At 35.2% G+C, this 108,677-nt stretch overlaps 2 protein-coding genes across 2 annotated transcripts; both read left to right on the top strand.

Annotated features, from left to right (window-relative positions):
* Positions 1–2,817: 2,817 nt before the first annotated feature.
* On the top strand, positions 2,818–10,119 carry LOC117326756. Its single transcript, XM_033883478.1, has 3 exons — positions 2,818–2,940; positions 6,192–7,309; positions 7,420–10,119. Exons 1-3 carry the CDS (start codon positions 2,928–2,930, stop codon positions 9,304–9,306), a joined length of 3,018 nt encoding a protein of 1,005 aa, XP_033739369.1. The 5' UTR covers positions 2,818–2,927; the 3' UTR covers positions 9,307–10,119.
* Positions 10,120–15,168: 5,049 nt separating this feature from the next.
* On the top strand, positions 15,169–108,460 carry LOC117327111 (dynein heavy chain 5, axonemal-like). The gene is given in 81 exon segments (XM_033883948.1): positions 15,169–15,506; positions 18,305–18,354; positions 18,837–18,929; positions 29,997–30,029; positions 30,717–30,779; positions 31,257–31,328; positions 31,849–31,920; positions 36,253–36,426; positions 36,780–37,020; positions 37,291–37,456; positions 37,777–37,870; positions 38,107–38,205; positions 38,763–38,944; positions 39,388–39,507; positions 39,701–39,902; positions 40,227–40,322; positions 42,631–42,894; positions 43,343–43,408; positions 43,596–43,825; positions 44,662–44,813; positions 45,072–45,279; positions 45,949–46,169; positions 46,575–46,831; positions 48,232–48,240; positions 51,408–51,614; positions 52,200–52,280; positions 52,625–53,029; positions 53,517–53,635; positions 54,286–54,585; positions 54,904–55,144; positions 55,612–55,738; positions 56,080–56,306; positions 56,875–57,141; positions 57,673–57,801; positions 58,445–58,582; positions 58,957–59,181; positions 63,376–63,548; positions 64,207–64,385; positions 64,955–65,142; positions 65,334–65,528; positions 65,933–66,175; positions 66,974–67,273; positions 67,517–67,760; positions 68,149–68,261; positions 68,969–69,133; positions 69,498–69,578; positions 69,580–69,615; positions 70,100–70,240; positions 72,165–72,275; positions 72,489–72,611; positions 73,530–73,772; positions 74,345–74,497; positions 75,228–75,368; positions 75,840–75,933; positions 80,016–80,164; positions 80,930–81,084; positions 83,594–83,747; positions 84,219–84,572; positions 85,085–85,241; positions 87,251–87,456; positions 87,901–88,003; positions 88,814–89,001; positions 89,408–89,575; positions 90,685–90,822; positions 91,152–91,409; positions 92,885–93,079; positions 93,265–93,420; positions 94,231–94,413; positions 95,405–95,648; positions 95,984–96,289; positions 96,972–97,111; positions 97,526–97,693; positions 100,218–100,493; positions 100,777–100,941; positions 101,267–101,461; positions 104,096–104,246; positions 104,495–104,606; positions 104,989–105,145; positions 105,814–106,155; positions 106,460–106,586; positions 106,707–108,460. Coding segments are annotated over 81 exon segments (13,890 nt in total). The 5' UTR covers positions 15,169–15,403; the 3' UTR covers positions 106,994–108,460.
* Positions 108,461–108,677: the final 217 nt, after the last annotated feature.

The raw sequence follows: 108,677 nt of genomic DNA on the forward strand, positions 1-108,677 counted from the left end.
ATCTGATTCATTTGTGGTGTGATGTGGAACTGATGACATCATTCTTCATCTAATTCATTTGTGATGTGGAACTGATGACATCATTCTTCATCTAATTCATTTGTGATGTGGAACTGATGACATAATTCTTCATCTGATTCATTTGTGGTGTGATGTGGAACTGATGACATAATTCTTCATCTGATTCATTTGTGGTGTGATGTGGAACTGATGACATCATTCTTCATCTAATTCATTTGTGGTGTGATGTGGAACTGATGACATCATTCTTCATCTGATTCATTTGTGGTGTGTAACTGATGACATCATTCTTCATCTAATTCATTTGTGGTGTGTAACTGATGACATCATTCTTCATCTAATTCATTTGTGGTGTGATGTGTACCTGATGACATCATTCTTCATCTGATTCATTTGTGATGTGATGTGGAACTGATGACATCATTCTACATCTGATTCATTTGTGGTGTGACGTGTAACGTGGTGTGACGTACGCGTGTAACTGATGACATCATTCTTCATCTAATTCATTTGTGATATGTAACTGATGACATAATTCTTCATCTGATTCATTTGTGGTGCGACGTGTACCTGATAATTAAGATATAATTGAAATGATAACCGTCTAAGCAGGTTTATCTACGGTGCCATTAAGTATTGTACAAGTTTACCAACCTGCGTTATCAAAAATTACCGATATATCTTTTTCTATGTTAAGATGTTTAAAGCATTAATATTTTGTTATTATACGAAATGATAATGTCAGTAATTTTAAGTAAAAAAGGTCGGCGTGGAATATGAAATAATTATACTTTAAATAAATCTATAGCCGCTCAAGAATCAGCCACTTTCTAAAAATAGACAATAGCCTCTCCTGTAATTAGTACCCATTGTTCTCCCATTGTAACAACACTACTTATGTCCATTGTTACAAAAGGATGTGTTGTCGGTAATAGCACTATGGCAGTATTTTCTCTATGGCTGATACAGATATATATAAACAATAGCTTGTTTGTCATAGCTAAAATGTACAAAGATGACGTGTCTAAACAATAAACCCGGTAATGCCTTTCGTATAGGCTTCTAAGAAGATCAGTAAGTATTTATGTCTATAGAGACTGGTCTGAGCCATTTGCTTTAGAATTTAACCAAATGGAACAGCGTCCTTATAACCATCCTCGATACTCCAGGGATTATGAATATCTATGTTCTTCTCACTCCTGGATTATCGAAGATGTCTTATATACAGCCTGACTTTATCCTAACGAAAATAGCAATAAAATACCCTTCAAATATTAAAAAAAAAGTTTCCTCCTTTAACTTTGAAACAGAGTTTTAATAAAATCTAATTGATTTTAAGTTCGTACTGAGTTTCATATAAATATTAATTTTTTTACAAGTAAGATATTACTAAAACGTAAACATTGTTTTGGAGACAGTTAATTAGTTCCCCTTTGTCGTAGACGCCATTATCAGAAGGTTAGTATAAATCTTCTTAATATCTAATACACATTGGGATGTCTTCAATCGGATGAAATTGGTGAAAGTTCCGTATATAAACATTTTTTTTAAATTTCAGTGCAAAAATAATTTCGACATAATATTCTATTAAAAAAATAAAGATGCAAATGTGTTATCAAATGCTCAACCCGAACCATTTTGCACAAAAATTCAATATTAAGATATCTCATTAGGCGGGTAGGCCTATATGTGCTTTTCAAATCACGACTGACTCAGACTATCATGCATGTAAATTCCTATATGCCAAATATATTTTTCAGACTTATTGAAAACCGGAAATATGACCCTTATAATACCAGGATATATATTTTTGTCTTAAATTTTCATGATCAAAAACAAAAATTGTTTATATTTCAAGCTTGAAATTGCAGAATACAGGGCTCTTTAATCAATATACGCTGGTATCTTATCTGGCGTGTGAAGCTTAAAAGTAACACAAAGCACCGTCCGAACAGTTTGTAACTACATTTTGTATGTACAATCATTACAGATGGAGGGCAGTGTGTAACGAGAAGATCGAGGAATTTAAGCGTTTAGCGAAGATTCGTAGAACGCCAGGGTTATTCCGCCAGTGCGACAAGGTCACCTGTAAATGCGACACTTGTACGTCAGTTGTCGCATTGTCGCCCTATCGCACTAGTACGTACATTGCGTCGAGTACCAAATATAACATCATGGTTTAAGTGATTTCCGCCGGCCAACTCGTGTTAACGCGTTTTTTTTAAACATGTATACATTGTATGTCAGTTTTAAAGAAAAAATTGTGAATCTGTAAGATATATTTTGTATACAATTAACAGCAATATGTGTATGTTAGAAAGCGACTCCAGCTATTTCTGTTGTTATGTGAAAATTGCATGCAGTCAAATGGATATATAAAAAAATATTTTGTATAAAATGAAAAATCTCTGCAAATATGGATCCGAGCCCAAAAAATGTGGAGAATGTTGAATGTACCCTATACTGATTTTTTTATTGTTTGATATAATTTCTAATTAGAATCTAAAAGATTCTTATAATTATTGAAAAATTAGATTTTTTTTATCCTATATAGAATCTAGATTCTAAGGATCTTTTAAAAAATGTTAAGAATGGGGCCAAAGAATAATACATAACTGCATTATACAGTCGGGAGAACATATGGTAAATGTTTTGAAATGTAAGGTGTATTTTGGCTCAGGACAGAAAGACAAAAATGGCTCCCCAAAATCAGTTACGTACAAAAATACTGCTTATAAGGACACTCCCATCATCAACATAACACTGTTCTCATTGGCTACGAGATGTGACATGCGCAGGTCATTTCCCGGAAAATCTAAGATGGCGGCAAGCAGCAGTAATTTAAACAGTTAAAATTTACTCTGAAGACGGACGGCTTCCATGGTACAACCTGAACACTTCAACCAATGATTAGTAACTGTAAGTTATCAAGCTCATAGCGAAAACAACTTCCACTGCCTGTCAAAACCAGTAGGCCTATATTGCAACCAGCGTTGGCCATGTTCCTCGATCATCATTTGTAAACACCCGAGTTCAGTGGAGTTATGTTTGCCGTTGTTATTGTTGAAGATTTTGTATAAGAATATATTCTTACAAGTTCAAAGTATATATTAATTATACAATTCTGCGATATGTCTACTGTATAATTTCGTTTGATAGATCTAATATTAGACTTTCAGCATAGTGATTATTTTTCTCTCCTTTAACGTACCAGCCACAGGGCAAATTATTATAGGCCTACTGTAACAGTTACACTTCTACAGTATATGGCTTCATAAATAATTTTTCAAGATATTTCAATTCTTCATGTTTAAATTTGTACAAATGTGGCTAAATCCAAACTGTTTGGTGTGCGGAATTTGCCAAATTAGAAAAAATGTCAATAGTTTAAGTTGTCAAAAACACAGGTACTTGTGGACATGATTATGATATTTCTAATTCAAATGTTTCATTATAGACGAGTAAATTAATGTATTACAGTCGCATGCTTAATTTGAAAAAAACAATATCGTACCTCAGCCTTATATTAGTATTTATAAGGCCGAGGTACAATATTTTTTTTCAAATTAAGCATGCGACTGTAATACATTAATTTACTCGTCTATAATTATATATATATAATGAAACATTTGAATTAGAAATATCATAATCATGTCCACAAGTACCTGTGGTCAAAAATGGAAAGAAAAAAATGTCTTCAGTAAAAACTACTCCAACAATGTTAGATGTGCTCGGCAAGATACTTTTGATAGGTGACGCGTACGTCACAGTTGGCAAAATCATATCCGATAGAAAAAGAGCCGACCAGCGGCCTTTTATGTTATAGGAGTACAGTAAAAACATGAATATCTGTACAAAACAATACAACTTTTTAAAATGATTTGTTTCTGTCCACAATTTCCTGGTGATTTGTCACAGCTTTTTATTTAGTTTTGCTGCAATAAATTTAAACTATATTGACAAATGGAGAGTAAACTGTGTGTGATGGTAAATGGTATAACATCTGCACTATCATATTGTTGTGTTAAAAATCCATTGATCTTTCCTTGGACCAAAAGCAAATGCACATGTATACGTATGTCCACCTTTCTTCAAATTCAGTGACATTTTTTTTTTTTTACACAATTGCAAATAATGTGTTGATTATTGTGTGTTACATTATTATATAATGGATAGATATAATGTAGATCCAAAATCCAATAAACTTAAATTTACATTAAGTGATTTATGGTCATCCTAATGTTGAGTTTGATATTCAATATTTAACAAGGAAAACATTATGTTTGGTCATGATCAGGTGTTTTCGCAAATTGACCAACCTCAGTTAATCAGACAGCTGAACGTCTTGTCCTGAGCAATGTACATAGCCATTTATTCAATTAGTTATCTAGTACAAGTGTGCCTGCTAATTCAATGATAGGTGTCATAGCCAACTCATGGATAACAAATTAAATGTCCTCCGCTATTACAAAAAAAATGTAACTTTTATTGAGTTAGTGTCATAGCCATGCATCTCAATAGCTAGCTATAACAATTTAAATGTAGGGCTTTTTCTGGGGGCTTTTTGGGGCCGTTAATGGGCCCCATCGCCAATTGAAATTATTTCATATTTAAGCCAAATTCCCCAAATTTGCAGTTTACTCTTGTAAATACCTTTTCCAATTCAACAATTCTCCCCAAAATGAGCTAGACCAAATTAAAAGGCCCTTTCGAATTCCCAAACCAGTGAGAAATCGAAAAAAGCCCTGAAATGAAAAAGTTAGTTCCAGGATAGGAAGGCTAAAGACATAATCTAATAATAAGATATAAATATTGAATATTTATTGAATCTTAAGTCTCCATTGGCCACCACGCACCTTGATAAAATTAAAGTCCAAGACAAATTCCACATCCTATAAGGAAACTCTTATATAAATTTTAAGCTAGTTATTAGTAACTTATTACATTCTGGCTGCTTATAATTACATTAATTGGCCAATCAACATTGACAAGGTCAATGTTTGGCCAGTGTCAAGGTCATTATATATATAGGGCCAAAAGCATGGTGAATAACGTTAACAGGGGTCAACCATGGCCAGCCCTAAAAAATTTAACTTGTCCTGATCATGACAGACATGTAGAGTTGCTTATCATCTTGTTCTGTGCAAAAATTCTCAATTGCAAGTTGTCAAATGACTTTTGATTCAACCTATATCGATTACAGATATGATCTATCTCCTCTGTTTCAATCTTATTAGATTGTTCTCACAAACAGATATAAAATAACATTCTTTCTTGGCTTTCTCAGTCGTTGACTTTTTTCGTACAATCAAACTCGTTATTTGAAATATTAAAGCTTCTTTCCTTTTCCAGCGTCATGACCTTGTGCTTAATTGTTTTAATTCTACTTTGGATTTTGTGCATCCTGTGTGCATGATCAGGTCATGATCAGTGCTTTGAAACGACCACATGATCTGAGAAACAGAACAGACATATTCTCCAGCGTCGTTTACATTTACACAGCTAGGCTAAATTTTTTTTGTGTAAAACCATATTAATTAATATTGTGTCGATGCTAATGGTAATGCTTAGGTATTTAACAGATATACTTGTGTTTCTTGTGGTATCATTATCACACGCACATGTATGTTGTGTTCCTTGTAACAAGACCTCGCCATTGATATATATGATCCTATCGCATTTATGGACCTAGGCCTGCTGACCTTGTTCGTGACCTTTGACCTACTTATCCTTGGCCGCAGTATGTTGACTATGAGGTAGTGCTTTCATGTTTGAAATGTGTTCATTGTCACAAGACCTTTCCATTGGTACTACATTTGCAGACCTGCTGACCTTGACTATGACCTTTAACCTACTTTGAAACTAATGGTATAATTTTGAATCTGCTTGATTAGCAATGTTGTCTTCTGACAACTCTTTATTAGGTTTTTTTGCAGACATTGTTTGCAGATCTGGATATATTGCAGTATACAGAGAAAAGAAGAAGGAAGATTGTAAGAGAAAGAGGCAGAGGCTGTCTTATGAGAAAGTTGAATTGATTCTTTAATGAGGTATAATGTGTGAATATAAAAAGAAAATACTAGTGTTACAGCTAAGATAATGATATTAAGGATATTTCAAAATTGTACAAATTTCAGTTTTTACCGCTCTTGATATTTTTTGTTTTGTAGGTGCCAAAATGGATCAGGATGATGAACTGTTTTCTTCCATCCTCAGTTTGTGTGAGGCTGAGGATCGACCATCTGATGAGGCTAGTGATGAAGAATCCAATGAAGCTGTTGTAGGTGGGTCCAGGATCAGTAAAGAAACTTCCATATCCTTGTCACCAATTAAACATGCTACTCCTTTGAAGATATCTGATGCTTTGAAGAATAAGAACAAATCATTTACAGACAAGTTCACTCCCAAGGGTAAATCTGGTCTGGACCTGTTCAAAAGCATGCTGCTCCAACACAGGAATACTAGCACTCCACTAATGGACCGTTGGAGTTTACATAAATCTGGACAGTCGAGAGAAGGCAAGCGCAGGCATGATGTCGACATGATCAGCTCAAATCTTGAAACCATATCGGAGCAAGATTCGTCTTCAGATGACGAAAAGACGCTACGTTGCGATGAGGATGCAGACAAGACATACGATGATCTCCTGCAGGATCTGAGTGTTCTTTGTGAAAAGGAACTAACAGAGAGATGGGAAAAGGTCAAGGTTGAACCGCCAGAAAACAAGATAAAGGCTGAACACCAGATCAGTCGCATCAATCTGGACAGTATATTACTAGAGACTTCCTCAGTGGCTGGTGCTAACAGGAAACACCACACAACCAAGGAAGCAGAAGCAACCAGCTCTGCTCAGGCAGAACCAGGTAGGTTTACAGGGGTGAACACCACCACACAGTCCTCAGTACTGGCTACGGAGGACAACGACAGCTTTGAGGAAGCAGATGACATTCTTGGGCTTGATGACTTCCTCGGCAGTGATGAGGAAGACAACGATTACGACAGTTTGTTAGAGGAAAGTATCTTTCAGGATGATGATACTACTGTTGTTCATGGATCCGTTTCAACCATTCTGTCCAGCACAACACATGCATCCTCCACTGTACACAGGACAGACTCCGTTCAAAAGATCCCTACCTACAAAAGTATGATTAGCACAACTGCTACTAGTTGCACGGACTCGATTTGCGAGTCAAGCGTGTACACTTCTTCGTTTATTGCAATCAAAATACGACTAAATCTCTTTCTGTTGATGATAGTAATAAAAGTATTAGTTCCATTCCCAAAACAACTTTAACTTCTACAACTTGTTCAGAAAGTACAGCCCCAGCTATCTCCAGTACAGGTACCTCAGACTTGCTTCCAACATCTGGTTCATCTCCTACATTGGTAACTTCTGAGTCTGAAAGTATTTTGACAAGTACTGTTAATACTGATAACACACTTCTACTTCCAATTTCTGCTTCTGAAAATACTTCTATTTACACATCAGTTTCTGCTTTTGAGAAAAGTTCACAACTCATGCTCAAGACGATCTCAATATATGAAAATAGCTCCAATTCTACTTGCCCTACTGTAAAGGCTCTGGACACTTATTGTGAGGAATTATCCAAAGATGAGAACGGAAGTAGGGATCAAACGATGAAGGAGGAACAGGAAGTTGTTCCTGAGTCGGACAGATTGAGCCAAGAGGACGAGTTTACATTGGACCTTACCAAAGATAGTGATGAGATGGATGAGTTTTTACAAATGGAAGGTTTTCAAGTGATAGATGATTTGAAGGATGTACAGAAAAGGAAAAATGAAAGTCAGGTGACAGAAAAGCAGAAACATCTGGTATCCAAGTGTTCTGCAACTGGTGGTACAGAAACTGGAAATACGATGGAGCCTGATTGTGTGATTCTGGAAAATAAAATTCAAGGTATATCTCCCGAGGTGCAGAAAAAAGGTCGTGCTCAAGAAATACCTAAAGGAAAAGATTCTTGTAGACCTGATACAACCAATAGTAATGATGTGTTAGCTGAGGAAAAGGTGAAAAGTGGGAGTGATTTGTCATTAACAGCAGTCAAAAGTATTGTTAATAAGGTTGTTGCGTGGCAAGCTAGCTGTAGTGAACACCATCACAATGATGAAAAGCAGATTAACCAAGGCAGTCATGTCTCTGGTCAACAGAGTGTCCCACATCCAAACACTCCGCAGGATCGCAAATCACTGCCGCAAGTTCATGTTCACCCTTTTAAATTTCAATCTGACATTGAGTCGTCTCCAGTACCATCAGGTAAAACACAAACTCCTCACAAAACATCATCAACTGGGAAAACCTGCAAGATTAATGTTACTGAAACTCCTGGAGTGTCATCACTCAGTTCTAGTACAAACAAAACAAAGCCAGCCGGTACAGTAGTGGAGAACAACAATGTGGACAACGTGGTCGACAAAAACATGAACATCGTTACACCAGCCTTGTATCACGACTATGAAGCAGAGCGCCGCTTCATCCAAGGGGAAAACAGTCTGATGAAACAGGTGATGCATAAATGGGGAAGTCTGGGTATTCAAACCCCAGATACCAATCTGTCTTTCAGTAACAGGTTAAAGAAAACCAATCCCAACCATCAGAGTAGACTGGAGGGTCAGAAGATCTCTACTCTATGGTTGGGCAGTACTGACAAATGCCACAGCAAAGAGGCAAAACGCTTCCGGTCGGATATTCATTCCCAGCTGAACAACATCAACAACTTGAAACAGCAACTACAGGACATTAACAGGCGAGTGAGAGAAGAGATTGATCAGACGATTTATGATTTTGGTGAGAAACAAAACTCACTGGATCATGTGTTTGTACAGAGGAAACACGCTTTAAACGCACAGCAACAGTTGGAGCTCTGTCAGACCCGTCGCCATATCAATCCTCACATGCTGCAGTGTCAGCTGCTTCAGCTGCGTTGTGAACATCAACACCAGCGTGACCAGCTGACCTACATCTTCAACACGGAAATGAACCAGTTGAAGAATGACCACCAGGAGCACATTCACATGATCCGTAGTCGCTTTGAGCAGCGTGCCCATCAACTCAAGTCTTTCATTGAACAGCTGGCGAACGTGGAGTCGACCCAGACTGACCCACAGTTTGGTCCGCATGTGGTTACTCACTTGGTCAAGGGGCCATGTCGCTCCAACAACAACAAGTCATCCATGGTGACTGTCTGTCTCCCTGCTGACATAGCCACGGCCATCATCAAAGAGGATGAAATCTATGATATATACTATGTTCATCCAAAGCGCTAGATATACTGGTAGCTATATAGGTGGTTGTGAAGTGTACTTTACTGACAAAGAACAGTTTCCTTATCTTGGTGTTTTTGGACATGGAACCGTTATGTGTCAAAAGTTTTAGCGGATGTTCTTGTTCCAAACTTCATGCACACGTACATGTTACAGATATTATTTAGTGCAAAATCAACTACTTTTTGTGCTTTCTTGTGAAAATTTATGCCTCTATCCTAAAGGAGAGTATATCTATTGAGTAAGACATTGTAGCTCCTGGTTGAGATATGATTATATTGAATAACATTTCACATATAGATAACTTTATAGAATATTACTTGAACAAAGATGTGTAGTTTTATAAGAAACTGGAGTTGTCATTGACAGGTACATACTTCAATCATTTCGACTGACAGACTACTACCAGATCTGTCTCCGAGTTACAGTTTTTACAGCAGAACCTCTCTGCAAAGTGAGATGTATTTATGGTGATGGTGAAACCTGTGTATTCCGACACCCCCAACATATGGATAAGAATAGCGGAATGTCGGATTATACAACGTCAAAATACTCGGGAGTTAATTTCATTCTAATGTCACACTAGTGACTTCATGTTTTCTTTGTTTTATACGACTGTCGTCCAAAAGTTCTGTTACACTGGGAATGTTTAAATCGAATAGCTAGCCAACAAAATTTGAGAAAAAGTGTTGTAATATCCGTAAGATAGTCCATTTGTAAGTGACGTTTGCAAATTATTTGAAAAATATCTCACTTCTTTGAAGTTGCAGGGGGCGGGAATGGAGGGTCCTATTTTCCATAATGTTAAAAAATGAATGAAAATATGGGTTTTTTTTACCTGAGACAAATTAAAGTAATTGTTTAACTGATTAACTGTAAAAAAACTGTAAGAAATGCATTTTTAAAAAATTTATATTAAACAAAGAGGGAATTTCCAGAATGTTGCATTTTGAGGATTTCCATATTGTAACAAAACATATGTACTGTTGAAAAATGAACATGAACATTTGAAATCATGAACAAAGACATCCTAAGAAGTTATGGATCTAACAAATTGTAATAAAGACTTTGAGATTAACTTCACTGTAATTTACGTAATAATTGTAACAGGACTTTTGGAGGGCAGTAGTGTATAAATAAGAACCATGATGATAGTGACTTGGTATAACTTCCCAATCCATGGTCCATATGTTTTACAGTATCATAATACGGACCATGGATTGGGAAAACAGGCCATGTCCCTGTGATAGGAATCTTTACATTTTCATTTTGGGAAAATATCCCACTTTCCATCAATTTATCAGTAAAATTGTTCTATTTTCCATTTAAATATATATATGTGGACGTTCTATGAATATTCTTTCCCTGAACATTTTTTTTTTTATTATTTTTGGAAAAAAGTATTGCAATTGAAACAGGTTTTGTTAAAATTTGAATTTGACATAATATGTAATAATCTACATACAGGTTATTATGTAATAAAGAATTTGAAACTATTAACAAAAAAATGCAATAATTAATAATAATAATTAATATATCCTGAAATTACAGGTTTATAACTGCTTAATTTTAATTGAGTGTTCTAATGGTTTTTTCACACTGTAATCCTAGAATTTATCTTTTTGTGATTACCAGTAACTAATTAATTGTTTTTTTAGGTCATCTGATCAAGTCTTGGGTGACCTTTTCTAATCGCCTTCTTTCTGTCTGTTGTGAGCTGTCCGTCTATAAACAATTAAAATTTTTGTTATCAATGGAATTTTTCAGAAACCTTCCATTGCCAATGCAAGTCAACCAGAATTGTGAATCACATAGTCCCCATCCCTAGTGATATGAGGGAAGGGATAAAAACGGGTCAAATGGACTGAAATTTCAAAAACTTCATCTCAAATTAGGTAGAATCAAGTACTCTTCATAGTTGGAAGGGTATTAAGGTGCATTATCAAAGTTGTAAATTTCATGAACCTGGGATATACTGTTTTTCCCTGAAGAGGAACAAAGTAAATAAAACTTTACTACAGTTTATATGGGGAAATCGCATTTTAACATTCATTTAATTGCCATTTAAGATATAATGGGGCATTAACAAGTACCCCCAGAGCCTGATAAGATGGCCAAAATGAGTGAAAATAATTGAAATATTTTAGAAATCAGGTGACTGGTAAAGCCCATGGGCCTCTTGTTTTGTAACACATGTGTAAATAATCTGAATGATTATATTACTTGAATAAGGAAATCCATTATAATTTATGAAACAATTGATCAAGAGAAATCCATTTAATGAAAAGTTTTGTATGATGATAGTGTTTAAGGTATGGTCTTATCTGTCCATCCTGTGATTTTTTTTTTTTTTTTTTCAGTTTTCAACCGATCTCTTAATTTTTTAAAACTTGGTAGGTTTATGTTCATAATTTCCTTTGTAGTTATGTTTCCTGAAATTTGGTAGATTTATGACCACAATATTCTATGTACGTAGTTATGTTTTCCTGAAATTTATTTTGAATTGACCGTTTTTGAAAAAACTATTTCCTGTAGTGTATTTCAGTATTTAAATCTTGTCCACAGAGATCAGTCCATGTTTTTAACTGGAACGTGGTAGTACAATGTATACATTTCTTCGTTAATGCAATGTATAATATAAATTATAAATAATTATGGTTACTATGCTACATCCAATCTCTTATTAATAACAAGGCTTGTGTAAAGTACAAAACTATTTCTTTATGATTAATTAATCAACACAAAGTTTAAATTGACTTCACTTTTGGTGCAGCTGCAGTATCACACCGGAATTTGGCATGAGAATTAGTACCATAAGACATGTACATATAATATGGACCATGGCTTTGGATTTGTGCCAAGTCCCTGTGTTACAAATAGGTATACCACCGGTAAATAGAAAATTAAGAAATTTGTAATGGGAAAAATAAAAACATTTTATATGAATGAAAACCCATCTTTTACAGTTGGGCCCAATTAATAATATATATACAGTGTACATTTTATGTAATCTGATAAAAATGGCATCATTTGCATAAGGTATGACCCATTGAAAAATCTGTAAAGGATGGGAATCAGTAAGATAAATGATCAATAACAAGAAAATGTATCCATGCTTTATAAGTGTTTTATTTAGAAAATTGAGTTTGTTATATTGTAGTTGCCAAATGATGAAGTTATAGGTTGTAGTACTAATGATTACAAGAGTTTTCAATTCATATTGCCATTGCTACCAGTAATTAAGACTATAACTGGATAATGGTTTATGAAAAACATGTGACAGATCTAGTGGTTACCTTGAATATTACACGATAAATGCAGTTGTTGTAGGTTGAAAATTTGTTGATAATTGATAAATTATTATTTTGAAATGGTGGAAAACAATCACCAATATCTCATTAATTATGGTCATGATGGTGAAAGCAAATATTCAAATTCAGAGCCTTTCCAATAAAACTGGACACATGCATATTTTTCGCATCAATCTGTAGTAGACCCTTCGACTTTCAAATTATGTTTAAAGGTTTAGTATGGAGAGACCAAAAGAGTTATCTCCCTTGTATTGTAGAAATAGTGTTATACAAATCTATATTTCTCAAAATCAATTGTTTTAATGAACACTTAATTGACATGCAATGATTGTATACTGTGTTAAAAAACAACAACAGAATTATTAATAATTGATCAGACAATCTAAAGAGAATTGAAACAAATAGTCAAGTTAATAAAAATGTTATATTAATCAAGAAAATGTGTTTTTTTGTTGTTGTCACATGTGAAATTAGTATCAGAGCTTAGAACGATTTCAATAATTGAATGATATCTGAAATAGAGATAATTAAATTGAATTTGGATAGTTTGAGATGTTGAACACTACTGTGTGAATTTTGAAACCAAAGTATGACAACATCATGCAAATATTCTGAATTGACATGTTTGGGGTTTAAATCCTCGTAATAGCAAGGGTCCAACTGGAGACTGTGTTAATGAATGATGGCTGAGTAATGATAAATAACTTGAGTTACCTAGTAAGGCTATATCTAAGCTTAAAAATTATTAAAAGGATTTTTTTTTCCTTTTTGAGAATAATTCTCTTCTGTCATTGTGATGTCCTCTTAGCCATGGTTACTTGTACCAAACAAATGAGATGAAGGCTTTGTAAGATGAGAGAAGAGAAGTGAAAAAAAAAAAAAAAAGAGATGATCAATTCTTCAGATGATTGTTAAGATGACCTAGTAAATATGTAACATGACTGGAGATATTAAGGATGACTTATAATTACTCAATCTATTGAGGAACACTAGATTACCTGGCTATAAAAGATTACTTGATGAGTATGATGATTATTATTATTATTAAGTACATTTGCATTAGCAACAATGGAGCTGTGCATGTAATTAATACGATGAATCAGATGATTTTTGATGTGAACTTAACAAAGAGAGAAAACTTTTAGGCCTGGTCTCTTAAAAAATATAAGTCATTAAAATGATGAGATTTCTTGTTCTGACCCTAATTTTGAAAAAAAATGTCTTAAATAAATTTCAAGGTTACTAAATGTATTCTTTCAGGAGAAATGTCCAGTCTAGAAGTTAAAAAAAAAAAGCAAAAATTGTACATGTCATTTATCTAGCTTTTGTCCCAGAGAAAAGAAGGCAATATCAAGGTCATCCACTAAAAAAGAATTTAAAAGAATTTCTAGAATATATAACCTGATCAATTTACTTAAGAATAAATGACTTCACAATGCTATATTTCTTTGTTTTGTGGGATACCCATGGAAAGAAAAACCCTGGGGATTTAAGGCCAAATCAATCAAAGGTCAAGGTCATTGTTCCTTTAATTTCTTGTATGATCCTCACTTCGGAACAAAGAGTTGCTCAAAACTCGGTTAATGATTTGTCTAATGAGAGAAGAATAGTCCTACTGGTTTGTGTGCTACAAAAGAAATGTTAATGTCATCAGAGACCTATATTATAGGTCTCTGATGTCATCATTTCACGTACTTAAAATAAAAGGTCACTTAAAATACAAGGTCACCTCTGAAATAATCTGTTAAATATCAAGGTCATACCTGAGATAGTCTGTCAAATGTCCGGGTCACTGTCAGGCCTACTTAAAATAAAAAAAGTAAAGTTGCCTGGATCCAAACTTCAGGATAATGATTGTAATATTAAGATGTGCACCGCTTATAATTGTTATAATTACATTATTAAGAAAATTAAATTTTAATTTAATTCAAGTTTTTAATTCCAATTGCAAATGTTGATTGATAAATTACGTACAAATTAATTGGCACATGCTTCCAGTACAGTAGTTAACCGAATGATGTTTCCATTTCAACATTGGCTTGCATTGTCTGTCATTCCGATAATTGATGAAATTCGATCATTAATAGGAGAGTATATTATTACAATTATCTTATCGATCGTCAATTCTTTTTTCTCAATAGACTCTTGCTTCAATCACGCAATATGAAACGACGTGTTGAATAATTAATTGATAATTGCGCGCACGGTGAGGTTTTGCAAGTTAAATAACTCATATTCGATCTACACTACAGCACGTTATCTAGTAATGCTGCCTCAGTTATTCAATATCTCTAAAAATAAACCTGAGTTAGTTTTGTATCGTTGATATAACGGGAAGTCTAGAGGTGCACCAACGGTATAGGTCATTTAGCCGAACCTCGTACTAATCGCCGTTAATCGGATAGTGGCTTCGCGAGCAAGCACCTGTCTTGTGTACACGTCGCTATAGCGACGACTCGCGACTCATTTAGGCTCATATCCTTTCGCGTTAGAGTACCTCTGCCGATATTAGAATTATTAGTGATTTCGTCGCTCTGTGCATCATTTTTCACGTTGATTCTATACAGGAAAATCAATCGTTTGTAGATTTCCTTTACCTATTTGGAATGCCATATTGAACGAGCATTGAACTTCACGCTGAAATATCTCCTGGTCTGCATTCAGGTATTCGTGCGCCCTTCCGGAATCGTCAGACCTGAAGTGACAGCTTCAATGGTCTGTTGAGTTATGCTCTGTAGGAATTAAGTTGGATTTTCATCGTTTTGAGAAAGTGACCTGCTGTTTTAAACATGGCAGACACGACGGACGGTCCCCCCGGGGAAAAGGAGGCGAATAAGGCTCCAAGTCCTAAGCCAGATCAAGATGTATCGCCACCCCTGGTTTCTGTCAAGGGTAAGTGAGTCTCTTAACTAATAAGGATTTTTTTTTTGTCCTTTCATAATTGTTTGCAGTTCAAATAGAATTTAAGATTTAAATGGTATTTTGTTTTCTCTGATTTATTTTAAATAATAGAACATTAAAGTGTAAGCATTATTAAAATAGATTAAGACTAGCAATTTTTTTCCACTAAAATAATTTTATTAAAAAAAAAAAAAATGTAGATCAAAATACCAATTGTTCGCTGCAATGAATATACAATAAATTACATTAAATCTATTTTGAAGGCTGTTTTTGATCAACCCTTGAAATATGTTCTTTTATATGTGTTTTTAATAAAAATATTAATCTTGTCTTGAATTCATGCAATCTCTCAGTACTGTATATACCCTGCAATAATACATTGTAATACACCACAGAATCTGATTTTTGATGAAGAATACATAAATATTTCATAACAAGTGCAGTTATTCATGAGAAAATGAATATAATATATTGTTAACTTGATATAGTCGAAGGATTGAACATTACATATGCATGGAATCAAAGAAAAAGCATATGTATGTTCATGAAATCATAGTTACAATATAAATACTTGCGGCGCGACAGGATTAAAAAAGTTTTAAAAAGTGTACCTAAAGAAGTTCATTGAGTCATAATTATAAATATACCCAGAGTTCATGACTGTGAACATAGCAACAGACACATTAGTGCATAGTTCTTTGGATTAAAACTACAATTACACAAAAACTGTTAATGGATCATAATTGCAAATAAATCTAGAGTTCATGGCATCATAATTACAATTACTAGTAAAGGCAGAATTTTTTTTTTTCATCTTATAGATATTTTTGAAATCTTATAACTTGATAATGAAATTACAAGTTGGATTTATAGTAAAACTCTCGACGTCATAAACCTCTTAGTTTAGCCCTAAGTTACAAACACATAGATAATCCATACGGATTACTGACATCTAATCAGATTCACCAGAATGTTTTTGTAATATTATTGCCTTCATGTTTCCAATCTTCCCTGTTCCATTGAGGTTTGAACTGTATCAATTTACATCGAAACTTTCGTTAATCTTTTTCTTACACTTCCATTTTTGTCCATGACTTTGTCAATAGAAGACAGATTTTGAGTACAATGAATACATAACAAGGTTAAGAGCTTAAGATTGAATATATTTTTCCATTACATATCAATTCAAAAGGTCAATCTCGTGTCAACAAAAATATGGTTTGTTATAGAGGAAACAATCCATGTATACATCAAAAAGATTGATGTATGAGAATATGTATGAAAGTTCATGTGTTATAATCGCTATTCCTTTTGACCCCGAAAAAGATTTGAATGGAGCATGTATGTCCAAGAGATTTTCTTAAAAATTCAATTCATAGGTTTAAATGATTATTTCAATTTGAGAAAACTTTTAAAGTTATAATTTAAATTTTAGATGACTTTAGAAATGTGACTTTTTGGATGATTATAGGATAAGATTTTAATAAGGTTAATTTTTCCCTTTTAAACATATTTATAAAAAAAAATAAATTCTTCCATGTCTTGAATTTAGGGCATAATGAAACCTTTTATTTGGTCTGAATTTATGTAACTTTTAAAAATTTGATAAAATTCTTATTTAAAGTCCTGAACAGGTATACACTAACTGTCTGAATATTTGTGTAATGGCCTATGAGTAAATGTAATAGGTAACTTATTAAATAGAAATAAGAACCTATTGGAGACCATCAGGCAGTATCTAAATACGTGTATCAATTTGTCATTTCAACACTCCTGTCTGATCTGCTTAGATAATCAATGTACACAAACTCGTGTAAATCACCCGTTCAAAATAGAAAAGTAAACAAATATGGACAGGATTTGTTTGTACTTGGGTAGATTTGTGACAAACAGTGCTGCCATTTATTGGGTATATATGACCAGTGGCCGTCTGTGTATAGGTGTGCGGACAGGACCGTTGGTGTTATGACTGCTTGTAGCACTTTCACATACCATGTCTAAACATTGGCACTCTTTATTGTCAATAGCCCTAATTTGAAAAATAAACTGAAACTTGACCTTACCTGAGGTGGTCAGTTTGATACGGTAGACATTTCAAGGACTTTCTCCAGACATGCAGAATTTTAAGTATGAATACATGAACATGTTTGGGTATATGTCCCTGACATAGGTCTCAAATAATGTTTCTGTGACCCAAGGTAAAATCTACTTGCTTACCATGAAGGCTATGTCCACTGGTCTCTAACGATAACAGTTAAATACAAACAATTAAAGTTGATTGATAGTTGGTTTATATTTATGTTGTGAGGTATATTCACGTAATTTCACTAATGGGAGATTAAGCCTTATTCTCTAAACTTTCAAATTATCACGTCCCTGGCTCTTCAGAGAATTGCATCTATTATTCTAAGCTAGTTAAGATAGTTTGATAACTCTGCGTCTCTAACAGGACTACATCTATCGAAGGTCAATAATGGTAAAACCCTTGGTTTGTGAAGATGGTCCGAACCTTGTGTAACCTATGCAGAAAAGCAAAGTAGTCAGTCTTGATGAAAAATAAAAGAAAATACGTATAGTACATATCAGAAAAGAAACTGTATTCAGACACCTGGCACATCCTTAAATGACCCTGGCTGTTAATAGGACGTTAAAAAAAATAAAAAAAAATAAATATTGGTAGCCAAGTTTGATACAATAGGAATTCAAGACAATCATCCTATTGGTACCAGAGGAAACAAATTTAGATTTAAAAGAGACATTTAATGATTTTCTTTTCGGTTTAATTTTAGGAGAGGAGAAGAAGAAGCCTGCTCCAAAAACCCCAGCTGCCCCTGCAAAGGTAAGTTATCCTTAACATAGGGATTGGAAGATATTTTGACACCGGTATACCAGTTTGAAAGTGAATCATTTACATGAAACTCAATTTTTTGATAAATTTTTTATCAAAAGTGGCATGCAATTGCAGGTGCAGTGTATTTCAAATTAAAAGCAAGTGTTGGTAGTTAATTACATCAAAATTAAGTTCAAAGATTTTTCTGGCCTTGTAAGTATTTATATTATATAAGGGGTATAATGCATCTCCTATAGAGAAATCATGATGTGTTTTTTCGTTTTACATATGGTAATTGTCATGTCCTTAAAGTAGATAGATATATTTTTGTATGGAAACAAAAGCCAAAAGCAGAATCTGAAATTTAAATTGGCTGTTGTTGAAGAGATCTATATGAAAACAAGTGAAATTAAAAAAAAAAATTTACTTAAAATTATGTGATAAATTAAAAGTTGGAAGGTATTGTTCTGAATTTGAGTTTGTGTTTTCAGGGTCCAGCAAAGAAGAATGTCATCCTGACCGGAGAGGCAATGAAGGAGATGCAGAAACAGGCCAAGCAGAACCGTGAGGAGAGACGCATGCAGGTACGCTATCGTTACAGTTAGTTGGTGCCCCCGTGGACTGGCATGTAATTAATATCTACATCGTAGACACTTACATAGTTGAGAGTTCTATTTCCACTCCGAAGGAAATATTGGTTCAAGGTTTTGCTGTAAATTAAAGGAATTTTTTCCTGTGTTTCCCAAACTACTTATCATGAAAAAAACTTTTCACTACAAATGTTTAAACTTAGATCAAATAATAAAATATAAAAAAAATACACTTCAAAGATGAGATAAGGATTACTAACATGGACAAAAATAGCTTCGTTATTCTATTGATAGAATTTCATGTTTCATGTTTAAAATTGATTTTCGCAAATGCCATAAAGATCAGTTCTCATTATCACTATGTGAAAATTACTTGTTTTTGAGCGATTTATAATTGTAATGTTCCCAAAAAAAAATTTTAAAAATAAAATAAAAAAAAATTCAGTTTTAAAAAGAGAAAAAGATCAAACACATTATACTGTGATCGGAATCAAAGAAAATGATCAAAGACCAATATTTTTAATTAGCTCATTGTTCTATTGCCTTGAATAACAGACCCTAGTTTATATCTGGTTACTAGGGGGATTAAAATGATAATTAGATTGGGATACCATTGAAGCAAGTATGCCTAAAAGATTGATTCTCTTCAGTATCTATATATCGTACAATGCTTTGTCAACATGGATAGGGAATGTGTAACGATCTGCTTGCACTGTTTTCACTACTTTGTAAATTTTACCTGCGATGAAAAACTTCACAGGAACCTTTAAGCGCGATATTTGTATGAGATATTTTTATCTAGTAATATATTTTGGTATTGTAAAGATTACAGTGAGGCTATTGTTCTGGAAAATTGGCAAATAAATCTGAACAAATATGAACAGATCTAATACTTCTTAGGGCTTTTCATGTTTCAAAATGAATCTGTAAATGGCTGTTGAAGAGTAAATGGACTTAAATCATGTCTAAATAGACTGGAATAAAAGACTTTGTGTAAATAAGATATTTGTTATACCTTCTCGCCTTTGAGTTTGTCACCTGAAGGTTTACTCAAGCCCACAGGTACAAGTCTTTGTTAGGTTTCCTCTCTTAAGAGGATTTCTGTGAACATCTTTTGTAAGTTGACACGCTTCTGTATGGAGTTCTGAATGAAAAGTTTTGAAAAGACTTTTATTTCTTTAAGTATTCATATGAAAGTGGAAGATATCAAAAATCATTTGCACTTATCTCATAAATAAACAAATTCACATATAGTACTTACTGTATACAAATGTATGCTGCAATAATTTATGAATATGGTTTGAAATAATTATAATCCATTGTAAAATGTTAATTAATTACATTCATAGATGATAATGTTTGATGTTTTAATGAAATCTGAATTTGTTGATTAAATTTGTGATTTAGGAGAAAATTTGATTATTTTGTGACATTTTTGAAATTTTGATACAAATTTGGTCATGACTATATGTACATTATATATAGGTGTATATAGGTATAGTTTGTTTGGAGTATTTGAAATGCCAAACAAGATTTACTGGTATCTAAGGGTGTTTGTTTCAACACGATTAAAAGCTACCCTAACAAAATCCTACTGATAAGCAGTTCATATATGAGTTGTAAAACTGAACCACTCGCGATACTGGAGTGCTCGATTTTCTAAGTTAAGAGATTTGTGTCGATGATTAAATACAGTTTTATCACACTGTTACATTATGATGAAACTATCCACTTGTATTGATTGAAAAAACAGGTGAGTTATTGACAGACGTATATACACCAAAGACTTCGGTATAACCAAGAGTGTAGCTTTTGATTGACGTTTCTTATAGGTAGAATACAAGCCTAATTATCACTGACTTATAAACTGCTTAGGAGGTTGGGGCGAGGAATATAGGTTTTTAGAGACTTATAAACCTGCTTAGGAGGTTGGGGCGAGGAATATAGGTTTTTAGAGACTTATAAACATGCTTAGGAATACAGCCTAATTATCACTGACTTATAAACCTGTTTAGGAGTGTGGGGCGAGGAATATAGGTTTTTAGAGATTTATAAACCCACTTAGGAGGTTAGGGGCCAGGAATATAGGTTTTTAGATAGAGGAAACAGACTTATCAGTTAGGAAAGGTAATGGTTTTTGGTAACTTTGGAATTCCGACATGGAATACAATGTGACCTTTTAGAGCAACAACCCTGGTCACTATGGTGTGCCTCAAAGTCGAAACAAGTCATGTTCAGAATCTTAATTACCAGTCCATAAAATGAACTTGCTTGTCAATTTTAAACCTTCATTGATTATTTTCTCATTACCATACGTCCAAGATGTGGATGTAGAAGACGCTCTTCTGGACTATCTTTGTTTACATCGTGTTGCTCTGAAATTATACAAAAAAAAACCACACAGGCCCATTAGTTGGTCATAAAGTCTGTCGTTTTTTCCGGATATTTTTCTCTCTCATGATTACCTTTGATCAAAGTTACTTCATTCATTGATTTCTGTCGATATATTCAAATGAAATGCAAATTTTATTCCGCTAGAAACTCCTGTTAAAGAGACCGTTTTATTGACCACTCCCAGATACAAAATACCATTGACTTCACAACATTTGTGTTCGAATTGCGAACCAAAGCATGATTTGCTTAATTATAAGTTAGAGCAAGATTGTATCTGTTGAATTTCTATGAATATCAAACAGCAGTACAAAATATCGAGGTTATGTTAATCCAGTTGATTTCCTGTATACAAAAAGATGGTGATATATATTTTAGTAGCTACCAGGTATATCAAGAGTAATGGAATAAATTATTTTAAGCTCACACAACATTGTGGACACATTTTGTTTTGAGAGTTTCCAGAATGAAGACAGATGAGCTAATTGTATGTAAATGAATGTTTAAAACTGGATTATGTAATGTTAGAATGATCATTTAGTTAACCACTCAAACGATTTAACTGCTCCGACTGGCATTCGATCTCACCTAATTGTCATGTTTAGAGTATAAACATTCAAAGATAAATAACATAATATGATCAATTATAACCTGTACAAGTTATTAAGGACATTTTACCGTGATTGAAGGGGGCCGCGGTGGCCGAGTGGTTAAGGTATCCCAACACTTTATCACTAGCCCTCCACCTCTGGGTTGCGAGTTCGAAACCTACGTGAGGCAGTTGCCAGGTACTGACCATAGGCCGGTGGTTTTTCTCCGGGTACTCCGGCTTTCCTCCACCTCCAAACCTGGCACGTCCTTAAATGACTTTGGCTGTTAATAGGATGTTAAACAAAACAAACCAAGCCAAACTGTGATTGAAGATTATATAATTATACACAAACATTGCAACATTTGGTTAACATTGATCATCTAGATGTTTACTAGATATTTGTGTGGGCTTGAGAGGCTTGGTCAGGATTGGAAAAAAAAAAGTATTCTTTTTAGTAAAAAAAAAAACCCACGTATTCTAGTACCTATGACCTGGGTATTAATAAGCTGGTAATACAAGAGTCCTCTAACTGAAATGTTTTGTCAATATGACATACTTTTAATATTTAATAAAAGTTTCTTCAGTATCAATCTAAAAACACAAACTACTGTTTTAATATATTTTACACTTCTGTTAGACTAAATGTTGTTGAAAGATTTAGGGCTTCAAAATAGTTTCTGACGTATACATTTTTGAAGAGAAGAAAGCTTTTTCATGCTTTGCTTTCATAAGTGCTTCAAATCAAGCATGAATATTGATGAAAGCCCTTTTTAAAAAAAATTGTGATAGCGATCGAGTTGACATTATAGAGTATGGTACCACTTGGTTCCTAAAGATAAACACATTTGAAAAATTTAAAATTTACATAAATAAAAGACTTTATGATGTAATTTCAACCCACGTTTCATCCAGAGTTTGAATGAAAATTCATAAAACTCGACAGAAAAAGGAAATAAACATGAAACTGATTTAAATATTTTAATTCAAATTGTTCAGCATTCTATAAAGAATATATAATTATATATAACATATATATGAATATGTTAATATATGACATCTAGAAATTTTCAGTATTCTAAAGAATGAATAAGTCATAATAACCTGCAGTTTTTTTTGGAATTGGACGTCACTATACACCAGCGATGTTTTCTGGCCGGTTGTACATATAGACAGGTCTTATTGGAAGAATTTCTGATTTTGTCTGTGTTTGGACTTAAATCAATGACAGAATGACAAAGCTGTACTTGTGAATGGATTGCTCATGTCATGGTGGAACACACAAGTTCAATACAGGATATTAATTTGCTTAAATGCTTAACAATACCTCAATGCAGAGGGTGGAGGTTGAGAATTGAGCGAGATATATCTATTGTATTAGGTCTAGCACCGCATAGGTATAAAGGTTCTCGACTTCTCGTATAGGTATATACACCGTTGTTTTGACTGACTGTAGCCAAGGACTACTTCATAATAATGAGATTTCTTCATACATGTTCACAAAATTAAATACATTCATTTGGGAGGGGTTAAGTAGCCATGTCTATGGGTAGAGCATTGGACACATGCTATAGTCGTTTGTCTCTGAACATTGGCGATTTACCCATACCTGTGTATAGTGTATTAACACACGGTATTGTTAGACACGAGATTAAAACTTTTGTCCAATCTCAGATAAACTAAAAACCTGCATAGATTAGTCCAAAGTATTACGTCCCGGGTTGTACTCGCTATACCATGTATTGAATTTTACCATATAAATACACCCAGTATATGTACAACGGAGATTTTTTATTCTGCGTTTGTTAAATTAGACGTATTTGGTTAAATACATATGTGTTTGATCAATGTAAAGGGTTTATTCATGCTTGTAAAAAAGCAAGGCACAAGATTAAAATGTATTAGAATTTGAAGAGATCATGCCAAGTTTGACTAGCAACATAGACCTAGTGTAATTATATCCAGTACTTAATAATATACGTTCAGTAATTAGTAAATGGAATTTTAATCACTTTAATGCATGCTAGATGTGTGGGTAAATTTAAATCATTGCCATAAGGTTATAGAACTTAAAAAAAAAATTAATTGGCAATATAAGTATGTCTGCTTATAGTTGAAATATTGAGTGGTTTGTAGCATTTAAAACAAATATATCTGAAAAAAAAAAAAATTTATGTCATACTGGAAATATTTTATCTTGACAAGGTTTTTTTTTTTTAGTTAATTTGATATTTTATAAAACTTCAAAAACTGCTGTTTCTGTTATAATGCTTATGTATAGGAGATGTGATACAACTCATGTACATGTGATATTAACTTAGGATATAAAATTTGAATTTTTAAGGCAAAAGAAAATGCATTTTCCATTAATTTCATTTTTCAATGTATAGTTATAATGTATAGAATGATTATAGTCCTAGTTGGGTACAGGATGTTTGTGGGTGACCGAGTGGTTAAGGTGTCCCGACACATTATCACTAGCCCTCCACCTTTGGGTTGCTAGTTTGAATCCTTTGGGTTGCAAGTTCGAAACCCATGTGGGGCTGTTGCCAGGTACTGACCATAGGCGGGTGGTTTTTCTCTGGGTACTCCCAACATTCCTGCACTCCGAAAACCTGGCACATCCTTAAATTACGTGACCCTGGCTGTTAATAGGATGTTAAACAAAATAAACCAAAGTATAAGATGTGAGTTTTGAATGGCTGTGTCCTATCCAGTAGGTAATTGAGCCCATTACCTTCACACAGGTATAACAACACAGGTATTAATTATTAATTAAAATCTGTCTCAGTAGGCCGCAACATAAGAAGGTCCGTCCTATCGTATTGACCAAGTAATTAGACAGTTTTTGTGTGTTTCCTACATCCTTATAGAAAATATATGTGTGATCAAGTTCTGTACGGACACATTGGTTAATTAATTTCCACGTCTGGTTTTGGTCTGCATGAATAATTTACTAGGTAATGCGTTATCATCTTATACAAACCTTTGTCTTCGTATGCAAGGCGTAGTTGTGTCCAGTTTATCCTGAGAGGCGTCTGCTGGAAATACGAAATAATTCAACATGTTTATTCGTAAACTTGTAACGGGATTAGAAAATGACCAAGAGGAAATTAATATGAAAAAAGTAAGGTGTTTTTATTTATATATATACAAAAATTTTTGGCAGATTTCATAGTATTTCATAATTAGGAGTGAGGAAGCTGAGGTTTCAATTGAAACTTGTCTGCCTGGAAATTTATTTGTAGCATTGAATACTTTTTATTTGTGAAAGTAATCAAGATATTTGAAACAGTTCTGGACATTTTTCATTGACAGTATTGTCTAGATTAAAGTTTAGTTTAAAGGAAAGAAATATAAAAATGAAATGTAAGAATAAACATATTGAAGGTTTTTGATTCTATGTTAGATATATATATTCAAAAATATACATATATATGTTCAGAATGTGGGAGCAGTGATGAGGTTGTTTTATTGCCAGGAATTCTAATTTGTATGTAAAATTAACGAGCATTTGTAGGGAAAGTATCTAAAAAAAAAATTAATGTTGCCAAATTATGATATTCTTCAAGATATGCCTGAAAAAATTAAATGACATGAGGAAGGTCAGAAAATATAGCAGGGTGGTCAGAATATTTAGAGGGGAGATCATAATGTATGGAGGGAAGGTCAGAATATAATATGGCAGGGTGGTCAGAATATTTAGAGGGCAGATCAGAATATATAGCAGGAAAGTCAGAATATATAGAGGGGAAGTCAGAATATTTAGAGGGCAGATCAGAATATATATAGAGGGGAGGTCAGAATATTTAGAGGGCAGATCAGAATATATATAGAGGGGAGGTCAGAATATATAGAGGGGAATTCAGAATATTTAGAGGGCAGATCAGAATATATATAGAGGGGAGGTCAGAATATTTAGAGGGCAGATCAGAATATATATAGAGGGGAGGTCAGAATATATAGAGGGGAATTCAGAATATTTAGAGGGCAGATCAGAATATATATAGAGGGGAGGTAAGAATATTTAGAGGGCAGATCAGAATATTTATAGAGGGGAGGTCAGAATATAGCAGGGTGGTAAAGATATGTAGTGGCCGGTATAGCTGGCTATTTTGTGGCCTGTGGACACCAATTTTAATGAAATTGTACAAGTTTATTTTAACGACATGTTAAACTGACTAGGTGTATATTCCAGTTGCTAGACGAAGATCGTCTTGTGAAGGCATATCTACCTATATATATATACATAATACACATTATTGCTACTGAAATATTCATCATGCTGCCTTTCAGCTTGGTGACAATAAGTTTTATGGGGTTTCGGTGTCGGAAGATCGTGGGTACCTTAGTTTAAATGTTTAAAAGATGGTTACGGGGATTTACAAAAGGAATGAGACACCATGAATTGTATTGACCCGCCACTTATAAATTCACAATGGGAAACTTTTCCAGATAAGTAATGAGCTGTGAACGTTTACCGATTGAACCCACAGTGCTTTATGACATATTCATAAACCAAGAGCCATGCCTCGGATTTAATAAGTTGTCAGCTTATAGTGGGTTTGTTCACACCATTAAAAAAAATGTGAAAAAGATTCAAATATCTTTTTGTTTTCTATCTAACATTTGAATCCTGACTTGTATTTGATTTCAAATTGTGAATTATCAAATTCATATGGGACGTTTGGGCAAAGGAAGTATATATTATGATACTTTACAGTAATAACATAATCTATTTTATTCACTTAACGTATACTCGTGTAAAATGGATCCCATTGGATTACCGTAATATCATCTATTGTCATATATTTACATTTGCTCTGCATTTCCCCATTGACACAATGCTAAGAGGCAGTTGCCACCATATGCCTATAACACCCAGTGCCTCAGGCTATAACACCCAGTGGGTCATGTGACATTAAAAAAAAGCGGAATTTTTTGTTTGTTGGTTCAGTTTTTTAGCTCACCTGCCCGAAGGGCAAGTGAGCTTATGCCGTGGCGCGGCGTCCGTCGTCCGTCCGTCGTCCGTCCGGCCGTCTGGCCGTCCGGCCGTCCGGCCGTCCGTCCGGCGTCAACTTTTCCATTCAAGCAACTTCTTCTCAATAACCAAAAGGCCCAGAGACCTAATATTGGGCCTGTAGCATGCTGGGGTGAAGGGCTACCAAGTTTGTTCAAATGAATAACGTTGACCTTCATTCAAGGTCACAGGGGTCAAAAAGGCTAAAATCTTTAAACAACTTCTTCTCAATAACCAAGAGTCCCAGGGAGTTGATATTAGGTCTGTAGCATGCTGGGGTGAAGGGCTACCAAGTTTGTTCAAATGAATGACCTTGACTTTCATTCAAGGTCACAGGGGTCAAATATGCTAAAAAATTTTTAAATGACTTCTTCTAAATAGCCAAAATACCCAGGGACTTGATATTGGGTCTGAGGCATGCTGGGGTGAAGGGCTACCAAGTTTGTTCAAATGAATGACCTTGACCTTCATTCAAGGTCACAGGAGTCAAAAAGGCTAAAATCTTTAAACGACTTCTTCTCAATAACCAACAGATCCAGAGACCTAATATTTGGCCTGCAGCATGCTAGGGTGAAGGGCTCCCAAGTTTGTTCAAATGAATGACCTTGACCTTCATTCAAGGTCACAGGAGTCAAAAAGGCTAAAATCTTTGAACGACTTCTTCTCAATAACCAAGAGGCCCAGGGAGCTGATATTTGGCCTGTAGCATGCTGGGGTGAAGGGCTACCAAGTTTGTTCAAATGAATGACCTTGACCTTCATTCAAGGTCACAGGAGTCAAAAAGGCTAAAATCTTTAAACGACTTCTTCTCAATAACCAACAGATCCAGAGACCTAATATTTGGCCTGCAGCATGCTAGGGTGAAGGGCTCCCAAGTTTGTTCAAATGAATGACCTTGACCTTCATTCAAGGTCACAGAAGTCAAAAAGGCTAAAATCTTTAAATGACTTCTTCTCAATAACCAAGAGGCACAGGGAGTTGATATTGGGTCTGTAGCATGCTGGGGTAAAGGGCTACCAAGTTTGTTGAAATGAATTACCTTGACCTTCATTCAAGGTCACAGGAGTCAAAAAGGCTAAAATCTTGAAACAACTTCTTCTCAATAACCAAGAGTCCCAGAGACCTAATATTTGGCCTGTAGCATGCTGGGGTGAAGGGCTCCCAAGTTTGTTCAAATGAATGACCTTGATCTTCATTCAAGGTCACAGGAGTCAAAAAGGCTAAAATATTTAAACGACTTCTTCTCAATAACCAACAGTCCCAGGGAGTTGATATTGGGTCTGTAGCATGCTGGGGTAAAGGGCTACCAAGTTTGTTCAAATGAATGACCTTGACCTTCATTCAAGGTCACTGGAGTCAAAAAGGCTAACATTTTAAAACGACTTCTTCTCAATAACCAAGAGTCCCAGGGAGTTTATATTGGGTCTGTAGCATGCTGCGGTAAAGGGTTACCAAGTTTGTTCAATTGAATGACCTTGACCTTCATTCAAGGTCACAGCGGTCAAAAAGGCTAAAAATTTTAACAACTTCTTCTCAATTACCAACAGTCCCAGAGACCTAATATTTGGCCTGTAGCATGCTGGGGTGAAGGGCTCGCAAGTTTGTTCAAATGAATGACATTGATCTTCATTCAAGGTCACAGGAGTCAAAAAGGCTAAAATCTTTAAACGACTTCTTCTCAATAACCAAGAGTCCCAGGGAGTTGATATTAGGTCTGTAGCATGCTTGGGTAAAGCATGCTACCCCACCATGCTGGGGTAAAGGGCTACCAAGTTTGTTCAAATGAATGACCCTGACTCGCATTCAAGGTCACGTCGATCAAGTATGCTTAAATCTTTGAATGACTTTTAGTGAAAAGCCAAAGTGCAGAGAGACATTATTATATTGGTCCTGTAGCATGCTTTCAAATAACTGCAGGATCCATATATGAAAAGATCATTGCATTGCAGGTGAGCGATTTGGGCCCATTGGGCCCTTGTTTCAAAGTTGAAGTAATGGTAAGACAATGTAAATATAAGTATTGCGGGTTCCCATGCTACATTTGCCCACCATACATCTTGCTGCCATATCGACAATAACAACATTAAAACCGCTGTGCATTGCTTAAATACTCTACATTGCTACATAATAACTTCAGGCAAGAGGATAAAAGTTCTATATTTTTGATTTTCGTTCTGACTTGAGATTTCCAGTGCGTTCTACATTTATTTAACTTTAAAACTAGGCATGTAAACATTTCACATGATCTGCAAATATTTTGTCTACCGGTAAGGTGGGAAATACTACCTAGTGTTTTGTTTAAATCTAGGAGACATAGAAAGGCAATGTTTTACATGCTCAACAGAAAATCTGTCTTACAACTTCAGAACTTAAGAAATTAAAATGATATCCCACCTTATTCCCAATGACCTGTGGTGCTTCAAGATGTCCCAATATCTCATAAATTTGATATTCTTTTTTTCTTTATTTTGATTTGAAATCTATGCACTTATTACTGTTTTGGTGGTCTTCTAAATGTGTAGAAAATATATTAATAAGGATTTTTTAAACCTATTTGATTAGACTTTATATAAAACATTTTTGAAGGTTGGTCACATTGTATTTGAATGTTCATTTTCAAAAACCTTTTCAATACTGAATAATCGGACACCTCAACAACCCCATGTCCTATGAGGTAATATGAGGTTTAATCTGTGCCTAATTATCAAGGAAAAGGTTTTGATTTCAGAACAATACAGTTTAATATGTTAGTTTATACCCTTGATATGCCAAGCGGGAACCTTTTAAAGTGTAGTTGTCAATTCCATGGCTGGAAATAGTTGTACATGAAAATAGCGGTAGCAAATGGCCCAGAGTGGCTTGCCAAGCCTAGCTGAAGAGCTCAATAACAAGTTTTGAAAGAAATTATGACTTCGCTAATAAAATTGCTGTCATATGATCAAAAAATATTTTATATTTAATCTTTTATGATAAATAAAACTGGTTTGAACTTAACAAATGCCATTATTGAATCAAGATTTTGCAAATGAATACTGATGTTTTTTTGTTTTTGTTTTGACAGTGTGATGCCCGACACAACTACATATTCAAACAGGTGAGTTTTACGATCTGAATTTAAAACAGGAATAAATTTGAAAAGAAATTTGGAGCAATGGAGTTTTCAGCAGAAACATTATAGCAAGTAAACAAAATGGCTTCTTCAGTTTCAAAATTACCTGTGGGTCTTTGGCCCTTGTGATTGATATTGATTGGCATTGATTGTCTGAAATATATCCTCAATTACCTTATCTATCAGCGAAAAATCCACAAATAAGTTTGCTTTCCTCAGTTTATGCAAAATCATTAACTTTAGAATAGTTAGCTAAAGTGGTTCACAATTAAGCCGTCCCAAAACCTTAATAAAAAATTTATACACTAGAGGAGCGGGCTCAGGCTTATTTGAGAATAAATACGGTAATGTCTAATAAACACTTCTGTCTGCTAAAAGGTATACGCAGGAGCCTCAAGAATTTAATTGGGAATTTTATAGCCCTTTCTTGATGTTGATTATACATATGAATTCGAGATCTAAAAACTGTATGATGCTAAAATCATCCATATTTCAGTGCCTGAAGAAGTATTGGCCTCAAACATCAGAACTATCGGGTTGATTGTCAAACCTTGTACAAAACACACCTCATACCACAGACTGAATCAGAATGTGATTCTAGCCAATATGTTTTATATTTTCAATGTTTATGTAATGATTTTTTATTTAAATTTACGTATTTTTCGCCAACAGATTGCCGATGCCCTCGGATTAGAAGTAAACAATGTAGAAGACTTTGTCTTTGGAGATGAAAGGGTAAGACTTCTGTTATTTTTCTCGACATTACATGTTCTTCACATTCTTGTCTTAATTCTTCTGAAAGAAAGTTTTAAGTTTCCTGCTGAAAAATTGTGAATGAAACAATTTGTATAACTGTTTCCAGTTTTAAAACTCTTGATACAAATTAAATGGTGTTGTATTTTACCTGTACGGAGGTTAGATGTTATCAGTAGCTACCGTGACTACCAACACCACAGTTACACACTGTAGACATTGTTATTGTGAGGAAGTGGTGAAACTCCATCTTTATTTAAAGTGACCTGTCTTCATTTAATGCCAATGAAGCGGAATAATAAGTCGCAGTTCATGCCGAGACTGATTAAATCTTGTTACACAAAAATTCACACCTGATTAAGATAATGTTTATAATAAAAAAACTTAAAAAAAAAAAAAGATTTTACACTTGTAAAATGCTGTGTACAAATTAAATGCCATTCTTACTTTCATTTCCAGTTTGACCTAATTGAAGAAATCTTCAAGGCTGATGGAGCAAGAAAACTCCTTTTCTTCTATCAGACTGTGCAGGTAAGTACTTTGTGTTACGGCATTGACAAAGACGGAGAGATTTTTCAAAGACAATCATTTCAAATGGTTATTTAGTTTATTGTTACATGTCTTATTGTCATTGATTTCGACATCGATGATTGTTTTCAAAACTGGAAGTGCGAGTTCTACTTTCACTAAGAGAGAAAGGGAGTTCTGTGTCATTTTACTCTTAACAATGAACTTCAAAAGTGCTAATTAAATATAAGATATAACTGATGACTTTCCATATGATGAAAAAGAATGATTAAACTATGTGGAGTAGAGCTTGTATGAACTCAAAATGGCGATGAACTCTACAATTGAGGAAATAGGCCTATTTAATCCTGGGGGAAAAAAGAAAAAAATTTTAAAAAAAATTGAAGGATTATGTAATGGTAGACTAACCAATTAATGATTGAAGATCAATTAGTTGACACTAACCAATATTCGATCATTGATGTTGAAATATCAACCGATTCTCAACACTAACTGTAATTTAAATCCTGTTTTGTTTTCACAGCAAAAGGGCTACAGAGATCCCTCAGGAAGTAATACCACGAAGAAACTCTTCATCACACCCGGAGATGTGGAGGTAGGTATAACATGGCCGTCATGTGACATCTTCTGTGATGTCATGTCATGTTGGTTTCTTCATCACATGATGTCGTGCTCGGTGTTGTAGAGCAGTCTTGTGACATCATCCTCTTTGATGTTATGTGATGTTTGGTGACTTTCCAAATTGTACAAACACAAATCAATTACTGGACAGGTATCTCCATATACAGTGGAACCTCTATAAACCGAACATGCATGGGACATGACTATTTGTTCGGTTTACAGAGGGTTCGGTTTGGAGAAGTTGATCGAAAAATGACCGGTCGAATTCCGGATATAATTGGTCGGACGATTTTTTATTAGAATGCACCCGATTACAAACCGGCACGTACACACGTAGACAATATTTGGTTTGTCTGAATAATATGCATATTATGAAAGTTAATCAATGTACATGTATATATTGCAGAATATATAAGAAAGGCAAATGACTTTAACTATAGTTTTAAAAAGTTTTTTCACATGTACAACTACACTTTACGATCGACCTACATTTTGTTACATCCGGTGAAGCTTCCGTCATGTGGATGGGGCCGATAGTCCAATACGGAATATTTTACATATCGACTAATATTAAAGGGTGTGAAGATGTTTTGTTTCAATATCAATTACAATTGATCAGTTGATACTGGTCGTATTTCCGACATCGCTGTTGTCTAAAAAAACATCAGTGGCTTCTTTTACGAAAACAACCCCCTTTGGGCCTCATTTAAATTAAATGCGAAACTCAGGCTTCTAGCTCTACTTGCATTGAGGAGATAAACGAACTGACGCGCTTCAATGAAGTGTGACATTGTTTCATAATTATCGTGTTGATTATACACTGGGCCATCCGTCATAATGCCCCCTTGGGATATATATTGGATACCTGTACAAATCACCTACGTAGGTCCCGAGACAATAAGGCTTCACACAATACCCGTCACAGTTGTTGTTTCACGGTTGACTGGCCTGACCTCGTGTCATAATCGCTCAGGTAAGGCCGGTTTTCAGAAGTAATTTTTGGTATATTTTAACAGGAACCGGACGCAAAATCGGTCCGGTGTTCGGAATTCAGAGGGATCGGTATTTGGAAGTTTTTTAATACTATAATAAAGAAGGACCAATTCCGTACAATGTCAATTCGTTCGGTATTCAGAGGTGTTCGGTTTTTAGAAGGTTCGGTTTTCGGAAGTTGCACTGTATTATGATATCCACATGTTATGCCAGCAGGAGCTCCCACAATTTATTTTGGAAATATTCATGTAGGAAACTGAAAATTTTGGGAATTTGGCTTAGATATGAAATAATTTCTGTTTGGAATGAGGCCTATTAACCTCCCCAAAAAGCCCTCAGAAATAACAATCTTTAATATTCTTTAAAATGTGGATACAATTGAAACCTGAAATATTCCTTCCCTGTTTCCATACTTCTTTCGTGTTAACACACTGTCTGTAACAGTTAGTGTATCAAATGCTCTTATCTCGAATGTCTATAAATCTGACAGGTAAATTTATGTCGGAACATTTCTCTGTTGAATGGGAAGATTTAATAGTTGCGATTAACTTGTTTGATCTGCCCCTCCTAACTATTACGTCTTTTTTACCTGTAACATATACCTGACTTGAATCTCGTTAGCATTTTACAGGTAAATTTCCTTAAACTATGTTATCTATTGGATCTGTGATTTCTGTTTTGCTTCGAAATTCAGATTTTCATTTATAGTTGATCTTTCTTTGAAATAGGAACCCAATTACACAGATTTGATCTTAAACACTAGATATATTTGTGTACATTGATAGAGTTTGACAGTAGGCTTGCTTTATTACCCTATGGATGACTTTGGAGGTACATGTATTGACAGTTAGATTTAGTGACTCAGTAATAAAACTACAGTTTATATACACACTAGTTTATACTGGTAGATGGGAGTTTTAGTCTCCAATAGATTAATATATAGAGTATACGTATGTACGGGCAAGCACTCATTAATGTAAAATTTCAATCAATAAATACATTGTATTGACAGCTATGTCAGTCTAGGCAGTAAGTACTGGAGAGGACCACTCACAGACCATTTGTCCATCAAGAGATTTGTGCCCTATTTCCTTCTGTCCATCAGGGATTTTGTGCCCAATTTCATCTGTCTGCCTGGGGTTTTGTGCCCTATTTCCATCTGTCTGTCTGGGGTTTTGTGCCCTATTACGTCTGTCTGTCCAGGGTTTTGTGCCCTATTACATCTGTCTGTCCAGGGTTTTGTGCCCTATTTCTATATAGATGTTATAAGGAATAAAAAGAGATACATTTATGTGTGGTGACGAGGGACAATAAATTCCTCACTATAGTTTGCCTTATCAAAACTGAAAGTGAAATATACCTGGCACTTTAAGCTTTGAGACTACTGGATTAAAGGTATAGGGGTATTGACACAACTTGATGCCTGATGTTGTGTGATTTCGGAAAGGACCAAATAAATATGCCCTCTAATTATACAAAAAAACAACTGGATAGTGAAAACCAGCAGATTACTGGTTAGATAAATGACACCTGGGTACCCCCCCCCCCCCCCTTCCCTTCAAAAACGTAACAGAAATTTATATTTCTATTCTATAATGTTTAATGAAGTCGTTGGTAGCTGTACGTGATACTGCTGTGGAAATGCCACTTTCTCTGTAATTAGAAGTTTTGTTTGTATTACAGATTTATGGCCGGTATATATCACACAGTAATACAAAATAACTAATATATAGTCCTTAATAATGCAAAACGTATTATCTTGCCAGTCTTTAATTACAAGCTGGTTTCTAAGGGAAGGTTAACGAGTTGAATTGTCAGGTAGACAGATAATTTACCTGTGTCTATAGAACAATTGCCAAAGCTTACCTGTACAAACAGGTATTGATCGACAACCTACCTGTTGTACCGGCTGTATATACAGAGAAAATGAGTCGATAGTTATACATCGATTGTTAGGGCCCTAGACAGAAAGCTCAGGTGTATAGAAATTAAAGAAAGCAGGTATCGGGCCTTATCAGTGAAGTGCGGAGAGTGTATTAAAACATATCCTGTCTGGGGGGTGGCCATTGATTGTCAGACCATTGACAACACCTACTTTATGTTTGTGTTGGATGATTAATTAATTACCATGGCTTGACACACTAATTGTGAAAATAAGCGAGTAATTGAATTCTTAATGTTATACGTGATATGTATCATGTAAAGTGTATTGAGGCTAGCATGATTTATTTGATTTTTTAAAAACACTTATGAAAAATTAAATTCTGAATGATCTTAAGATTGTCAAGATATCTGAAATATTTTTTAAACAATATGGTATTGATGAAATGTCATTGTAGTTACATCTTTCAATAGATGGTACAAGTTATTACAAAATATTGATAAATATTATATTTTATGAATTTATCAAGTTTACCAAAAAATTTCCATTTTAATCATTTTCTGATTTGCAAAATTGATTCATAATGTATGGGATACATATATATTTAAAGAAATTAATAAAAAAAAATTGACTGCAGGAAGATTGATAATTATATAAATAGTAAATATGTAAATTGAATTTTATAATATCAAAAGTAGAAATCTGAATGAGTACATGTCCTCTATGGCAGAAGATTAATCACTGTATTACGAGTCAGAACCAGTGATATATAGAGAAAATCATTGTCGGTTTCAGCATCAGAAATACCTTTGTTGTAATATGATTAATCGGGATCTGACATTCAACAAACACCGCTTCGTCTCACGGGCGGCTAGTTTGTGGACTGATGATAATGTATTGGTGATCAGGTCCCCCGCCAATCCTCATTGGTGTATCACTGTACTGATTTCTTTTCATATCATACGTCCATCGATTATGAAATACAGGAGATTTTTATGTAGAAGTATCCCTTTATAAGGACATTTCAACCATCCCAACCTACCAATGGTTAATTTGCCAGTTGAGGAAGTGGGAACTTTTGGGTCACGCCTGCAGTAAAATAGATGTTTTTGAAATAATCCTCATCTGTTTTAAATTTTATTATTTCAACAACATGCAACATTTGATGCACTTTTTCAAGTTTTCCTGGAATTTATTTCAATTTCTTTTTAAATCTTGTTTCATGAATCCTTATTGCACTTCTTTGCAATGTCAAATCTTGGACACATAATCACATTGACACTACAGTGAAAAACCGTTATCTGAGAAATTTGTTATTACACAATTTGATTGTTTTTCCCTTGAAAAGTTAAAGTATTACCATATTATATAAACCATGAGGCTTTACATCAATAAGATAAATGTCGTAAGTGTGGATTGGTTACATTGCAGGGTTGCCATGGACTGTGTTTGTATTTCCTGCGGACGACCAACAAGGCCATCACCATCCAGAACATTGCCAACGAGATCAACTTCGGAATGATGGACTGCAGCAATGGAAAAGTGCTCAGTGGCTTCCAAGGATATCTCTCAAAGATCATATTGCCTGCTCTTAAGTCCCTTGAGGTAGGCTAACCCTGGCCTAAATTTTCTCAAAACAAAAGATTTTCCAAAAAAATCCAAAATATTCCTTCTGTAGACCATAATTTCCCTAAAATATCCTCATTGGACTAACATATATACTTTAAGTAAGGGGTAGGCTTATTTCAGTAGAATGAAATAACTCTTATTAATTTAGCATTGAAACCCAATAGACATGTGGCTATGAATAAATAAATAAATAAATACATACATGATTAAACTGGTGATCACAAGCCTGTTTAGAAAAAAAACAAAATGGTAATAAACAATACATTTGTTTTAGAAATTATAATAAGATAACTGAATAGAGAAATCATGGTTTCAACAACTCTTTGCAGCAATGGGGCAGCAGTATGGTGAAGCCAGTTCCTGTTGCTCCTAGTGAAGATGGCACAGGGCCAACACCTCCCGCTCCTGCTAACAGCGCTACTGCCGAAGAGTTTCTGGAACAGCTCGAGAAGTTTGTCCAGAACCTCATGTCTGCAGTAAGAAACATGGAGGGGCAGGTGACCCTGGCTGAAAATGGCGTCGGACCCGTCATAGAAAGCATTGAGTCTCCAAATGACTACCAAGGAATAGGTGTGTATTGGTTTGTAAAAAGTCCCTATAATATAGATTTACCCACTGAATCAACAGAACAGGATAAACAAAAGTGTAATCTTTTGTTTCTATTATTTGTCAAGATTTTCTCCCGAACTTCCCTGGTGAAGAAGACAACCTAGCCAAGAGTAACATTCTAAGCTTAGGTCATAAATCCTATTTTAAATGGGAACCCATGTACAAAAGTATACTGTAATATAATCCCAGCTGTCTTTGAGATTACTTATAATGTTTTTTTCTGTCTTTCAGCCTCCAACACAGAGTACCTAGAGAAGTTTGAGAACCTTCTGTTGACCTGGTCCAAACAGATTGAGCAGGTGCTGGCTGAGAGTGAACAGATGAGGCGCGAGGCCGACGATATTGGACCCACCGCCGAGCTTGCATACTGGAAGAGCAGGATGGCCAAATTTAATAAGTTAGTGTTCAGTTCTTGGCTTTGTCCTGCAGATTATTAGCTGTTGACATTTTTATTTGTGACAGAAATAATGTAGACCTGACTTTCCAGAAACCTGTTGTGTTGATCAATTCACTAACCTAATTGTTAATAAAATTTCCTCATCAAGAATCAAAATGAATTTGTGTTAAACTAATTCAGTATCATATAGAATTTTTTTTTGTTTGGTAACAAATTAAAATTTGATGTCTGCAAAGTGGAGATGGAGGCTGACTGCAGCATCTTATGAAGCCTAGCCTTTTCTTAGTTGCATGTTACTTATTAACATAAATTTGTTATAGCCTGCTCGAACAGATGAAGAGTCAGCGTGTGAAGGCCACCATCGGGGTACTGCAAGTCGCCAAGTCTAAATCTCTCCGTCACTGGAAGGAATTGGTGAGCTCTTGAATTAATCATTTTTCACTTGTAATTTGACTCAGATGTGAATAGGGAGTTGGTTTTCCTGAATTTTTTTGTCATGTTTTGTATAATTTCAGCGGTATTTTGGTCTTAGTTTGATGACATTTTTAACTGATTTCTAGGAATTTTTTTAAATGCACCACATAGTATTCTTAACACTGTACGCTCTGTATTAAGTTACTCATTGTTATAATGTGGGATTAATCTTTCAGGATTGTCGAATCACTGATGCTGCCAATGAAGCCAAGGACAATGTCAAATACCTGTATACACTGGACAAGTTCTTTGGCCCGCTGGTTAAATGTACTCCAGTAAGTCAGAACTTTTTATTACTGGTCACTGATGTTGTTTGACGATAGTTTGACCTCTTGATGTTGTTTGACCATACTTTGACCCCTTTACATTATTTGACCATAGTTTGACCTAATGAATAAGATGTTGTTTGACCATAGTTTGACCACTGGATGTTGTTTGACCATAGTTTAACCTCTTGACATTATTTGACCATGGTTTGACCACTTGATGTTGCTTGACCAAAGTTTAATCACTTGATGTGATTTGACCATAGTTTGACCACTTGACATATATTTGACCATAGTTTTACCTCTTGACATTATTTGACCATGGTTTGACCACTTGATGTTGCTTGACCAAAGTTTAACCTCTTGATATTATTTGACCATAGTTTGACCACTTGACATATATTTGACCATAGTTTGACCTCTTGACATTATTTGATCATAATTTGACCCCTATGATGTTGTTTGACCACAGCTCGATCTTTTATGTTATTTGAGCTGAGTTTGACCTTTGAGGTTGTTTGACCACTCTGTTCATTGATTGACCATGTGACATTTATTTATGACAGGCTACTATGGTAGAGCACATTCCGAGCCTGATGAACGCCATTCGTATGATCTACAGCATCTCCCAGTACTACAACACGTCGGAGCGTATGACCTCCCTGTTTGTCAAGGTCACAAATCAGATGATCACAACGTGTAAAGCCTACATCATGCATGACGTGTCCAGGATATGGGATATTCCTAGGTCAGTTCAATGTGTAAATAAGTGTACTGTTTTATGATGTGAATTAGGTATTTTACAGAATGAAGTTTCGTCATGAGATCAAGGTCAAAGTATAAGTTTTTTTTACAGAATGTAGTTTCTGAGGTCAAGGTCAAAGTCCTTGTTACTAATATAGAATACAGAAATCCCTGGGACACAATCTGAAATATCGAGGATACACATAAGCAATTGCAAGCACACAATACATCTTTAATGACCTGTCATTGTTCTAATGATAAATAAGGATTTATATGAAATAAATATTTTGTGAAAATAAATACAAATGTAGTATGACTTGATAAATAGCAAAGTTAATTTGTGAATAGCTTAAAAGATGGCTATGTTACTATGATACAGCGGTATGAAAAATATTGCTAGTTATTATTGTTAGTAATATTTTGATATTTATTATTTTTTTTTATCAGGCCCGTCCTGCTACAGAGGCTGAATGAATGTACTCAACTGAATGATGAGTACCAGAAACAGTTTCAGAAGACAAAACAGAAGCTCCGTGACAATCCAAATGAACGCAAATTTGAGTTCAGGTAAATTTTTAGCAAAGCTGATACAATAATGTAAAATTTTGAACCAGATTTTTTTCCAACATTCAGATATATATTCATTTTTTATGTGTTTGACACAATCATTTTTTTTTGCTAAACAGTTGTCAATTTGATTGTCACTGTTGGGTCAATTATTCAATTGTTCAATATTGAGTTATCTTGTCTATTTTTTCAGTGAGAACTACATCTTTGGAAAGTTTGACACATTTTGCCGTCGCTTAGAGAGAATAGCTGATATGGTAAACACCATGGAGATGTTCTCTGGATTAAGCGATGTCAAAATTGAGGGGATTGAAAACATTGCGATCAAGTACAAGACAATTGTCGATCAAACGAGGAAGAAGAATTATGATGTACTTGACCACAGAAAAGGGGAGGTAAGCAAGAAATTGATCCTGACTTTATATTACTGAAAAACATTCTCTTGTGCTCAGGTAAAATATATTTTAAGCATAAGTCTTGTGGAAAAATATGTGGGATATTTCAAGAATTTAAAGGATATTTTGTCAGTACTTTTAGAATTACAGAATATTTAAAATCAGTGTTACATTACATTATGGTATTATATTCTAAAAAAAAAAAAGCAAAAAATGTAAATATTACAGTTAGATAAAAAGAACTTTGGAAAAGACAAAAACATATTTTGAGACACAAGGGGATTGGTACAATATTAATTGTACTTTGTTCTGACACTGTTTCAGTTTGACATGGACTACACAGAGTTCCGTAACCAGATTGAGGGGCTGAGGCTGATGATGCAGAATTTTATGGACACATGGTTCTCCAGGTCTCTCACGGTAAGCCATGACCTATGACCAATGACCTATGACATATGTGGGAATACACTTTTTAACATACATGGAAAGACAGTTCTTAACATACATAGAAATGCTCTTTTTAGTATGTGGGAAGACAGATGTGGTAATACAAATTTTAACATGCATGGGAATACACTTTTAACATACAGTGGAATGAGAATTTTAACATAAATGAGAATATGTTTCTTAACATATTTGGGAATTCAATTTTTAACACACATGGGAATGCAATTTTAACACGCATGGGAATACACTTTCAACATAAATGGGAATACACAAATAGGAATACACTTTCAACATAAATGGGAATACACAAATGGGAATACACTTTCAACATAAATGGGAATACACTTTTTAACATGAAATGGAATACACTTTTTAACATAAATGGGAATACCCTTTCAACATAAATGGGAATACACTTTTAACATAAATGGGAATACACTTTCAACATAAATGGGAATACACTTTCAACATAAATGGGAATTCACTTTTTAACACACATGGGAATACAATTTTTTAACATAAATGGGAATATACTTTTTCACAACATGTGCAAGGCCGAACTTTATTTATATATAGGTGATATAAACACCTCATGTATTTGTGAGTTTGAAATAGATACTGGTATGTGTACTTGTTTGTTTAATTGACTTTGTATGTTTACATGTTTACTAAAATTTAATGTCCAGTTTATTTGTTTGATTAGTAGAATTGTGTTTCTGTAACAAGAAATCTGTTTTTGTTTTGTTTCCTTTTAGAAGTCAGACCAAGAATATGTAGGTCCTGCATGTTTGGCAGGCTGTCATGTCTGTGTGTTCTAAATGTATCATGTATCCATTCCATGTTGTATGCATGTAATTGTAGTCGGTGTCACAAAAACATGTTAAAAATATTCATGAGCAATCAAAGTCCCATGTTGTATACTCATAATGTTTGAAAGACAGGAAACGTAAAAAAAAAAAACATTGTCTTTTATATTTTTGACTTTAAAATGTTTTGAAAGAACTCCCAACAGGCAGCTTTATAAGCTGCTGGAACGGCCATGTTGTTTACTACAAAATGTAAGCTAACGTTGGTCAAGGGAGATAACTACAAATTTTCAAGTATCACGATACAAATCAAGGATAGACGATGCATCGATGCACCACTCTCTGATCCAATACATCGATGCATTTGTGAATCGCTACACCATTAATAGTAATACACTAGTACTCTGATATATAGCGAAAGCTCCAGTTTATGTTTGAATGATCATTGTACTATTTATGTCATTGTACCAGGTCATATACACTGTGTTAAAATCCTGTGAAATCTATACTGTACCACTCCCTGTAGATCGTTGTTACAATGTCTGTCGAATGTTTGACTACACTACATTTGTTGACAATGTGCTTCCCATGTTTGTTTGTCCGTTTCTGTATATTTGTCGGTGAATACTTTGTTTTTGTCAGTAATTGTTACAAGTGAATTTTATTCATCACTAAATGATAAATACAATAATTTTTTTTTTTTTTAAATTGAAACTTTTTAGGTTCATATACTTCGCAGCAATCTTCTGAATGGATAAAAAGTGTCCAGACAAAGCTTAATTGTAATATCCTCGATATGTACAATTTAAAACTACCAACTCTTTGGTTTGAATGAGAGGTTTTTTGTTTTTACTACATCATCAGTCTAGCAAACTCCGAAGCATTCATATATCTGACTGTGAAATGACAATTTTCCTATGATGTACAGTGTATCAGAAATATGAATGAAAATACATGTCTGCTGGTGATGTTTAGTGAAAGTAATATAGAAATAACTACGGGTAGAAAAACCAGTATAGCCAGCAGGATCAATGGTGGACCATAATGAATGGGATATTTTGACTGTATTTATATAGAGAAAAAAATTGGTACATGAAAAAGATATTTTAAAAAGTTGGATATTTTACTATCTCAGGAATAGAACCTTAGAATTTGAAGGTTTTTTAAACGAAATGAACCAGATGATTCAGTGTATATCATTAAAAATTCACAGATAACAATTTTTCAACATTGGAAATTTGGGTAATCAGAAATTCCATACTAAATTAAGTGTAACATGCTGTTCTTTTAATTACTTTCACCTGGAGGTGAATTTGTAATTTTATTTTGGCAATTGTATATATTTTTTCATAAAAATAGAATATAAATTCATGATGAGCAGATTTGAAGCGCTTTTGCGACTTTTAAAACTAATTATCTGAGCAATGTAGTTTTTGAAGAAAAATATAATGATATAACTTTATTTTCTCCTGCAGACTGAGAAGTCTGTTGAGCTGCTGTTCAAGTTTGAGAACATTGGCGGTGCACAGCTTGACATGAACGAGAAGTATATGAAGGTACTAATGAACTATGGGAAAGATCTGGAATCCATCCGTAAGCTGTACCAGAAATACAAGGCCGAACCTCTCATTCCCCGAAACCTTCCCCCAGTCGCAGGGCGCATTGCCTGGGCACGACAACTTTACAGGAAGATTGAACACCCAATGAAAGTCTTCAAGACCAAGCCAGAAATCCTCAAGGTATTTATAGATTTAGAAACGTGAAATCCCCGAAATCCTCAAAATATTTATAGATTTAGAAACGTGAAATCCCCGAAATCCTCACAGTATTTATAGATTTTAAAATTTGAAATTCCCAAATCCTCAAGATATTTACAGATTTATACATGAAAAATGTTTGAAATTTTAATTTTTAGAATATTCAAAGGTAAGCCTTAAAAATATTTATTTGATTTTTTTTTTTTTTTTTGAAATTTGAACTTTCTGGTATGCTGAATATTTCATTTATTCAAATGAAATATTGAACTTTCTGGTATGCTGAATATTTCATTTATTCAAATGAAATATTCAGCATACCAGAAAGTTCAAATTTTAAAAGAATGACTGGAACAGCTAGCAAAACTTTAAAAGTATTGATATTGGGTAAATTTTTTTTTTTTGAATAATGAAATATGCTTCAATTTTACAGCATCCAGAGGCCAAGAAAATTGTCAGGAATTACAACAAAATGGCTGGTGTTCTCCTGGAGTATGAGGTAAGATTCAGAAATTTTATTTGAAAAGTTATTGAGCTTCTTAAATTATTTGTTTTAAGTTTTGTTTAGTTTAAAGCATTATTTCAGCTATATTTGACAGCTGAAACTTCAGAAGTATTTTTTGTTCATTGAGAACCTGTTATAAGTAGAGATGACTTGACTGTATATGAATGTCTCTGTTCCCCAGATGCTGTACCATCGTGGGTGGATGAGGGCCGTCGAGGCTGCGAAGGGAGGACTCAATGCCTCCCTACTTATTCGCCACCCAGATACTATGGATCTGCATGTGAACTTTGACCCCCAGGTCCTGGAGCTAATCCAGGAATCCAAGTGTTTACAAGCTCTGAACCTGGAAGTCCCGGAGGCTGCCAAGGCAATGATCGTCACTGAGGAGCAGATCAAAGCCAACGCTGTGTCGTAAGTACAATAATTATGTTATTTTAGTTCATTTACAAGCTATTTTGTTATCAGTTGTTCCTGTGATAATACCTTTTCCTTACCTGTTGCACTTGTTAAATATGAAGAGCCAGTTACAAAATCGAGACATATATCCTAATTGTTGTTTATTTGGTCAGGTAAAAGCTCCATCCATTTCACATAGATAGCAATGGTATATATAGCCCCATGCTTTTAAAATCCAATATTCTTTTAAAGAGATACAAATGGATTAGACCATCCTTGATAATATTCTATTTAACATCATTATACCATATTCATGTCTCCTTCTTCATTGATGCAGAATCGTCAATTTTAAAATAGTGAGCTAAAAGTGGTTCATAAATAAGCCCTCCCGAAAGTTTAATACTAAACTTTTTCAATAGGGGAGGGGGTTATTTTAGAGGAAATATGGTACTCAACTTTTACACCTTAGGGGAGGGGGCTTATTTTAGGATAAATATGGTACTAACCGTTCACACTAGGGGAGGGAGTTATTTTAGGGTAAATATGGTAACTTAACTTTTACACTAAGGGAGGGGGTGATTTTAGGGTAAATATGGTAACTTAACTTTTACACTAAGGGAGGGGGTGATTTTAGGGTAAATATGGTAACTTAACTTTTACACTAAGGGAGGGGGTTATTTTAGGGTAAATATGGTAACTTAACTTTTACACTAAGAGAGGGGGTTATTTTAGGGTAAACATGGTAACTTAACTTTTACACTAGGGGAGGGGTCTTAATTGACAATAAATACGGTAATAGTTAATTTTGCTATTCCTAAAAAGATAATAGAGCATGTGTTTGTGTTATCCAGTCTGCGTGAAATGTTGAACGAGTACCACCGTATTGTGGCTGAGATTCCCCAGGTGCTCCTGCCACTAATGCAGCCAATCAGAGACAAAGTGGAGGAGTCTCTGCTGCCCGGAGTTATTGCCCTTACCTGGTCTTCCCTGAACGTGGATGATTGTAAGTGTCTTAATTAGTCAGAGGTAATCATAGTGAGCATCATTTTGTAATCAAATACTTTTGATTGTGTCTGCATTAAATGAATCTTGTACTGAAAAAAACTATTAATAAAATAAAAAAAAAAAAAAAAAGTTTCGTATTTTGAAAAATTCTCCTGCAGTGATGTTTTGGCTAATTCTGTTAAATTTTTGACATGTATGGTTGTAATTATTAAGTGAAGTTTTACTCAGATGTTGACATATCGTCATGTTTGGACAGATATCACAGAAAACTACAAGATGATGACAGAGCTCGAGAAGTTGTCCAAGGTCGTGCGTGATATCCTGGAATGCAGGATAGAAGCTGTCCTACAGGACATGTCCGTGTCTGCACTCTGTGATCTTCCCGAAGATGAGGCTATCACCATGGAGAAATTCCTGGAAATAACCTCAGATGTTGTGGATGTGGCCTCAAAGCAATTGGCTGTGTGAGTAACTGGCTTTCTCACTTACGTCGAGGTTATATGTAGTGTGAATTTAACACTAATTAATTATTGTTACTACAGTTGTGTGAATTCAACAGAAGGAAAATTGAAAATGTCACTCACTGAAAGTCAGTAATAATTAGTAATTAGTATAGGTTTCCTCTCCGTCTGTCTGGTACAAATGTACATAATGCCAAATCCATTGACTTCATTCTTTGATGTATTTTGTACGCAATTATAAAGGACCATAATATCTCAGACAAGTTTGAGTTTCAAAGTTTTTTGGATCCAGGTCATGGTCACCTTCACCTTTTTTTTTTTTTTTAGAAAATCCTTATCAGCACTCTACTGGGTTCCTTTGAGGGATTTTCATTAGACTTCATACTTTTACTTACCATCATACTATCTCGTACAAATATGAGTGTCAGGGAATTTGGATCAAGGTCATTTTTAGAAAATCATTGTCGGTGTTCTAGAGGCTTCAGTCCTGAAAGTTCAGATACTTACAAAGAACCATTATAGCTAGCGGGGGCCGGTAGAGGACGTGCTTGTTTATGTAGAACCTTTCAGTACAAATCTGTTATAGTCTTAGCTGTTGAGATATTTAATAAATGTTTAGTCTTAGCTTTTGAGATAATAAAACATTGAATTGTACCTACACCATCATTGCAGTCAGAGTCAACTGGTTGAAAAAGCGGTGTATGAACTGACCAACACCCTGCGCATGACGTTGCCCGAACCCATTAGGGAAAGTCTTCACCCAGAGGAAGGGTACAGCTGTGCACAGCCCGACCCGAAAAACAAGAAGCAACGCTGCCAGGAGTGTCAGCCATGCTCTTACTACACTCTCCTCAACCATTTCACGCAGAGGAACACAGAAGCGCTTGTCAAATGTAGGTCACTGTGACTTAAGTTGACCACCCAGAACATCATTTATTACTTCAATTCCTCCCTTTTACATGTTTTGTAGCAGTCTCCCTGTTGTGAAGATATTGATTCAGAACATATAGCTTAACCTTGAGATTTTTGACAGTAGCCTAGTCAGGTGGTCAGCCACTGGTCATTGGTCAAGTTTGATACAATTTCACAGAAAATACTGACATTGGTACAATCATAGCTCCAAATCAAGTCTGACAGAAAGAGGGAAAAATAGAAGCAAAAACAAATACCTTTGTTAGTAATTATGGAAATTTCCCACAAATGTAACCAATTTTGCTTGATATATGTCCGCTGTATATCTGCAGAACTATCTTTAACTGTATAATTATTTGTTAGCTAATTCTGCCTCTGTTTTCCAGGTACTCGTCTGTCTTTGGATGCTATCAAGCGTCGACTTCAGACGTCTAACAAGTACACAACTGACGCTAATCGTGACGACACAAAGCCGCCCCTGTTCCGTGCGGACATCGTGCTGGCGATCCCCAATGTGGTAATGAAGCCAAGTCTGGATGACATTCAGTCATCTCTGAACAAGGCTGTCCAGATCATCCTCAAGACGTCGATGGACATCCCACAGTGGGAACATCTTGTCCTCCACCAGAGACAGCAGCAAAAGGTGTGTTCTCATTGGTTGACTGCAGGACATTTCTCATTGGTCAAAAAATACTACATTTCTATTGGTCCACAGTACTACATTCAGGAATAATTGTTCAGGGAGTTTTGGGCGTGGCTCATTATTTGACCGGCATATGGATAGATATATCAGGGGAATTGGGGGTGTGGCTCTTTTGTTTGATTGTCAGTCTCACTGAGTGGTGTGTGCTTATTGTCTCTAAGGAAAAGTATCTTTTATAATGATAATATATATATATATTAAGTATTTTTGAATCATTTCACATTTCAAGCAACATTAATATTCTGATATTTCTCCTTAACAGCTTTATAAATTTTATTTCTTAATATCAAAGTGTGTTTTTTTTCTAACTTTTTTTCCCTAATGTGAGATTTTCCTGATAAAGTTTCGATAAAAATTCTTTCAAATATTGTTACTTCAATCAGGTAGGTTGTAGTTAAGTTTATTTAATATTTTAAAATTTTTAACACTTATCTCCACCTTAGAAGACACAGTCTCGTTAAAGGACAAGGTATATTTTTAGCATTAGCAGGTGATAACGGATATATATTTAGTACTTTAGGTTCAATATCGCTCAGAACATAACTGCATGTAGAATCGTTTACTTAGATTTTATAGTCTGTATCACTGCGTTATTCTGTTGATATTTAATTAATATACGGTAATTTTAGTTACAACTTTCATAATATTGGATGTCTTTTAATTTTATTAATAAAATAATAATATTATAATTTTCAGGAATGAAATATAATCTTTACTAATATTTTTTGCAATCAAATATCTAGATTCATTGATATAAAGTTAATTTTCTAATCATGATAATGAAAATTCAGTTTTAATTCAGTTGTATTTAATAGTAACATAATAATAATTTACCTTTAAGTATCAAAAGATGGCTATTGAAATAACATGAAATAGTGGTAAGTCTCTAATGGTATTGACTTCATTGATTTTTTATAGTGGTTTGGATGACTATTAGTTGATAAGGTGTAGATAATACATAATGGGAGTAAAATTTCCAATTTTCTGAATAATTTTTTATAGAGATAATTGATTTGTCCATATATGCTAGAAGTTATCATCAGTAGCATCAGTAGACTAGTCATATTAATGTGTTTTTTTCAGAATTTAATGGCAGTACAGTTTTTTTTATGAATTATACAGTATTTTTATTTATTTCATTTCATATAATTAACATTATTAGATATTAATCATTGCCATTGAATTTTCATTCAGTTTATGGTAAAATGTTAATACTGTTAGATGAATTGATGTTTAATATGTGATAATCATTTGCATCAAACGATTTCACAACTACTACTACTAATTTAGTTTAATTAAATTTTTCCTTGATCTCTTTCGGAACATGTTGCGGGACACAGCGGTACCAGGTACCTTGCAATTTGTCACATTCATTTAACTGGTGACCTTGACCTTGTGTGATGGTCAGGCAACTTTTCTGCACTCTCCATACTCTTGGGTTTGCTTTGCCATGGGAAAAAATGACCAGAAAAAATGCTAGTTTCACTTTTGGTTCCGAGTTGTCTCCCTATGATTTGTTTTCACCTGTTGACACATTGTTTTTTTATTCATTTACATGAAAAAAAAATATTAAAATGAAAAAAATTGTTTTTATAGTAAAGAATTACATAAACATTTAGTTGATAATAGTTAACTCAAAACTGAAAATATACATGATGACATTGTCAAGAAAAAAAACTAAAAAAAAACCATCAAAGGGAGATAACCAGCTGTAACCTGAAATTTCAGTAGCTGGAGATAAAGTATAACTCATCCTTTTCTGATCCAGATCATTGTGTGGATAGAAAATATCATTAGATACTGTTTCTATTTAAGAATGTAGCCAGATCAATGTATAGTTGAAGGCTGTGACTTCCCATATAAAGACAAACTTCCTATATAAAGACTGTGACTTTCTATATAAAGACTGTGACTTCCTATGTAAAGACTGTGACTTCCTATATGAAGACTGTGACTTCCTATATAAAGATTGTGACTTCCAATATAAAGACTGTGACTTCCTATATAGACTGTGACTTCCTATATATAGACTGTGACTTCCTATATAAAGACTGTGACTTCCTATATACAGGCTGTGACTTCCTATATATAGACTGACTTCCTATATATAGACTGTGACTTCCTATATAAAGACTGTGACTTCCTATATAAAGACTGTGACTTCCTATATACAGGCTGTGACTTCCTATATATAGACTGACTTCCTATATAAAGGCTGTGACTTCCTATATATAGACTGTGACTTCCTATATATAGACTGTGACTTCCTATATAAAGACTGTGACTTCCTATATAGACTGTGACTTCCTATATATAGACGTTGACTTCCTATATATAGACTGTGACTTCCTATATAAAGACTGTGACTTCCTATATAAAGACTGTGACTTCCTATATAGACTGTGACTTCCTATATATAGACTGTGACTTCCTATATAAAGGCTGTGACTTCCTATATATAGACTGTGACTTCCTATATAGACTGTGACTTCCTATATATAGACTGTGACTTCCTATATAAAGGCTGTGATTTCCTATATAAAGACTGTGACTTCCTAGATAAACGTTGACTTCCTATATATAGACTGTGACTTTCTATATAAAGATTGTGACTTCCTATATATAGACTGTGACTTCCTATATAAAGACTGTGACTTCCTATATAAAGACTGTGACTTCCTATATAAAGACTGTGACTTCCTATATAAAGACTGTGACTTCCTATATAAAGACTGTGACTTCCTATATAAAGACTGTGACTTCCTTTATATAGACGTTGACTTTCTATATAAAGATTGTGACTTCCTATATAAAGACTGTGACTTCCTATATAAAGGCTGTGACTTCCTATATAAAGATTGTGACTTCCTATATAAAGACTTTGACTTCCTGTATAAAGACTGTGACTTCTTATATAAAGACTGTGACAACCTATATAAAGACTGTGACAACCTATATAGCATGTGACTTCCTATATAAAGACTGTTACTTCCTATATAGACTGTGACTTCCTATATAAAGATTGTGACTTCCTATATAGCATGTGACTTCCTATATAAAGACTGTGACTTCCTATATAGACTGTGACTTCCTATATAAAGACTGTGACTTCCTATATAAAGGCTGTGACTTCCTATATAAAGATTGTGACTTCCTGTATAAAGACTGTGACTTCCTATATAAAGGCTGTGACTTCCTATATAAAGACTGTGACTTCCTAGATAGCCTTTCACTTCCTATATTTCTACCAATACTGGCAATAGAAATGGTTATGGAGCACTTGAACTCTATTTCTTAGTAGGCAGCCAGTCAGTAGTGGCCAGTTGAATGTTTTAGTCAATGTTTGTAAATTATATAGATTCTGAACAGGATGCTCACAATGTTGATTTTCCTTTGTAAGTTTGAATGTATCTTGTCAGAAAGTCTTTGCAGAATTTCATTTTATCCATCACTATTTAATATAATTTAATATACAAGTTTCTTTGTGCTTTATCAACACGTATACAATTTTTCATCATCCCTGTATTAACTTTTCAGATGAAATAAAAGTTTCTTATGTAATAGGAAATATTAAATAATATAATGTAATTTTCCATCAATATTTTGTACTATATCACACAGTCTTTGCCTAACAAGGCCAGAATCTGTAATTTTCCTTTTCTATAGCATACCTCTTTATCTGGGATACAGCTGGTCTCTTTTTCTCCTTGTGTAATCTGTATCTGCTCAAACTAATCAGGAAAAAAAATAACTTGTTGACTTTTTCAACAGATGAACCCAGAACTATAGATTCATGTCCTGTCCACTGTCTGTAAACTTACCATTTCAATCTTCTTCTCAAGTTCCAGTTGTGGGATTCAGCTGAAACTAACCTGAAATGATCCCGAGATGGTTCTGACTAAATGTTACTAACAGGTTCAGTCAGGGATTGCTGGCATCGCCAACAGTACCACTATTATCACTATATACTTGCTATTGAGTATGTGTACTGTGGGTAGTGTTTTAAAAGTCAGATGACCATTAAGGCCCATGGGCTTCTTGTAGTTGAAATACATGTCGGGCAGAGTAATCTCCCTTGATGTATGCTGACGCTGACATTTTCAATGTCAAAAGAATTCTTGATAGCTATTAATGTAATCATCATTGTACAATGGGTCTTAATAATAAAGCTACTAGGACTAATACTACCACTATGAAAATTGTGTGGAGGAAATCCACATCTTTTTGTCACTATAGATATTCCAGCTAATAGTACCATTAAATTATGGCCTTTGTTATAATTGATATTCCCTGTCAGTATTTAACTTCCAGTTGATTATCTATTCATATAACTAATAACAATACAATACAAAAACAAGATATGTTTCAGCTTAACAGATTCAGTATTTTATTAAATTTCTATAAAAACTGAAACTTTATTATCTTTCCATTGACTAATCCTCCCCATGCTGATGGTTTATAATCAGATTGGATTTTTAACTTATCTCTAACACTGTCATTTTACCCAATCAAACAGGAGATGGACCAGGCTGCTGCTGCAGAGGCTGAGGAGGGGGCTAAGATCATGACTACCTCCCTTATAAAGCCACTTCACAAAATTATCAGTGAGCACAAGGATGTACAGAAAATCGTTATCCAGCTCAACTCCATCATCTCAACTTTCAAGGTTGAGGTCCAGGAAGTGCTAGAAAACTTCACCAAATATGCCCACTTGTGGGACAAGGTAATACATTCTTTATATCTGTTTATTTGAGGAACAAGAGACCTTCTCCAATTTTCGGGGCCGCGGTGGCCGAGTGGTTAAGCTGTCCCGACACTTAATCACGAATCCTCCACCTCTGGGTTGCGAGTTCAAAACTTATGTGGGGCAGTTGCCAGGTACTGACCATAGGCCGGTGGTTTGTCTGCGGGTACTCCGGCTTTCCTCCACCTGCAAAAGCTGGCACGTCCTTAAATGACCCTGGCTGTTAATAGGACGTTAAAAAAAAATAAAAAAATTCTAATTTGCCCTCTTGTAGGTTAAGCTAAGAAGCCTGTTCCAATTACACATATGGCCATTTGTAAGGACATCAAGGATTTTTTTTAAATGAAAAATAAAAGTGAAAGAAAAAAAATGTAAAGCTTGTCCGCTTTTGTGATTTAATCAAAGAAAACATTATCAATTGGTGGTATATATGGTCACACAAAAAAAAATTTTTCACTAGATATGTTGTGGAGAACAACTATGAAATGTTCCCATCCACATATACAAGTTATCAGTATTGTGTTTCTGCTGATATTGCTATGTAATGACATTTTTGTTTGACAGGAACCTGTCGCTTCAGTGAAGGAGTTCATGGAGGCTAACCCCATCCTTACAGAGATTGAAGCACAGATCAAGTTCTACCAAGTAAGTCTAATTGCTTTCAGACTGTCAAAGGAATGTGTGGTTAACTTCATGAGACTTAACTTTCCCGGGTAGTTTTTTGTGCATAAACACCTTATATTCCTATTCAATTGTTTCATCCCATACACATCATATATTTACATGTATAATTTTTTTTTTATCAATTTAACTTTTAAAATATGTTGGAATTGTCATTGCTTACTCATATACTCAATAGAAAATTTGAAATGACTCTTTCATATTAACATTAATTTTAAATGTGGTATTTAAAAGTGAAAAAAAAATTGTTTATTAACATTAATTTCATATGTAGTATTTGAAAATATAAAGTTTTGGTTGTGTTTCAGAAACTGGAAACAGACATTGAAGAGATGCAGTATAGTTACCGTGTGGGTTCCGTAATGTTTGTGACTGACCCTCTTAAACTGGCTCTCATCACCGAGGCCAAGAACTGGAAAATGGCATATGCTAAAGCACTCAATGAGAAATGTGCCGGTGAAATGGACGAAATTCTTGATTTTATTGACTCTCTTACCAAGAGACTTTCACGTCCGGTCAAAGATTTGGATGATGTACGTGCAGAAATGGCCGCCCTCGCTGAGATACGTGAGGCGGAGATCCGAATCGATATGACTATCACGCCAGTAGAGGAGTCTTATGCCATGCTGAACAGATACAACATCTTCTTCAATGATGGAAATGCGGAGCGAGTAGATTCCTTGTCCTACGGATGGAAGAAGTTGATAGCACAGGTAATGTATTCATATACTCATGTATACCTACAAACATATTTAGTAAATTTTAAATAATTTTTATTTTGATGTAAATATCAGTAAAACGGATTGAAGACATTTGCAAATTGAAGAAAACCTAATGAATGCAAATGTGAATATTCTTGATATCTACAATATGATTTTTTTTTTTTTTTTTTCCCAATAATTTTTTTTTCTTTTCTTGATATTCATTAATGCATGGTTGTGTATTTTTCCACAAATAACCCCAACTCTGAGATAGATCTTCTGTAGTATTTTAACATGCATAGTAGAAACTCGAGCCAAATGTAGGAGGAGTATTATTCATACAAATAACTTCTTCTCCAACTTTACCACAGTGGCATTTGAGGATGAATACAGCATTTGGAATAAAATTACATGTATACCAGATAAGATTAACACTAGATATATTGTAGGCTGATGGAATTGTGCAATCACTTATCCAAATCTTGTTTCTGCACCACAGAGCCAGCAAGTGCAGAACTACTTACTAGAGATCCAACCGAAATTCAAGTCGGACCTCCTGGCAGGTGTCGAGACCTTCATCAAGTCATCCAATGAATTCTCCAATGACTACAATACAGCGTAGGCATTTCTTACAATTATAGCCTTTTGGTAAGGTCAATATATGGTTTTATTAACCTGGAAAAAAAAATTTGACAGAGGACGAAAATATCAAACGACCCGACTTAGAGGAGGAGGGGCTAAAGTAATCATGTCAAAGGCTTGCAACGTGATAGCTTATTATAAATACACCACCATGGTATTGTAATATATTTGATAATTGTTCTACACATGGCTAGAATTTAGTTGTCATTAGTCAGCGTTACAGGGTCAGAGGTCACAATTGGTCAACTTAAGATGAAGGTAAATTTTAATTTTTTTGGTAGGCTTATTCTGATTTTATCTTATTGATGGTCATTTTGAAACTTGGAATGAATGTTTTTCTTGGTAATTGATTTTATTTACAAAAAAAGTGTTAGATGAATTTAACCTAAATGTATATGCTTGTGTCCAATTTAATATTAGTGCTAAATATTTAACTTAAATGTATATGCTTGTGTCCAATTTAATATTAGTGCTAAATATTTAACCTAAATGTATATGCTTGTGTCCAATTTAATATTAGTGCTAAATATTTAACCTAAATGTATATGCTTGTGTCCAATTTAATATTAGTGCTAAATGATTACATATACATGTATTATGTTTTAAAAGTAAAAATTTGTCTACAGCGGTCCTATGGAAGACGGGATTGCTCCTCGAGAAGCTTCTGATCGTCTCAACATCTACCAGGCCCGATTTGATGAACTGTGGAGAAAGTATGTTACATACAATGGAGGAGAGGAACTGTTTGGCCTGCCAGTTACCCAGTATCCCGATCTACAGAGGATACGCAAGGAGCTCAATCTGCTCCAGAAACTCTATTCCCTCTACAACATTGTACTGGAGAATGTCAATGGCTACAATGACATCGCCTGGGTCGAGATTGACATTGAGAAAATTAACAATGAACTCCTGGACTTCCAAAACAAGTAAAATATATTTTGTCTTGGTTATGTGAAGTGAAATTTTCAGACATATTGAATTTTTTTTGTATCACAGCTGCACGCGAGAAGGCTGTAAAATTGTTCAGAAAGCTTATTTAAATTACATATTTGTAACCTGGAGATATTTTTTCTGTAGATTTGCCAAATTGAACCTTGCCATCTTTGCCATCCATGTAAATACCACATTACTAAATAGATATTTTGTAACATTACAAGTGTTCATCTTTATTGAGCAATTTCTAGATTATTTAATACCTATGTTGACCTCCATGGAAGTAATTAAATTTATTTTTTCGCTTTTAGATGCCGGAAGTTGCCCAAGGCCCTGAAGGAATGGCAGGCCTATGAGGAATTGAAGAAGACAATTGATGACTTCAACGAGACTTGTCCTCTCCTCGAGATGATGGCGAACAAAGCCATGATGCCACGTCACTGGGAGCGCCTTGCTCAGATCACGGGACACACTTTCGACGTCGATGCCGACAACTTTCTGCTCCGTAACCTAATGGAGGCTCCACTGCTGGAGAACAAGGAAGACATAGAGGTGAGAAGGATGTCCTAAGGACATGTTATGGAGGCACAGTGGTCGAGTGGTAGGCTGCAGGGGTACTTCAGCGAAGGGTCGCTAGTTCGAGTTCAGGCACAGGCGCTGTGTCGCATCTGGCTGTATGCTCCCCATGAACTTTTAGAAAGACATTGGCTGGCTGCTAATTAAAGGCCCAATAACCACGGATACTAATTTCTAAACTGCTTTGAGAAGGCTGTGTTGCTGTGATATAGCAGTATATTAAACTCCAAATTATTATTTTTTAATATTTTACTTGGTGAGACAGCATTTCCACTGTGTTAAAAAGGAGAATGTCATTTTGTACATGGATTGGTATATATGTATGTGAGGGATTCTTCAGCTGAATGTTAATAAATTTAATTTGTCTGATATAATTTCATGCCACTAGATGTTAATGGGTGATACAGCTACATGGTAAATCACATCTTCGTTTCTTTTCATAGGATGTGTGTATCTCGGCGGTGAAAGAGAAGGACATTGAAGCCAAGCTGAAGGGTGTGGTCAATGACTGGAGTGGCCAGAACTTTCAGTTCTCTGGCTTCAAGAACAGGGGAGAACTTCTCCTGAAAGGTACATCAAATTAACTGTTTTCCTTAATTTTTTAACAACTGCTTGTCAATTAGTTTAAAGCTTGCGCAAGTGGCACCTCCCCTTCTGTGGAATTCTAGTTTTAAGTACAAGAAGTATGGGATGTACATATTGTTTGATTTAATATAAGAACATGGAGGGTGAGGCTGGGGGTTGGGGAAGTATTCATGTTTTAATTCAACAGACAATGTTAGGATTTTCTAAATACATGATGTTTTGCAGTTTGAAGTTGTTCGTTTTATATAAAATTGAGACACCTGCTGTCTTCATGCCTAGATAGCGCAAAGCCTAAATTAATAGCAATTCTGTATTCTTCGTGACAGGTGACACAACGTCTGAGACGGTGGCATTGATGGAAGACAGCTTGATGGTTCTCGGATCGTTGCTAAGCAACAGATACAATGCTCCATTCAAACCAAGGATCCAGGAATGGGTGCAGAAACTGACGGGGACGACGGAGATTATAGAGAACTGGCTTGTGGTGCAGAACTTGTGGATTTATCTCGAGGCTGTGTTTGTGGGCGGTGATATCGCCAAACAGTTGCCACAGGTAATCTTCACTGACAGAACGTGGAAATGATTTGTTAAGTGGAACTGGGGTCACTCATAAGATTATATATCCATATTTGGTCATTACTACAGACAAAATATGGAATTTATTACGTCAGTATATCTCACTCAGTAGATATACATTCTAAGTTAGGTAATATTTCAAGATATCTTTTTCATGTCTCTGCTGTGAAGTGGATAGAAGAATATGTTGTTATATATTGGCACTGATCAGAAAACAAGATGGCTGACAAGCAGCCATTTAGAATTTTGACTGTTGAAGATTGTTATCACTATGTTCTCATAAGTTCTTCTTGAATCTTTCTCATATTTCACCTATTTTTTCCACTTGGTCCCTAGTTGTGCATGTTCCATTTTTAGTCCTTCATTGATATTTCTTGAATTACATTTAGATTTATTTGTGTTTTATTAGTTAAGTTTGTAACTCTATTTCTTAGAGAATTCTTCCAATGAAGGTAGTTTGATGATGTGTGCTATGATCTCATGGAAATCTCTTGTTAAAATTTTGTGTTTCAATTTCCCTTATCCTTCTGATCACTCCAATATAGGAAGCCAAGCGTTTCAGTAACATTGACAAGTCATGGATGAAGATCATGCAGCGAGCTCACGAGAATTCTAACGTCGTGACGTGCTGTGTTGGGGACGATACTCTGATGCAGTTACTCCCCCATCTACTGGAACAGCTGGAGATCTGTCAGAAATCTCTCACAGGATACCTAGAGAAGAAACGTCTCATCTTCCCAAGATTCTTCTTCGTCTCCGACCCTGCCCTGCTCGAAATTCTTGGGCAGGCTAGTGACTCACACACAATTCAGGTACAGACAACAATATGTCGTGGAATTTATTTCTCCTGAAAATAAGCCCTAGTTATCCTGAAAATAAGCCCCCTTTCCATTGTGTAAAAAAATAGTATCATATTCTATCTTAACACAAGACCTTCACTTAGTATAAAAGTTGAGTATAAAGTGTGGAAATGGTTCATTTGTGAACCAATTTTAGGTCACTATTTTGATTTTGATGATTCTGCAAAATTGAAGAATCAGACTTATTTGTTGGCAGGCGCTTACGTAAAAATATGATGACAATGTCATGGTTCTTTTTAATAATTTGAGCCAATGTTTTGTTTCTGTATTTTTTCATGATAATTAATTGAGGGGGAAAATAATAGATGTTTCCATTGTTTAAGATGTGAATTCTAAAGAAACAATGCCATGAAGTCTCCTGGCATCAAAATGCTACAGGTGTTTGGGAAATATGATTAGCAGGGTAGTTTTCTGTTAATCCTTGTGTGACCTAAGGTTGGACATCTTCATTGTGTTAACACCTGATGGCTGCTCTCCTTTCAGAATCATCTGTTGTCTGTGTTTGACAACACCAGACTTGTGACATTTGACGAGAAAGTCTACGATAAGATTCTCTCCCTCAACTCCCAGGAGGGAGAGAACGTGCCGCTGGAGGAACCTGTTAATGCGCAGGTAAGCCGTACACATCATAATACCTGTGATATGATTTATTCTGCTCCACCTTTCCTGGAAATTTCACTATAAACTTTTTTTTTCAAAGATTCATAGATTAATTAGTGCATAAAACAAAAAACAACATGAAATAGATTTTATACGATAATATAGAATTGAATATTTATTAGTTCTCAGAAATATCTGCTTATATTATTCTGCTGTTGAAACAGCAAATAGGTAAAAAAAATTTGCTGTCAAATATGTCAAATTTTCAAGTGAACTATTGCAACAAACATTTCATTGACTAAGCACTGTGAGCTCTTAGTTGGCAATATGGGCCAGTTCGTTTATGCGGACAAACCGGTTCGTCAGTTTTTAAAATTAATGTAATATTTCACACATATATCTTGACGGACCTGAAAATGTTAATATAGGCCTTGGAAGTCTTTGTCAAGGCTCAACTGAAAACAATATAAAATCACTATGTCTTTATTTCATAAACGAACAACACCGGACCTACTCAGGTTCAACCAAACGATAACAGCCTAGCTATGTTAGGTCCAAGGGAGGTAACTGCTACAGGCGGAAGGCATTGTGTATAAACTTGTTTATTGATAAAAACTTAACTAAATTGTTTGTTTACTTGTTTACCTTTGTGTAGGGTAATGTGGAGATCTGGCTGGGCGACCTGTTAAAGTGTTCCAGAAGGTCTGTCCATTCAGTTATCCGATCCGCTTCCGTATCCATCTCGGATTCCAACTTCAAACTTGTGGAGTTTGAAAACATGTTCCCAGCACAGGTGAGACAATGTTAATCATAATATTTATTTTAATTACTGTGTTTCAAATACTTTTGATATAACGTAGTTTTCTTTACTTTTAAGTTGGAAAAAATATTGCTGTTAATATACACAAACTTTAACATACCATGTAACATAAACAAAAATCTGATCTACACAATTTCATTTATTATTATTTTGATTTTCATAAGTTTGTTTTAATTTTCTTTGTCTTCACAGTTCCCTTTATAAGTTAGATCTCACCAGAAATGAAAAAAAGGACAAACAGATGATTGATAGACAAGAATTAATTACCCAGTTCAATTACTATTGGTATAATTTGATAATGATTGTGTCCACTGATTGGTTTAATTTCCGTTGTGCGTGTTGTATAGGTCGGACTCTTAGGCCTGCAGATGATTTGGACGAGGGATTCAGAGGACGCCCTTAATAATGCCCGCACAGACAAGAAAATCATGGTCAACACCAATCAGAAGTTCCTTGACATCCTGAACGAGCTCATCGCCATGACAACCGAGGATTTGACGAAAATTGAGAGGACAAAATACGAAACTCTCATTACTATTCATGTGCATCAAAAGGACATCTTTGACGACCTGGTAAAACGATAGCTCTACTGCCTTGTTGTCAGGCAATCTGTTTCACAGAAATTTCATTGAAGGTCAAGGATGAATTTGAAAAAAATTCATCTGAAGAGCTTTGTGTAAAATTCCTGTGAAGTTAAGATTACTTGTACGACATATTTCGGTGGCTAAATGGCCTTAAAATACTGTTGGTCTGCAATTGATCTTTTAAGCAACAAAACAATTTTCTTTTTACATAATTTGGGGCTATTTGAAATTTAATTTTTATTTATAAAAAATATTTATAATACGAATATATGTTTATGCGTTAAAGGACATCCTGTTGAACTTAATAGAATAATAAAGGTTTAAGATCAAAGAAATCATAAGGATTAAATGAATATTTGTTGAAAATAATTTGATATAAAAACATAACTTAAACAAATATCTTTAGATTCAGCAATTAGATATTGTCTTATAGTATTTCTAAGTGCCATTTAGCAGTTGCATTTATGAAGAGAATCCAGTGAAATGGAATATACAGTTGATGTTTTACCAGAGATATTTTATGTTAATGTAAGTGTCTCTACCAGGAGTCGGCAAAAATGAAAATTGCAAATGATATTTTTTTAAGGATAGAGAAATTTATAATGATGAGAGTGACTCTAATGGTTGTAGCTAGCTATGAATCCAGGAAGATGCTTACATCAGCAAAGAATTATTCTGGTATTTCTCAAAAAGAACAATTCGAAATCTCTTCAAGAAATGTTGGATACAATTTTATTTATATTAGTCAGTTATAAACCTGGAATGTGAATTGCCTAGTTAAGCTTCAGTTTATGCCTGTCTAGGTGAGAGTGGTCTCCCTTTGGTCTTGATGACTTGACTTCAACATGCTTCCCTTACCTACAAATTACGCATTTGTTCCACAAGTGTGTAAAATTTGTGTAAAATCTGTAAAATAGAAATAAATGCAATTTTTACATAAACACGTATAAAGCTTTGCGTGAAAATTTATGTAAAATTCTCGTAGTTTGGACTTTGCCATTTTTAAATGCGTAAAAAGTGTGGAATATATAGACATGGATTATTTCCCTAATTTCAACTGTTGACCCGTAAAACAAGCGGAAATGAGGACTTAGAAAAATGACTTGATTCATATGGTCTGTGAGTCTAATGTGTCAGTTCTTATATTCTGTAGATTTAAATGATGATTATCTCCCCTTGTCAGTAAGTCTTGATGAGGACAGATATACAATGTAAAAATAGTAGTAGTTATCTTCCTTCTTGATCGCACAATGTCTTTGACAGGAAATATATAGATACGATAAATCCCTCAATGAGCACTGTTTGTAATTATTCTTTTTGGTAAACCAGATATTGAATGACAGTAAATGTAGTCTCCTCTTGTTAGTATCAATTTTAAACAGTATTTGTCTAAGGTCAAGCTGAGGTCAGACTTCAGCATGATAGTAAGTGTGACCTCTCCTTGTAGATATCAACATTGGGAGTAATTAACTAAGGTCAATTCCGAGGTCAGAGTGACCTCCCCTTGTATATATTAACATTGAGAGTAATTAACTAAGGTGAATCCGAGTCAGAGTGACCTCCCCTTGTAGATATTAACACTGAGAGTGATTAACTTAAGTCAATCCGAGGTCAGAGTGACCTCCCCTTGTAGATATTAACACTGAAAGTAATTAACTAAGGTCAATTCCAAGGTCAGAGTGACCTCCCCTTGTAGATATTAACACTGAGAGTGATTAACTTAAGTCAATCCGAGGTAAGAGTGACCTCCCCTTGTATATATTAACACTGAGAGTAACTAACTAAGGTCAATCTGAGGTCAGAGTGACCTCCCCTTTCGGTTACCGACACTGACAGTATACTTAGGATGTCAAACTGAGATAGACATTTAGCACAATTTCAAGAGTGATCTTCCCTGGTGGTTATTGACAAAATACCTATCTATGGTAAAGCTCGGAAGACTTGAAGTCTAAAATGAAAGTTACCTCCCCTTTTCAAATTCAACCGCTATGCATTCAGCTGAAGCTTCTAACAAAGGCATTTTGTATACAGGGTGATGATTGGCTGTCCTCTAGCCTTCGGGCTGGCAGTAATTTATCTGTTTATCAGTAATGTTGTACCAGGTTGCTAGCCGGATGTACATGTTACAGCATATGGGTGTCACAGGTATCAAGCCTACTTCAGGGACAATGCCCATGTCTCGCAGAAGTTGAGCTTGTTCTGTTGTTCATATATGGTGTACTTCACAAGTTATTAACAATTTTACATTCAGGACCAGTTATATTTAATCCTAAGAAATCACATATTCAACAGATATAGATTTTGTTTTAATCTTTTTTTTTTAAAGATATATTTATCAAACCTTTTATGAGAACAAATATATAAACAGTAAAACCCCGCTAGCTCAAACACCAAGTGATTATGTCAATAGTCGGAGGAATATGAGGTATTAGAATTATCAGAGGTTTGCCATGATGTAAGATAGCCATACTGATCATACGCATGTGTACAGCAACCACAATGTAAAACATTGCGCTGTATGGTAAATCTTATTGATAGTTTTGATTCATAGTGATTTTAGATGCATATTATTGAAAAGAAGGATGTTCAATTTGAATAAAATTGAAACTTTAAATTATTTCAATAACTTAAAGATAAAATCTGCACAGTAGTCAGCCAGTTTAAAAAACAACATGTGTGTCCAAAACTCCAAAAAGCCTACCTTAATATCTGCCATACAAATACAATCGTTCATGGTTAATTAGGATTGATGGAAATACAAAAATGAGTATGAATGCAATCTGATCTACAGTATAATGATAGAAATTAATTATCATGTTAGCTATGTGGACCGTAATACTCTGTTAATTCTCTCGATATTGTCATTCAGTAATTTTTACACAGAAATGTAGCTTTCGTTTTAACAATACATACCTATTCGAAAGTCAGCCATAAAACCTATATATTTGACAGTTGAATTAACACTTTTAACTAGCTAGTGTCGGTATGTAATCACACCGCCATCAATCCGGTAATTATCGTCCGTCTTAACCCGACACATGTATAAACACTTTGAGATTTCCTGTGGTACCCCAAGGATTTTAAAAAAAAATGGCGGCTCCTGGTCGATGAATGGGTAGGTTTAATGTGAATAAAGGGAGGGCGGTATATAATAGGGATATTAAGGTTTTCGACGAATAGTGGTGCAAGTTATCCGAGGTTGATTTACAATAACATTATTAGAACATGGTCGGGACCAAGTGAGGAAATAGGGGGGTATTTGAGGAATGTGGGTTCGAGTAAGTGAGGTTTTACTGTATATATATATGTATATTATTATATTTTATGTATATGATTAAATTTATTTTCATGTTAATAAGTAAAGTTATATATTGTATCAATAGCACTCGTACACTATTATCAGTGGTAATTGTGATATCACTTATGCACCAGTACGCTGTAGTACAGTTTCTATTGCTCCTGCTGAAGTCGCACACATCAGACTATTTATTTGTTGATTTCAATAATATTGAGACGCCTTAAACTGAATTAATAACTTCTCATATCAGATTTTAAGGGATAAATTTTAAAAAATTTGAGATTAGAAATATTTTAGATTTTATATTTTCCATCTAGATTTTAGTTTGAATTGTCATCTTAAATATGTGTTGGATTTGTTTAGTTTCAGATTTAAGTAATTTTGAAAAAAAGTTTCTTAAGATTTATATCCATTACACGCACCAGTTAATTGTCTTAGAGTTATCTCCCTTACATATTTCGTTTGTTAGGAAGTATTTTACCTGTACTTTATAAAAACTAACCTGTCAATAAGCAATGGATAAGTAAAAGTTGATGCTCATTATTATGGAGAAGGCATATTTACCAGGTATATGTACGGTCTAGATTTTTCTGTATCGTAAATAGCTTGACATACATGTACACTTATTTACTCATATTTTCTGTTCCTGTTTTTTTGAAAAGAACATATGCTATATATAACGTAACTGAAAAATGTTATGACATCTTAAAATAAACCAATTTGAAGGATATTTATGTCGCCACATCATGGTCATCAGATAATATGAACAACAATCATGTGTGCTGAAATAAAAATACAATTTTTAAATCCATAAAAAAGTTTCAGAATAATATCAGTTGATCCTTGATTTCTTTGTATTCATGTCTTGTGGTAATTTTTTCCAGGTGAAAATGCACATCCGTTCCCCTGGAGACTTCGAGTGGCTGAAGCAGTCTCGTTTCTACTTCAAAGAGGATACCGACCAATGTATCATCTCTATTACTGATGTTGATTTCATCTACCAGAACGAGTTCTTAGGGTGTACCGAACGTCTGGTCATCACCCCACTTACTGACAGGTAAAAATGGCCTGCTGGTGATCAATGCATTCACAATTTTATTCTGTTGTGTGAAAATCAATGCGTTCACAATTTTATTCTGTCATATGAAAACCATTCTGAAAGTGTTGACACATCAAAATGTTTAAAAAGATATTCTTGGAAAAAAGTTTGAACAAAATAATTTGCGCTATCTGCACATTATATTTCCCGGACTATTAACATAGTTTATGAGGTATAATATTTAGCCTCACACCAGAACTACCAGAGAGACTGGACGAGTCCATCTTCTATCATTGTGTCACTTTTTCCGGAATCTTGTACACACATGAAATTATGTACTGGGGTACCTCTTGGGATATATTTATAATGACATGTCATGTTTTGAAATCACATTCTAAAGTCTTGTTTCCCTGCTATTTATACAGAGTTGTAGCCCTTTATTTCACTTTTTCTGTATCTACTTATATATTCTATAGTCTTCATTTAACAAATACTGCCTTTCAATGTCTTAGGACAGCAAACAGTTCTCATTCTCATATTCAGAAATATGCCATGTATTTCTTTTATACGGAAAATTTTCCTCTGCACCTCTTTGATAACTTTTCTATGTTATTAAAACTGATGTTTCCTGTGAGGTTTATTTGCTTCATCTTTATAACAAAATTGTGCTTTGCAGATGTTACATCACTTTGTCCCAGGCCCTAGGCATGTCGCTCGGTGGGGCCCCGGCTGGCCCTGCGGGTACAGGCAAGACAGAGACTACCAAGGACATGGGACGTTGCCTCGGAAAATATGTAGTCGTCTTCAACTGCTCCGATCAGATGGACTACAGAGGTCTTGGTCGTATCTACAAAGGTCAGTTTCGACATGAACTTCTATGTGCTCTTAGGCTCAATTTCTGTTACTGGGTGCAATTGCACTTTTCGAAGATAATGGTATTTGAGTAACCCAAAAAATATTTTCTCAAATTTTTGAGCTTGAGGAATGTTTTTGGGGTGTTACCAATCAAGCGTATCCTGTCAGGTAATGACCTGGCATTGCTTTAGAAGTGAATTTTAAGAGGCTTTTAAGTTTACTGAAGCAATATTTGAAAATAGTTGTCATTAATGCGTAGTGTTGTTCAGTATTGGAAAGCAATTGGCATTAGATTTGATAATCAATATTTTTATGTTATGAGAGAATCATAATTTTTTTGTACAGTAAAACCAATATACCCTCTGTATTCTGACATCTTGTTCTATCTAACGATTCTTTAATATCTAAACTTACGAATAAAAAACCTGTCTTTTTTCTGTGCTTTTGACTTTTCTGTCCAAATAGGTTAATGCATCCAGCAGGGTGTCAGATTAGAGTTTGTGGTTATATTAACTATAAATATGGATTCCTCGTACAATTATCATAATTTATGTTTAATGATATTATAGGTTTGGCACAGTCGGGCTCGTGGGGCTGCTTTGACGAGTTTAATCGTATTGAGCTTCCTGTGCTGTCTGTGGCCGCCCAGCAGATCGCCATTGTACTACAGTGTAAGAAAGAACGTAAACCCAACTTCATTTTCACTGACGGGGACAATGTAGACATGGACACCGAGTTTGGCATCTTTTTGACCATGGTGAGAAGATACCTTCCATAATGTAGCTGTGTGCAAAATTTACAAAAAAAAATTAAATTTGAACCCAGCCTAAATTTTGCTGGTCAATATTTGTGTGGCAGAATTCAGAAAATTTGAACCCAGTCTAAATTTTACTGGTCAATATTTGTGTGGCAGAATTCAGATTAAGTTTGCCTTTGTTTGTATTACAGAACCCAGGTTATGCTGGTCGACAGGAGTTGCCAGAGAATCTCAAAATCAACTTCCGTACCGTGGCCATGATGGTGCCAGACAGAGCTATCATTATCCGTGTCAAGCTGGCCAGTTGTGGTTTCATGCAGAACATTGTGCTCTCCAAGAAATTCTTCACGCTCTACAAGCTTTGTGAGGAACAGCTCACCAAACAGGTACCTTTCAGTTACCTGTACATGAAAATTGAATATAGTCTTTGAGAATTAAAACTTTCAGAAATATACCTTTTGGGGATGTTAAATACAAAAGCATGGAAATATTTCAAGTTCTGTATTTTATCATACTCGTTCACATACTGTAAACATTGTTATCTTCGCAGGGGTTTATTTTGCGGATTTTGATATGTAAACTATACAAATGGGGGTAATTTTCGAAATTCATCCACTTTCATTTGTAGTTAGAGCTGATTATGAAAATCGATATCAAAATAATATGCGTGGGGGAAATTTTCACGAACAAAAGGACTCTGCGTAATTATTAGTTTGAACAAATTTTAGAACTTCAAAGAACATTTAGTTATTTATGATTATGTATAAAAAAGACGATTTGAATATTACAGGTCCATTATGATTTTGGTCTGCGTAACATTTTGTCTGTGTTGCGTACACTTGGAGCTTTCAAGAGAGCTAACCCCGAGGATCCCGAGACAACAATCGTGATGAGGGTTTTGAGGGACATGAACTTGTCCAAACTGGTGGACGAGGACGAGCCTTTGTTCATGTCACTAATTGATGATTTGTTTCCCGGCATCACTCTCGACAAGGCTGGTTATCCAGAAATGGAGGCTGCCATTGAGAAAGAGGTACAGCCATTGAGTCTGGTGTTAGCTGTGTTTAAATTAAACTACCTGTCAAATACACGCAGGAAAATCTGATTTGTCTTGAATTACACACAACTGACAATTCCTGTCCTATGCAAGCAGCACCAAAATAGATTACGTGAAGCCGCGTGCATGCTCCGAAATGGATATTACCTGTCGATTAAAATGGCAGATGTCTATTGATGAACATGCGTACAGTTGTCATAATTCGTTCTAAATAGTGCCGTCTAAAAAATGACAGCCATAAACTTGATTCCTCTGACATCAAGAGGTACATACATATCAGTTCCTTTGTATAGAGACTTACTTTGAAAACCAGTGATCAAGAGTCCAACACTGGAGGGTGTACCGGAATCATGGACGTGTCTATGAAATTTTACAAGGGATTAAAATCTCAATTAATTTTCATAAAACTGGGTACATATAGCGATGCCTAAAAGTGAAAGTTCATCTGGGATCTATTTATTTTTTGATTATTTTCCATCCCCAGTTTACTTTATTCTTGTATAAGTTTGTGAGAGCTGAAGCTATTTAAAAGTAAAACTTCAGCTTGTTATTTACTATCTTTAAAATAGTTGTACCTGTTACATTTATAATTGTGATAAATGAGTTCAAGTCGAATGAAGTCTTGAGAAGATCTTTTTGAAACCTTTCCTTCAAAGAAAGCTAATCTGATGAGAAATTTAAAAAGTACTTCTTATATCCTGCATCCTGCCTTGCTTCATTTGTATATGTTTGTGTTTCCTAATGCCCGATTACATTTCCTGTGTTAATGTGTAGGTGTCCGAGGGAGGCCTTATCAACCATGCACCCTGGATTCTGAAGTTAATTCAGCTGTTTGAGACCCAGCGTGTACGTCACGGTATGATGACACTTGGACCCACTGGAGCTGGGAAGACCAAGTGTATCCACACGCTGATGAAAGCTATGACCGACTGCGGCGCCCCCCACAAGGAGATGAGGATGAACCCGAAAGCCATCACTGCACCACAGATGTTTGGTCGTCTGGACGTGGCAACCAATGACTGGACGGATGGTATCTTCTCTACCTTGTGGAGGAGGACCCACAAAACGAAAAAGGTGAGAAATACTTATACAAAACAAAGAAGTGAGGAATATTTGTATAAAATTGTATAATGGTGGCTCTTGGTGTTGCTAAAAACATTCAAACATTTCGTAGTTTTGATAAATAGAAATAAACAAATTCGAACTATTGATTTTTCATTAACCCTGAAGACAGCTGCCTGCTCCGTACTTTTTCTGTACTGTATAATTATTTATTGTTTTGAAGTAATTCATGTCAATATCACATTGGCTTGACAGGGTGATCACGTATGGCTCGTGTTGGATGGGCCCGTTGACGCTATCTGGATTGAGAACTTGAACTCTGTACTTGATGACAACAAAACCCTGACTCTGGCTAACGGTGATCGTATCCCCATGGCACCCAACTGTAAGATCATCTTTGAGGTGCACAACATTGACAATGCCTCTCCTGCAACTGTGTCTAGAAACGGCATGGTGTTCATGTCCAGTTCGATCATGGACTGGAATCCCATCCTCAAAGGTAATCTCACCAGTCATTTTCAGAATCTACAGATTTCAAAGTTTGAATTCTGGGTATTTTTAATGACTGTTACTGCTAAAAACTTTCAAACATTTCGTAGTTTTGATAAATAGAAATAAACAAATTTGAGCTATTGATTTTTCAGGATTTTATCACAGAATTTGAACTATTGATTTTTCAGGATTTTATCACAGAATGTTTTTCACAAAATTTAGTTATGTAAGCATACTCTGAAAATCTTGAAAATTCCAGACACAAAATTAACGATCCGCAGACTTAGTGTTAATTTCACTTCTGACTTTAGAGGCAGAATGTGTTTCTTGGAACGTGGAGGTAAACTATTTGTATCTATACTGATAATTATGTTTTAATAATTCTCTTTCAACAGGATGGCTGTTAACAAGACCTGCCAACCAGCAGGACACTATATTTGATGCCTTTGAGAGCAACTTCCCCCAGGCTTACACATACAGCATGCAGTCCCTGTGGCCCAAGATGCCTGTAAGTCTGTCAAAACCTTCAAATTCATTTATAAGGCATGATATCACATCCTTCAAATTCCTCTATAAGGCATGATGTCAAACCTTCAAATTCCTCTGTAAGGCATGATGTCAAACCTTCAAATTCATTTATAAGGCATGATGTCACATCCTTCAAATTCCTCTATAAGGCATGATGTCAACCTTCAAATTCATTTATAAGGCATGATGTCAAAAGCTTTAAATCTAATCCTCTATAAGGCATGATGTCAAACCTCTTCAAATTCCTCTATAAGGCATGATTACCTTTAAACCTAATCCTCTATAGGGAAAGATGTCAAAACCTTCAAATTCCTCTATAAGGCATGATGTCAAGCCTTCAAATTTCTCTATAAGGCATGATTACCTTTAAATCTAATCTTCTACATGTATAAGGTATGATGTCATATGATCGACAGAATTGGTCAGTTATGTAATTAATTTGAGGTTTTTATCTATTCTTTGAGTTGTGTGTTAATAAAATCTTACATGTCATTTCCAATAGGGAATTTGATATGAAACAAATAATTTCATATTTTACACCATGTTAGGATCTAAACTATTGGCCATGTTAGAGAGTGTTTCAGAAAGAAGAAGGTTCATATTAGGTGAAACTTGTTTCTTAGAAATCTTACAAAATATGTGATGATCCTGAAACAGAAATGAATTCTAAGAATGTTTTATTTCCAGATCCTTGAGTGTATGTACATCAGACAGGCTATCGATCTCCTCGAGGGACTCATCCCGAAGGGAGAGGAAGGCAAGGACATTAAGTCTGATCACCTGAAAAGGCTGATTGTCTTCGCCATCATGTGGTCTGTTGGGGCTCTGCTGGAACTGGAGGACAGGAAAAAGGTGAGACATTATAACCATATGATGCGGAGAGTTCATATTGTGGAAATATTTTTTAAAGAAAAATCACAAATATAATTTACAAATAGAAGATACAGACATAGGTCGGGTCTAGCTTCTATATGATGTTAAAGAGATATACAGCAAATGACGGCACATATTTTCAGAAAAAAAACAAAATCAAGAGTTTACATGTTAAAGTTATTATTAATTGGCCAGCACAACTTGAATTATCTTAGTTTTGAAATTGTAAAAACATCAGTATAGGGTACCATTGTATTGTAATGGAAATTTTACCTTAAAGAATGATTATCAAAAGGTTTAGATGTGGAATAATATATATCAATCATTTACCTCTTGTTTATAGATTCAAGAATTTTTGCAAACCAACAGTGACCTGCCAATGCCCACACTCCAAAACGATGACACCATCTTTGAGTATATGGTCGGGAGAAAATGGTCAGTGGGAACACTGGTCGGGCAGAGTAAGTGATTTTTATAGCGATCGTAATGTTTTTCTTTCAATTAACTGCCTTTAACAACACTGTATGCGACTGTGTTAATGTTTCGGATGTGATAGTGCGTCGGTAAAGCCATAGTCGGTAATGACATTGGAACACGCCCGTTTTGGTAGATTGGGTCGGATGTTACTGGATGTTGTTAAAGTCAGTGGTCAATAAAGTTTGTTTTCACTGTACCAACAAAATGTTATTTCACTGTTGTGTGATATGCCAAAAGCTTAAATTTGAGTTAAAGATCATCAGTTAAAGATTCAGTTTAATCATATTGGCGGCATTTCAAAAATATGAAAATATTTTTTTTTCAAAATGGAATACTGTGCACATGGGGAGCGTCATACGAAAAGTGAAGAACTCCCCAACCCCACCCCCCTAATGCTAGTGTGAGGTATAGTGAATTACAATATGAGGCAAGCTTTGTACTGATGACAGAACTCTTGTTTTTTTCCAGGTACCAGAATATGTTTATCCCGATGACAGCATTCCAGAATACACCTCCATCTTGGTACCGAACGTGGACAATGTGAGGATGGACTACCTTATCAACGCCATCTCCAAACAGGAGAAGTGTGTCCTGCTCATTGGTGAACAGGTACAGCCAAAAGTCCGGGAATACAGTCAAACCTGTCTATAGCGACCGCCCAAGGGGAGGCAGAAAAACGGTCACTATAGACAGGTTGCCTTTATAGACAGGTCAAAATTATTGCACCAACCAATTTACTTAAAACTGCCATAAATAAATTGTCATTGAACAGGGCATTCAGAAGACCAGTCAGAAGTTAAATAAATGCATAAACTTTATAAATCTGAAGGGTTTAATATTTAATGATTTGTGGACCCAAACACAAAATATAACTCAAAATGGTCTTATAGATAATTTTTTTTAAATATTTTGTTCTGAAATAATGCTATATGTATCTATCAAATTATCTCCTTTTCTTTCATAAATAAAGAAAAAGAATACACAATAATTAATAAATTAATTATATTTGTGTTACTACTAATTATTTTGTGTTATAGTCTTACTTCTTAAAACCAAAATATTTTTTTTTCTGACCCAAATTGAAATCCGGATATTTGTGTCAGTTTACGACTTTTTATTAGTATTGACTAATTAAAGATGGCGGCAGTACAAACGCTAGTACCGACAGCTACGATTAAGAAAGGCATTATTGGCTTTCATGTGAGTAAATCTTGTTGACTGATATGACCAGTGTTTGTTATTGAAGTGATGTATCCTAGTTGTAATCACAAAATTAACTGACCGTGTCAAATGAAGCCACCTGTGCACAGTTGTAATGTAATACCGACACGCATGGTGACCCGACTCCTCTCTTACCGAGCCCCAGGCCAGGGCAGCTACAGTAATTATAGGCTAACAGGTGGTAGGGGTCTTTTGTTTATATACTCAGGCCAGGGTTGTGGTGGTCCTTTGTTTGTATAATCAAGCCAGGGTCGATGTGTCTGAATTTTCCGGGGATTTTATGAGGGATGACTGCCGAGAGCAGAAGATGGCTGACAGAAATCGGTCGCTATAGAAAACAAATTAGCGACCGCCGTTCCGAAATCAGAGGTCGTTAGCCACATTAGACAGGTAGTCGCTATACAGAGGGTCGTTATATAGTAAAATCTCACGGGGAATCTTAAAACCGGTCGTTATAGACAGGCAGTCGTTATATACAGGGGGTCGTTAGAGCAGGTTTGACTGTATTTTCCAAGCTACTCAATACGGAAATATATTTCAGGAAATTTTGTTTATTATGTTTCTGTAATTTAGTCAGAAGACCGACTAAGGAATTGCTTTTCCAATGGAGTCCTATCCAATATTGAGAAGTTGCATTTAGCTTAGATTACAAAATTAATTGATATTAATATACTGTCATAATGGCAACCAAATTTGTTTGCTCCATAGGTGATCTCGGGGTGTACAACTAAAATCAGAAGAAAATAGACATTTTGTCTAAAAAGAGGTTACACAACGAGTGATCGTTGTATATGGTACTTCTTTCACTCTAGCTTGCTATTTTTCAAAAGTTACAAAAAATACGAGCTTTAGAGAGTATTTTTTGTAACTTTGGAAAAATTGCTAATGAGAGTGAAAGAAATATACGAGTTTGTGTCAGACCTGTTTCTACCACAATAGAAAAGCTATTTTTAGGTTTATTGACCTTTTTTTTTCTTTTCACAATATCAGGTGGGGTGTAAGGATACGACCTAAAGTGAAATGCTGCTAATTAGTATGCAAAACTACCAATTTCAGAAATGTGTGGAAATATAACTATTTATCATAAGTCATAACAAATTATAAGCAAGTTAAAAGAGTCAAAACATGGACAGTAAGACATCTATAATAAAAAAGAGTACTGAGCTTGTTTCAATTTGGTAAATGTTGTACATATCATTTTGATGTTTTATGAAAAAAATGAAACATCTGCCATGCAATTTTAAGTAACATTTCATTTCAGATGGATTACACTTGTCGGAAATAAAATGTTTATTTCTGTTTGTTTTTCCAGGGAACTGCCAAGACTGTGATGGTCCAGGGATACTGTAACAAGTTTGACCCAGAACAGCATCTTTTCAAGAGTCTCAATTTCTCCAGCGCTACCCAGCCAATCATGTTTCAGGTAACAAACATGCTTTCTGATTCGTTCCTGTATAGCCAATCAAAACCATGGTTTCTTTGTGTCCAGACATGATGAGTAGTAAGCATGGATGCAGATTTTTTTTTATCTTGTGATATTAATTGGACCTCTTTGCCCCAATTGTAAGTAAAATATTGGAAACTGTCATCCTTGATCCAAATTTTTCCTTATAAAAAACTGTGTTATATATTTCAGAGGACCATTGAGGGTTATGTGGATAAACGCATGGGTACAACATATGGTCCACCAGCTGGAAGGAAGATGACTGTGTTTGTTGACGACATCAACATGCCAACAATCAACAACTGGGGAGATCAGGTAGGGGAGACAACTTAATTTTACTTGTTCAGGATTTCAATGGATTTCAAGCCTAGAGTTACTTTTGTTCAGGATTTCAATGGATTTCAAGCCAAGAGTTACTTGTGTTCAGGATTTCAGTGGATTTCAAGTCAAGAGTTATTTATAGGGATTTCAGTGGCTTTTAAGTCCTAGAATTACTTTTAGGGATTTCAGTGGATTTTAAGTTTAGAGTTTCTTTTGTTCAGGATTTCAATGGATTTCAAGCCAAGAGTTACTTGTGTTCAGGATTTCAGTGGATTTCAAGTCAAGAGTTTATTATAGGGATTTTAGTGGCTTTTAAGTCCTAGAATTACTTTAGGGATTTCAGTGGATTTTAAGTTTAGAGTTTCTTTTGTTCAGGATTTCAATGGATTTCAAGCCAAGAGTTACTTGTGTTCAGGATTTCAGTGGATTTCAAGTCAAGAGTTATTTATAGGGATTTAAGTGGATTTTAAGTCTAGGGTTACTTGTGTTAGGGATTTTAGTTGATTTTATGTCTAAAGTTATTAGAGATTTCAGTGGATTTCAAGTCACTTATGTTACAGATTTCAGTTAATATCTGAAGCACTATGTTTAAAGCTACATGTACACCCTCCTTACAATTAAAAGATTAGTAAACGAGATATTTGCTGAGATAAACAAAAACAAAAAACCTGTCGGACAGACCATGCATATCCAGTTAACCTTGACCTATATAGCAATGTTGTTATGCAGTATTTTGTTTTAATATGTATATATATATTCATCGAGTACAGCTGCGGGTATTTCAGGCTAGGCGATTGAGTGCCGTAGATCGTGAGTTCGAGGCCTGGTCAGGGCACGAGTCATAATTAAAGTTGTCTTCCTTTGTCATTTGTGTTACTTTGTTATATATATATTAATTTTCTATTTCATCAGATCACCAATGAGATTACACGTCAGATGATGGAGGTGAAAGGATTCTACAACCTCGAGAAGCCTGGAGAGTTTATCAACATTGTTGACATACAGATGACCGCCGCCATGATCCACCCAGGAGGTGGCAGAAATGACATCCCATCCCGTCTCAAGCGACAATTTTCTGTGTTCAATTGCTGTTTGCCTTCCAACGCTTCCATTGACAAAGTTTTCGCTACCATTGGTGGTGGTTACTTCATTTCCGTGAGTCTTGTCACTACAGTCTTCATAAATTTGTCAAAGCGATTTTAATTCAGGTATCAACAAGTAAAGTTATTCATTTTATTATATTATATATTATTAATATCTGAAATTTTTGATGACCTCATAAAGTCTTGCTAAGACTTCTAGGAAAGCTACACCTGACCCCTATGTCTGTATAGTATTTCATAAAGAAACTAATAACAAAAAACTGACATGGTAACACTCATAAAGTTAATGTTTACTTAGAAAAATAATAAGAGAATAGAAAAATTATAAAAGAATTTGGAAAAACAAAACTTTGTCAATAACAAAGATTTGTTTTGTTCTGCTTCGTATCTGTAACGAAACTTTGTCAAAACAAAGAACTGTTTTGTTTTGCTCCGTATTTGTAACAAAACTTTGTCAAAACAAAGACCTGTTTTGCTACACATTGTATCTGATGAATTGAGAATAATTCAAGGAGTATCCCTTCATGGTCATCTGAAATGTTGTTATCAGTGAAGATGACTCTGAACAGATATAAAGAAGAAAAAAAAGTTCATCCTAAACAGTACCGCTGTGTTGTATTACAGAAACGAGGCTTCATAAGTGATGTGACGGACCTCGTCAGTTCCCTGGTGCCAGCTACCAGAAAGGTCTGGCAAAGAGTCAAGATCAAGATGTTGCCGACTCCAGCCAAATTCCACTATGTCTTTAATCTTCGTGATCTCAGTCGTATATGGCAGGTACGTAATGGCCGACTTTAATGGTGTCGGTATCTAGCAGCATAGTGTTAATACTGACTCCATGTCATAACAACATTTAAATGATTTTAACATCAGGGAATAGTTCAGTAAGTTTTGCTAACAACTTCAAGAAATTTTCTTGAAAATATTTGTTGCCTTAAAAGGAAAGTTGAAGTTTGGGTAGTAGTTGAAAAAGATGTCAATTTTTATAATAGCATGTTGATTCTAGTAGATTTGTACAAGGTTGTGATCTGTAACCTTTGCTATTAGCTTGTCTTAGTTCTGATTAGTTGTATAATAATATACCATGTTTATCCACAAATTAGCCCCTGTCCAGAAAAAAAAACCTCCTGCTTTATTTTTTCAGAATCAGTAAATTTGAAATAGTAAGCTTAAAGTTATTCAAATAATTATAAGTCTTCCATAAAATTTAATACTAAATTTAATCCTTATTTGAGGATAAATATGGTACTAAACTTTTACACTTGCGAATTTGAGGATAAATTTGGTACTAAACTTTCACACTTGAGGAAAGGGCTTATTTGAGGATAAATATGGTACTAAACTTTCACACTTGGGGAAAGGGCTTATTTGAGGATAAATATGGTACTTAACTTTTCACTTGGGAATGGGACTTATTTGAGGATAAATATGGTACTAAACTTTTACACTAGGGGAGAGTGATTAATTGATGATTAATATGGTAATGTTATGTTTTCTGCTTTGACAGGGTATGTTGAATACCACAGAAGAAGTTGTCACCAGTGTGAAAGTGATGATGTCGCTATGGAAACACGAATGTTACCGTGTGATTGCTGACAGGTTCACAGAAATGACTGACAAGGAATGGTTCGAGAAAACCATCAAACAGGTACAGAAAATGATTGCTTTTATATCAGATTCATTACAATAGGAGAAAAAGACTTCAAGTTTATAAAAAAAAGGTCTTACTTCATTGATCAAAATTTATTTATCTAGAAAGGGCAGTGGTAAATTGATTAGTAAAATGTCAGCCTGAACACAACCTAAAATGTGTTTTTAATCCCTGCCTGAGGTGGTTTGTCTTTCTCAGGAAGCTGAAGTCATAGATCTCCATGTGCCATTATGACTGTGTCCCTTAACAAGCCATTGTACCCCAATCACTCTGGTTATCATTGGAGGGGGCCATCTTGAAGGGTATGCAATGAGGTAGTCACCTGCTGCTACAAAAATGCTCCCTCTCAAAATTACACTTACTGTTCACATGATTATAAACCCAGCATAGAAATGAATAAATCTGATGTAGAATAGATCTTTAACTTGATTATTGTGTTTGAATGGCTCTTCTTTCCCTGTCGTTTAGGTGGCCGAGGAGGAGTGTGGCTCTGCAGCCTTCAATGAGATGGAAGAGGAACCTTACTTCGTTGACTTCTTGCGAGAGGCTCCTGAGATCACAGGTAAGCTTAGCCACAGCCAGAAAAACATAGTGTACAATACAACTGTCTATGTCTTTTTAGATTTGGAAAATTATTATCCAATGACTTTGCACAGCATTCAACTGCTACATATATATTTCTATAGAATTAAGATACCTCCCTTCATATTTGAATCATTGAGCCTAGTCCCAGATGGCGGTGATCTGTGCTGTATGATATTGTGTTGGTTTATATTTGGCAAATGTAAAATAAAAATGTATCGTAATCATCTTTACAGCAAGATGGTTGATGGGTTAAATTACATGAAGGCTCAAGCCAGTAAATTGATTCATCAACATCATTTTTTTTTTTTTTTTTTTTTGAATTCTTTGTCAATAATACCAATATTTTCAGTTTTATATTCATTAAAATCTACAAACTATGACTTCTACAAGAAAATATTGACCAATTTTGACTGCTTTACTATGTGGATTCGATACACTGATGGTTAATTGGATTTGATATACCTGATGGTTAATTTGTATATAACGTGTTGACCATTAAATTTTAAAATATCATGCATACTACAGGAGGTGAGTTATTATCTTGGGCCACATTTTTTATGTTGGGTGTTAATCATCTTGGGACACACTTTTTATGTTGGGTGTTAGACTCGCTTTGTTAGATTTCATACTATACTGTATCTTTCTCAGCCTTCTGGTTTTACTTCATGTTAGCATACACTCATGTAAATGCATTTCAACCTCAATTTAGATTGATATTTTTAAATTTCCGTTTCAAATTAAATTTACATTTATCAATTACATAATTAATAAAAGCATACACTTAATTATGATTTGGAATAAGATAACTATTAGATTTAATATAAAATCAGATTTAATAATCTTATTTTCATAGACTGCTTTTGTGTAAAAATATATAAAAAAAATTCTTACATTTTTCTGTCTTAGTTGAAAATTTTGATATTTTAGTTTATTTTTTTTGTTCGTTTATAGGTAGCTCTTTTAAATAATGATTTAATTGATTTTTTATTGTATAGGTAGCTCTTTTAAGAGATGATTTGATTTCTTTGTAAGGTTTCTTAATTGAAAAATTAGACAATTAAGTTAAATATTGTTTTAACATAGCTCATTAGGATGGTGATTTTTTTTTATCATAATCATTATTATTCTGCCTGGGTTGAGAAAGTGTGGTATTTCATTTATTTAGCCTTTCTATTAAGGCATATAATTATTTTAATTTAAAAGATATATAATAATTATTTTCTTCTATCTGATTATGATTTCTCATTTAATCTTTGGTGTCATTATATACATTGTATACATATAATCTTTTTATTCATATATTGGAATAAATGCTGTAAGCAAAACATATTTAATCTTTTTATCACCTATTCTATGACTCTTGCTTTTCACATGCTTTGTCTCAAGTTGCTTCTTTTTATTATTCTTCTGATTACTACGACAATTTTGTGATTGATCGGCTAAAGCTGGTGCCAAATCAGCAAAGTCATCGAAGTCAAAAGAACGTGGTAAAGTCTAGTCATGATGTACTCATATGCCATAAGGAAAGATGTCTCCATTTTCTAACCCCTCCCCTACAAAAAATCTTGGCCTCCTATCGCATCTTTTATGAAGTTTTAGGAACTGCTAATAAAGAATTGTTTCATTCAAGTCAAAAATAGATTTAAAGTATATTTTCAATTTTCTTTGAATAAACTTAAAATTACAATTTTTTGAAAAGCTTGAGATTTTAAAGTTTATTTTTTCATCAGTCTGATGAATAGATTAGAGGAATGTACATGTCAGGTTAACAATCTTATTCAAGTTATATGAAAAAAAATCAATTTTATAGTAACAATGTTTAGCGATATATATTGTTTTAGTTAAATCTGAAAATTAGAAAATTGTACATGTTTAGGTATCAAAATTCATTTCTCCTTTAGTTGTAAGTGTACAAAATTTAACAGCTCTTCTCTTTAGTTAATGTGTCTTTGACCTTCGACCTTTTATACTCTGTCATTATTCTGTGAACCTTACCCTTTTATTCTGTGAACCTTGACCTCTTTGTCCTTTGAACTTTGGCCTCCATTCCTAATACTTTTTTTTATCTTTCCTATGACATATGAGAACTACACATTGTATACATGTCATTTATTTTAAAATGCAAACATCACCTTATGTTGTTATCGGAAAGAACTCACAGAAGAATGTCCTGTGATTTGTGACACTTTCCTATTTCTTGTCAAAGTCGATATCATGTGACCCACACTTACATTGGTTTCTATTTATGGGAACCATATGACTGTCACATGACCACAGTTGGATGTATGAATTTCACATTGTTGTAAACAAATTGTTTTCAGATTTGATAGTCAGATTTTGTTAAAGTATTGCTAATTTCATCATGATAACCATTTTGGGATATCTTGGTTCTCAGGTCTGTTGTTGGAGCCACACACTAACAAACGTAGGCTTTTGATCAACAGGGTACATCACAGCAGGAGTTTTGATGCAGATAGTGTCTAATAGTTCTATGATCATTTATTTATTTATTTATTTATTTATTGGGGCATTTCTTTCTTGAATTTAATTGCTTTAAACATTTTTTTCTATTAAAGATCCTGATAATCTCTATGACAGATAATTTCATTTTTAATTATTGATCACATTTATCATTTCTGTATTGTTGTGGGGTTGTGGATGTCTATTTTTATGGTTGAAGAACACAAAGGATGTCCTGGTGCATGCTATGTATCACATTTTCAAGGTCACCCAGATAAATTAAAAAACAACCGTTATTAATTGGTATGCTTACTTATGCTGATTTTTTTCAATATAAAGCAAAAAAAAACGAACATTTTAAGCAAAACTTATCTCGAATATAGTTTTTGTAATTTACAAAACTTGCTTGATTGTGACCTTAAGTGTATGACCTTGACAGGTCATGACCTTTGACCTTGATTGTATGCACAGGTGATTGTGTGTTTGATGGGCTGCACCAGGTTGTTTCCAGCCACTTATATATATAAAGAATGAATAATTGATTATTTTGCATATCTGATACAAATAATGTATGGAAATATTAATTTTCTTTTAAACACTTGCATATGTTTTAGTCAGATTGTAGACAGAGAATATAATTTGCATATTTCATTAAAATAAGTCATTGAAATAATTTGCATTAAAGGTATTCAAATTATTCATCTTAAATAAAAGTAAGTTGTGACATTTTATAATGTATAATGTTTAGCTTTTCATTTTTTTCCAATTGATTAATTTAAAAGTTCACATATTTTTATAAGTTCAATAGGATAAATGGACTTATTTTTCTTGTGTAATGTATGAATCAAACCATTCAATGTATACAAAGTTTAACTATGGGTTTTATTGACTTGTCTTCTTGCTGAATCAAAGGTAATAGTTTAATTAATTAAATGTGTAATTAACATAAAACTTTTGTATTATCATTTCTGTGTAATCTCTTCAGCCTTAATGTCAAGACTTAATTTAAATAATCACTCATTCCTGTTTAATCTTTGATATTATCATTAAGGGCATTTAGGACCAAATATCAAGTATGGGTATACATGTGTGTCTCAGTTTGTACCACATGTGGTACAGCAATCATCATGTGTGACTGTGTGTGTCTCATATGTCCATGTGCTGAACATGTACATTCATGAAAAACCAGAGATTTTTTGCTCGATTTAGAAAGCAAGATTTTTGTTTTGCACTTTGAACTAAAGGCATGTAACATATGTGTCACTCACTTGACACATGAGAAGGTGCCACACATGTGTCTCATACATGGTAGTTTGTCTGTTTATGTTCAGTGATCTCTACAAGCTCTTTCATCATGCCTATTCTTGTACATATATAAACACAATAACAGTCTGAGACCTTTTAAGTCATCATGCGTCAGAAATATTTATTTTCATTTGAAAACACAAAGCTCTTTATTAATAAATATTTAGCAATAGTCTTTGTGTTGGAAGGATAGCAAACAATACATATATACATTTCTTATTTTCCATGACCTTGAACTTTATATGATGTAACCTTTGTTGCATGACCTTGACCTGTTTGAGTGTATTGTTTCAGGTGATGAACCTGAGGATGCGGACATGGAAGCCCCGAAGATCTACGAGCCGGTGCCTTCTCTAGACACACTACAGGACCGCCTGCTTGGATACATGGAACAGTATAATGAGACCATCCGAGGCACCAAAATGGACATGGTCTTCTTCAAGGTACATTGGTCACTCGATGACACTGGTCAGTTGTTTGTTCTGGTCACTTCTATATGCAAGTTCGAAATCCACGTGGGGCAGTTGCCAGGTACTGACCGTAGGCTGGTGGTTTTTCTCCGGGTACTCTGGCTTTCCACCACCTCCAAAACCTGGCACGTCCTTGATTGACCCTGGCTGTTAATAGGACGTTAAACAAAATAAATCGAACTATACAAGGGACGTAACAAGGCTTGTCACCTATTGTATGTCATGCAGATTACTTGAAATTTATTGCTTATATTATAGCTTGTAACTCTGGAACTGATGTATTGTACCAGTGCTATATAGCTATAACAGTTATATTTTAAAGTTTGTTAATGGTTACTGTCTTCCTGTGACCTCGTTGACCTGTAACCTTTAACCTCTGTCCTTTTGCTCAACTTATCTCTCCTGATGACCTATGACCTCTGTCCTATTGACCTGTGTTCAATGACATCTCCCTGTGACCTCTGTCCTTTTAACCTGTAACCTCTGTCCTTTTGGTCAAGTAATCTGTCTTTATGACCTATGACCTCTGTCCTATTGAACTGTGATCAATGACATCTCCCTGTGACCTCTGTCCTATTGACCTGTAACCTCTGTCCTTTTGGTCAAGTTATCTCTGTCCTGATGACCTATGACCTCTGTCCTATTGAACTGTGATCTTTGACATGCTGTATCTCCCTATGAACATTGAATTCTGCCCTGTTAACGTTTGATCTATGACCTTTGACCTCTGTCTTTTAGGATGCCATGACAAATCTGGTGAAGATATCGCGTGTGATACGTACCCCGAGAGGACACTCCCTATTGGTGGGCGTGGGTGGTTCCGGCAAACAGAGCTTGACCAAACTGGCGTCCTATATCGCCGGCTATAAGACCTTCCAGATCACCCTCACAAGGTCAGTGTGAAAGTCACCACATGGTCATCACCGTGGCAACATCAGTATAACATGTTACATCATTTGTCTCCATTACAGGTTCAGCTCAACTAAAAATCACATTAACAATGGGTTTCAAGGTGATCTCTGGAGAAAAGTGGTCTTGACATAGAGGGGATTTCTTATGCAGGAATACATGTTGAATTTTACCTACTGTTTTAAAATGTTTGTTTTCACTGGTGTTAATATTTAACTCAGTAATATGTGTATAATTAAATGCAAATGTATTCATGATAATTTTTTTTTATTATTATTTTAATTCTAGCAAATTCTTATTGTTGATCATTTAAAGAAATGAATGTAATTTAAATTTATAGATATTATATATGATTATAAAATATATTTTTGATGTTAAGGAACTTTTAGTAGAATATGATTAGAAATGAAAGTTCTATATAAACTCCAATTAAACTGTTTGCTGCCAATAGGAAGTAAGTATTGTTATCGGTATGAGTTGTCGTATTTGCTGAGATGTTCACGATAAAATATTTGGTGAAAATATCATCATTTGCATCACTATTTACAGTGTTTCTGGATTATGAGTTCAATAACAGATACCACACAGATGTTTTAATGCTGATGCCAAACTTTGATAATCAACGCTAAAATGGTTTCTGGTAAATTATGTTCTATATCTAGATAGCAAAAGAGAGAGGATTGTTAAAAATTCAAAAAAGTTTTAATATTTGAAATATTTTGAAGTAAAACCTTTATTTTCTTTTAGAATTACATGTAGATTTGATATATTTAGTATGTATAGCCATATAGAGGAATTTAGAGAGTATTTCATTACTACATAAATCTGAATGAAATATAATTACAAGCAGAGCAACATCAATGGTGTCAGTTACTGAACTCAAAGAATCTTTGAAATACTACTTTGCATTAAGGTTAATTGAAGCGTAAAAAAAATGAAAATAAAATCCAAAATAAAAAAATCACAGTCAATGTTTGCACTGGGCTTGATGTACTACACAGTTGTGCAGGAAATATACTGCGGGAATGTGTTCGAAACTGAAAATATTCACTATTACATTCATGTATATATCAATAACTTACATCACTGGGTAAGCCACATGAAGAGTCCTCAGTAAGCTTTATTTCGTATTTATTATGATAATGATACAATACATGACGTCATCATTAACCAATCACACCCATTGTCGGTCAGCCTTCCACAATCTGTACCGGTCATTGATCCATGCTGCATTTGTTCACTATGTCATGGAAATCATTCTTGACTGGAGTTTGATCATGCATTGTCAGTTGTTAAGAAAGCAATTTTACTTTCTGTGAGAACAATAATTGGTCGATTATGAAGGGTTATCTATGGAGATGAGTCACAGTTCAGTTTGTCACCGCTCACTTACAGTTTTTAGTCCCCTACCGGTGAAACTAGGGGGACTATGGGTTTCCTCCCATCTGTCAGTCAGTCTGTCTGTCTGTTAGTCTGTTCACTCAGTTTTCAGCATTTTTCTCAACCATGCTTCAAGGTATATTGGTGAAAATTGGTATGTAACTTTAGTATGAGTAGCTACAGATCAAGTTAAAGTTTCAGGGTTTTCAAGGTCAAGGTCACTGTTACTATTTTTAGTGGGGTCTGGTAGGGGACATGTATTGCTTGAGCAATACCCAGCATGCTTGTTTCTTATTGTTCAACACTGCTAAAATGATGAGAGTATGCCAAGCCTAACCACACAAAGATGTACTCATACATATGTACAGTCAAGAAGATGAAACAAATTCTCTATGGATCGAGTAACTTTACTACATATTTTGATAATTAACAAATGAATGCAAACAGAATTACCCAGCCATTTAAGCATTGATGTCATTTTTTTTTTAGCTTCATCGGGGTATGAAACATATTTTGTTTGCAAACTGTATGAATCCACATAGTGGATTCTTACTGAAGTTTGCAAACAAAATTTGTTTCATACCCCGATGAAACTAAAAAATAATCGACATCAATGCTTATAATTAATTTTTGAAAATGATTTTCTAATTTAAAACATGTTTTATGTACAATTTTACTGGTTTTAAATGGGATTCTTTTTCTCAAATCAATACGCAACGTCAATTGTCGTATTGTGACGTCACATTTTTCACACCATTCTCGGAATTTCTTTCATAGAAGAATGAAAAGAATTTTTCGACCAATCACATTTGAGTATTTACCATCTAAATAAAGAAAAATTAATTATATCTATTTGAAACAAATAACATAGGAATTGTGAGTGTATTGGAATCACGTAAAATGAGTAAAACCGTAATCCATGTATGTGTGTTTGTGAGTTCACAGATTATTATCTAAGAAAAACATTTGTTTATGTATCAGATTGATTAGGTATATTAATACTCCTACTACATTGCAAACTTAACATTAATTCACATGTCAATTTGTTTTCTCATATAAAACTGGTATTTTGAGTTAACTTTGATTCATACTTGTATGTGTTTATGAACTCAGATCCTACAACGTGAGTAATCTCATGGACGACTTGAAGTTCCTGTATCGCACTGCTGGGCAGCAGGGCAATGGTATCACCTTCATCTTCACTGACAACGAAATCAAGGATGAAGGCTTCCTCGAGTACATGAACAACATCCTGTCATCAGGGGAGGTATGAGATTCACCTCACCAGTAGCCCTATCGATCAGTCTTCTTATACTGTATTCTCAGCGTACTCATTTTAATTTAGAAACACGTTACCTCTTTAATGAAATTTCTTGTGGTTTAATTGAAAATGATTTGTTTTCAGAAATAGGCTCTGTGAAGTTTTATGATAAATTTTTAAAAGGAATTAACTGTATTTTATTTTTAATCCCCTTTCATTTTGCTTTTATTTGATAGAAACATTTTCTCTTTGTTGAAAATTTGAATGCCTTTAATTGATGTACAATCTGTTTTGCCCCTCAGAATTTAATTCATTTGATATATTTAAAAAAAAGAAATGAACCATATTTTATTCAAGTATCGGACTATACATATACTATGTATATAAAAAATATTAAAAAATTCTAAAAGATGGCTTCTTTACTTGCCTTCTCATATTCCGTTTTTTGAATGTCAAAAATTGTTTTACCGCATTTAGGTGTCGGGTCTGTTTGCTCGAGATGAAATGGATGAAATTTTGCAAGAACTGATAGCTGTGATGAAGAAAGAGTTCCCCCGTCGAGTACCAACCAACGAGAATCTTTACGATTATTACCTATCCAGATGTCGTCAGAATCTCCATGTGGCTCTTTGCTTCTCCCCTGTGGGAGAGAAATTCCGCAGCAGGTCCCTAAAATTCCCTGGTCTGATATCTGGTTGTACCATGAACTGGTTCCAGAGGTGGCCCAAGGATGCCTTGATTGCGGTATCAAACCATTTCCTTTCTGAGTTCGACATCTCCTGCACTGCTGCTGTGAAGCAAGCGGTGGTCAGCACGATGGGTATTTTCCAGGTAAACCTGTGTTACATTTTGTATTTTACTTTGATCTGGGCATATTTATACAGAGGGCTGCAATAGCTCAGTTGGTTAGAGCATTGGCCTGTGTAACCTCGGAGTGAAAATCTGAGTTGCGAGGTTTGACGCTCTCTACCAATGATGGTTTGTGTTTCTTGGGAAGCTAAAAAACGGACCAGTCTGTGCTGTTGTGGTTGTGTCCTTTGGACAGACACCTTAACCCAAATTGCTCTGGATGGCATGAGACAGGCCTCCTGTATGTTGTTATTTGAGGTAGCCATCAGCTACTACAAGGAGACCCTGCATCAAAATGACTCTGGCAATTCACAGGGTGATAAACCCAACAAGCAAACAAATGTTTTTAAAGCTAAAAAAAATTGAAAAAAAGATGAAGAATTTTGATAATAGTTATTTTAAAAGTAAATCATAAGGAGTTATACAATTGGCAAATTTGGAACCTTAACCACAGTTGTAAAATGTAATTTCATGAAATTAATTTGTCTTTTTAGGACAACGTCGCAGAGACATGTATGGACTACTTCCAGAGATATAGGCGTCAAGCTTACGTCACACCAAAATCTTACCTCTCATTTATTGCTGGGTACAAAACCATCTACGCTGAGAAGCGAGGCGCCATTCAGTTGCTTGCAGATAGGATGAACACAGGTACAGTGTTACCAGTATAAAACAAACCCTGTATTGTTGAAAAATCGTAACAGTAGTGTTAATACTAACTAACCATTAACTGTTAGATTTAGGCAAGTTTTGAATGATACAATAAGTTTTTAGTTCCAATATTGCTTAGGAAAATAAATCTCTTTTTGGAGAACCAGTAATTCACTGCTAAGTAACTGGATCTACCAACCAATTTACTTAAACCTGCCATAAAAAATTGTCATTGAACAGGGCATTCAGAAGACCAGTCAGAAGTTAAATAAATGCATAAACTTTATAAATCTGAAGGGTTTAATATTTAATGATTTGTGGACCCAAACACAAAATATAACTCAAAATGGTCTTATGGATAATTTTTGTTAAATATTTTGTTCTGAAATAATGCTATATGTATCTATCAAATTATCTCCCTTTCTTTCATAAATAAAGAAAAAGAATACACAATAATTAATAAATTAATTATATTTGTGTTACTACTAATTATTTTGTGTTATAGTCTTACTTCTTAAAACCAAAATATTTTTTTTTCTGACCCAAATTGAAATCCGGATATTTGTGTCAGTTTACGACTTTTTAATAGTATTGACTAATTAAAGATGGCGGCAGTACAAACGCTAGTACCGACAGCTACGATTAAGAAAGGCATTATTGGCTTTCATGTGAGTAAATCTTGTTGACAGATATGACCAGTGTTTGTTATTGAAGTGATGTATCCTAGTTGTAATCACAAAATTAACTGACCGTGTCAAATGAAGCCACCTGTGCACAGTTGTAATGTAATACCGACACGCATGGTGACCCGACTCCTCTCTTACCGTGCCCCAGGCCAGGGCAGCTACAGTAATTATAGGCTAACAGGTGGTAGGGGTCTTTTGTTTATATACTCAGGCCAGGGTTGTGGTGGTCCTTTGTTTGTATAATCAAACCGGGGTCGATGTGTCTGAATTTTCCGGGGATTTTATGAGGGATGACTGCCGAGAGCAGAAGATGGCCGACAGAAATCGGTCGCTATAGAAAACAAATTAGCGACCGCCGTTCCGAAATCATCGGTCGTTAGCCACATTAGACAGGTAGTCGCTATACAGAGGGTCGTTATATAGTAAAATCTCACGGGGAATCTTAAAACCGGTCGTTATAGACAGGCAGTCGTTATATACAGGGGGTCGTTAGAGCAGGTTTGACTGTACGAGTTTCTTTCTCGTATTTACGAGTTTCTTTCTCGTATATACAGGATTAATTCTCGTACATACTGGATTCTTTCTGGTTTGAACTATCTAACTTGCGAGTTCTATTTTCTCGTTATCGCGATATGGATATTCGGTTATCACCAAATTTACATAAATTAAGTCACATAACAACTTAACTGATATAATGAGAACGATATCATGATATAAAAGCTTCATTTAAGTTGCTAGTGTGATATATAAAAGTTGCGAAGACTACTTTTAAGTACGTTGTTCATCATTATAAGCTAGTGTACCCGGAACGATTTGCTATATTTAGCTTATAATTTAGGATGGAACTAAAAATGCTGAAAGTGCGGCTTTTATGACGACTTAAGTTTCATAGTCTTCAGACATGTCTGTGTTGCTACTGGTCACACTGTCGACTTAAAACGTGTAGCTACATAATGTTAGTACCTTGTAACAACTGCCATTCCGTAGAGTAAATGAACTCGTATATAGTCAAGCCTAGAATTTAACTTGTTTATATATATCTTTGATGTATAAAACACAAATAATTATTTTACAAAATTCAGGACAAAAGGACTTTCTAGAAACTTTTACATCAGTCTGTTGAAAAAGTTTTTAGTTCTGTTCAGGTACAAACTATTCAAATGAATAAGTCAATCTTATGGCAATATGGCCACCATTAAAATCATATTAAACTTCAGCAAGAGCAGCTTACTTTCAATTAATTTTCAAGATAGATATTACTCAATTATCAATAATAAATCTAATGCATGATTAGGTAGCATTATGTTCTTAATTTCTACCCAGGTCTTGCCAAACTGGTTGAGGCCACTGAGTCTGTCCATGAATTGTCCAAGGAGCTGGCAGTCAAGGAGAAGGAACTTGCCGTTGCTTCGAAAAAGGCTGACAAAGTATTGGCAGAGGTGACCGTATCTGCCACTGCAGCCGAGAAGGTCAAGGCTCAAGTGCAGACTGTCAAGGATAAAGCACAGCACATAGTGGATGTTATTTCTGTACGTGTGATATTGTATATTTAGATAAGTTGTCACAGCTTTCTGATTAGTTAATATATTAATAGTAGCTATTTTTATTAGTACAAAACAGGTTTAAAAAAATATATTTCCGGACCTTGTTAAATTAATTTGTGAACAGTTTAAAAGGTTTTACATATTTTTTTAAAAATGAAATGATAGAAAGAAAGGTTTTAATTCATCTAGTGTATTAATTGATATTCCATTTTATTGCAAATATAACAAAGTTATTTGAGTCTTGCGACAGTTGCAGTCATTTTTCCTTAGTGAGCTTTGTTAGCTGTTCTGAAGGAAAAGTCCCTCAGTTGGAAACAAAAACAAAAATCTTTTATTCAATAATGCTTTTGAAATTTAAAGGAATATTTCTGAAAATGATGATGCCACCAATCAAGTAATCCTTCATTAATGTGTAATTCTTGGATCTAGGTTGACAAAGCAGCAGCAGAAAAGAAACTGGAGGCTGCCCGCCCAGCCCTCGAGGAGGCAGAGTCGGCTCTTCAGTCCATCAAGCCAGCTCATATTGCTACAGGTATTGTCTCTTGATTTCCCAAGTGATGTTCCTGGAAAAACAGAGTCACTTGAGATCGCCTATGTTGAAATGGAAGTTTTGCTCATGTTGTGTCTAGACGTCTGTCGTTGTTAAGATATTGTTGTGTCTAGACGTCTGTCGTCGTTAAGATATTGTTGTGTCTAGACGTCTGTCGTCGTTAAGATATTGTTGTGTCTAGACGTCTGTCGTCGTTAAGATATTGTTGTGTCTAGACGTCTGTCGTCGTTAAGATATTGTTGTGTCTAGACGTCTGTCGTCGTTAAGATATTGTTGTGTCTAGACGTCTGTCGTCGTTAACATATTGTTGTGTCTAGACGTCTGTCTGCTCATCAGTGCCAACAATTTAAAACACAATTTGTTAATTTTCATTCTGCTTCATAACTACTAAACAGAATTTCACTATATTTGAAAAAAAAACTGGTGCAGTTCAAAATTCAAGAAATAAAGTAGTTATGGGCAAGGTAAAAATGGTTAATTTGGTCGTAAATTGAATATGAACCATATTTTGTTGAAAGCTGTTGGTGAGGGTATAAAATCATACAAATGGAGTAACTGACCAATGGAGGGACAGACCAAGGAGAGAAATACAGCATACACATCATTAGTCAGATTTAACACTTTAACCCTTTCACCCCTACTGACCATATTGGACTTCATATGATAAATGAATGGCAGAGTTCACTAAAATTTCATAGGGTTGAAAGGGTTAATGATAAGTGAATGGCAGAGTCCACTAAAATTTCATAGAGTTGAAAGGGTTAATGTGATGTGGCATATTTCATTTTTCAGTGAGAAAGCTTGCTAAGCCACCCCACTTGATCATGCGTATCATGGACTCAGTATTGCTGCTCTTCCAAAAGAGGCTTGACCCAGTAACAGCCGACCCTGAAAGGCCTTGTCCCAAACCCTCCTGGGGAGAGGCACTGAAACTCATGGGAGGTGGAAAGTTTCTGGATGGGTTGCTCAACTTCCCCAAGGTATGGCTGCAGTTCCCCCAAAACCCTGAAAAGGGACAATGATTTGCCTCATAGTGCAAGGCAGAATTTGAATGGTTGCCCCTAAAATCTTATTACAGTGTTATAAATCACAAACTTATCTTTAGAAGTCCTTGAAAAAGTTCATGTACTTAATTTTGTCCTTGAATTTTCGCAAAACACCTTCAGTAAACTTTTCATCATATTCTTCTTATTGTGCTAGATAAATGTTTAATATGAAAAAAATTGTTGCATTAAACAGGTTCTGTAATGTTTTGTATTTCTTATTCTGAGTTGTTGTTTCTTCTTTTCATAAAGTTTGCTATTAATGAAGGATTTTTGACATTTTCCTTGCCTTAGATGCAAGAAATGCAGAATCCATCTTACCACTGACTCTGTTTACCTTCAGGATTCTATCACAGAGGAAACAGTAGAACTTCTGAAGCCGTACTTAGATATGGAAGATTATAGCATGGAAAATGCAAAGAAAGTGTGTTCTGACGTTGCTGGACTTGCAAACTGGACACAAGCTATGTCCTTCTTCTTTAGCATCAACAAGGAGGTTTTGCCCCTCAAGGTCAGTTGTTTAAGGTCAAATAATTATTTGTTTTTGGTAAATGGTCATTTTCCAGAGTTAAATGATGATATTTGTTTTTAAAAATGTCAGTTCAGCCCAAGGTTATTTTCTAAGTTAAAAGTTAAGAGTTCACTTTGAGGATGTATTTCCTGTAATTTTCATGATCATTTATAAAACCTCAAACATCATTATTTTTCACCTGTCTGCAAATTTCACACTCAAAAAGTATTTTGTATGAATAAGATCTTTGATATTTTGTAGGATTTAAAAACAAAATAAGCCGTATCATGCCTGTTTTTTTCATCCCAGATTTTTATCAAGCCTTTGCATGTTAATGATTTCTGTTTTGAATAATTACCACCTGTTGTCAGAATGTATAATAAGACCATCTTGCTACATAAATGAATGCTTTATCTGACAAACTATCTAGTTCAACATTTTTAGGTCATCTGACCCGAAGGGTCAGGATGACCTATAGTCATCGTGCTTCGTCTGTCGCCAGGCGCCATCCGCCATCCGCCGTGCGTAAACTTTTCACATTTCAAACTTCTCAAGTTCCACTGGTGGGATTGAGCTGAAACTTGCCTGGAATGATCCTGGGATGGTCCTGTCCGAGTTGTGTTGTTATTCGGTCGGTGTGAAATCCAAGATGGCCACCACAGCGGCCATCTTGAAAAACACATTTTGAAAATTCTTCTCCAGTTCCACTGGTGCCATTGAGCTGGAAATTGGCAAGATGTTAAGGAAGGGGAGCCAACAAAGTGTTGTTATTTTTTGTCCATATAAAAACTTTGACATGGAAGCCACTTGCATGACGGCCATTTTGTAACATGATTGCGCAATCATGGTTTTACTGAACAGCACCTATTTTAACTTCTCAAGTTCCACCAGTGGCATTCAACTCAAAATTGGCTAGATGGTTCTGTCTTTAGTCAAAATCCAAGATGGCTGCCATGGCCAACAGTACCACCATACTTGGTAATGAGTATGTATACTACATACACTACAAGTGTCTTAAGAGTCACATGACCGTTAAGGCCCATGGGCCACTTGTTGTTGCTTGCCATAGCTTTCAGAGCTTTTATTATTTGGAATTTTTGTGTACGCAGGCTAATTTAGCTGTTCAGGAGGCGAAACTGGGAGTTGCCATGAATGACTTGAATGAGGCGCAGGCAACCTTGGATGACAAGGAGAAGGAACTCGCAGCCGTGCGTGCTATGTACGATGCGGCGATGCTGGAGAAACAGGTAAAATAAACATTTAACCATATGGACTGATGTTAGAACATGTTGTCACACAAAATAACTTGCTGACATCAAAGTAATAGAATGCCACAGTGATTTTAACTATCACATTTTATTCTATACAAGGTGAACAATTCAACTTAAGATAAACATTATTTGAGTGACTTGACCCATTTTTTTTTAAAGGTTGAAATAAAAGTTTTAACAGTACCTCTATAGAAATGTTGTCAATTTGTCTTTCAAATCTTTAAACAACCCTGATTATAAATGTAGGTCTATGAGGGCAATTTAGCCTATAACTTATGATTGTATTGATACCTTCGTTTCTCCAGACCCTGTTGGATGATGCAGAAGCATGCCGGAGGAAGATGACCAACGCTACAGCTTTGATTGAAGGCCTGGCAGGTGAGAGGATCCGTTGGACGGAGGCGAGCAAGGGATTCGCATCACAGATTCACCGACTGGTCGGTGATGTCCTGCTCTGCACGGGCTTCTTATCCTACACAGGTCCTTTCAATCAGGAATTCAGAACTCTCATCATCCGCAACTGGAAGAAGGAAATGATAGCAGGGAAAATCCCCTTTAGTGAAGTAAGAAAGAGTATCAGGGAAAATCCCCTTTAGTGAGGTAAGAAAGAGTATCAGGGAAAATCCCCTTTAGAGAGGTAAGAAAGAGTATCAGGGAAAATCCCCTTTAGTGAGGTAAGAAAGAGTATCAGGGAAAATCCCCTTTAGTGAGGTAAGAAAGAGTATCAGGGAAAATCCCCTTTAGTGAGGTAAGAAAGAGTATCAGGGAAAATCCCCTTTAGTGAGGTAAGAAAGAGTATCAGGAAAATCACCTTTAGTGAGGTAAGAAAGAGTATCAGGGAAAATCCCCTTTAGTGAGGTAAGAAAGAGTATCAGGGAAAATCCCTTAGTGAGGGTAAGAAAGAGTAATCAGGGAAATCCCCTTTAGTGAAGTAAGAAAGAGTATCAGGGAAAATCCCCTTTAGTGAGGTAAAGAAAGAGTATCAGGGAAAATCCCCTTTAGTGAGGTAAGAAAGAGTATCAGGGAAAATTCCCCTTTAGTGAGGTAAGAAGAGTATCAGGGAAAATCCCCTTTAGAGAGGTAAGAAAGAGTATTCAGGGAAAATCCCCTTTAGTGAGGTAGAAAAGGAGTATCAGGGAGAAATCCCCTTATAGTGAGGTTACGAAAGAGTATCAGGGAAAATCACCTTTAGTGAGGTAAGAAAGAGTATCAGGGAAAATCCCCTTTAGTGAGGTAAGAAAGAGTATCAGGGAAAATCCCCTTTATTGAGGTAAGAAAGAGTATCAGGGAAAATCCCCTTTAGTGAGGTAAGAAAGAGTATCAGGGAAAATCCCCTTTAGTGAGGTAAGACTGATAGAATCTAACACAGGTCTGTTCCGTGGACAGGGATATCTCAACCCGAGTTTAAGGGTTTGGCCAGTTAGCACAAGGCCTGCCGAGTGCTGGCTAGGCAAACTCTTACACTAGGGTTGACATATCCTTGTTTGCGGCACTAGGGTTGACATATCCTTGTTTGCGGAACAGACCCATGATTTGATTATTTTTCTCACATTCTTGCAACCAAATGTAAGTTTTTCATTGCGCCATCTTCAATGCTCATTGGAATGTGCGTCAAAATTAAAGACATCATCATTTACGACTTGGTTACTCGACGTAAAATGATAACGTTACGTTATTGCGAGCAGCGTCATATAGCGTGTGCCAGCTGTCTTTACCCCCCCTGTGTAAGATCGATTTATCGTTTACCTAGCACCCGCCGGATAACCCTGTGAAGTATGTGAGAAAGTAGAAGAGAATTACTCCTTTAGTGATGTACTTTTATTGTCAAAAGGTTGAAGTCCAAGATTTTTAATTTGCCTTAATGGTTCATGAATGCATTATTTGGTTATCTAATTGTTTTGCGTTGCCATGGAAACCATCAAGTCATGCATATTGTCTCATTTAACGTTTAATTGTAACTTGCTAAAAAGGGCTGTTATTGATTTGTTGTCATGGAAACCATCACTGGATTCACGCTGTTTTGATAAATATGTTACAGGAACTGAACATCATCAATATGTTGGTGGACAATGCTACTATCAGTGAGTGGAGTCTTCAAGGACTTCCTAATGATGAACTCTCCATACAGAACGGTCTGATTGTCACCAAGGCTAGCCGTTTCCCACTGCTGATTGACCCTCAGGGGCAGGGTAAATTCTGGATCAAGAAGAGGGAAGCAAGCAATGAACTTCAGGTGAGTATAAGGATGTATGACCAGGTTCAGTGATAAATAGATAAAAAAATTCAAATATATTAACATCTGATCATATTATTCTGTACATGTAAATATACTTAGAAATGTACATTATTGCAGTATGAAATGTAAAAAGGGGTGAAATATTGAATAGGCTTAAATATCATGAATGTGATTTGTTATAGATCACTGCCCTGAACCACAAGTACTTTAGAACCCACCTTGAAGACAGTCTGTCCTTGGGACGGCCTCTCCTTATTGAGGATGTTGGAGAGGACCTTGACCCCGCACTTGACAACGTTCTTGAGAAAAATTTCATCAAATCTGGATCAACATTCAAGGTAAGGTGTTACAAGTTGAGAATAAAAAAGAAAAAGAAAAAAAAAACAACATTTTAACGTTCTTTTTTAATGTCAGGAACCTTAGGTTCCTCAGATATTTTAGGGGTTGTTCTGGGTTTTGGGGGAAGTGTTGATTGTCAGTATACCATCGAACAGGAAGTAATTTCCGACCTCTCACTACATGCACATGCAAATTTGAAACATACCGAGTTGTATGTAGCCCCCGTTTCAACTGCAATTATTGGGGCTTATCAATGTTTTTAATATACTGTCCTTAAATATATTTCTCTTTTAACTTTGAATAATTATTTAAATGAAAAGAGTATGGATGAGGAAAAACAACTTTAATATCACTGTATGTATTTGTGGAATAATATACACAATGATTCTTATTAAAGTACGCAACTGAATAGGAAAAGACCAAATCTGAGAAATTACGTTAGATATCTCTCTGTCCATAGTGCCCTATTGAAAATTCTTAATTAATTACAATCTCAAACCCTGACATTTGTCAGGGCCTTTGGCTCTTTAATTCTTAATAAATTCTAAAATACTACATGAGATACAACTTAGCTTAGATTTATAGATGTTCATTGTGGTTTAATCCTGGTGGTAATAATGTATACATTACTCCAGGGTAAATCTGTAGATAATTCATACCTTCTACTCCAGGAGAAAGAGTTTAGAAATAATCTCTCTGGACTTTGACTCCAGATTATAAATGTAGATAATCTTAATTCTTGAATGATTCAAGGTAAAAGATAAGTTTGACTAAATTTTGACTTATTGATTTGTCCTGTTTGATTCCAGGTGAAAGTGGGAGACAAAGAAGTGGACGTGATGAAGGGTTTCACAATGTACATAACTACCAAGCTGGCCAACCCCACATACACCCCAGAGGTCTCCGCCCGAACGTCTATCGTTGACTTCACTGTGACCATGAAGGGTCTAGAGGACCAACTGCTGGGAATTGTCATCCTTACAGAAAAACAAGTATGTAATGTAGGATTTCCCAAATTCAAATTGGGGTGGTCGGGTGGCACGCCTTACCTAGGAGGGTGAAGTTTTAACCACAGATCAGATATGAAAAGGTATGGAGGGGGGTGTCACCCATCCAGGGGCGGCAGTGGCCGAGTGGTTAAGGTGTCCCGACACTTTATCACTAGCCCTCCACCTCTGGGTTTACGAGTTTGAAACCTACGTGGGGCAGTTGCCAAGTACAGACCGTAGGCCGGTGGTTTTTCTTCGGATACTCCGGCTTTCCTCCACCTCCAAAACCTGGCACGTCCTTAAATGACCCTGGCTGTTAATAGGACGTTTAACAAAACAAACCAAACTACCACCTAACCATGTGAGTTTTCTCTGGGTATTCTGGTACCCCCCAAAATTTGAACCCCTCATGCGCTTTCATTCAGGACTAACAAAAGTGATTAATATAAGTAGATAATAACTTGTTTTGCAATTATTGTGAAAGAAATAAAATTTACATTACATCACATGAACACATGTGTTGGCTTATTAAGGGCCATGCATGAGAATGCTATTCCCTAGTATTAAAATAATCACCTTTTCCATCCGTAGGTCTCAATGCTTACACATGATCCTGTCAGAATCATAAGTTATGCCCCTTCACTCTAAGGAGACACATAAAGTATGATGAATTAGATAGTTTCTTAATGCTTCATTCAAATAACTTTGAAAAGTATTGGCAACTCAGAGGAAAGTGCTTGGAATTTGTAGTTTTCAAAAATTCTTGGAAATGCCTAATATAGGACATTTGGTTTTTTCCAGTAAAATTTATAAAAACAATGTTGAGGGCAGGAGAATTTTTCATCATGTATCATGCCCTTCAATATTTACCCAACCCTCACCCCACTGTCGCAGGAAAAAAGCGCTTGAAAAACAATTTAATGAACTTGTACATGCCATGAAGTACAAGTTGAGCTGCAAATTCATTAAATGCATTGCTGTTTATTCTGTGTAGGAACTTGAATCAGAGCGTACCAATCTGCTGGAGGAGGTGACGGCCAACAAACGTAAGATGCAGGAGCTTGAGGATAACCTGCTGTATCGGTTAACTTCGACTCAGGGCTCCCTCGTAGAGGACGAGTCACTCATTGAGGTGCTCCGCATCACCAAGACAACCGCTGAGGAGGTCAGCGAGAAACTAAAAGTTGCTGCCGAGACAGAGATCAAAATCAACTCAGCCAGAGAGGAGTTCCGTCCTGGTTAGAAATAATTACTCTTTAATACATTCTCTCCCAAGTCCGCGCGTCAAATGCAATGTGACCATAGTATCACAGCATCTTTCTAATTAAAATAAAGTGTGTTATTTCTCGTTAAAAATTATTTCCCTGCATTCAGTAGTTCCATATTGGTTCTTCTTTGGCTAGCACCATTTTGTCTTGTCTGCATGGGGATCTTAACTATATTTTTTGTCTTATATCAGGTCATTGAAGCTCGTTTTATCTTATCTAAGACTCTTTAACTCTGTTTTGACTTTTCTCTGAACTTTAACTCCATTTTATTTTGTCTCAAAATCTTTTCATTTTGCATATTACAGTGGCATCGCGAGGCAGCATTCTGTACTTTGTAATCGTGGAAATGAGCATGGTCAACACCATGTACCAGACATCCCTCAAACAGTTCCTGGAGATATTCGACTGGTCGATGGCCAGGTCACAGAAGTCACCCATTACTTCCAAGAGAATCAACAATATCATAGAATACTTGACATTTGAAGTTTTCCGATATACTGCTCGTGGTCTTTATGAGTCGGACAAGTTCTTGTACACAATGTTGCTCACTGCCAAAGTTGAACTGGCTGCAGGCAGGATAAGACCAGAGGAGTTCCAAGTATTCATCAAAGGTAGGATAGGACCAGAGGATTTCCAAGTATTCATCAAAGGCTGGAACCCACATTTTCATACTGCGACATTATCTAATATATTGTGATATACTGGTTAGCTATATGTTGTTCAAGTTATAAATCCATCTAATTAACTAGTATATACAATATATTAAAGAAAATGAATAACTTTACAGCACGTTTTTAGTACTTTCATCGCATCTTGGCGATTCTTTACTAAATTGCGAGCCCCCCAGGTAACTGAGGGGTGGGCAAAAAGGGGTCAAATTGACTGAAGGTCCGTAAGACCCAAATAATGTAGAATTAAATACTTTTCATACATGCACATGCTTTACCAAAATTGTGAATTTCATGACCCTGGAGTGTGACAATTTGCCGCTGGGGAGGGAAAGTGATAATTACATGAAAATCATTTGAATTAAGGAAAATTCCTCTCATAATGGTAGATTGTGAAATTTGTTAAGAACTAAAATTTAAATTTTATGAGAAAATTACATAAAGCTCCTCCATTCTTTTATTTATATTTGGTTGGAAATTCCAACAAATGCTGTTTCATGTTACGATATATAATGTTCCTCTCCCTCTTCTGCTTTTACTGGGAGATTATGAAGAGTCTAATTGTTAATTTACTGGAGGTCAGATACACAAAAGGTGATAATCATTGTTTTTCTTTTGCCACCAGGTGGCGCTGCATTGGATCTAAATGCGGTCGAGCCAAAACCAAGGAAATGGATCATGGACATGACATGGCTCAACTTAGTGGAACTCTCCAGGCTTCCACAATTCTCCCAAATCTGCGGACAAGTATCGCGCAATGACAAGGTGAGAGGCTCATTGTAACGGCAGCACAAAATGGAGAAAAAAGGAAAAAAATATAAGTTTAATATTCATTAGAGTTCTCTATCATTATTTTTAGTCTGATAAGATACCTTTAGTTAATTAAGCTTTGAGTAAAATATTGAAAGCAGATGGTCACGTAAATTGTAAAATAACTTTGTCTTGCAACTTTCACTTTTAGAGCCAAAGGTCTGACATTCATTTGTACAATGTGCTGCTATATAGATTTAGTTTTATAGTTGTTGAAAAAGTATTTTTGCTGTAATATAACAATATTTTAGGTTAAAATAATAAAAATGTTTAGATAAAGATAGAACATTTGAGGAAGTGAACCTGAATATGTCAGTTTTGATTAATAGATCTGTGAAACCTTTAATTATATTAACTTGTTAATAACAGGCATGGAAGAACTGGTTTGATGAGGATGCGCCCGAGGAATGTACTATCCCTGACGGTTATAGTACCACCTTGGATACATTCCGTAAGCTGCTCCTCATCCGAAGTTGGTGTCCGGATAGAACTATTCCAATGGCACGTAAATACATCGCCGAGGCCATGGGGACCAGGGTAAGTTTATGTGAACCACATTATTGCTTTGTTAGCTTTTTTCTCTCCCCATGGCACGTAAATACATCGCCGAGGCCATGGGGACCAGGGTAAGTTTATTAGGTCATCTGACCCGAAGGGTCAGGATGACCTATAGTCATCATGCTTTGTCCGTCGTCGTACGCCGTGCGTCGTGCGTTGTGCGCCGTGCGCCGTGCGTAAACTTTTCACATTTCAATCTTCTTCTCAAGTTCCACCAGTGGGATTATGCTGAAACTTGCCTGAAATGATCCTGAGATGGTCCTGACCAAGTGTTGTTACTTTTCGGGTCAGTCCGAAATCCAAGATGGCCGCCATAGCCGCCATTTTGAAAACACATTTTAAACTTCTTCTCAAGTTCCACCAGTGCTGTTGGGCTGAAACATGCCAGAAATGATCCTGAGATGATCCCGACCAAGTGTTGTTATTTTTCGGGTCGGTCCGAAATCCAAGATGGCCGCCATAGCCGCCATCTTGAAAAACACATTTTAAACTTCTTCTCAAGTTCCACCAGTGCTATTGAGCTGAAACTTGCCTGAAATGATCCTGACATGATCCCGACCAAGTGTTGTTATTTTTCGGGTTGGTCCGAAATCCAAGATGGCCGCCATAGCCGCCATCTTGAAAAACACATTTTAAACTTCTTCTCAAGTTCCACCAGTGCTATTGAGCTGAAACTTGCCTGAAATGATCCTGAGATGATCCCCTCCAACTGTTGTTATTTTTCGGGTCGGTCCGAAATCCAAGATGGCCGCCAAAGCCGCCATCTTGAAAAACACATTTTAAACTTCTTCTCAAGTTCCACCAGTGCTATTGAGCTGAAACTTGCCTGAAATGATCCTGATATGATCCCGACCAAGTGTTGTTATTTTTCGGGTTGGTCCAAAATCCAAGATGGCCGCCATAGCCGCCATCTTGAAAAACACATTTTAAACTTCTTTTCAAGTTCCACCAGTGCTATTGAGCTGAAACTTGCCTGAAATGATCCTGATATGATCCCGCCCAAGTGTTGTATTTTTCGGGTCGGTCCGAAATCCAAGATGGCCGCCATAGCTGCCATTTTGAAAACACATTTTAAACTTCTTCTCGGGTTCCACCAGTGCTATTGAGCTGAAACTTGCCTGAAATGATCCTGATATGATCCCGACCAAGTGTTGTTATTTTTAGGGTCGGTCCGAAATCCAAGATGGCCGCCATAGCCGCCATCTTGAAAAACACATTTTAAACTTCTTCTCAGGTTCCACCAGTGCTGTTGGGCTGACACTTGCCAGAAATGATCCTGAGATGATCCCGACCAAGTGTTGTTATTTTTCAGGTCGGTTCGAAATCCAAGATGGCCACCATAGCCGCCATCTTGAAAAACACATTTTAAACTTCTTCTCAAGTTCCACCAGTGCTATTGAGCTGAAACTTGCCTGAAATGATCCTGATATGATCGTGACCAAGTGTTGTTATTTTTCGGGTCGGTCCGAAATCCAAGATGGCCGCCATCTTGAAAAACACATTTTAAACTTCTTCTCAAATTCCACCAGTGCTATTGAGCTGAAACTTGCCTGAAATGATCCTGAGATGATCCCCACCAAGTGATGTTATTTTTCGGGTCGGTCCAAAATCCAAGATTGCCACCATAACCACCATCTTCAAAAACACATTTTAAACTTCTTCTCAAGTTCCACCAGTGCTGTTGGGCTGAAACTTGCCTGAAATGGTCTTGAGATGATCCCGATCAAGTGTTGTTATTTTTTAGATTGGTCTGAAATGCAAGATGGCCACCATATCTGCCATCTTAAAAAACACATTTTAAACTTCTTCTCCAGTTCCACTGGTGCCATTGAGCTCGAAATTGGTGAGGATGTTAAGGAATGAGTGCCAACAAAGTGTTGTTATTTTTTCGGCCTCGTAAAAACTTTGGCATGGCAGCAATGGTGGCCATTTTGTAACATGATTGCGCAATCATGGTTTTCCTGAACAACACCTATTTCAAACTTCTTCTCAAATTCCACCGGTGGGATTCAGCTCTAACTTACCAGAAATTACCCTTAGATGGTCCAGACCAAGTGTTAGTATTTATTGGGTCGGTCAGATATCCAAGATGGCCACCATGGCCAACAGTGCCACTATATACTTGCTACAGAGAATGCATACTACAATAATATAAGGGTTTTAATTTAGAGTCAGATGACCGTTAAGGCCCCTGGGCCTCTTGTATGAACCATATTATTGCTTTGTCAGCTTTTTTCTCTCCCCATGGCATGTTTTAAGACCACCTCTGAGTTTACAAAATTCTAATTTTGCCTGATTTAAATGTCACAGATTAAAGAATGTGATTCATATTGAGGGTTGTTTATTGCCAATACAAAGGATGGAATTTTTTAAAACAAATTATTTTCGCATTGCAGTTTATAGAGAGTGATCCATGTTGATGATTAGATATGTTTAACTTATTTCATGCATTAAAGTTTACAGGGTGTATGATTCTTACTGACATCATATGTGCGTTTTACAGTTTGCAGAAGGAGTGATCCTGAACCTCGATTCGATGTGGGACGAATCCCAGCCCAGGACACCAATGGTGTGTTTCCTGTCGATGGGGTCCGATCCCACAGATAACATTCTGCTGGTGGGCAAGAAAAAAAATGTCAAATGTAGTGCGATCTCCATGGGACAAGGACAGGACGTCCACGCCAGGCGTGCACTGGCCATATCAATGGCAGAGGGTCAGTGGGTCTTACTACAGAACTGCCATCTTGGTCTTGATTTCATGGATGAACTCCTTGATACGGTAAGTCCTGTGTTTGTAATATAAATGGATTTTTTCCTGAATAAGTTTAAAAAAAATTGTATCGTGTGCATTTATTTTCATGAAAATGAAAGTTTAAATCCCCCCCCCCCCCCCCCCCCCCCCAAATTTAAAATAATAAGCCGCAGATTTCGTACATTTGATAAAAATATATGAAAAAATGTTTTGAGTTAGAAACATTACGTACATAGAAAGAAGCTGATTGAATTTTTTTCTTTTTCTCTCTTATTTTTTGTGTGACATTTATATGATGTATGTGTTGTAGGTTCTGAATACAGAGAGTGTCAATGAAGGATTCCGACTCTGGCTCACAACTGAGCCTCACCCCAAATTTCCCATCAATATGTTACAATCCTCCATCAAATTCACTAATGAACCCCCACAAGGAGTGAAGGCAGGTCTCAAACGGACATATGCGCTTATATCACAGGTAAACTCTCATTAATGCATCAGGTGTGTAATTTTAATTAACAAAAATTTAACAAAATGACTTTGTGTCTTCTAGATTGAAACAGCTGGAACTGTGATTTGGAATGATAGGACATTGATTTTTTGATTTTTAAAATTAAAGTGATGGTTTAAGTATAACTAAAAAGATGATAATGTACCAAGTAATGTTTTCATTACATTTTAGATGATTAAAAAAATAATGATGTTGCAATAATTTCACATGAGTTTAGAATAAAATGAACAAGACAAGAAATAAAAGAAAGCAAAAAAAACCCAACATGTTATTCCGTATTCTCTGCCAACAGGAACAATTAGAGTACACCAACCTACCGCAGTGGAAGCCCATGCTGTATGGCGTGGCTTTCCTTCATACTACGGTACAAGAGAGGCGTAAGTTCGGACCCATTGGATGGAATATTCCATATGAATTTAACCAGGCTGACTTTTCAGCTACGGTACAGTTCATACAGAACCATCTCGATGATATGGACCCAAAGAAGGTAAAAATCTTATTCCATCATACCCAAGGTCTGACCGTCAATCAAAGGAATTAGTTAATTACAGGCTGTTTCATTTAGTTTTTATTACGAGATATTCGTATATATTGATGTATTGGTAGAAAATATTCTTGAATTTGATTTAATGCAAGGTTTAATATTTTTTCATTTGGGTTTTTGTTGGCTTTTTACAGTTATGATTTTATTAAATAATGATCACAATATTTTATCATCCTTTCATCCATTCATTCTTTTGTTTATTTATTCTTTCATTATTCATTCATTCATTCATTCATTCATTATTCATTCATTCTTTCATGATTCATTCATTCATTTATTTTATTCATTAATTCATTCTTTCATTATTCATTCATTCATTCATTCATCAAATACATGGAATATTATTTACCTTTTTTGATTGTTTTGTTTCTTCACCCATCATGACCTCTGACTCTAGTCTTACCGATCCAATGTAAGTCTAGCATGTATATGTGTTTGTAGTTGATACTGTCACCCTCACCTCATAACTACAATCACAATATACAGGGACTTTGAATTCAGATAATTTTATCCCTGTAATTTTCACATGAATCGGCCATTAATTTATACTGCGATCATTTCATGTCTGTCATTACATAAAATGGCAATTATCAACGAGTACCGTTTCTATATCTGCTTATTGTATTTATGATATGTACTTTCATATTTATGTATAAAACTGCATGATTCATAATCAAAATGATGTTTTTGTATTTAATTATTTTACTATTTTGAAATAATTATTGAACTTTTAAAAAAATTATCTGCTAATGCACCAGGCAACTGTTAATCAGAATTCCGACAGATTATTGTAAAAATGATGATAATATTTGTGGGTGATCATTTTTTTATTATCCCGGTCAGAGAATATCTGTCGTCATGACAGTAATTGTGATATTTTTGGTTACGCCCATCAGACCCGACTAAGTAAAGCTGCCAAGGTAGAGTTTCCGTGATAACCACATCTCACCAAACATGTCCAAAAATAAATGACTGTTCACCTTCAACACACAATCTTGTGCATGCTGGCAAAATGGTATTAGTGAATTTATGCAATCTGATCAAAATCAGATGTACATTGTTCATACGGAGAGTGCAAATGTACATCTGATTTTAATCAGATTGTCAGAAATGTGTGTTAGGAGTTGTCTATGATTATGACAGGTGTTCATCATGCAACTTTTCTGATATATTTGAAGTTGGCATGGCAATGAATTGTGATATTGTATTGTATGTAAGGAGTATGTTTAGTCTAGGGTATTTCAGTGTATGTTTGCATGCATTTAACTTCTGGCAATGCGTCTTGAATATCATGCACCTCCAAACAAGATCTTAATTGTGACTGCAGTTGTTTTTTTTATGAGGACTTTCAAAGATATTAGTTTACATAAAATTCACTGTTTAAGATAATGTATGAGAGCAATAAATCAAAGGAAGAGAAGGGGGGGGGGGGGGGGGGGGAGCGTGAGATTATATGAATTAATTCTCAAGAAATAACACTATTCTTTAAGATGATGTATTATTCTGACATATTCACATCATACACTAAAAATTGTAATTATTCACACATTTTCATCAACTTCCCCCAGGACTAGAAAGGTTCTAAAACTTATGCCAAATAAAAAGTTGGTTAAGATTTTCTGTGAATTTCTTTACTTTCAAAATAAAAAAAAATATATTGTGAATTTATTTGGTGTTTAGACAATAAAAGATCAAGATCTACTTTGAATTTATATGGTGTCAAGACAATAAAATATTTAGATCTACTGTGAATTTGTATGACAAGAATTACAATCAACTGTGAATTTTCTATCGCATAAGGACAATAAAAAGTTGAAATCAGTAATTGTGAATTTGTGTTGCGTTATCGTGTTCTGTAATTTATTGAATGCTCATTGGTATTTCCACTTGACCTGTACAAATGAAAAACACTCCTTGTAAAAAATTGTTGTTGACTTTGTATATTGTAAAAGGTTTATACACTTTTTATTGAGAAATTTTATTTCATGTAATATATCAAAACCCATGAAATTGAGTTGTTTTCTTAGGCTGGAGTATGTCTATAGCTTGATATTTTTTTTATTTAATACTGTTTTTGAAAGGCTGAAATATTTGTAAAAATAAGAATATATTAATTGATGACTCTTAGCAATTTCATCTCAAGCTTTTTTATTAAGATTTTTAAAATGTAAGCATTCATGAGCTGAATGAGAACAAAGTTCCTAGTTGTTGACGTCCTCGTAAGATTCATAGCTTCTTTTGGTGTATCTTGATATCATAAAGCAAGTAACCAATCGGAAAAGCCTACTTCACAATCTGCTCAATGATGGTGTAATTCTGGCTCTAATATCAACACCTGTTTTCTTGTTGTTTTTTTTTGGGGGGGGGGGGGGGGGGGGGGGACTCCTTTTTATTACTGACTTTTGGCCACATTTTCATTAAGTTCCATACCGATAATCCATCACAGCTAGCTGACCTTTTTAATCCTCCAATAATATATAATTTCATATAATCATATCAGTTTCCAAACCAACTTTTGTTTTATTCATACTCCTTATTTTGTGAAATCTCATTTTCACATGTCAATTATCCTTGTAGGGTGTGTCTTGGAGCACAGTGAGATACATGATTGGCGAGATCCAGTATGGTGGGCGTGTCACAGATGACTATGACAAACGCCTCCTCAACACCTACGCGAAGGTCTGGTTTAGTGAGGGCATGTTCGCTGAGTCCTTCAGTTTCTATACGGGTAAGTTGTGAAACAGAAGCTCTTCTATTATTGAAAATTATCCTATAGCTATTTTACTCCTATTAGATAATATTTACTGGTTGTCTCTTTGAAATAATTAGTGAAGAAGTTAAATGCATAATTCAATGTTTTAATATGATTCGAGGATTTTTTCTTCAAAAAAATTGTGTTTTAATCTGATTCCTGTGCTCTGCTCAAGTTTAATTAACATTAAAATTTTTATTATGCACCTGTATGTTGTATTACAGGATACAAAATCCCTAAGTGTAAGACCATTGACGAATATCGTAACTACATTGAGGGCTTACCACTGCAGGACTCGCCGGAGTGTTTCGGCTTACATTCCAATGCTGACATTACGTAAGTTTATATCTACAGATGCCCTGCCATAAATTAATCTAAATTAAATTTTTATTAATAAATGTACCATTACTCCACAGCATCTTGTTAGTGAATAAATATAGGGGCCGCGGTGGCCGAGTGGTTAAGGTGTCCCGACACTTTATCACTAGCCGTCCACCTCTGGGTTGCGAGTTCGAAACCTATGTGGGGCAGTTGCCATGCAGGTACTGACCGTAGGGCAGTGGTTTATCTCCGGGTACTCCGGCTTTCCTCCACCTCCAAAACCTGGCACGTCCTTAAATGACCCTGGCTGTTAATAGGACGTTAAACACAAACAAACAAACAAACATAGTGAATAAAGTTTACTGGGCACTTGATATTGACTGTTTTCCTGTTACAGTTATCAGACCAACACAGCTAACACAATGCTGGAGAACATCGTGAACATCCAGCCTAAGGATACTGGAGGCGGTAGTGGAGAGACAAGAGAGAGTGTTGTCTACAGACTCGCCAACGACATGCTGGAAAAACTGCCCAGTGATTATGTACCTCACGAGGTAAGTGTTCGGAGAGGATATAAGTTGGAAAATTGATGTCTCAGCTGTGTAACCCAGTACAAGGTTTCTTACCAGGATGATAAGACGCCCAATCTGCACCCTGCTACTTTAAATATCTAGTGCAGGGACCAGCCACATTGCAGTGCTGATAGGAACTTTTAAGAGTGCTAGTTTTCTGAATGTGTTGTAGATTTTCTAGAGTAATTATCCCTATGTGTATGTACATTATGAACAAACTGAAAATGGGGGGTAAAAAGAAGCTTGGGATATTAATTTCTGTAAATCCTGAAACGAAGCTAAGGGATTGTTAGCAGTGAACCAAGGCCTCTGTCCTTGTGTCTTGTCAGATTTCTAGGGGTATGTTGGTTACTTTCTAAGACAAATCTGTAAATATGAAAAATAGTGCACCTGATCACCACAGTTGTAATAATGAGTTCAATATTCACTTTCTCCTCAAAGATTCCTAGGGAGTTATGCCCCTTTAAGGTAGTAATGTGTGAGATGCAGGATAAGTTACCTTAAGTCCAGTTCACTTTATGTTCTGTGGCAGTTAAATGAACCAGATCATATATTTTTGATATATTCATTATTCCTGTGAATTTAATTACAATTTGTTTAACTTTTAAGGGAATTTCAGACATTCAACCAGTCTTTTCTCAACATTACAGGTTAAGGATCGTCTGAGGAAGATGGGAAGTTTACAGCCAATCAATATCTTCCTTCGTCAGGAAATTGACCGCATGCAGAAGGTCATTTCACTGGTCAGAGTCACACTTGTTGACCTGAAGCTGGCCATCGATGGTACCATCATTATGAGTGAGAATCTTCGTGACGCCCTTGACAACATGTTCAATGCGCGTGTGCCTACAAACTGGAAGAAAATTTCCTGGGAGTCGGCCACCCTCGGGTTCTGGTTCACAGACCTGCTCGAGCGGAACACCCAGTTCCACACCTGGGTGTTTGATGGTCGACCCATATCGTTCTGGATGACTGGATTTTTCAACCCCCAGGTGCGCTACTATTTGAATGGGTTGTTTTTACATTTTGTTCTTCAAAAACTGCTAAAATTAGTGCTGTTTTGTTAATTGTTGTTGATGATAAGGCAATGAGTCTTACAATTAGTTTTTTTATGACATAAATTTTATTTAAATGCCTGCAGGAAATTTGAACACTAAGCAAGAACATTAACATGTATACCAATATTGGAAAACATGGATACCTTAAGCAATAAGAAAAGCAATTTTTTTTATTTTTGTGAATGTTGCAAGGTAATTATAGCAGGCTTGTAGTAAATGAATTATTTTGTGTTTACAGGGTTTCCTGACTGCAATGAGACAAGAGATCACTCGAGCCCATAAAGGCTGGGCTTTAGATACTGTCATCCTTGATAATGAAATCACCAAGATGATGAAAGAGGACCTAACATCTCCTCCCAGTGAAGGTATACACCACTTCTCGATTTCAATATCCACCTCATTCAAATTCAATAATTGTATGATGATTAATTACATGCGTTAGATTCTTTAAGACCCTTATTTGATTATTGTTTCTCATGTTTCAGGTGTGTACGTGTACGGTTTGATTCTCGACGGAGCTGGCTGGGACCGTAGAGCTGCTCGCTTGATAGAACCTACTCAGAAGGTTCTATACACGCCGTTGCCTGTCGCTCATGTGTTTGCTACAAACCAGGAGAAGCAAGGCAAAGCTCAGAATCTGTATGATTGTCCCGTGTATAAGAAACCGCGTCGTACAGATCTGACCTACATTTTCCCGCTAGCTCTGAAGACGAACAAAAACCCTGATCACTGGACACTCCGAGCTGTCGCTTTGCTCTGCGACACCAAGTAAACTGGACATTAACACTACTGGACACGAAAAAACAAAAACATCATGGTGACTTATAGTTACAAATTTTAAGATGTGGTACCATTACCGGACATTGTGCTTAAACATTTTAATATCTGTACTGAATGTGGAAGTACATTTCAAGAGACCCAAGATTATTTTGGATATAAAGAAAACAAACTAATGTACTGTCATTTACATGTTCATAAATTAACTCCATACAAGAAAGATTTCTGAAAAATCTCTGTATTAAGTCAGATATTGTTTCAGTGCAGAACATTTTCAATCTTTTCCAACAATAAGAAATTTACCTTGACAACAGCAGTTATGGATATATTTGTGGTTTATTGTGTTATAAGTATATCATTAAAGTATCCTGAAGAGGTATAGTTAAGAGAGATAACTCTGTTGTGACTAGTACTACAGAGATTACAATTATGCAATATGATGTTATATATCACACTGTCAAAACTTTCCTTTGTATTTAAAGTTGTAACACCTGAAATATCTGGTATATAGATATACAATCAATTTATTATTTTTGTGAGTGCTTTATAAAATGAAATTTGTATAGACTTAATCAGAAAAGACAATATTAGTACGTATGTCTGTTTGCTATTTATTTATTTATATATACATATATGATTAAAAATGTTAAATTCTATAATGTTAATTTGAAATTTCTTTCGGTAGTTTTATAAGATCAATATTACAGCCATTCCTGATAAATGATGTATAAGATATATTATACAATCTATGTTTAGTTTGGGTTGCAGTACAGCTAACACATCTATATGGCTCTTCGGAGGTTATTTCCTTCTGCAACCAGCCTAGTTTGACCTCTCGTGGTAATTCGCGTGATGTCGGAGGTCAAAGTTGAGTGCAATGGAAGTGCCCTAGACTGTTGGCAGTATCGTAGCTCCAATATTTATGAAGTCCGTCCACTGTTTACAGGGTTGTGTGGAGGGTTGATCACAAAACTGTACATGAGTAAAGATTTATTTTACATTATTATTTCAGGATCAATTTCTAATCAATTCAATTAAGTCATACTTTTTTGATAAAGGAATTTCCTGTTTTTATATAACATCCATGGAAATAAATAAATAATTTCCATGAAAAAACTTAAGATCAAATTTATTCCAAATTGTCTTTGAAACTGATTATGGTAAATAATTTACATTTTATGAATTTTTTTCTGATGTACAGTACTGTCTCAGCCCTAAAAATTCCATGTACAGTATTATGTATTTATATATGTTTGTGTGTTCTTGGAAATTTTTATTTTTATTGATATATATTTTTGTCACTCATCTACAAAAGTTTTTCATGAAAAGTTTTTTATTTGTGTTACAGCTTTTGAAATGTTATCACTATTTAATTCATTTGTTGTTATTTGTATATTAATATTAAATGGTTTGTCTGTCACTAAAATTGTTTGGAATAAAACCATTGCATGTTGGAATTTCAGAAAAGATTTGTTTTTATTTTGACAGACATGGTTTGGCTATCTTTTTGTATATAGGTATCACAATGCCGGCAGTGTCGTCTGCACATAGGTTTTCATCCGATAACTTAAGTTCCCTTGGGCTGATCAAACTCATACTTTATGCAGATCTTCCTTATCACAAGAACTTGCTTGGGAATGCAAGTTCAAAGGTCAAGGTCACTGTTACTAAAAATAGAA

This window comes from Pecten maximus, chromosome 5 (genome assembly GCF_902652985.1).
Source record: "Pecten maximus chromosome 5, xPecMax1.1, whole genome shotgun sequence".
NCBI lineage: Eukaryota > Metazoa > Mollusca > Bivalvia > Pectinida > Pectinidae > Pecten > Pecten maximus.

Coding starts and splice junctions, on each gene's coding strand:
- LOC117326756 (XM_033883478.1), top strand. Junction 7,310..7,419: donor TAGTTCCATTCCCAAAACAA/CTTTAACTTCTA, acceptor GTAACTTCTGAG/TCTGAAAGTATTTTGACAAG.